The sequence below is a fragment of the Trichosurus vulpecula genome, chromosome 1 (genome assembly GCF_011100635.1).
Source record: "Trichosurus vulpecula isolate mTriVul1 chromosome 1, mTriVul1.pri, whole genome shotgun sequence".
In the NCBI taxonomy this organism is placed as follows: Eukaryota; Metazoa; Chordata; class Mammalia; order Diprotodontia; family Phalangeridae; genus Trichosurus; species Trichosurus vulpecula.
In genome coordinates this window covers 511,590,413-511,734,591 of record NC_050573.1, presented here as the reverse complement: position 1 = coordinate 511,734,591, position 144,179 = coordinate 511,590,413, and the positions used below count along the sequence as shown (strand labels likewise).

At 36.2% G+C, this 144,179-nt stretch overlaps 1 protein-coding gene across 2 annotated transcripts; it reads left to right on the top strand.

Moving 5' to 3' along the window:
• Positions 1 to 33,271: 33,271 nt before the first annotated feature.
• On the top strand, positions 33,272 to 140,678 carry CEP120 (centrosomal protein 120). 2 transcript variants are annotated; one of them, XM_036740881.1, is made up of 21 exons: positions 33,272 to 33,468; positions 33,716 to 33,772; positions 37,812 to 37,968; positions 47,446 to 47,560; positions 54,947 to 55,088; positions 58,377 to 58,525; positions 60,661 to 60,858; positions 69,600 to 69,827; positions 71,483 to 71,699; positions 73,524 to 73,701; positions 92,287 to 92,436; positions 93,256 to 93,438; positions 100,917 to 101,013; positions 101,171 to 101,320; positions 105,367 to 105,456; positions 105,697 to 105,789; positions 114,724 to 114,885; positions 117,902 to 118,024; positions 126,193 to 126,291; positions 135,323 to 135,468; positions 137,598 to 140,678. In XM_036740881.1, exons 2-21 carry the CDS (start codon positions 33,724 to 33,726, stop codon positions 137,830 to 137,832), a joined length of 2,961 nt encoding a protein of 986 aa, XP_036596776.1. In that variant the 5' UTR covers positions 33,272 to 33,468; positions 33,716 to 33,723; the 3' UTR covers positions 137,833 to 140,678. The 2 variants fall into 2 exon arrangements, with proteins under 2 accessions (XP_036596776.1, XP_036596777.1); XM_036740882.1 differs by lacking the exons at positions 33,272 to 33,468; positions 37,812 to 37,968 and having other exon boundaries at positions 33,734 to 33,772; positions 137,598 to 137,921.
• Positions 140,679 to 144,179: the final 3,501 nt, after the last annotated feature.

Genomic DNA, 144,179 nt, shown 5'->3' with positions numbered 1-144,179 from the left:
GACCTCCTGCTTTGAATTTATTCATAGTGCCCATGTTTGTTCATTCTCTGGAGTCTGGCTCCCTTGCTCTGCCTTGAACATTTGATATGAATAATACTCTAAGTTTGACCCATTTCTTTGCCTATCACCCTTCCTGGGATCCTGGCTTCTTGTTTTGTCTCAGAGATCTTTTGCCATCCAGGGTTAAAAGGCAGCATGACATAGTAGAGAGTAGGTACAAAGTATAGGCACTGATCAGAGGAGAACTAGGGAGAAATCATACACAGATCCAGTAGGAATAACAGAGTTGTGCAGGAGTCAGTGTTGATATAGGCAGCAGCAGTAACAACCAAAAGTCAGAGCAACTAGGTGGCATGGCGGATAGAGTGCTGTGGCTGGAGTCGGGAAGAAGAGTCTTTCTCCTGAGTTCAAATCTGGCCTCAGACACTTACAGGCTCTGTTTGCTTCAGTTTCCTCATTTGTAAAATGAGCTGGAGAAGGAAGTGGTAACCACTCCATTAAGCCAAGAAAACCCCCAAATGGGGTCACAGAGTGAGACTCAATTGAACAACAACAAATCAACAGCCAGGACATTGACTATCAGGCCAATGATTAAGAGTACTGAATACATTAGCAACTAGAAGTGACGAAAAACAAAAGATATCAACTCCAGGTCCATCAAGCTATCCACTGTATACCTAGCTACATCTAGACGGAAAGAGAAAATTTTAAAATCGAAGAGATGAGCAAAAAAAAAGATTAATCCTTTGAATCATTGAATAGCATGAAAAACATAAAATCAAATGGAATTTACAACAAATGAAGAAGAAATAAAAAATTATTAGAAGCCATTTTGCCTAATTATATGCTGCAAAACTAATAAGTTATATTAACGAATACATGAAAAAACTATAATAATCAGATTAACAGCCAGAAAAAGAGAATTTAAAATAATCTAATCTCAATAAATGAATTTCCAAAGAAGGGGAGAGTTGGGGAGACTGCCTGTTGGCCTTGCTAAAATTGAATTCTGTCAATTATTCAAAGAACAATTAGTGTTACATAAATATTTCACAAAAATAGGGTAAGAAAAGATTTTTCCTAACTTATTTCTATGATATAAAGATGGTCTTGATATCCAGATGCAAAATATTTAATAAAATATTAGCAAACAGACTATAGTAATATGCTAGAAAATGATACACTTGGATCAGATTGGGTTGATTAAATATTAGGAAAACAATAAATGTAAAAAACTATAATAGACCATTTAAAAAACACAACAATAAAAATCACAGTTATATAAATAGATGCAGAAAAAGCTTTGGACAATATATAATGCCAATTTATATTTAAAAATACTAGTAATCTACAAATAAATGGATATTTCCTTAATGTAGTGAGAAGTATCTTTCTAAAAGAAGAGCTACTATTATCTGTTGAAAGAACCAAAACCAACTCTGTTCTGTGAACAGCATCCATTTTATGATTTAAAATGAAATTTTAATTTATCATCAAAAAGGGAAGCATCTTCCAATTCCACTCTTTGGTTTCCTAAATCCTTTCTAGGAAGATGTGTGAACTATCTCTAGGGAGAGTAAAGTCTGCTAATTAAAGGGGACCTGCACTGCTTCCCTCGATTGTATAGAAACTTTTGACAAGACAAAGACCTTAAGGCCCAGAAAATTCCACAAAGGGAATACAATAAATTAGGGTTAACTGGGACTATTTCTAAAAGTAGTTCATCTTTATCAAATGAGTTTCATGAAGGCTGGATCCAAGAAACTGCTGAACTACAAAGCCTTCCTTTTCTTGGGTAATGCTAATCTAGAAAGTGAAATACTCAATCTTGATAATCAGGATATAAAGACAAAGCTATTGTTTTTAAAATCTATTCCAGCACTCATCAAGATCACCTGCCTGAAAACAGGAGTGCAGAAAAAACCCAGGAAATGTGATGGAGATGATCCTAATCTCCGACCTTCTTTGTGTTAAAATAGATACACTAATAGGAAGCAATGTTACAGGGGAAGCCATATGGAAAACAAATATGCTCTATAAGAGTTTTGATGGTGGCTGCTGGGATTGCAGACTTAATTGGCACAATTTCATATCCAGAATGCGTCACCTGCAGTGAGGGTAAAATTCTTGTCCATCAATAGAAGATCATAAGATCATATAGAGCTGAAAGGGATCAAGTCCAACTGCCTCATTTTACAGATGATAAAAATGAGTCTAAATACAGTAAACTGACTTTCCTAGGGTCATATAGCTATTAAGTATCTGAGGCAAGATTTGAACTCAGAATTCCTAAGTTTCAGCCCAATATTCAATTCACTGTACCGCTAATCGTACTATAGCTTCCCTGCTTTTCTCCCTTAGTGGGATGTATGTTTGTTATTGCCTGATCTAAAATCATTACTACAATTCTTGCCTTTTTGGAGTCTGCTTTTGAAGCATAAAAAATTAAAATTTCAGTCATTTATTTGGAATTGTTATGAGTTGCTATGTTATAGATGTGTTTCTTACAAGTGGCAAACTCTTGGATATCTTTATCAGGAAAGAAATAAATTTTGTGGCTATTGAAAAACCATTTTTTCTGATAGTGGAGTATGCTAGTTTTTCGGGGTAGGTAATTTTGTGGTAGATTCAATTTCCCTTGCTTTTCATTTTGTGTTCCGTATGAGAAATCTAGCTTGATTTGAATGTGTGCTTGTTGATAATGATTTATACGTGAAATGCTTCCTTCTAGCTACTTTCAAGACTCTTTCCTTGGGACCTGAAGATTACCTTTCTGGGTAGTTAAACTCAGGGATCAGCATCCTATGGATCCTACTCATTTGTATTCTGCCCTGCTATTTCCAGTACTTAAATTCTACCTGGTTTCCTGGAACATAGTATCCAGGCTCTGCCTTGTTATGTTTTGCTGGAAGAATCTGATTATTTGTCCTCCAGCACTATTGCTTTTGTTTGTATCAAGCTGTAGCCTTCAAATTTAGCTATTAAAAAAAAGAATTATTATTTTATCATTTGTTCTTCTAATACTCTGTTTTTCTTCTTCTGAGACACTCTACTCCTCAGTAAGACCACTGCTTCACTAGGATTTTCCACTATCTTTTCTACCTCATCAATTTTCATGTTTGTGTTCTTGAATTCTTCTTTCATTGACATTTTCAATCCAGAAGCCAGATCTTCCTTTTTAGTTCTTTATTTTTTTAAAATCATCTGAGAGTTCTTGTGATGTGTCCATTCCTCATGAGTTATAGCTATTGTTGCAGTACTGTTCTTTCCTTTTGGATAATTCTTACTTCTTTTAACAACACAATATTTCTTTATTTGATTTGGGCCTCTCTTTTGTTGACATATTTTTGAGTCTTCTGAAAGAATTTATTTTGCTTTTCTGAAGCAGATCGAGACTTGGCTGTGATATATTTCTGCCTTCCTTTCTTTCCCTATTTCTTATCTCTTCTCCCTCTTGTGAGAACATTTTTTATTTATTATAAGAAAACATTTGGCTTTTTAGTGTAAAATGCATCCTTAAAGGCTCTCCTATTTGTCTTATCCCATACTACTCAACTACCTGAATCCTACATTCCAGCCAAACTGGAGTACTAGTTATTCCCTGAACCTGGTACTACATATCCCATGTCGGGGCCTTCATATAAACTATGCACCAAGGGCCCCCCGCCCCTCCATGCTTGGAATGCATTCCTTTCTCCCATTCCTCAGAATCTTTGCGTTACTTCAATACTTAGCTCAAGTGTGACTTTTTTTCCTTTTTCCAACCAATGAGTTCTCTCTCCCTCAATTTATCTTATATACTAGAGTTCATACTGTTTCTCTCCAATGGATTATAAGCTCCTAGTAGGCAGAAATAGTTTAGTTTTCACCTTTGTATCCCCAGTACAGTGTCTTTCATGAAGTAAGTGTTGTCAGGATCCCCATACCAAAACCATTCCGCTATTTTTACATCTCTCTTTTTACTGTTAGGAGACATCCTGTTTTCCAGAGCTAAGACCCAGCAAGCAAGCTGTGCCCTGAGCTTGGCATAACAATCCTTTGCACTCTACAGCAAAATCCCATAATTGTTTTACGCCAGCACCAGGTGGTCCCTAAACTGAGACAAGCACCTGTGGGAATCACGTTCTGGTCATGAAGCCCCACTATGAATCAAACTTGTCTTATTGTTCCTGTTACTCCTCACTGTCATGGGTACAGCGCACTGCATAGTCACTGCTATGTGTATCAAGGTTTGGCCTCACTAAAGTGGGTCTCCTCCTAGAGGAGGCCCTGGTCCGCCTGTCTAGTTTCTCTCTTCCAATAGAATAAAGAAAGCTTTTTGCTTATAACCACCATTAGCTCTTTGGTTTTATTTCATTTCATTTTGTTTTGTTTTTCAGAGTTAACAGTTAGGGTATTACTTTTGCGAGCTCTTTGTTTTTTGTTTTTTTAGGTTTTTTTTTTTTTAGTTAAGAGCAGTCGTATAACCTCTGTGATTCTTTGGTCATTTATTTTCAGAATTACCAGTGCCTAATAAAGGTTGTTGAATTTAATTGAACAAGCTAGATTATTTGATAGAGAAAATAGCTGCTGATTAAAAATATGAAGAGAAGAATAAAATATGGAGGTGTACTGTGATATAGGATGTCCAGAGAAGAATCCAAATGTAAAAGGAATTCCCTATAGATAATGAGGTCCTTTTGTTCTAAATAATATCATGATAATTACATCAAAGCACAGAATACAAGGCCTCTTCAGCTGATTTATAATTATTCGAATAAGATCACCCCATCTATTCACATAGGAAAACCAAGTAGATGAAGATGATCTATTATTCAGATTGTGAAATGACATTAAATGGACAGCTCACATAATTGCTAAATCAGTAGTACATTCTTAATAGACACGGAAGATTGACCCATGATTGAATAGGCCCATGATTGAATAGGATTAGATTCCATTTTAAAAATTGAACAGTGCTCTCATTGATCTCAAGCTTCTCCCTAAAACAAAAGTTATCTTTTTGAAACCAATAGTCTCCCAGTCATGCTTTAAACCTGTAAATCATGGACCATCACAATCTCTAAAGAATCAAAAAGGAATTTCACAATGGACATGCACGGTGGGTATAAATAGGCTGTCATGTTTTTGACAACGATGATCAATGTATATAAAGTGACTTAAAAGTTTTTATCTAATAAATATTTTACTGGAAAAGGAGATGAGCAAGTCATGTAGTTGTATAGAGATTACATCACAAATACTTCACTAGCATTCATGGAATATTAAAAGACCTAGAGAACAGCCTCCCCTCCCTCAGCAAGTAGGGTAAATACTTTATTTCTTCAGGAAAGAATGAGGAAATTTATAAATGGTGAAGAGAACTTTAAGAGATTTTTAGATAAGCAATAGCATTTCAAGAGTGTATTTTTTTTAGAACTCTTAATGAAAGAGTTTTGACCTCAGAATCAAAATAATCATCAAAATTATAAATTTTAACAGGCCTGTGTAAAGAATCAAAATGGTCATCAAAATTATAAATTTTAACAGGCCCGTGTTAAGAATCAAAGTCATCATCAAAATTATAAATTTTAACAGGCCCGTGTTAAGAATGATAATGCTTTCTTTACTGATGACTCAAATTTCTTTGTAGAGGAAGTTTAAAATGGAGACCTCTAGTGGTAAATGTGAATATAATATTGCAAAGTGATAAACAATGTGAGTTGAGAAACCAAGAGAATTCTAGGCAGTGAGATCTAACTTGTGAACACTCCAGAGATTACTGACTCCTTTTTCCATTTGCCAAACCAATGGATTTAAATGAAATATTTTAAAAGTGTTTTAATTAAAAAAATCAGCATCAGATAAGAGATTAAAGACATAAATAGCTCTGGAATGGTGTTCTTAATATATTTTTATATATTTTGGTAACTGTTTATAACAATATGTTGTACTATTGTAACAATATAATTGGTTTCCTTTGTAATTCTATTATTTATATTTTCTACATTTAAAAGTATTATTCTGACAAGAGGCCCACAGGCTTCACACTAGCCTCCTAAAGGGTTCCGTGACAAAAAAAAAATAAGAACTGCTACTCTAGAAAATTCTATTGCAATTGGTTTCTTTCTTCTTTTTTTATTTTTATTTTTTGGTGTTCACTATAACGTATTGTGGTGTAGTTAGTAGCATGTTAAACATAGGAAAATAAAAATTTATGCTTATTTTTCCTCATAGAGTATTGACATTGGTATGCTTTCTATAGTCTCTACTATGTATAAGTTGGGACTGATCTTAAGTTGGGATGGCTAAAGGCTGACTGGAGTTACTACTCTTCCTGCTCATTCATTTTAAATGATGTTTTACTCAAAACTTGTTTTGTGAACAAAGAACTTCAGGCAATGAATTCATTTAAGTTAACCTTTGATTTTTACTTTTGTTGCTTTTATGAAGCCCCTCCCAATGAAAGAAAGGAGAACTTGGCAGAAAAGAATGAGAAACATTCTTTTTCATTCTGTTACATGGTTCCCTCTATTATATCATGTCAAATCTGAAAACAGTTATAAGGATTAGTGAGTCAGTAAGCATCTATTAAGCATATAAAGCTGAGGTTACAAAGAAAGGCAAAAGGTAGTCCCTGCTCTTGAGGAGTTCACAGTGTAATGAGGGAGACAACATTCAAAGAACTATTTACAAACAAACTTTGAACAGGATAAATTGGAAATAATCACTGGAGGGAAGGCATTAGAATTTAGGGGGATTGGGAGAACCTGATGATAGACTCTTCCATATGAGAGAAATAAATTAAAAAAAAAACAACACCAAACCCTCTCCAAGGCAACCTCCTAGGATAGGAGTCCCAATTCAGCCTGAAGAGAGACTGAATCATTCTTTTAAAAAAAAAGTAAACCAAATTCTGGATCTCTAACCACATGGTAAAAATTTACTCTTAACTAGGAAAATTGCCTCAAGGTTTATCTCTAAAGCACTGATCAGCCCTGTTTCACGTATAGAATAGGTATACTAATGAAAACCCTTATCTGCAATGGCCAGATGATGGGAGTTTTGATACTGAAAAATTAATCTATTGTAAGGGTTTATGGAAGTTCATCATTCTAAGCAAAACTATTAGTATTTCTGAGGGGGGAAAAAGTGTTGGTAGTTTAAGAGTGAGTTTTATTTGTATTTTATGTAATGTAGAGTGTGTTTGGTCCACATTCTCTGTATTCTGTGTTTTGGTAAATTCGGCTGAATTTTTCCTGTGGTCTTATCAACCAAAAAAAAAAAAAAACGGGGGTTGGGGTAAAGGGTGAAAACTTTTCTGTTGAAGTTCTGAAACTTTCAAAACATATAGTCTAATGTCTGTGTTCCTAATTCTGTTCAAGTTGGGATTGCAGAGCCCTTTTCCTGCCTAATCTCCAACTTTTGGAGGGATGAGAAGTTGTGAAGCAGAGCCTCCTATCTGATCATCTGACTATGTACTGCCCATCTCATTTTGTGCTTACTCTCAGCCTGATCTAAAAGCTCTGTCGGGAAGAGGCAGGAGAGTTGTAATATTTCTTGTTCTCCCATTGCCACTTCAGGTACTCCCACTAACTCCATCCCTCAGTAACCTCTCGTCCTTTGAGGTTTGTGCTATTCTTATCTATCATCCAATCAAAATCCTGGTAGCTGTTGTCTACAGACCCCCCCACCCTCACCCAGGTCATTCCCTTTACTTGCTCAATGAGTTTGGTATGAGTATTTCCTTGCAAAACGAATTTGGTTCACAACGTTTTGCTCTTTGCCACCTCCTGCCTTCATACTAGGGGACTTCAATATATATTGACTCTCCCTCAAACACTCTAACCACTCAGTTCCTCAACCTACTAACTTCCCATGAAATGCTTCTCCATCCCACCTCAGGCACACACAAAGATGGTCACACTCTTGATCTTGCCATCACCCCCAAGTGTACTTCCTCTATGTTCAAAAATTCTGAAATCTCCTTATCCTACCATAATCTATTATCACCTCTTCCTCTGCCTTTCCTTACAAAATCCTGCTTTTCATCCTCATAATGATGTCCTATGCCTTGACTATTCAGTTCTCTCCCAGGCCATCTCCCCTAGACTCTTTCCTTTTTTCCCCCCCATTTGACCCTTTGCTGAATCAATTCAACTCTACACTGTCCTTCTTTCTTGAATCCCTATCACCTTATCATATCAATGATCACCCAGCCAAGTCTCAGTCTTGGTTCACTCCCACCATTCACCACTTTTACTCCTACTTACGTGCAGCTGAATGAGGATGAAGAAAATCATGCAACTAACTGTTCTGACTTTGTCCACTACCAATTTATGTTTCACAACCTCAGCTGGGCCCCCACTGCTGTAAATATAGGCAATGCTCCCTTATTAATTCATTATCCCACTCTCCACTACAGCTCTTCTAAATTTTTTCATCCCTCCCGTGGTTTCCCCACTCTCACTCTCTGAACTGAGAACTTTGCGCCATATTTTTAAAAAAAGGCCATTTGTCATTAAGTCCCTTTTCTCCCCTCTTCCTCAGCTCTTGTCACTCAGATGCTTTCTGCCACTATCTCTTCTTTTACTCCTGTCTCACATAATAAAATTGCCTTATTCCTCACCAATGCTAACTCCTCTATTTGTTCAAGTGATCCCATTGTAAGCCATCTCCTCCAACAGATTGCTCCTTGTTTCATCTCCACTTTCACTTAATTTCAATCTCTACGGCTTATAGACAGGCCCATGTACAAAAAATTTCTCTCAGTTGCTAAATCCAGTGGTCTTTTCTCAGTCCTCATTCTCCTTGATTTCTCTTCAGTCCTCAATACTATTGATCACCCACTCCTCCTTGATACTCTTTTTTCTCTAGGTTTTCAGGATACCTCTCCCACCTGGTTCACCTCTTACCAAACTGAATGCTCCTTTTCAGTCTCCTTTGCTGAATTCTCATCCAGATCATGCCCTCTAACCTTTGGAGTCATTCAGGGTTCTGTCCTGAGTCCTCTTCTCTTCTCCCTCTACACTGCTTTATTTGGTGATCTCATCAGTTCTAGGGATTTAATTACAATCTTTATGCTGATGATTCTCAAATCTACCTATCCTGCCCCAACGTCTCTGCTGACCTCCAATCTCTCATCTCCAACTGTCTTTCAGACATCTTGAATTAGAAGTCCAGGAGACTTAAACTCCATATGTCCCAAAAGGAACTCATTAATTTCTCTCTTAAGACGTCTCCTGGGGGGTAGAGCCAAGATGGTGGAGTAGAAACAGGGACCCAATAGAGCTCTCCCCCTAAACCTCTGGAAATACCTGTAAAAAATGACTCTAAACAAATTCTAAAGCAGCAGAAGCCACAAAATGACAGTATGAAGCAGATTTCTAGCCCAAGACAATCTGGAAGGCCGACAGAAAGGTCTATCACACTATGCTCAGAGTGGAGTGCAGTCCAGCCTGGGCTGCACCAGTACAGACTGTACTGGAGGAGGCCTCAGGGCACTGAACCACTGGCAGCTGTGGTGGTTTCCAGACTTCTCAACCCACAAATGCCAAAGACAGCTTCAAAGGTCAGTGGGAAAGCTCTCTCACCTGAGTGAGAGGGGAGCATGGTTTAGCCACAGCCCCAGTCCCAGGGCAGTGGCAGCCACTCCCTCACTAGCGGCTGCTTCTGGAGCTCTCGGCCTACAGAGGGTGGGAGAACCTAGCAGCCGATCTGAGTCGCAGTCCTGGTGGTTGTCCGGGGGTGGGGAGGAGTGCTGGCATGGCAGAGCTGGTGGCGGCTATTGAGAGGGAACCCTCTTTGCAGTTCCAGGGCAGAAAAGAGTGCTTGTGGTTGCTCATGGACCAGATAGCAGGCCAGGAGAGGAGTAAACACCTCTCTTTTAATCATATCACTTTGGAGGAACTGAGAATTTACAGGTTCCTAGAGAGAGCTCTGAAAAAGTTGCACAAAATCACTGAAACTTGGGGCAGTACACCTCCACTTAACAAAGAACTCAAAAGTCTAATAATTGTCTAGGAAAATGAGCAAAGAGGGGAAAAAGAATCAAACTATAGAAGGTTACTTTTTTGGTGAAGAGATGTTTTCTTACACACTCACTGATGAGGAAGATCAAGACACGCATGCAGTCAGAGGAAAACAACAAGGTCAAGGGTTCTACATCCAAAGCCTCCAAGAAAAATATGAAATGGTCTCGGGCCATGGGAGAGCTCAAACAAGATTTTGAAAATCAATAAGAGAAGTAGAGAAAAAAGTGGGAAGAGAAATGAGGGTGAAGCAAGAAAATCATGAAACAAGTCAACAGCTTGCTAAAGGAGACCCCCCCAAAATGCTGAAGAAAATAACACCTTTAAAAATAGAGTAACCCTAATGGCAAAAGAGGTCCAAAAAGCCAATGAGGAGAAGAATGCCTTGAAAAGCAGAATTGGCCAAATGGAAAAGGAGGTCCAAAAGCTCACTGCAAAAAATAATTCCTTAAAAATTAGAATGGAGCAAATGGAAGCTAATGACTTTATGAGAAATCAAGAAATTATAAAACAGAATCAAAAGAATGAAAAAATAGAAGACAATGTGAAATATTTCATTGGAAAAACAACTGAGGAACTTAGTAAGCTGAACTGTTTGCATTCCTACGTGGAAACATGATATTTGTAACTCAAGAGACCTCTTTCTTAATATTTGGGTAGTTAGAGGGAATATATATATATATATATATATGTATATATATAATACACATACACATATATATACACACACATATATCTACACACACACATATATACACACACATATATACACACACATATATATACACATACATATATATACACATACATATACACACACATATATACACACATATATATACACATACACACACATACACATATATGTGCATATGTATGGGTATATATGTATGTATATGTATACATGTATGTATATATGTGTATGCATGCATATGTATATGTATATATGTATATGTACATGTATATATGTATATGTGAGCAACAAATGAATAATGAAATATAAGATTAACTAATTATGAGATCTGCTAAGGAAAGAACAGAAATAATGAAAGTCACAGGGAAAATGTGGGATAGAGAATTCTAGGTATTCTAATCACACTTTTAAGAAGAAAAAGCTTCTTTTTTTTTTTTGGCTGGGCAATTGGGGTTAAGTGACTTGCCCAAGGTAACACAGCTAGTACATGTGTCAAGGACAGATTCAAACTCAGGTCCTCCTGACTCCAGGGCTGGTGCTCTACCCACTGCACCACTTAGCTGCCCCAAGAAAAAGTTTCTTAAGGTATGTAGGCAAGCCTTCTAAACAATAATGGCTAAACTTCTAAAGTTAAAAATTATTGAAATCCATAGGTGTTCCCTGAAATAAATCTTTTATTATCATGTTTTATGAGACAAATAAAGGCTGCATTTGCAGTGTCCAGAATCAAGTTGTATATTAACTTACAAAGCACTTTGCCTTTTATGTGAGACTTATTTAACCCACAATGAAATGTTGGTGCTTATGAGTTAGAAACTGATAGCTCTTTTATAGAACCATACTTCCTAGGAAGGCATCCTCAAACGCAGCTATAAAGTTTTCATCCAGCTATGAACTAGCAGGATTCTCCCTGTATTGCTCTACTTCTTAGCAACTTAGTGAATTAAACCAGATCTCCTGTTTTGTTCAAATATCCCAGAACCACATTATACTCTGTTTGTATATCATACCATGGCAGAATCTCTCTCTCTCTTTTTTTTATATCCTGCCTTCTCCACAGAAACTTTTCCCAAGCTAAATGGAAGCAAGATAACAAAGCCATCCCCGCCTTTTGTGATAAGCAATTAAAACATGTGAAATCTTTACCTTCTGATGAGGAGAGGGTGGAAATTCCATATTTTTCCATATCTGTGTCCTACATGTTAGACTATAAGCATATACTATTTGTTTAGTTTTTATTAGAACCTGGCACAAGTCAGTTCTTAATACATACTTTGCGGGATGATGGTAACTCATTTAATATTCATTCAGGGGAAAAAAATTCTAGCGCACCTACGATGCACAACCTTGTAGCTCAAGCCTTTAGAGGTTACAAAGGTGAAGAAAACACTACCCCTGCCCTTAAGTCTGAAAGAGGAAACAAAATGTTGTAATAGCTCACATGTATGTAGCACTTTCAAAATTTCCAAGTTCTTTCCACACAACCATTGACCAGGGTATTTAGTGGAAGTATTTTCATATGAGACAGGTTGGGACAGCAAAAGTAGCATTAGATTTAGAGTTGAAAACATGAATTTGAATTTTGGCTTTGCCTCTTATAATCTTTATGTCCTTGGACAAGTCATATGGAGGACCCCATTGTTTTCATCTGCAAAATAAATTCTACTTGATTACCTCTAGAGTCTCTTCCTTACAAAGTCTAGGATCCCCATTTTATAGATAGGGCAACTAACACTAAATTTTAAGTACCTGAATTAGAATTTAAAATCAGGTCACCTGACTAGAGCTGATAAACTCTCTGCTAAATAACATTGCCTTTCAGGTAAGCAAATAACTCTGATTAAGGCTTTAAGTAATATGTATAGGATGAGTATTTGTGGATCTCTAGTTTTATAAATTGATCCAGCCTTTCTGGAAGCCAGTTGGGAATTATGCACAAAAGGTCCCTAAAATGCCCATACTGTCTTGACCAGAAATACCACTGTAACCCAAAGAAATCAAAATAAGAAGGAAATGACCCACATGTACAAAAATATAGCAGCTCTTTGTTCTGTGGCCAACAAATGGAAACAAAGGGGGTACCTATCAATTGGGGAATGGCTGAACAAATCTATGGTATGTGAATGTAATGGAACATTATTTTTCAATAAGGATGGATCTATATAATAAATATATTTTCAATTGATATATTTTGCAAATATCTCAGGTGGGAAGAAGAACAACAAGAAAGGTTTGAAGTCAGAAACTATAACAACTGTATAGAGGCTGAAAAGGGAAGAACAAATAATCTGGCTAGGTAGGAGGATAGGGTATAGGAAATAGCAGAAGGCAACATGGGAAATAGTTTAGATTCAATTTATGAAGGGTCTTAAATACTAGACTCAGGAGTTTGGACTAGAGGGAACAGAAGAAGACTAAATATAATTCCTCAGGCAAATTTTTACAAAATCGTAGCGTGATGTGGAAGGAGCACTTTAGGACACAGAATTTGCATGTGCACCCATAATATTTCTGAATTGTTTCATCTGGAAAATGAAAGGAAATTAGTTTAGATGATCTCAAAGAACACTTCTAAACCTTAAACCCTATGATCTATTTTTTAAATGAAGATTTTAACACATTCTGGTTAGTTTCCAGGATATCTGTGATGATAAAAACAAGTGTTATACAGAATAACCTTGTAATATTATTTTAGCAGCTTTCATGAGCATTTTGAACATTAATATTATCTATATCCCAAGCGATAAGACAAACTTTGTAGACTGTTTTCTATTCTGAGCATTGTTCACCAGTACAATGATGTCCTTTCATATTTCTATTCACACATGAATGCAAGAAATTGCATAGTTTACTTTTCTTTGTGTCAAAATACTCTGCATTGTTCTACAATGTGACATATCATCTTGAAACATGCCAAGCATATGACACATGTTAGGTGTGGTAGATAAAGATATCTCTGTGCTAGGCACATTAGCTTGATATCCCAAAACAACTAGTACCCCAAACTAGATAAATAAAGCGTAAAGCTAGTGTCAACTTTGAGATTACATTACCAGATCTCATATAATATAAACAAGTGATGATGACAATAGTGCTGCTTGGACTTCCTTGATAAGATGCTGCTTCTTTCTAAATCAAATTGAGGGAAAATTTCCTACCTTTCTTTTCTTGGCCACACCTCTCTTCCTCCCTCCTACACCCCAAACAAAATGAATGAATGAATAACACAGAAATACAAGCCCTGAAATCTTACATGATTAGAGCTCTGGAAATACCTTATGGACCTGGGAAGGAAATATGCATAAATTCAAGCCTGTGTTTTGTATTGTCTGGCTCTCCACGATTTGATACCACTTGACCTTTTCCAGACTTATCTCCTATCACCATACTCAGTGTTCTTGCCAAACTAAACTACACTCCACTCTGCCACCCAAACATGTTATGCACTTTATCTCAGGGCATTTGCTCACATCATTACATATGCCTGGAATGTCTTTCCGTTCCCTCTTCATTCATTTAATTTTTGCCCATTACTTAAAGCCCAACTCAAGGGCCACTTAATCCACAAAGCCTTCTGTGAGTCCTCTGTTAGTAACAGTCTTCCTATTTGAACCTTACATAGCTTCTTGATAATACAATTATTATGTACACTATTGTACACTATACTTATCTATGTTTGTCTTACAAGTGTACTAAGGATTGGATTGGGGTATGCCCCATAGAGCATGAATGAGATGGGCCATCAGAGACTATCTCATGGTTCATTCAAAGAGCTCCCCTGAAAACTTAGATTGTGCCTCAGTGCTGCAGGACCTGTGCTTTGAGAAACAAACCCTGCATTTGGAATTTCTTGGTCTTCTCTCCTCTTCCTTTCCCATAACAGTAACAAGGGAGTAGGGTGTGATCTTTTCTGTTTTCCTTTTCTTCTACCTTCATTCCTCACTCTCTCTCCTTCCTTCTCTTTTCCCCTCCTTTCTCTTCAGAAGATGAAATATTTAAGATGCCCTAAATAGGACTTCCTATGAAGGGTGGGGTTCCCTTCCCTCCCCAGTGACTTAGGGCACATATCCTGAGCCTGGCTTTTATGCTGCCTCTTCTGTTTTGTTTCTTTTCTAAGTATAAATGACTGAGAAGTGATCCTATGATAAATGTTTCCAGTTTTGGAGTCAATCACTTGAGTTGCAGAGGTTGGGAAGTCCAAGGCCAGTAATTGTAAATAGCCATTTGTCTTCCCCTCCCATATTGATTTTTTTGACTAGGTAAAAGAAGCCAGCCTCATTTCTTATCTAGCCTTAATCACTGAATGGGTGTTGTCTCAGTCAAAGTGAGATCATTAAAGACCTTAACTTAAAAAGGCCAAGGTCTCCAGCTGCATCCAGGGCTATCTCCAGTCCTCCTGATCTATATCTTGCCACTGGACCCAGATGGCTCTGGAGGAGAAAGTGAGGCTGGTGACTTTGCACAGCCCTACCTCACTTAAATCCAAATCACCGGTATGTCATGGCATCACCTCCCTGATGTCATGGTTCTCTTTGAGAACGAAGGACAAACAGCAACAGCAGTACTTAAGGAAGAGACCCAACAGCCACTACAGTGCTTCTTAGAGCAAATGACCACCAGAAGAATGAGACAATGTCCTGACCTAGCTTGGAAGAAGACATGGATCTGGAGGGAATTGTGCAGAGCTGAGGCAACAGTGAAAAGTCAGTTCAGTAGTCCTTTGTAACAGCATTTTACACAAGAAATTGTGTTTAATAAGAAGTAGGTAGAAGAAACTTAAACGGTTTTTAAACCCTCAGAGCAGAGAACAAAAGCAAAAAAATCCCCCCAAATATAACAATTCTAAAGTTCCCACTTGCAGCCACTAGATGGTGCCATCCAGCAATGTTTGAAGGTTTAGGTGCGTGAGAGAAACCCAAGTTCCCAGCTCCCAACTTCAGAATTTCAGCAGCTTGCATCCTGTTTACTCATACAACTCGCAAGCTTAATGATGAATGGTCTTGTGTCCCATTGTTCATCTATTCCCGCCATTTAGAAGCTTTTGCACATTAATAAAAATGTATGAAGCATTAATATAATAAAAACTGTAAGATACTTTTTTAGTGGCTCAGCCTCTAGCAGAATTGGGGGATTGAGAGTGGGAAGGAGGGGAGATGTACAGCATGCCTATCCCTACAATTGGATAGAAAAGATTCATCCTTTTTGCCTCTATTTCTGTATCACAAGCCTCTGGCTATTCCTTTGCAGTCCCTCTAGATGCAATTAATTATGTAACGGGGCCTGGCCAATAGAGCTCCATCCTCAGAGTACTAGAAGTGTGCTCTGCCTGCTGAAAGTCCTTGAGAAAGAGACGGTGAAGCCTGAGATTATGTAATGGAAAGGCTCTGGTTGGAAACATATGCAGACATTCTATACTGGTTCTGGTATACTAACCACGTGGTAAAGAGACAGGCTATTGATTCTCTGCTAAATCATAACTAGGCCTGTTCAAAAGGGATTAAGGAGCCACAGAGAACACCTCTCCTGCCCAGGTACTGTTCTGGTGAGAGAGATATACTATAAGCCTCTGGATAGGGGAGTAATTGCTTAAATAATTGGAAAACACAATGTAGAGTTTCTGCTGACTATAGGCAAAAGCAGGGAAGAGTGGAGAGTTAAACCTTAACTATCTTTTTGTTGGTCCCAAAGAACAGCAACATCCTTCAGTCTCAGTCCAATCCAATATCTGTATTCTGAATTGAAACCAGGAGATAAAAAATTAATATGACTTTGAAATATGAGATTATAGAATATATGATTCACGCTCTATGTTGATATAACAGAGGCAATCAACTTTCTGTAGCTACATAATTTATTAGCATTGAAAAAGTAAAGGATATTACTTAAATGCTCCCTTCATAGAGTGCTCAGCCCAACCACCTCCAGTAGGCCCATCCTATACATAACCTCATCCTGGCTTTACTTTTCAGAGTATCATAAAGTAGACCTGAATTACTCATGTGTGAGGTAAATAAAATGTGAAGACTTCACAGGGAATATAGATAGGTATAAATATATATAGATATATATCTATATCTATTCATATCTATACTTAGAAATGTTTAAAAATCAAGAAATAGGGAAGTGGAAAAATTCTGCTGAGGCTGAGAGAATCTGATTGCTCAGCCTCTGGGAAAGTTTACCCTGAAACTTTTTGTTCTTTCTTCTGGTTCTGATTTAAAGATTTGTTCAGTAAGAATAGGGTCACTGTGACCTGCTTTCTTTTACTGTAAAAGTACTATAGAAGGATGGAGAGGGTCTCCCCCTCCCCTTATCCTATTCTCCTTCTTCAGATTTATAGATGTCACCTCAGTTGTAATCATTAACTAAGGGAATGGGAATTGGAGTTTCTATGCCTCGATTTCCCGGTTCTTTGTCTACTTTTTCGTGCTCAGATTGTAAGCCTGCCTCCCAGCCAATGATGAGAAGGGTCAGAGGTGGGCGGGAATTCTCTTGTCTTAGGTATAATTATTGGTGCTTTGCTTCTTGTGCTTTGCCTCCTTTGCTGGTTCTGTTCTGTGCTGGCAGAGGATGCCCTATTCTTGCGAGAATTGAATAAAATTCAATTTCTGTTCCTACCTTGAGATGGCTCCTTATTAGTATTATTTGGTGAGGGTCAAATATCCCACACACTCATTATAATTCTGCACAGATCATGAAAAAAATCAAGGGAATGATGTTGCATGGCTGGGACTAGGACAGCAATGATTTTGGAAGCCATAAAGAAACAAGGGGAATAGAGGGATGTGAATGGTCTTCCAACTTTCTCACTATTTGCTGACATTTTCAGAGGCTACTTTCTCTCACCACCTGATTTGGACTTGCCTCTTGCAGCTCTTTGGTCCTGCATTAGCTTCTCTGGCTCTTAGTCACAATCTAGCTCTTTTGTTTCTCCCCTAAGTCATATTGGTTAGGAATGCAGATCACAGCAACTGCTTGGTGGGCCAGGGACTCCCAGATCAATTGCTACAGTTTTCCATTCCCATGTGGCCAATTGATCAATAAGACATCTCACTATGAACACAACAGGGGCTGCCATCCAATAATCCAGGTTCCTAAAGTTGATGGCTACCAGCCAATGTGATAGTCACCGGTACTGAATCCACCTGGCAGCAGTCTATTCCCAGCACTCAGGACTGAAGAATTTAATCCTCAATGGATTTGCCTGCTGTAAATACACACTATTCTGGTAATACAAAGGCAAAGGAGGGACAGTGTGGTGCTTTCTGGTGTTGGAGGTCATCAGAAATGCTCTGCTGATCCTTTTTGTGTTCCCAACAGCATGCTATAGCCCTGGGCCTTGGACAGATGACTGTCCAGAACTGATAAAGGAGTTTGGCATGGGCACCCCTTACAGAGAGATTTAAAGTTAGATGGAGATAGAGCCGTCTCATTAGTGTATATGTGGTTCATCTTTGACAAACACTGCAAATGCAAACTGAATTGGAAATACAATTAAACAAGGGAAGGACAGCTGCATAGATTGCCTTCCAGAAATTGCAAAACTCTAGCATTTAACCAATGTGGCAATGTTACAATGGAATACTATGATGGAATGTGTAGAATGGCAATAGTACAGTGTCTTAAGAATTAAAAATGAGTGTCATTCAGAGGTCAATGAAAAGATGCATGGTACTTGTTAGCAGGCTAACATAAAGGGGAACAAGAATGTGTGTGTGTGTGTGTGTGTGTGTGTGTGTGTGTGTGTGTGTCTAGGTAGGGGTTAGGGGTGGGGGATGGCAATGTGGCAGACAAGAAGGAGAATTATTCTAAAGAGACTCCAGGTGTGAGTGAGGTGAAACTGCTAGGAAACTTGTTAATAATAGGGAAAGAGTTCTAAAGAGAACAATGGGCATAACAGCAGAGCGACATGGGAAGGGGAAGAAGGTACATGGGCAAGAGAGAGCAGGTAATAGTTGTAACTGGGAAAGGGGTTTTTCAGACAGGCCTCCCAACCACATGGATTAGAAGAGAAGGAAACAGGAGTTTGCTAGTCATAGGACCTTCTAGATAATTGCTATTAAACTTGACTTTTTTGAATGAATATTTTAGGAAATTATTTTAGTCATTTGAGGGTTGGTGGGTTTTTGTTTTGTCTTGTTTTTAGTGTGAGTATTCCCTTGTCCAATACAAATTACAACTCTTCTAGGCTTAGTGGATGGTCTTCAAGAGTTGCTATGCCCCTGTAATGGCAAGCAAAATGGGACTTTTCACTGTTCTTTGTCTGAATGCGGCAGGTATGGTGGGATCTTTTTTGTCTTGGAATGTTTCTCAGAACTAAGATAATTGTATATGAATTGTATATGATGTGGTGCTAGTGGTTGGAGCTTTCCCACACTGATTTCTCACACTCTAAATGGTGAGCCTCAAGTGCCCCAGGGCCTTGAGACAGCTTTATAAGATCCGAGGTTGGCATTTGATGTTTGGGGGTACACTCACTGAGAGAATGTGGATGACAAGACTTTAGGCCAGCCATTGAACCTGTCCCCCCCACCCTCGACTTTGTAACCCAGGTAGATGTTGGTCCTTCTCTGGTAACTATGAATTGTGATTTGTTCAGGCGAGGTCTGTCTGTTGATGTTTGTAATTGCTGTTTGTATTTGCCTTGAAGTTCAGGGGGCTTATCTTTCCCCCCAGAACTAAGTGAATGATATATATATATATGTTTGATTAAACTGATATTGTTAGCCCCTTAAAGTTGCTTTCCTTAGAAAAGCAGATCAAAGAACCTGTGTTGGCTGTGCTCTTATTGCTGGTCTTGTCGGGTCTTACACCCCTACAGCAGCTGCTAGCCACATTGTTGATACATCCCCAAATATTAATCATACTGTAGTCAAATTGGTGATGAACCTCTTCAAAACCTTCAAATAATAGACATAGTTCATAAGGAGGCCATACCAAGAGCCTTTTCAGCTTTGTATTTGCTGACATATCATGATGAGGCATTCTGCAGAATATGAAGGAACTAGAAACTCAAAAATTATTGCTGAAACAGGGATGTACGTGTGTGTAGCAGAGTAGTCTACTGCCAGGCTAGGCTAAAAGCAGCACTTGTAGAAGTGCTCAGTGCTTTCCACATCTGTCACAGGCTCATCTCCTTATTAACTTTCTATTTAGGTTCAGAGGTCTGCTCTGGAATATACTCAAAATACTCTCTTCCTCCTCCTCTTCTTCCTTATCCTCCTCTTTTTCCTTCCCCTTGAGTGGCATGGTGAAGCCCTCTCATGGGATCTGGATCTTGGCCTTTCTGTGAGTTGAGTGGAATGAAAGGGGGTGGAGACCTTTTGGCATGGCTCAGGGCTTCTGATTGACAGCTAGGCTAAGTTTTGAGCAAAAAAAAAAAAAAAAGCACCTGACCCGTGTCCTCACCAAATAAGGAAAAAAGTGTCTTTAAGAATTTGGCATTGGCTAAATTGTACCTGGGGTAGTAGATTTCTGTGAAATTGTGAGCCTGGACTCCACCAATGAGAGTAAAAGACCAATGGTGGTAGAGTGGGGGGGTTGTGGTTAACGTTAGAGTATAAGGTTGGGTTCTGCCCTCTGGGCCCCGCCTCTCCCTACCGACTGTCTATCGGTTCAGACACTGCACTTTCCTGTGGGATTGTAGTAAAATTCATTTCTACTTTCTACTTGAGAAGCCCCTGAGTTTAATTTTGGGTTTAGTTTTTGTCCCACACATCCTGCTCCCTCTTCTCTTTCTCCTTTCCTCTCTACTCTTCTCTTTTTCTCCCCTTCTTTTATCCTCCTCTCCCTCTCACATTAATTTGAAACCACATTTTTCCCCACAAGATGGCTGCACCTCTCAAATTCACAGCATTAGACAACAGTATTGTAAATGGACATGTAATTTATTAGGAGAGTCAAATGGCATAGAAACCACGGATCTACACTTGTTTTAATATCAAAACACTGTTTTATGTATAACAGGCTGCAATTTGTGCCTTTCTCCTTCCTCCTACCTTGTATGAAGGGGTATTGAAGAAAAGGACTGATTTAAACACTAGGTGGAAGTTTCCCCACTGTTGCACCCTGGGGAAGGAGAGGCAGAAAGGATCATAGGGACGTAGCCATAAAGCTGGAAGCAATTTCATAAGTCCTCTAGTCAAGTTCCTCTCATTTTATAAATGATGTAACAGGCCAAGGAAGGTTAAATGATTTGCCTTAGGTCACACAAGAAAGGATTTGGGCCTCTGTTCTCTTACTCTAAGGTCAGTGCTTCTTCCATTGTGCCATATTGCCTCCAGGGCCTATGGACTGGACTTCATTTGTTGTCATCAGACACTGCTGGCTCTGGCTTGTCCTTATCCAATCTTTGGCTTGGGCTACTCTCTTCCTTCCCCAATTGTTTCCTGATCCAAGCTTTTCTTTCGTGTGTAATTGTCTCTGTTTCTGCTTTTCTCCCTGTTTCTATCGTCACTCTGCAAAGAGATTTCAGGTGTCAATCAGTCAGTCAGCCAATGGGCATTTATGAAGTGACTACTATGTGTCAGGGACTGTGCTAAGCATTGTTGTGACAAAGAAAGGGGAAAAAAAACCTGTCTCTGCTTTTATGGAGCTCACAGTCTAATTGGGTAGATAACATAAAAAACAGCTATGTATAAATAAGATAAATTCACAAAGGTAAATTCACCTTTTTTTTAAACATTCTCTTGTTTTCATTTGTAAGGGATAGAGGAGTAGTACACTCTTCTCTTCCCTGTACTGCCCAGCAGAAGGAGGGAGCCCGAAGGGTTTACCACACTTCTGCCTTTCTATCCTCCTGGAGAAGTTTTCCCTCAAGGCCACCAGAAACCTGAGATCTTGAGCACTTGCACATAGTCTAGCCCAGGAGTGATCTATTATTTCTTTGACATCATTCTTAAGACATTGTGCCTTGTGCAGAAGGGCTATTCCAACCAGTCTTAGATAAAGAAATATTCTTGAGAGAAAGATAGAAAGTTTTGATCATATGAATTGAGGACAAGAGCCATTCCTCAATACACATGTGGTCAAAAGACATGAATAATGAGTTCTTAAAGGAAGAAAATCTAAGCTATCAACAACCATAGGAAAAGAAAAAGTTCCAAGTCACAGATAATTAGAGAAAAGCCCATTAAAACATTTCTGCCATTTCACTTCATACAGATTAGCATAGATGCAGAAAAAAGTGGAAAATGACAATTTTGGAGGGGCCAGTGGGAGAACTGGAACATTAATACACTGTTAGTGGAGAGAGAAATTGGTCCAGCCATTCTGGAAAGTAATTTGGAACTATACCCTCAAAGTCACTAAACCATGCATATCTTTTCACTGTGATACCACTACTAGGTCTGTCAATACACCAGAAATCAAAAAAAGAAGAAAAGTATCTATATGAACAAATCTATTCATAGTAGCTCTTTGTGTTACAGGTAAGAACTGTGGATTTATTGTATCCATAAACGAACATTTTTGGCCACAGGGGAAAATTTAATCCTTTTTTCTAAGGTCTAGATTATGGACACTGTTACTTTCTCTTTTAAGCTCCAGATAAAAGTTCAAGTATTATTACTGTAGTCTTAAAAGCTAAAATGGAATGTTAGCAGGAAAAACAGCTAGAAAAGAACAAATTTCCATCAGCTAATTTGTTTGTTCCAGACTGGTTTGCAGTTTTAAAATGACAGTTCAGAAAATAGGTTAACGTGAAATACTTCTCCCAATAGAGTCATGGAGAAGGTTTATCTGTGTTCCATAAAGACCTCAAAAGACACTGTGGAGGGGACAGGAAGAAGGTAAGGAGAAACCTCTCCCCATTGTGGACTGTTTCCTGGGTTTATTGAAGACAGAAGAAAGTGAAAAAACTAATCCTGAAGAGAAATATGAAGAGAAAGCTTAAAAGACCTTAATTATAGTCTGGAGGAAGTTGGATGATTTGGAATTGAGTTTCTGGTCTTATGTATATATGTATACATATATTAAGTAATGAGAGGAATAATATATTAATAAATTTTTGTTATTGTTCTAATTTGTTATCAAAGTATATGTTTAGTAATTTTATTGAATAATTTATAATTAGTGGGTTGTAATGGGGGCTCACATTAATTAATGAGAAGAGATTACAAATTTATTAATGAGAAATAAACTACCCAACATACCCCTTGATAGCTGTAGATGTTAGAATTAATAAATTAAAATATAACAATGAATGAAGCAGAAGGCTCAGAAGGGTGAATGTGGTCAGACTCAGATCCTATTTATAGCTGCTACACAGATATTATCCTATGACATGGGTACTACAATTATTTTTCTCCAGGCAACAAAATTGATGACCAAAAAGTTTTAACCTTGCTTAGGATCACCCAACCAATGGATATCAGAGGCAATGCATCTTTTATTCCGTAATAATTTACTGCCTCTTCAGGGTTTCTTGGTGGCTTTCCCCTTCGGTAAGTTCTGAGACTTAGCTAAAGATATTAACAATAATAATAATAAAAATCTTTTCCTCCATTCATAGTAAGGCACTTGACTAGCTCTCTAAAACACAGAGGAGATGCATAATAATACTGAATAGAAACATCTAAAAAGATTTCAACAGCCAAAGTTGTGGCCAAGTATTCTTAAGCTTGTGTAATTTTTTCTTCCATTTACACTCCCCACTCCTTGAGACCTAATCCCTAATAATACTTCAGCCAGTGTCATTGGCAATGTCAAAACTCAGGCTTTACCATGCCTTCTGCATATACCTATTCATTGTTCCTAAAGATGTTCACAGCAGATGGTTACACAAAGTCCTTCTAATGTTTTGATTGAAGGAAAGGTTTAATTTTCTTGGCATAACTTTTCAGTTTGTGCGGAAAGTGGTTGCCACACCCAGAGCACCTGCCTAACTTGCAAGCTTTAGTCATCAGATAGAAAAGACCCATATGGATTTACTAAAAATGCTTTATGATTGTGATGCTTACATGAATCTCCTGAGGATTTTAAGATTGCTATGATTTATAAAGGAAAGACTTTCTTTAAAAAGGAGTCATAAACCTCTAAATGTTATGAAATAACTTCTGCTCTATCATCCTTCTGTTTTGTTTTATTTATTAAAGGTTTTATTTACTCTATTTGCAGGAAATGGACATTTAATTGATTTTAAATTTTTTGCTACAAAATTTTAAAGTGGCATTTTCAAGTGTTTCAAAAGGACTTATGAGCAACTTCCTGTGCTACTGCTGAAAGGAATGAAGTTATTAACATTAAAAACACTTAAGGTTATTAACCTTAAAAACCTAAAAACCACTTCTTTTAAGAGGTTTCAAATGTTCTAAACACAACATTCAGAATCCATTAGCAGCTGTTTCTTCTTCAGGGGTAAGCTGGTCAATGTTTAACGACCCTCTCAGAAAAAAAATGTACTCCTTGACCTACCTTTAAGTTTAATCTGCATTACTAACAGTTTTTAAAGTTTAGTCAACAAAACAATAAATCAAGCTCTGTAGTTTCAGAGGAATCATCTCTCGCTATCCCACTGGAGTTGGCTCCAGCACATTCCTGGTCTTCTTCCAACTCTTTTTCATCACATTTAATAGGTACTGATTTAATTCTCTACTAGGTATCTAATCAGACTATAACAACCAACTATAATATTCTTCATTGCTTCTATTCCTCCTAGAGATGGTATAACTTTCTAGTGAGTTTGTAAACCAACCTCTGAATTAAAATTTTTGGTTTTCCTGGAAATACATTTTGCAAGTCATGCACACCCATTTTCTCTTTAACATTTTGACTCTTTTTAGTTTAAATTCCTGGAAATCCAAAATTCTGACATGTGGAACATTTCCCACCTGGCTATACTCCTTTGAATTTCTCCATAATGCCCCCAGGAACCTCATCATCCTGCAAGATAGAACCAGCCTTGGTACTTATCAGTAGTCTCTGCACCTCTGATTGGAAGGGAGAGCAAAGAACTCTTCCCATATTCATATCCCCAGCACTTAGCACAGTTTCTGGCACATAGCAAGTGTTTAATGAATACTCATTGACTGACTTATATATGGTAGTGTTCCTTATTTGTTACAGGATTTCTCAAAATACTCAGAGAGGTCATTCATTTGATAGTTGTCGACTGATGGATCCAGATCACTCCATTCTTCAATACTATTCTTGGTAAAAAAACAAAAACAAAAACAAAACACATTGGGATTAGGCAGGATACAATTGCCACCTCACCTCTATGGAATATGCATGCTATTATTATTGACCACAGCAATGAAAACCATTCGACTTCATAATTCCATCATCAGAAAAATCAATACTTAGTATAGTCTAGGCAGTCCAGTTCCATGTACTCTTTAAGTCCCAGTCTCATTGGGCATTATAAATCATATCTTGCATGAGGTTATGATCTCAATTAGTTTGCATTTGAATAATGTGTTTCTATAATTAACCCAGAACACTCAATTTATTAAATTTCTATTTCAAAGATATTAGTAATACCAGTTCCTGTGCCTCTTGCCCCGAGGACAGTATCTCACAAAACTCACTTGATCTGAATGCAAACCCACTTGGGACCATTCACAAAAGCTTTCCACAAGGACACTGACTGGGGAGGACATGAAGTTCTGAACCTATTAATATTGACTTTTGAACATTCAATGAAAATGTCCACTTCATTAACCTAGGGGCTATTAAAATTGGTGTTGTGTTCTGCCAAGATCTGAAAATAGAAGGAACATCATTTCTAGGGGTAACATTCTGAATTACCTGATGAAATCAATGACACTATTTGGGCCTAGTCCTATATTATCATCTTTAAGTCCATTAAAAGTATGATTAAACAGAATCCCAAGAGTTAGGCAAGGTCTAACTCAGAAGAGTTGGTGATGGTCCTTCTGATGGATATAATCAGATCTCCATTAGATCTCCAGAAGTCTCCAGACTTCTTGAACACATATTTGAGATACATTCAATGATCATGTAGAACAGTTTAAGTTAGTGAAAGTGATAGTACTATTTTCAGATAAGTCCACTCAGTGACTTGTACCCTGCCAAAACTTGACCAGTAGAATTACATATATATATATATGGAGAGAGAGAGATACATATGTCTGTGTATGTATATTTGCCATAACAGAGTACTTTCATCTACATCCCCTATTGCCACAGACCAAGAACAAATTCCCCATTCTAGGCAATCAGTAGATGAATAGAAATAAAAGCTATCATCACTAGCAAACAGGAGAAATCAAGTTATCAAAAGAACACTCATCTTCATTTTGGGGCCTATTAGAAAAGAAAGCATTTTAAAATTACAAGTAGAGTTATTAATGCTGTCAAAACAGAATAGCAAAGACGTCAACCTCAGTTACTATAAACTCATTAGAATAGATCTTCTCAGAGGACTTCATTTCTTTGTAAAGGTGAAGATGTATACTTTAGTCTTTTAACAAGAATCATAGTCCACTCTTGGTTTGGAGCTGGTTTAATGTGCCTGGAATGTATCCAGGTGGGTCTCTCTGAAACTTGTATGGCCATGTGGATCACCAGCAGTTCTTGAAAGGTCCTTCCCAATAGGCAGCCAATCCATTCTCATGATGGGAGACCTTTACATTCATTCCATTTCCTTGGGTGGCTCTTGTTACTATAATACTTCTACTATAGAAGAAAATAAACTTTTCAAATATTGTATTTGATATGGCTGGTTTCAAAAGTATCTGGGAGAGAAGGGTGCATTTCTAACACTAACTCAAAGTGGGAGATGCTATGTTTGCTGGAAGGAGTAGCAAGAATCTTCATTAAGGTTAGAGGTAGGGGCAGCTAGGTGGCACAGTGGATAGAGCACTGGCCCTGGAGTCAGGAGGACCTGATTTCAAATCTGGCCTCAGATACTTGAGACTTACTAGCTGTGTGACCCTAGACAAGTCACTTAACCTCAATTGCCTCAAAAAAAAGGCTAGAGGTAAAGCTCTAGGATAACTTAGTCCTATAGACTGTTGTATTTGTGTTAAGGAATTCTTTAGTTTTCTATCGACTTTCCATTTGTCTCACTGACTGGAGTTGGTAAAGAGTATGAAAGAATATAAGAATTTGTAGACATTGGCAAAGGGATTTAGCTATAAAATAGCTACCTCTGCCAGATTCCAAATGGTTTGGTATTATAAAAGCAGGAACAATATAATTTATCAGTTCTTAACTACTGCTTGGGTATATGACCTTGAGGTTGGAAAAGCCTCATGTCAACCTGACATCATCATAAGGACTAGATAAAATCTTTTACCTTCAGTTGGATTAAATTCGATTAACTCCATTTGCCATCAGGTACCAAGAAGTGAAGATCTTAGAAATCCTGCAGGTCTTACATTTGGGTTAGGTCACATGGAATTTTTCTGACAGACTAAACATCTTATTAAAATTTCTTTTATACTATCATTCTTGTGACAAGAGTAATCTATACTGAAAACTTTGAGTGTAATATGTACTGTAAGCCTTAGAACAGAAAAAGCAATGCCATCTACACATATAAGGTTTGAGAAATGTGTGTAACTCCATTGAACAGTTCCCACATGCCACTTTTTATCTTTAAAGCTCTCCATTGCCTTTCATCTTAAAAGTTCTCTTTTGCTGAAATATTTTAAAACTACTTGAAAGGATCTCAAATTACCAAAGGATTTTCATGGGTGAGGATTCCTTCTTCTATCAGTGCTCCTTGCTGCTTTATCTGCAAAATTATTCTCTTTAGAAATATGATCATCTTGCCTAGTGTGAGCTTTACAATGCATCACTGATATTTCCAGGGGCAACTAAGAGGCTTTTAGCAAAGATACAATCAATAGTTCACGGGATACCTTAGTTTCCATGGAGGTAAGAAAGCCTCGAATTTTCCAAATTTGCCCAGTACCATGGCAAGTCCTTAAAATATATTGGCTATCATATGTGTACTTTTACTCTCTTTTTAAAAATTTTATTTATTTTATTCTCAACTTCTGAAATAAAACAAGCATTTCCATAACAGATTAGAATAGGAAAAAAAGATGATTGCACATGAAATTGCAAATCTATTAGGTACAACTTGTTATCCCTTTAAAAATATAATGAAATTATCATTTAACTTTCTTTTTTTTCTTCCTACTCTTCCCCACTTTTTTTTCTTCCTACTCTCCCCCACCCTCTAGAGATAGCTACCATTAATACATACTTCTATTCATCAATTCTTTCTCTGGATGCAGATAGCATCTTCCTTCATAGGTCCTTTGTAGATAATTTGGGTATTTATGATAGTCAATATGACCTGGTTGCTCAAAATTGTTCTTTAAAAACACTGCTGTTACTTTATACAAATGTTCTCTTGGTTCTGCTTATTTCACTCTTCATTATTTTGTGCAAATCCAGATCCATCTTTGAATAATATTAAATTACAGCTCTGTAAAAGGAAATCTGAAAAGTTAGATCTAGGCTTTTCTTCCTCAGTTGTCACTAGCCAATCATGATCCCCCAGGTCCTTATTTTCTGGAAACAGAGTAGTGGGATTTATTTGATTACATCACCCTAGAATGATATTTGGTTTGGACAAAAGGGCTTGTTCATAAATATTTTGATGTTCTACAAAGATGCTGTGGCTAATGGACTTGCAATATAACCATTACTGAATGGGAAATATGCAGACAGGTCACACATCCCAGGGTTAAGATATGTACTTTCTGTAATAACATCTGCCATCACCATTCACAGGCATATTGGCATCCTCGGGGCTCCAAGATAGAAAATGAACTGAAAAATATGCTACGGGTTCATAATCTGGCTATAGTTTTGGAATGAAGACTCTACTTGCCACCCCTCCTTTCTCATAAGATAAATGGAAAAGTTTGTTAAAATTGGGTCTATCTATAAGTAGAAGAGATGTAATGGCTCCCTTCAAGGTTAAAAAAGTCTGGCAGACTATTCTTCCCATTCTAAGAGATTAAGGGAATTATCATGCAGCATCAAAGTTAAAGGCCTGGCAATTTTAGCAAAGGCAAGAACCCCCTGTTTGCAATAGCCTATCAAACTGAAAAATTAGTGTAACTCTTTCTTAGTATGGGGAAGCCTCATTCTTAGAACTGGTTGACTTTGGGAGGGCGATGCCTTCCTTCTGTTGAGAGGCGACACCCTATCTATTTTACCTGTGACAGGCAATACTGCGACTTGTCCAAAGATATGTTATGACTCTGTGTAGCTAAGAACTTAAACAAAGCAAGAGTATTGATTTTATTTTGGTCTTCAGTTTCAGAAGCTATCAACAAATCATTTACATATTGAATCAAGGAGTACCCATTTTGGTGAAATAAACAATTTAAATTCCCCTGCAAGCGTCTAGAAAAGATAGTAGATGAATCATGGAACTCTTGGGGAATTCTTTGCTGTACATAAAGATCCTCCATAAGGAAGGGCAAACAGGAATTTAGATTCTTCAGCTAATTGAATAGAAAAGAAAGCAGAACAATTGATTACTGAAAAGAATTCCATAGTCAGAAGTACAAAAGTTACAATAATAATAGTAGGATTGGGAACAACTGGGGTCATGGGAACTACAAACTTATTTATAGCTCTTAAATCTTGTATAAAACAATAATCATGTCAACCTTTTTTCTCTAATTTTCCTTTTTTTTCTTACTGGTGAGATAGGGGTATTACATGGGGATTGTTCCTTTCTGATAATTCCTGGTTTTTCTAAATCTATTACTGGCCATATTTCCTCAATTTGAGCTTTAGATATAGGGTATTGCTTAATGCATGGCCATGATTTATCTTTACAATAGCTAAATGTACTTTATTTAATTCCTTTTATCAAGCCAGTAATGTTACTAGAGTAGACCCCAAGACAGAATCTGTCTCTTTCAATTGGGGTGCTTTTCTAACATGAGGTAAAACTGCTGCTTTCAGCACACAGCAACCAATTCAGGGGACTTTTCTAGGGGAGTTCCAAAAATATTCTCCCCTGGGGTATAGAATATGGTAGCCCTTAATTACACAGCAGCTCTTTTCCCAACGATTGACAGGCAAATACAGTGAAAGCAAAACAATAATAATTTACAATTTAAGGTCCTATTTTGAGTAGGCTTCAAGTGTACTTGGCCCACGAGGAACTGAAGGGTACAAAGCTGTGATTGAAGCAGTATGTGGAAGGGCAGAGAAAGGAAAAGGGTTTGAAGAGAATGCTTTTAATTTTCTCACCTTTGTTCAGTCATTTCCAGTTGTGTCCATATCATCTTTCATTTTTTTAAAGTTTTTCTTTCTGACCATCCAAGTCATTCTTAGGTCTGTAGAAGGTATACCCTTCCTAGAGATGCCAATAATTCATTTGCTTTGGGTGCAAGATTTCCAAGAATCACCTTAAGTAAACTAATATCTTTAGAGGTAGCTGTTGGTACAGTGGATAGTGTGGAATCAGGAATAGGAAAAGTAGAGCTCAAATCCTGCCTCAGATACTTACTAGCTATGTGACCTTGGGCGAGTCATTTAGCCTTAGTTTCTAGAACTGTAAAATGGGGATAATGAAAGCATCTACATTGCAGGGTTGTTGTCAGGATCAAATAAGATAAAAAGTGCTATGTAGATGCTTTTCTCCCTTATCTAGTTCAATTAAACCTTCCTTTGGCCACTGGGAATCTAGCTTTTTATAAGTATAACCACTCTACATGAAGGTGGTGCAGGAGGATTATGTCTCCCACATGTTGGGGGAATAAGTTTGTATATTGGTATATTTATGCTTATACCTTTTGAAGTAAATATTTCTGGGGAGAAGGGGAGACACACACAGAAGACAGAGAGAGAGAGACAGACAGAGACAGAGAGACAGACAAAGAAAGACAGAAGCTGGCAGCATGTCAGACTTCCTATAATTCTCTACCATGTTAGCTAGTGGGGACCAGTTGGAATCTCTTTAGAGCCAAAGCCACCAATTTTCCATCACTCACAATGTCTATTCTTCAATTTACTTACTGGTCTTTTACTGCTCAAAGTATGGGTCACTGAACTGAGTTCCAGCAGGGAGACTTTTAGAAAGTCAAGGTCTCTTATCTGCTAGCAAGTGACCACAAATACCTGCAGGAAGTTTGCTCTCTGATCCTCCAGTACCCAAGAATCCTGCCAATTAAGCCAAAGTGTTAGTCTGAAAAGACAGCATACATAAGAAATCCTTGAAATAATAGAAAAGGTATTGAATAGAGGCAACTAACAGCAGCCAGAGTATATGCATGCACGCAGTCTGCAGGAGACTGTGAAAGAAGTCAACTATAGCACTTTTATATACATAACAAAGAAATAACTTGTGTAGGCATTCCAAAATAACTCATATAGAATATAACTATTTCTCAGATTTTTTTTGTTGATAAGTTTACCAGGGCTTAGGTGCCACAATAGTGTTGGAAGAACATTGGCAGAACAACTTCTTTAGGTTTGGATCAAGTACATGCAGCTGTTTTTGGCAGTAGCAAAAGAATTTTAGGAGACTGTGCCTAAGACCATACTGTTACACTATAACCCTTAATTTATTCCTTACAAGGCAATCTCTTTATTGGTCTCTTATGTATGGTACTCCTCATATACTCCATTCACACCTCCCTTCCACTGGGACTGTCAAGGGGTGGTGGGCCCTGTGTTGGTTTGAAGGGAGAATCTCTCTCTCTCTCTCTCTCTCACTCTCTTTCTCTCTCTTTCTCTCTCTTTCTCTTTCCCCCTCTGCTTGTGGGGGTGAGCCCCAGTTGGGGTCTCAGGGCCCTAGTTATTTCGTTTGCCTTGTTTCTTTGCCTGAGCATAGGCCAATGGTCATTATCAGCCGTGGAGAAAACCTTGTGAGTTTGGGAGGTTAGGGTCTCCTGGGTCTCACAGTTGGTAACCAGGGCACTATGGGAGATGTGCTCCCTACAACTACTATGGCATTTCTTGAAGGAGATTACTCCTGACCAAAGGATGAATACAATGCTTGTCTTGGTTTACCAGAACACAGGGACTTTGTGGGAGTTTTTCATATCATATACAGCCTATGAAGGTAAATTGCCTTTTAAACAATCCATGCTTTGTGTCCACTTCCCAGAAGGGTGTAATTGTACAGTAGTTACAAATTTTTGCTTCAGGTTTAAGTCTTTGTCAAAGGATGTTTGTGAGTCTCTGTCCTAAGCACTTGTTTTGTGATGGAAATAACTGTCCTAAACCAGGTCTCTATGGACATTAAGCACCTTCCTATGCTCCCTTTTTGAAGAGACCTCAGAGAGCAGCTAAACCTAAGTTTTAACTGATTCTCTCTGGGGTTTTGGGGCAGAGATGTAAAGAACTGGAGTTAAAGGTGGAAAAAAAAGGCTGACTCCTCCCTTTAGAAACCAGGCTCCCTCAGGGATGAACCTGGTTTATTATACACCTGGGGCAGAACTAGGAGTCCCTTTAGAAGGAAAGGCTGAGTGCACCAGCACTGCTGGGCCCAGGAGAGGTTATACATTGTTATTTCTAAGAAGTTGAAAAACTTGTTAGGTTTATGTAGCGACAGGATGAAGGAATTGCTGGGTTTTTTCTTTTTCTTTTTTCTTTTTCACTAGAGGCAACATGATATGGTATATAGAATGATGAACCTGGGAGTCAGGAAGATGAATCAATCCATTATTTATTAAGAGCCTACGGAGTGCCATACGCTAAGCACTGGGGATACAAAAGGAGAAGACCGTCCCTGTCCTCAAGGACTTTACGATCTAGAGGAGACAAGCAAACAAATGGATACAAAGCAGATAGGGTAAGTAGTAAATAATCAACAAACTGACGGCACTGACTGTAATTAAGAGAGGCTCGGGAGGGTTTTCAGTAAAAGATGGGATTTTAATTTGGGACTTAAAGGAAGCCTCGGAGTCTGGAGCCGGAGGGAGGAGGGCGAGCTTTCCAGGCTTAGGGACAGCCAGAGAAAATGCCCCGAGCTCAGACAAGGAGTGTCCCGTTTGCAAACGGTCAGAAGGTCAGTGTCTCTGGATGCAAGAGACCCTAGTCCACCCCTGTGCCAGAACAATTAATAGCTGCGTGATCCTGGGTGGGTCATTTAGCTTCTCTCTGCTTCCGATTCTCCATCTGTAAACAGAGGGGCTATTGAACTCCACGGCCCCTAAAGTCCTTCAAGCTTTAAATTTAGGAAGCTATTATATCCTTATAGTACAACAATCCTAAGGACCGTGTGCAACATTGGTTTGGAGACCTTGGAATTTTGTTTTATTTCATAGGACTCTTGCATATGCATAGTTTATAATTTCTTCGAAAGAGTTCCTTCACCTCGTCCTGACCCAAATTGAGACTCGTTCGGGTTGAAGTCGCAGAGTAGAAACTGAAAAAGACCTTTTGACTGCGGGATTTCCTCAGTGCGCCTGCGCAAACCGGCAGCGGTCAAATCAGCTGCGTTTCCCCAGGCTCACCGCAAGGGGAGCTGCGAAATAATTCACTAGCCATTTTCTCGCTCCGTTCCTCCTTCCCCCATTGTCCCGCACTAAGGTCAAATGAAAAAAGCGGCCCGTAAGGCGGGATCGTGGCGCTCTAGCCCTCGCTGAGCTAATCTCTATTACCTTTTGTCCTCCAGCTTTCCCCCCTTGGGACGCTAGGCCCAGCGGCCGGGTTGCTAGGCGGAAGCGAGCAGGCTCTGCGGCGGCTATAGACGGCGGGATTTCTGCCGGGAGGTTTGAAAGGCGGGTACGCCAGCGGCTGGAGGCCCCGCCCGGCCCGGCTGGCGCCGCTTCGCTCCCTTAACGGGCCTGGTCGGCGGAGGCCGCCGTCACGGTAGCATCCTCGTAGGAGCGGGGAGGAGGGGGCGATGAGCGAAGGCTCCGGGGGCTGGGGGCCCGGGAGGAGGCGGGGGCTGCAACGGCCGAGCCGGCGGGAGCGGGCGGCTGAGGGGCCGGTGGCTCCGGGAGGCGGACCCGGCCGGGGGAGGGCCGTCCTGGGGGTTGGGGTCTTGGGCGTAGCCGGGGTCCCCCATATCAGGGCCTGTTCTCATTCAAGATCCTTTTCTCCCTCCTGGAACAAGCGGCAAAAATGGTGTCCAAGTCCGACCAGCTGTTGATCGTGGTCTCCATCCTGGAAGGTAAGCGAGCCTTTCCCCCCAGCACCAGCTCCTTGTTACTGAGACAGCTGGCTGGGGTGGGGTGGGGTGACAGGGTACTCCCTTCCCTTTCCCCCTCCCTTCCCCCCTCTCTGGCAGAACCTGGGGTCCCCCTTTTGCTTCTGGGGCTCTTTAAATGTTAAAGAAACAGTGTGGGGCTCCGTGGGTGAACATGTGTGTTTTAAAGATTGCACAGTCTTCCTTAAAGTTTAGAAGCTTTTAAATCATCAATTAGAACCCGGTCGTCCCCAGGGTTCTAATAAACTCCAGGATCGTCTCTGTGTGAGATGTAATCCCCAGGACATCTGGTGGTAATGATAATAATAAGAGCCAGGCGTTTATTTATGTAGCTCTTTAAGGTGTGCAAAGCTCTTTGCAAATGCGATCTCATTTGAGCCTGACACCCCCGGGGACGCAGGTGCTATTATTATTATCCCCTTTTTACTAATGAGGGAACTCGTGGCAGAAAGAGCTTAGGTGACGTGGGAGTAGCAAGTAAGTGTCTGTGGCAGTTTGAACACTTAGTGATGGGACCACTTCTCTTTTCAAGACTAGATGGAGAATTGGTAGATTTGAAAATATTTTTCCTATGTGTTTGATTTTTTTGGTAAGTTATGAATGCTGTGTAGAACTTTTAAAAATGAAGAGCGGAAGTACTGAAACATCCATGTTTCTGGAGAAAAAATGAAAACAAGAATTTCAAATCAAGGAAAAGTTGAAGAAAAAGACCAGTATCCAATTACAGAGGATTAGATCATGGATAATCTTAACTGTATAAAAAAGAGGGCATTGATTATTTAAAGTTATGAAATGTACCTTCTGCAAATTATTTTTTTTATCACTCGACGCAACCAGCTACTAAGTATTTTCATTGCTTATTGCTTTGCTAGGTACTGTAGGAGATAGTTATAGATATGACTTCTAACCTTAGAGTTACTAGTTGACAGAGATAGGATGTCTTGTGTAGGAAATGACTAGCAAACTAGTTTGGAATAGGGTAGGTAGTGGAGAGTAATAGGAAATAATACTGGAAAGGTAGGTAGGTGCCACGTTGTGGAGGACTTTAAGTGCCTGTTTGAAGATCTTGTATTTTATAGCAGAGGTAATAGGGATCTACTGAAGAATTTTGTATATGTTGGGGTGTGTGTGTGACATGGTGCAAACTGCTTTAGGAATGTCACTGTGGTAACTGTGGAAGATGATTTGGTGAAGGAAGAAACCATCATCAGGAAAACCAGTTATACTGTTACAATAGTGTAGTTGAGAGATGATGAGAACCTAAATTGTGATGAAAGTCTGATGCACAGTGGAGTCTGTATACATGAAATCAACCGTGATTGGATAAGGGGATGGAAGAAGTAAGAGTTTTAAGATTGACTCCAGATACGGGAACTAATAAGGCTGACTAGAAATGTTGTGGTGCTGTCAACAGAAATCAAGAAGTTTGGTTGATGGGGTTATTAGGGGAATACTTTTTATTTTGGCTTTTTTGATTAGAAACTAGATGTAAATATCCAGCAGGCATCTGGTATTGATAATGGGTTATTGGAGTTCAAGAGAAAACTACGGGCTGTGTATCTGTATTTTTATCTGTAGAGAGCTGATAGACCCATGAGATCAAGAGAGTATGGAAATCAAAGAGAGGAGGGCCCAAGACAGAGTCTTAGAGGACATAGTATTCAGTGGATGGGACCAGGACAATGTTTCAGTGAAGGAGTAGTCAGGAGGAGAATGAAGAGCAAAGTAACAGAACTCAGGGCACGGAAGAGTACCCTGTGGAAGGTGTTTTTGGACAGTGTGGAGAATTGAAGAGAGCTCATTAAAGACATGAAGACTGAGTTTTCTCATTGGTTTTAGTAGTTTAAAGCTTGTAAAGAAGCGTTTCAGGCAAGTCAGGAAGCCTGATTGAATGAACAACATTTACTGAGCACTTAGCTGTATTTAAAGTACTGTGCTAAGCACTGGAGATACAGACTGAGAAGTAAGACAGTCCGTGATCTCAAGGATCTCACATTCTAATGGTGAGATGACACATGTGGAAGGTGTTAGCTGATAGTTAGATGGAAAGGTCCCATGATCCATAGGATGCAGAGGCAAAACAGGTCATCATTCAGGCTTGCAGCTTAGGAGTTGTCTAGCTCCTCGCCTTTGCAACCTTTCTGGAAACTTCTTTCCTCTGACATCGTCATCACTCTTGGATCGGTCCTCATCACCTTACACTGGGATTATGCCGTAATTTTCTGGTGGGTCAGCCTGCCTCAAGTCTTTTCCCCATTCCAATCCATCTTCCTTTCAACCGTTAAAGTTTTTTTCTTGGTCTTCTCTCTCTCTCTCTCTCTCTCTCTTTCTCTCTCTCTCTGTCTGTCACACACACACACACACACACACACACACACACACACACACACACGTTGCCTCTAGGATCAAATTAAAAAAGCTGTTTGCATTCAAAGCCCTTCATAACCTAGTTCCTCTTTTCTTTCTAGTCTTCTTACACCTTACTTCCTGACCCATACTCTTCAGCCCAGTGTTACTGGCCTCCTGACTGTTCCACAAATAAGTCACTGGGCTTCTGGCATTTTCTCTGGCTTTCCCCTATGCTTGGACTCAGTCCTCCACTTCTACTCCTGACTTCCCTGGCTTCCTCTGTGTCCCAGTTAAAATTCCACTTTCTCTAAGAAGCCTTCCCCAGTCCCTCTTAATTCTAATGCATTCCTTCTGTTAATTATTTCCTGTTTATCTTGCATAGAGCTTGCTTTGTATCTATTTATTTACATGTTGTTTCCCCCATTAGATTGTAAGCTCTTTGGGGACAGGGAATATCTTTTGCCTCATTTATATCTCCAGTGCTTAGTGCCTGTCACATAATAGGTTCTCAATAAATTCTGATTGATTGATAATACCTTTTTGAAAGGAACATGAGGAAATGGAGGCAGTTTTTTTTCTGTTGAGTTAGATTTCAGAGTATCTGAAGTGACTAAGTGGGTAGCAGTAGTTAGTTGAGAGAGATCATTTTAGTGATGTCTGGATCAGTCAGGAAATGATTAATGTACAAAGCTGGATTTGAGTTGGACCATAAATAAGGTAGTATGTGGCTAAGTAGACAGGTGAGGGAAGGACAGGGCAGCAAGGCGACATTATCAAAAGTTGCAGTGACCATGGTATCCTCATGGGACAGTGAGGCTCTACCTTGATTAGAGCAGAGGGTATACATTTTGGAGTAACATTTGCATTGATAGCATGGAACCAGATTATGTAGTGCTCTGAAAACTGGAAAAGTTAAATTTGTTGCAGTGGGGAAATAGGCCATTCTAAGTTCTTGAGCAAGAGAGTGACATGATGAAAGTGATGTTTTAGGAGAATTAGCCAGGCTGCAACTAGAAGGCTGATGCAGTAATACAGTAAGTACTGAGGTAATTAAAACTTAGAGTTTAAGCTCTGGCAGTGGGAATGGAAGAAGAAATGGTTTGAGGAAGGAATTGATAGAATTTCTTTAACCAATTTTTGATATTTTTTGTGTAATGGTCAGAATTTGTCCCTCATATAAAATAAGAGATTATATATTGTTGCCATTTCTCATCTAGTTTAAAGGAGAAAATGACTTTACCTGAATTATAAAGGAAAATTGAGGTAAAAGCAATTCTTCTGCCAATTTTCCTGGTAATTATCCAACCCTTTACTTAACTTTTTGCTATATTACACACTGTTAGGGAAAAGTAAATTTAATATTCATGTAAAATTGCCCTGCTCATATTTTAAGTTTTAATTCGAAAAGGTTTTCAGAATTGTTGCACATTTAAATGAATGCTTCTAGTTTATAGCATATTCAGAAATCTGTTAATTCTTTTATTTGAAAAAAGAACTGTTTAAATGTAAATAAAATGTTAATCTTTATGAAAATTCAATACTACCATCATTTTTCATATATCTTTGTATTTTTGTGAATGAAATCTAATATAACGTTGGCTAGCATGTGATTTTTATGCATGTATAATTAATATGTAGGTCTGTATTTTTATAGGACGTCATTTTCCTAAGCGTCCAAAACATATGCTTATAGTAGAAGCAAAGTTTGATGGAGAACAATTGGCTACTGATCCCGTGGACCACACTGACCAACCAGAATTCGCCACTGAATTAGCTTGGGAAATAGATAGAAAAGCACTTCATCAGCACAGGTGACTAATAATGCTCAGCTCCAACTTAAATTGCTTTAACATTTTCATCTTATGTTTCTCTTTAGGCCTACAAAAGCAGTATATTTAAACTACCTTAATCACATTTGTAATTAACTGAGATAGCAGACATTTTGATTTTGTTATGAAGATATGCCTCAGATAAAATTAGACTGTAGAATCATAAAATTTTAGAGCTAGAAGAGAAATCAGTGATATTCTAATCCAGGCTCTTTTTTTTTTTTTTTTACAAGAAAGTGAAGCTGAGGAAAATTGTGACTCATTTAATGTACATTACTCGGATAGTGATTGAATTAAGGGTGTCCAGATCTCTTAACTCTCTGTCATTGTTTGATTACCATTAATTTATTTTCTATCAATCACCAAGCCTTTAGGTGTCTACTATGTATTAAACACTATGCTAAAATAAAAACAGTCTCTACTTAGAGGAGTTTACATTCTAATTGGGGAAATGGCAAGTGTATATATAATCATATAATGCAGGGTAATTTAGGAGGAAGGACACTAGCATTTGTTGGAGGAGAAGGAGTGGTGGTCAAGAAAGTGGTCCTTGAGCTGTGTCTTGAAGAGGGGGCCTCTATGAGGTGGAGGTGAGGAAGGGGATCATTCCAGCATGGGTAAGGCCAATGCAAAAGCCTAGAGACAGGAGATGAAACCTCATGTACACAAAGAACAAAGACAAGGCCAGTTTTTCTGAATGACAGAAGGTAGAATCATATCTTGTGAGGTTGGATTAAAGCCTGTTTTGGAAGAGCTTTAAATCTAAAAAGAGGAGTTTACATTTTATACTAGAGACAGTAGGGAGCTATTGGAATTAATTTAAGTAGGGAAGTGACTTTGTCAGATTATGTGTAATATATCCATCTTAGTTTGGATATGTTATGTATAAGGGAACAGAATGCTAAATAGGCATGACTATTTTTTATAAGCTACCTTTTCCTTCCATAGAGGTATATAGGATATTTCTGGAAAGATGTCTGAATAAGTAGTCACGACTAAGCCCAGCTCCCTGTACCACTTCAGAGCTGTGACAAAGGTGCCATATAAAGTAAAGGAACAACTAGAAAAAGGGATAACGGAAAGAAATCTTCACAGGAGAACTCACAGAATGAAAAAAGTAAATAAACCAAAAAAAAGGGCCTGGTATGATGAATAAGTACTGGGAACTATAAAGACCTGAGGAAAAATCTCCAGAAGGAAAAAACAAAGTTGCACTGCACCTCTGGAAAAGAGAAAGGACTTACCACAACAACCTCCAGAGTGGTAAAGAATTACATTGACATATAAAGGAAGATCTGGCATCTATAAGATTGGAAATGAGCTTCCTAAAGGGAAAAGTCAAGAAGAAGAACATTAGAATTGATAATGTTGAAAAGACAGTGGAAAAACTTCTGTAAAGCATTTAACTTCCTGAAGAGCAGAATTAAATAGAATGGTAAAAAATGCTGAAATTGAAGATCAGACCAAAATTTTAAAAATCGAAAAAAGAATTTCAGTCAGCCAGAGGGAAGGCATCAGACAGCACCAGTTCTAATCTCACAGTACTACTCTGATAAGAAATGAAAAAAAAAGTTGTGGTTTAGTAGGTAGAGTTAGGAAGATCATAAGTTTATAGACTGAGAACTACAAAGTGATCTGAAATTTAAACTAGAAGGTGTTCTGAGAGGCCTTGTATCTAGCTCTCTCCTTTTATAGATAAGGAACTGAGACCCAGAGAGGTTAAGTAAGTTAGTTGCCCAGGGTCACTATTGAGTGTGAGGCAGAATTTGAACTGGCTTGGAGTTCTGCTGTTGATATAGATAAATCACATAATGTTTCTATTTCTTCATTTGTAAAATGGCGATAATACCTATATCACCTTCCTTATGGGTTGGCTCTGAGTTTCAAATTAGATAATAATATTTAAAGTGTTTTTTAATTTTTAAATTGTACTTATAGTATTTAAAGTTTAAGGCAACTGTGTAATATCTGTTTTATGTTCTATTGAAAAGAAAATGAAATGGTTCTTGAAAATTGGTACCCAGAATGAAAGTTAATCAAAATAGGTAGTGAGTAGGGATGAGGTTATTCTTCAACACAGTTGTTTCCTGAGCCAAGCGGGGAAAGATTTTTTTTTTTAAAGTCACTAAAAATAGAATCTTGGCATGGTTGTAACAAAGTAAGATAAACTTTCTATATGTGGTAGGGTTGTGGTTCACAGCATTCTATGTATGAAAACGGTATGAATTTGGACTGTTAAAAACAAAACCAGCTTTGATACCTTGTTTATGCTAATGAAAAGAAAATCCCAAAAAGCAGGAGTTGACATTCTGATTTCAGATAAAGATATGATTAAGAAAGTAAAGCAGGGAAACTATAATTAAAGATAACATAGATTCTGAAACTTTCAGTTTTAAATCTGTGTGCACTGAATGGCCTACCTATCATGTTTTTCAAGGAAAAATGTGCTGTTAGCATTCTAGTTAACATTCTAATTCTAAGTGACTCTTAAAAGTACTCTGTTAAATCCATCAAAGATTCATTTCATCAAGCATTGACCATCTACTCTGTACAAGGCACTTGCTAGACTTGCATTCTCTTGGGAGGAGGAGGGAATACCATATATATACAAAAATAAACATATTAATAAGGAAAATTAAGAAAGGAGAAATCCTTAATATTGAGGAGAACATCATAGAACACTTCACTGAGGATGTGACACTTGAGTAAAGCCTGGAAAGAAGACAAGGATTCTGACAGGCGGAGGAGGAGGAGGGAATATATTCCAGGCATTAGGAACTACTTGTGCTAATGCATGAAGATGAGAGAGAGTATGTAATTTGGGAAACAGCTCTTAGTCCAGTTTGGCTGGAAGAGAGTTTGTGAAGGGAAGTGGTATGAAGTATAGCTGGAAAGTGGGAGGTTGCCATAATGTGGCTAATGAGTTCGTATTTTATCCTATAAGCAGTGAAGAGCTACAGACAGGAGTATGTGGGTAAGTCTTTAACAACCAGCTCTCCAGGCAAAAAACAAATGAGCATGGCACACTTTTAAAGTTTTGTAGACCATGATCAGTTATAAATTATTACCAAATTCATAGCTATACAAACTAAAACCTTTTTTCCTCTAATTTGGAACTGTGATATGAGTATAATAAGATAAATTCATCCAATAATAAATAAATCCATCAAATTGCTTTCCAGTTTTTCCAGCGGCTCCTCACAGAGAAAGTCCCTTCCCTAGTAGGTTGTGTGCCTGAATTTATTTAACATATATGCTGTTACATGGATTTGTTTCTAGTTCTTATTTGTCTAATCTATTCCACTGATCTACTTTGTAATACAGTTTTTAATATAATACCCAAAAGATGTTTTATTCCTGCTTTTTAAAAAAAACTGCTTGTCTGTATATTTTTATTCTGCCATATGAACATAGTTCTTATATTGATTTATTTTATAAAGTATTTTCTTGGTAATTTGACTGGTAATGCTATTAATCAGTATATTAATTTTAGTTGCCACATCATTGTAAAGGTGCTACTGTACCTTAGCCATGGGTACTGAATATCTATCCTTTGATTTAGATATTTCTCTGAAAATGATTTCATAGCTCTATTTCAAATGTATGTTACTCCCAGACATTTAATGCATTCTATTGTTACATTAAATGGAATACTTTCTCCTTTCTCCTCCCCCTGAGTTTTTTAGTACTATACAAAAACAGTTATTATGTTTGTGGATTTCCTTATATCCTAATCCTTACTGAAGCTATTAGCTAAAAATTTTTACTGGTGTTTCTAAGTAAGTTAGTACATGATCTTCAAATAAAATTTTGCCTCCTCTTCCCATATGGCCATAATGAAAATAATTGCATCTGAGGTACTGACATCTCTTGCAAAGAATGAGGTAGAGAAATCCTATGAAAAATTGATAACTTCCCAAGTTGAATAAACATGTACTTTGATAGTAGGTTACCTAAGTGCAAAGGTGAGAGGAGGGGGAGGATAGCCAAAAATAATTGGAAAAATGATCCAGGAGTGAGAAATGAGAGAGCAAAGACTTGCAGACTACAGAGAAAATATATCTATTAATCAGGAGACACTGGGCATGGCAACTTTCAAACAACACTATAAATCATGAAATTTGTTATATTCTAACAGATAGGAAAACAACTGATTGTTGATGTGGGGAATTTCCAAATCAGCTATCTGTATGCCTAGTGATGCCAATCAGCATCATGCCAGCCTGAAAAATAGAACTTTCAAAATGAGACACTCTGGGCACCGTTTGAGGCAAATCCAATTTAAACCCTTAAACAAGAGGAAGGAAAAAAAGTGGGGAAAGGAGAATGAGTTAAAAACACATATGAAAAAGTATCATCACTTTAAAAAGGAAGCTTAGTCAATGTAAATCAGCCATTGAAGCAACAGAGTCCCAATAGAACCTAGAACTCACTTCCTCTAGCAAACCTTATGTCCTTGGGAAGTAGAGAGATATGGCGGTAAAGGGCAAAATGGGTTTAGGACATAAAGTCATTTATAAATCTTATGGAAGAAGATTGGTGAAAGTATGTACTCAAAAGAGTCAAGAAGCATTGGAGGAAAAACACATTTATAGAAAGTTTAGCAAGCGACCCAAATTAACAAAACCATCCCAAAGACGTATAAGAATGAAACTAGAAGAACAAGGAACAGATAAAATGGAAGCAATGTATTTATAAAAATTTCTAATAATTCCTTTTTCACCTCACTGGTAATATATTTGGATTCTGGTATCACAGCGCCTGATATGCATGAGGAAACAGAAATTACACTAAGGATAAGAAAGACAGGAAGCATAGCTAGACAAAACCAAGTATAGACATTGACAGTAACAATTTTGTGTATGCTGAGGAACTGAGTCTCAAGATACTCTTAGAGAGGGAAGAATATCAAAGGATTAGAAAAATCTTAGGTCCTATTATTACAAGGAAAGGTAACTAAGAAAATAGTCATAACTACTGAACCAGATGATTGTTTCCAGTCTCTGCTTCCTCCAGTTGATCAACTGTGACACATCTGCTGAGATGATCTTATGGGTCTGACCGTCATTCAAATATTCAAAAACTATCCATGGCTCTTGGTGTGTAGGAGTTACTAGCCTCTACAAAGCTGACTTAAATGTTAAGTCTGAGCATTTATACCTCAGAAAGCAGGCCTTGATTTATTTTTAATTGTCTAGACTTAAGAAAGTAATAGATATTAATAATGCAGATTAAATTTAGAAGTGTGACATACACATTTTCCCCCCAGGATAGCTGGTTGTTAAAGATATACCTGCGTGCCCCTGTCTGTGGCTCTTCACTGCTTATAGGATAAAATACAAATTTATTAGCTTGATATTTAAAGACCTACACATTATGGCTACCAGCTGCTTTCCAGACATATTTCATACCTCTTCCCTTCACAAATTCTCTCGAGCCAAACTTGACTAATAGTTTTTCTCAAACTATATACTCTGTCTCTCACCTTCATTTGTTAGCACAAGCAGTTAAAATATTTTTTAACTAAAACTTTCCACAATGCTTTGTGTTCTTGCATTCTCAAAGACTATACTGCTACATACATTTTCTTTTGATTATTTATTCTACTGCATTGATCAACTTTTCTATTTTGTATTCAGTTTGAATAATTTTGATAATTAATGGTTTATAATGTACCTTGAGATCCAGTGATGCCAAATCACCTTTGTTCTTATTTTTAAAATTATTTCCCTACATATTCTTAATCATTTGTTCTTCTATATTATTATTTTATGATTCTGTAAAGCAGTCTCCTGCCTAATTTGACATAACATTAGCTCTGTAGATTAATTTGGGTACCGTTTTTATTGTATTGCCATGAACAAGAATATTTCTACCCAGTGCCTGCCTTGATTCTCTGTGGGTAATTGTATTTAAACAAATATTTTAAATACATGTGTGTGTCTTAGGCTAACTCCCAGCTATCCAGTTCATTTTGTTGTTATTTTAAATGAAATTACTCTTTCTCTTCTTGGGTTTTGTTAGCAATATATGGAAATACCAATGATTTCTGTGATTTTATTTTATATCTTGCTACCTTGCTGCAGCAATTGTCCTGTGATTTTTATTGTCGATTCTCTAAGTTTATTTAAGCAAGCTATTGTATTGCCCGCAAATGTGAGATAATTGTGCCTCCTTTTTCTAATGCTTATTCCCTAATTTTTTTCCTTGACTTATTGTTATGACTAGTAGTTCTAGTTCTGTGTCAGCTGATAATGGTTACATTATTTACCCTTGCTTCTCTCTTGTTATCATTGGAAAAACTTCTGGTGATTTTCCATTCTAACTAATGGTTTGCTCATGGTTTTAATCATTTAAGCATTGAGCAACATGTGTTCATCATTTAAATTAAGGAAAGGTCTTTTTTTTCCTGTGCTTTTTAGAACTTTTAACAAATTTATGGTAGCAAAGGCTTTTTTATGTCCATTTATATAATCATATGTTTTTAGTTGTTTTTTATTACTAACATGACTACACCAGGAATTTTATTGTCGGATCATCCTTGCATTCCTTGTATTAAAATTCACCTTGGGCAGTAATGAATAATTTTTTGGATGTATTAGATGTATAGTCTGTGTTAGTATTGTAGTTGTTTTTTATTGGCATGCATCAGTAATGTTGGTTTATAGTTCAGAGCATTCTGGGATTATAGATTTAAACTCAGAGAAAGCCTTAGAGGCCATTTGGGCAACCCCTCATTTTTACAGATAAGGAGACTGATTTCTAGAGTGGTTATGGGACCTGCCCAAAGTCATATAGTCAGGCAGAACCCAATACCTTTTATGCTTTATCCTTCCTTAGTTTAGTAGCTAGTAGAGCATAGAGTGCTTTCTTTCTCTCCTTGAAAACACTTTATGTAAATAGGTAAGAAAGACCTCTTTACTTAAACATTTATGCAGTTTCTATTAAGTGCCAAATTGATGGAGTCAACAGGAAAGAAGGCTTGTGGAAAATAGGTTTTGGTTATTACCTTATACCCTATTCCACAATAAATTCTAAATTAACCTAGCCAAATAGTTGCCAGATCTTTTGTTTTTCCACAAAATCTCTTGGATATATCCCATCCTCTCCACTCACACAACCACTGACCTAATTCACACTTTCACTATATCTTTCCTGGATTACAGTAGCCCCCTAATTAGTCTCCCTGCCTCAGTTCTCTAGTCTCCAAAAGCTACAAAAGTGTTTTCTTAAAGCATGTCTGCCCATGTCATCACCCCCTACCCACGCTTTCCTGATATTGTCTCCCTATTATTTCTAAGATCAAAAATGAACTCCTCTGTTTACTCTTTAATGTTCTTTGCAACCTAATCTTTTTCCATTTTTCTAGTTTTTTAAAAACATTATCCATGGTCCAAACAACTTGATGTTTCTCCCACAAACAATGCTCCATCTCCCAACTTGTGCTAGAATGTTCTTCACCTTTACCTCTTAGAAACCCTGGATTGTTTCAGGACTCAGCTGAAGTGCCACATTGTGTGGGAGGCCATTCTCAGTCCTCCCAGCTTCTTGTGCCTTCCTTACCAAGGCTATTTTTTATCTGCTCTTCAAGTATCTTGTATATTCCTATTTATGTACACATTGACTTGCCCATGAGCTCCTTGAGGGAAAAGCTAGTTTAGCTTTTTATTGGTATCTACTTAGCACATAAAGTTCATTTTGATTGATTCATATATAGTTGTTATTCCCCTGATGCTATTTGCAACTAGAAAAAACCTTGCTCTAGTTGTTGTATCTGATAATTTGTGCTGTTTCAAGAATAGGGAGGTGATAGTCCTATTGTATTCTGCCTTTCATCACTGGAATGTTATGTTCAGTTCTGGGCACCACATTTTGGGAAAGAAAAAGCATCCAGATAAGGACAATCATAGTAGTAAAGGGCCTTGAGTTTATGCTGTAGGAAGCTCATTTGAAGGAACGTGGTATGTTTAACCTAGAGAAGAGCTTCTGTGATGATTAAATTTCTTTAAGTATTTGAAAGACTGCACGTGGAAGAGGAATTGTACTTTTTCTGATGGACAGGACTAAGAGTATAAATTGGCCATTGAGATCCTTTTCTACTCAGAAATTCTGTGACAATAACCACCTAGCAACTACAACATTAAATGGCAAAATAGGATTACCGACAGTGTGATCTTAGAACATAGCCAATCTGTAAGCATTGTGGTGATGCTCGTTGCAACTTTGCTCAACTGGACATGTATGGAGAATGGATAGATAGTACTTACCTGAAGTGGAAAAATCTTGATCAGCATGGATAGAAAGCATCACTTAAGGAAATATTGAATTACTGCTCCAAACTATATGTCATAGTGGTGGAATGTTGAGATTTAGATGTAGAGAACAGACCCACTAAGTGAAAAATCCTTGAAGAACTGGAGTTCTAATTCTAAGAGCATCAGTACATGAGATCCACAAATTCATAGCAAAAAATAACTTTATTAAAGGTGTTGAAAGTTTAGTGCTCTAGTTGCCAGTGGGGAAGCCTCAGACAGCTTTCTGAGATGTGACTGCCTTTACAAGAAACTTGTAGTATTGATGGCTTGATCTGCATGTAGGCTTCATCAAGCCAACTAGGACACCTTGTCTCTTTTATTTAACCCACCCTTAGGTATACCAGCTAGAGAGTCAGTTATCACTTTCAGTGTTATAAGGAAGTTTATGTTTAGGCAGTGATCACTACTTAGCCAAACAGTTATTGCATATGGTTCTTGTTGGCGGGGTTCAAACAATGTTTTCAGAGATACAGGGGAAAAAATAAACTGTTTTCACTGCTATGGCCCACTGGAGCTGTGAACTTGTCAACTACCTTGGGAATGCATTATAAAATTCTGTATACTTCTTGACTCAGCGATCCCACTGTTGAGTTTATTAATACCCAACTTCTGGTTAATGGTGGCAAAAAGAAAAAAGACCTTATTTGTAAGAAAATATTTATAGAACCACTATTTGTAATAGCAGAAATTTAGAAATAAGCTATCTGACCAACAATTGAGGAATGGTTGAACAGATTGTGGTATGTGACAGTTACAAATAGTTATTGCCCTAAAGGAATGACAAATAGGAAGAATTCAAAGAACTGTGCAAAGACCTGTAGAAAGTGATAAGAATAAACCAAAAGAATAATATAAAAATTAGTACTCTATAAATGAAGACTTTTTTGCTTTAGATTGTACATTTTGAAGTTTCATTGTGAGTTTCAAATGATATGTTGAAACAAAATTTATCATCCTTATCCCCAAAAAGTGTATAGACAATAATGAGGGTTTTATTTATTTGATATAGCTAATAAGATATGGCAACTTATTTGGTGAGTGGACAAGTAGATATTTTATAGCCTTTTGTGTTGTGGAAGTATAATGAATGTTAACAAGCAGTTTGTAACTTTAATTTTTTATGCAACTCTGTTATATGTTGTAGGTTGCAGCGCACACCTATCAAGCTCCAGTGTTTTGCTTTGGATTCTTTATCTACAGCTAAAGAATCGATTGGGTACATCGTTCTAGACTTAAGAACTGCCCAAGAAACAAAGCAGGTATTGCTCCTTTAAAAAAAATTTTTAAAATAAACTTAAACATCAACAAACATGAGAATTTTACATATATTAGAACTGAAAACAGGATTGTATTTGAAACATAGTATAATGTACAGTTTGCTTTTTAAAAAAGTATATGTAAAATATAACATGAGAGTATCAATATTTCTCTGCTTGTCTACTTCTGAGCTTTCTTCTTTTAGGTATTACTCTTTATGAAGTAATTAGTAACAGTTGCTTTATCTATAGGAAATGTCATTGTCACTTTTTAAATGGGAATAAATATAGAAATAGGTTGGTTACCCAAGACAGATATCATGTCCTGAATTCAACTGCATGTGGCTCTTTCTTTCTTAAATTGTCCAAATCTTTTTTTGTGGTTGTTTCCCAGTTAAACACCTGTTACTTGCAAGACACTCTGCTATGTGCCAAAAATACAAAGACAAAATTAAACAATCCCTGTCCTTAAAGGAAGTTATATTTTATCTGAAGAACATAACCTGTATTTTCATAAGCAGATATATATATATATATATATATATATATATATATATATATATATATATATACACATAGAAAGATCCACACCAGTTTAGACCTGGCTCTCTGAACAAATGATTTGGGAGTAGAATTTTGGCAAAGTCAGAAATGAAGCATTCATTCAATTTGCCAGTTATTTCCTTTAAAAATATTTTCATTGAGTTTTTGCTTTTATATGGATTTTATTTCTGCATATAGTCCTCCACCCTCCACTGTGATCCATCTGTTCTATCAAAGATTTAAAATGAGAGAACAAAAAGCAGTCTAGCAAAACCAAGCAACACGTTAATCATATTGAACTGTGTTACGCATTGTAAAGGGGTTGGACATACATGTTCTCAACTCTTCTCTGGAGCCCAATTTGGTCATGATAATTTTTCTGTACTGAGTTTCTTAGTCTTTCTCTTTTCATATTTTTGTCATCGTTCTGAATCATTTATACCCTTGTAGTCATTGTATGTCAATTGTGTATAGATTGTTTTCCTGGCACCGCTTCCTTCATTGCATATCAGTTCACATTTGTCTTGTCATGCTTTTTTTGAATTTTACATTATTTGTTGCGTCTTATAGCCTAGTGATATTCCATAACTTGTTAACCATTCACCAATCAATGAGTATTGACATTATTTCCATGTTTTATTTTGACTGTCTCTGTCCCTAAAGTGTGTGACCCAGTGAGATTTTTGCCTCTTACTCCCTTTTTATCCATGAAGACCTGCCATGTTCTCAGTATTTATAGTAAAATACTTCTTTTCTGCTCTGAAGCTTTTTTTTTCCTCTTATGGAGGAGTCTGCCAGAGAATTTATATTTCTGAGACTTTTTCATCCTTGGTATATCTTCTTTCTAGACTTAGACCCTTGGTCTTTTAGACCTAGGAGGGCCCTTAGACATCCCTAATCCAACATTCTTGACTTTACAAATGAGTTGGGGTGAAGTCACAGCCTTTTGAAAGTCACACAGTTGTTTAGTGGCAGAGCTGTGATGAAAACTCAGGTGTCCTAAAGGTCAAAGATTCTTTATGGTGCACCGTGTTGCTACTAGTAAGGTATTTTAAAATATTCCCTTTATAAAGAACTTTAAGAAAGTGTTTTTCCCACAATATTTCTGAGAGGTTTAAAGTTTATTATTGTTATCCCAATTTTACAAATGAGGAAACTGAGACTCAGAGAGGAGAAGTGACTTGCTAATGTCATGCAGCAAGGAAGCATCACAAGTGGGATTTTAATTGAAGACTTACTGATCCCAAGTCTAGCATGCTTTATGTTGTACTGTGTTGCCTTCTTACCATTTAGTTTTTTCCTAACATTTTTGTCATAGTACTCTCTTCTAAAAGTGAAAAGCTGCTACATATTTCCTGTTTCCCCTGTCTTACTCCAACCTCTATAAAAGAATTGTAAAGAATTAATTTCAGTTTTCTTTAGATTGGTTCTTTCACTATAATTCTGGGAAGAAAAATGTCCAGCTGGCACCCTAAACTCAACATGCTTAATATAGAACTTACTGTTTCCTCTAAATCCATCCCTCCAAATTTTTCTGTTTCTGTTCTGGGAACCATGATCCTACTAGTAACCCAAGTTTTCAGTGTTGGATTCAACCTTGATTCTTCCTTTTTTGTTACTCCATCTATCCATTTAGTTGCCATACGTGTTCTTTGCTCTTCCCCTCTCCTACCCCATAGTATTTCTTCCATTCTTTTCTTTTCATTTACATACCCACTACCCCAGTTCTGGCTCTTATCACCTCTTATCTGGACTATTCTATTAGTTTTTTAATTGGTCTCCTTCCTTCTAGTTCATCCTCCTTCTAAACTCTCTTTTGCATACATTCCAAAATAATCCTGTAAACACAGGTCTGATTGTATAACTTTACTGTCCAAACACTTCAGTAGTCCCCTGCTACCTCTAAGATAAAATATAGACTCTTCATCCTTAACATTTAAAGCCCTTTACAATCTAGCTTAAGCCTTCTAGACTATTTCATGTTACTCCTCTTTCTTCACTCTATATTTCAGCCGTATTGACCCCTCAACTATTTTCTTTTTTTTGAGGGGGGAAGGCAGGGCAGTTGGGGTTACGTGACTTGCCTAAGGTCACACTGCTAGTAAGTGTGTCAAGTGTCTGAGGCTGGATTTGACCTTAGGTCCTCCTGACTCCAGGGCCAGTGCTCTACTCACTGAGCCACCTAGCTGCCCCAACTATTTTCTCATCTAGTCATTCCATGTCTCATTTCTGTGCCTTTACATAGACTATTTCCCAGACTTGTGTTTCATTCCCCTTTCACTTTTGCATCTTAGAATCCTTAGCTTTTTTCAAGGCTCAGCTCAGCTCTTACTCCAACTCTTTCTTAATTTCTTAATTATCCCATTATATCCCTTAATTATCTACAAAATGAATGGATTGGATGAGATGACCTTTATGATCCCATCTGGCTCTAGAATCTGATACTAGGATATTTGGATTATATTATTTTTACTTCTCTGTATGCGTATTGTCTCTCCCTCATTAGAAAATAAACTTGAGGCCTGGGACTGGTTTCATGTTTGTTTTTGTATACTTTGTGTTTACACAGTGTCTTTATGTGATAAACATTTGAGAGCTTTTTGCAACAATTTAAATTTTTTCATATATTGAGGGCAGCAATGGATACAAATGGGAAATTACAATAGCAAAGTGAAACCTATAAGAAGTTATTTGTGGGATATTTGATTTTGGTTACTTTTATTAGTTAGAAAAGTAGGAAAATTCAGCAGAATTAGTGTCCAGCTGGGAGCATAGTACTCTATGTTGACACTTAATATGTACTAGCCCATCCATAGCTTTTCCATCATGTGTAACTCTTATCCATATCTCCTTTAATAGGAAGTCCTTCCAGTAGGATACCAGCCTTCCTCTAGCTTGATGTACACAGGTACCAGCTCAGCATGTAGGTTGTCTTTTATCTCCGTGACCAGCCTGTCTTCTTTTGTAGTCATACTTCTCTTGGGTGATAGATTTTACACCGCGTTGTGTGCTCAGGGCCCACCATATGCCTCTCCATTATTCATTAGGTGATATTCCCGTTAGATTTCTGTGAAGAATGTGGCATTCCATGATTCACAGCTATATAACAACAAAATCAGAATATTCCTTCTAAAAAGTTGGAATTTTGTTTCATGGAGAAACTTGGGGAGAGGTAATTGAAAGTGCTGTTTCGATTCACCAGTGCAGTGTAGATCACTGTTTTCCTTTTAATCAGTTCTGAGACCAGCTTATTATTCATCTGCTATTGCTGACTTAGGTGTTGGTACTGTTTGACCAGGTCTTTGAGCTGTCCATCTCCCTACATTTTAGTCTGGACAACCAGCAGTCTTCATTGACTTAATTTTTGTGGCTAAAGAGCTAACCTGTGTAAATAGTGGCTGGATTCTCGAGAGTGATTACGGGTCTCATTTAAGAGGCTCTATAATATTTGAGGGCTTGGAATAATCAGCACTATATCATCTGCAAATAGGAGTATCTGGAGGACCTCAGTACCTCTCGAGAATCTCTCTTCCTTTGACAATGGCATGCATCTTTGGTGAGCATATGTCTCTTGTATGCCTTACTTGATGCCGGTAATCTGGATTGTCTGACAGTTATCTTTGTTTTTTATATCTATCAAGGAATATTGTATGATATGAGTAGGAGAAATAATAGCTAATAATAGCTACCATTTATGTAGCACTTACTATGTGCTAGGCTCTATGCTAGTTACTTTACAATTTTTATCCCATTTGATGCTTACTGAGGCATAGAGGTTAAGAGACTTGCCCAGGGTCACACAACTAGTAAGTGTCTGAGGCTGGGCTTGAGCTCAGGTCTTCCTAACTTGGGGTCCAGTGCTCTTCTATCCCCTGCACCACCTAGCTGCTCCTAAATGAAATGCCATTGGAAGACAAGTTTCTGGCTTCCTTTAGCTCCTTTGAGTTCTTTTTTTATAGTTGCCAATCAGTAAGCACTTTGGGATCTGGTATGGCACAGTTTTGAGGCTGTAAGGATATATTCTACAGTAGAATATCATTTGCAAAAATTTTCCTGTATACATCTAAAACTTTTTCAAAGATGCCTTTGATACATATGTAAATTATTTTAAGCAATTTTGTTGAGATCAGAGAGTTGTTATTGTTATTCTCACAAGTCCCCTGTCCCCCTTTTTTTGTTAGTAACTTTATTTTTTTTCCAACTGTTAGGTATTGTTCTTTCTTCAAGATAGCTTGAGCTTTAAAGCCTTAGTGTCTTAAAAATTGTATTGTTTCCAGCAGATACCTCTTCTTTTATTCTTTGTGCTTTTGAACACTGTTTTTCACTATTTTATAAGGCAACATTGTTTACGATCTTCCATCATCCTCCTTAAGATTTTGCAAAAAGGTTTGTATTATAAATTACCATTGTCTTTGGCAGCCATAATCTCTCCATTTGACAAAGAAGTCAAGTGTTTGCTGTCTGAGGCAGTATCATAGTAGCGCATAAGCCCCTTGAGGTGAGTGGCAGTTTTTGATTTTGTCTTTGTATTTTCTCACTGTGCACCCAGAACAGTACGTTGAACATAGTAGGTGCTCAGTAAATATTTGTCGAATTAAACTTCTAGGCTCTTTTTATACTCTTTACTTTGAGGATTGTTTTACATTGATTAAACTTATATAGGAAATAGTGGTAATCTATGTTAATGTCAGATCCTGTATCCATTTCTCATTTTTCAACTTGTTGATATAGGTTGCCTTGGCAAAATAGTTCCTACTTTTATTTTTTCTAAGTTGATATTGATTTTATTCTAGTAAGTCAGTAGTCTGACTGAATATAAAGTATTTCAACCTGACTCCCATGTTGGTAAGCAGATCTCTCTTGCCTCTTAAGACATGGTTTCATGTTCTATGTTAATTCGCACTGCATCATACATGTCACACAAGTATCCTCTTTGATATATAGGCATGCACCTTCTAAGTCATCTGCAGTCCTTTGTCCTCTTCTTTTTTTTTTAATTCTGAGCTATATTTTTCATCATATTTTTGCTGTCTTCTCAATTACTCACCATGGTGTCAAAGGCACTAAGTGTCAAAGTAAGTTTGTAATTTATAAGTTGTTACCAAGTGTTTTTTTTTTTAAAGTAATTTCTTTACCTCCTAATCCTCTGCAGCAGGTATTGTACTTACTGGACGTGTTTTCAGTTTATACTCATTGTTGATCACTGCAAGGTGATGTGTCCAGGTGTCCCATAAATACTATTTCTTATTGCAGACCTGCACAACATGCGGTCTGCCAGGGTGGCCCACGGGCGGCATGTCGTGCAGGCTGCTTTACATCCTCTGCATCTTTTGCGGGCTGCCCAAAATCCTTTGGCGGGCTGCAAGCAGCATGGGCTGTATGTTGTGCAGGCCTGCCTTATTGTCTCCGGATGCTTGAATAAAACCAGCTCCTTTATTTCTACCTGCAGGGAGAACTTGTGAGCCATCTTCCTGTTCAGCCACTGTTTCCCTTTTTGTTCTTTGTTTTAGTTTATGGAGAGAATGTCAAGATTGATATTATTCAATTCCTCCTGTAGTTGGTCACTGGATAAGGATTGCACATTTAGAGCACCAACAGATAACAGTTAAAAAACTGCATGACTCTTGGCAACCTTTCTCCACTTTTCCATTCCTTTTACCACTATCATTGCAGAAGTGAAAGAGGGTCTCCCAGGATAAGTGGGCATTTCATATTTGTCTTTGTTTCATGGCCAGCATACTGGTGATAAGCTTTCTATAATTAGCTATTGTGGTTGTTGGAAAACAGATATATTTGGCCTCAGAGCCTTTCCTGCGTGGTGGAATCTGCCAAAGCTTTTATTTCTCTGGCTTGCCTTTTAAGAACCGTGTTTTTAAGGACTCTATGTCATGAATAAAGCATTACATGCTTTACCTTACATGCAGTAGCACTTTTATGGAAGCTACACACATGCGCACGCGTGTGTGTGTGTGCATGTATATGTATGTATATATGCAAATATATGCGTATATATTTTTTACCCCACCAAAATAAGCACTCAAAGGTGTCCGTAAACAGATACAGAAGAATTAAACATTCATAGTCCATTAGGTTCATTAGACTCCCTATCCCTCTACAGGTAAATACAATTTATGGGACTCCAGAATAAATCTCATTTTCTTTCCACCTACAAATTTCATGGCTGACTGGGATGGACCAGATCACCTAGCCCTTCATGGTATGACATTAGTTCTTCAGCTATAGTAATATCCTCTGGTGAAAGTCCTCTTCATTCTCCAAATTGCAACTGTTGTGGAAGTTGCTCTCTGGGAGGCCAATGCCCTACTCTTGAACTCAGAACCCATGTGATTTCAGGAGTTCTCAAACTCAAAGATTACTGTTCAGGTCACCCTCAAAGCTGGAAATGTCTATTCTCAGGATTGTTAATCTCTGTTTTGTGGCCAGAAAAGGAAAAAGCCAGAAGGCAGTTAGAAACAGGAAGTCCAGAAAACTTCCCTCTCACACTCCCTTGGTTACCAATAGGTCATTTCCCATGTATTTTTCTTGCAATTTTTTGCTCCTAAAAGTGGGGAAAGTAGAGAGGGAAAGGAGAAGTCCTCTACTTCTCTTCACTGAACTCCATTCTAGAAGTCCAAACTTGAGAAAAGTATAGGGGAAAGGGTACTGATAAGTAGTTCAAAAAATGGGAAAAGAAATAAAGTAGACTTTGGAATGTTTACATTAAGGAGAAAGTTAATTTCATACAAGGAAAATATATGAAAGTTATAACATTTTTAGATGCAGACAATGCTGATGTTGCTATTGTTTACTAATTGTAGTATATTATTTTTATTTGGTATTCTCTAGGCACCAAAGTGGTATGCATTGCTGAGTAATAAATACACAAAATTCAAATCTGAGATACAGATAAGCATTGCTTTGGAAACAGATACAAAAGCTCCGGTGGATGGTTTTAAAGCAAAGGAGGCACCACCTAGAGAAGGGAAAGGTTGGTACCGATGGATTATTCTGAGAATTTGCATTTGTTGGCCTAGGATTTGATACTGATTAGAAGACTGTTTTTTAGTGCTGTATGAAGTAATTATGATTGCCACCTGTTGCCTTTGGAGCCAGACATCCTTGACTCACTTCTCAGCTCTCTTGCTTAGCCAACAAGTATTTATTAAGTGCCTACTAACATACCAGTGCCAAATGCAAAAGTGAGATAGTCCCTGCCTTCGAGAAGCTTATATACAGCATATGAGATATATACAAAATATTCAGTGACTTTACTTGGAGGGTACTTTCAGTTAGTGAATTGAGAAAGACCTCTAAAAGAAGATTCTACTTGAGCTGAACCTTAAAGGTAACTAGGGATTTCAAGAGATAGAAGTAAGGAGGGAGAAAATTCCAGGCGTGGGGAAGAGCACATGCAAAGGCACAGATGTATGGAAGGAATGTTATATATGGCAATCAGTAGTTATGTGGAGGTTGGTTGGTTGTTGTCCTTTGTTCTTGAAGAGGACCAAAATAACATCACTACGTTAGAATCGAGTTGCAGAGTGGCCAACTGTGGCTGACTGATCAGACCAATATGAGCCTGGAATGCTCTACCACAGGTTGGGCACAAATAGTCCATGTGTTATTTGTTATTCCCTGAGCTAGAAGTAAAATGGGAGATGGGTAATTGGCAAAATGCCCGTGCAGGCAATGTTCTGGCAGGGTGTCTGAATGAGATAAAGATTGGTTTGAGACAGGCTAGGTGTGGATGGTCAAGGCGGGGTATGATTTACTCCCCAGCCAATACCCGAGACAACTACGCCTATGGGCAAAAACTGAATGCATTAACCCCTTCTCACTCCCCTCCTCTACCATCCTCCTTGTAAGGTAGGCAAGATCTCTGGAAACTCATTACCTGTGTAACCTTGAGCAGGGCCTTTAAGCAAGCAAACAAACAAACCTAGATACAGAGCAACAACAGAGCTTATTTTATAATTTCTAAAATTTCTTAGGAAAATAACCTTCTAGACTGAATATAGAAGGTGCTTATTGACCAATCAAAAGGTATTTATTAAGAACCTGTTATGTCCCATCACTGTGCTAGACGTTAAAGATACAATACCTACTTGTAAGGAACCTTGTATTCTAGTGGGGTAACTATATATAAAATGTGCAACATTAATGTAAAGTTAATACAAGTATACACAAAGTAGAGTGCGTATGATAATTATGCTATCTTTCTTTATGTTCAGTGCCTGGAATATGCTAAGAAATATTGGTTGATTATAGTCTAATGTACAATGGAAAGATCCCTGTCTCTAGAATCTGAGGAACTGGGTTCTGATCCTGTCTCTGATATTTATTACTTATGTGAGCAGAAGTGTTAAGTGCAAATTATTTAACCTTCTGGGCTTGAATTTTCTTATCTGTAAAATGAAGGGATTGGGCTACGTGGCCTCTGAGGATCCTTCTGACTCTATTTCTGTGATCCTAAGGAGTCAGGCTAGATGATATACTGTTTATACAACCCTTTTAAGCATCTTAGTTAGTTTAATAGAAAGATTACTTTTTCTCCACAAAAAGTAATGCTTAAAAGAAAATATAGGCATAGCTCTGGGTGGTACTAGAAATGTATTAAAACAGTATTTTCTGACATATGTTAAATTGACTATTTTTCATAACAATTTTGAGTGGTGAAATACATAAAAGTTGTTTATATTGATTAGCATTATAGTACATAATGTTGGTAAATAACATAATTACATTTGCACACATTATAAACAGTTGTTATTTATGTTTAAGTATAAAGAATATGTAACATGATTTGGTGGTTATATTAGAGAACTATAATTTCAGAAGAGATGAAAATGAATTTCTTCCAGAGGGCAATGGAAAGTTACATGATTGGTATGACTAGATGAAACACATGAAAAATAGAGAATTATCAGAAAGTGGAGTCAAAGATTTTATCATGGACATATGAATGGAAAAGAAGATGGGGAGGATGTCACATGACAAGAATGAGAGATAACTTAATGGTCAGTCTTTGTGCTCCATTGTTATCCTCTTGATAGAGGAAGGCCCCTAGCGCATTGTGGCAAACTTCTGGGAGGAAATAGGCAAGAATTGGGCAGGATGGGAAAGCATGAGTTACCTGTATATCACTGTAAGAAATACCACATCACAAGTCTGGTCCTCACGCGAGACTGTGCCTGTGATGTCTGATTGAAGACTTCAGTGCAAGACCAATGCAAGTGTACATTTTCTGTACAACCTGTGGTGTTAAAGAATTACCTAGAGCATTGAGAGATTAAATGACATGCCTAGGGTCACATGGCCAGTCCTGGCTTTAAACCTCTCTATCCATTTTGCTATGCTCCCTCTGGAATCATTGTTTTAATTGTATAGTGAAAATAGGACTTTTATCACTACAATTCAGGTCCATTACAATTTAAATAAACTTTTTATATACTGGCTTCGGGTATGAACTTTCATTATGATATTTCTATGAAAGGATGACAGCTTTTGAAATATTAGGCATATAATCCATTTGTATGTTGGGAATAGGTTATTGTCAAGATTTTAGAAACTATTTCCCAATTTTCTAGAAGGGCTCAATATAATTTTATTCATTTTACAAGTATTTTTGAGTACTCACTACGTGTAGGCCTCTGTTGATATATAAATGTGACTACATCTTTTCCTTAATGTAAAGATGAATCGTCCTAGCCTTTAAAGAATTTTAATAATACGATTAGACGGTTGAGACATTGAACAGAATAACTTAAATGCAGTGGAAAAAGATGTTTTGTAAGAGAGGTATAATTATGTGAGGTGAGAGGGAGAGAGTGCTTCTTACTTGGGGAAACAAGATTTGATGAGTTGGCATTTGAGTTGGGTCGTGTACAACTTTGGCGTCCTGGTGCACAAGCTCCCTTTAAGGACCTAGCTTCTTCTCATGGAGAATCCCTGTATACATGATAGTAACTGAGTCCATAACTCCTTGCTCCTGGTGGAGGTGGGAGGGAAAAGAGGCAACTCATTGTATAAGATACACATCATCCAGAGTGGCTCAACCGTGAAAAACCCATTTATCATGCCTTCATAATAAAGTGGTTTGGTAACAGCAGCAATTTGTCCTTTAAATAAAGGTACATGGTATTTGAGGAGGAGAAATTGATGAAAAACATTTACAACATGGTCACAATACTATAAAATTTTGAAAAAATAAGAACTTTTAAGAAATCTTTCAGCAGTGCTATAACAGAATTAAATCAATTATTTTCTCCATGTAAAGTGCCTATTGTGTTACCTGGAATTGATCCCAAGAAAATCGTAGCAGTCTTGAATGAAGAAGAAGGCTACCATCAGATTGGACCAGTAGAATATTGCAGAGACTTCTTTGTTATGTCAGTGACTATTGCATTTGCCACACAGTTGGAGCAGGTAAGATTTTTTTGCTGTGTGTGATTAGGGAACCTTTCATAAATTATTTGAAAGCACAAACTTAGTTTGTATAGTTATTTGTGCTAATACAGAATTAGCTTTGAAAGTTTTTTCTGTCATGAAGGGCTTTTTTTTAAAGGCAGTAGTGTATAATATACACAATAAATAGTTATACAATTATATAATACAATATTATATCAATATATTACATTAATTATTAGACATTAATATATAATCATATTGATAACATAGTAAACATTAACTAATGTAATTTTAAAGATCTGTAGTTCTGTCGTATATCTATAGATCTGTAATATCATGTATTTACATAGCGATATGTCTATATATCTTTAATCCCCAATTCTTGTTGTTATAACAGACAACAAGGGTACTCATCAATTGGGGAATTGTAAACATTACAGTTTATGAATGTGATGGAATATAGTACTGTAAGAAATGAGAAAAGGGATGCATTCAGAGAAACCTGGAAAGACTTGTGAGCAGAACAACTGATAATAATAATTACAACATTGGGAAGAAAAATAAATTTGAAAGATCAGTGCATTGACTGACCATGATTCCAGAGGTCTAGTGATGCAGCTTGCTACCCATTCGCTGACAGAGGACTGGGAAAGTTAATATGTGGATTGAGATATACCTTTCCACACATGGGCAATGCATGGATTTCTTTTGCTTAACTGTCCTTATGTTACTGTCCAAAGGTTATTTGCCTTTATTTTGAATGAGGGGGCAGGATTAGGGAATGAGAATGGAACTAGTGAGAGTAATGTCCACTCCCACCGAAAAAAAAGTAGAGAAACCCTCCAGTCTCCCTGCCCCTGGTGTCAGAGCCTCAGCCTTATTTTATCCTGAATTTATCTTATTTGTACATAGTTGTTTGCATGTTGTCTCCCCTCTTCTCCATTAGACTGTGAGCTCCTTGAGAGCAGGGACTATTTTTTGCCTTTCTTTGATTTTTTTTAGCAGTTAGGTGTCTGGCACATAGTAGATACTTAATAAATGCTACTTAGCAAACTGACTTGTCCTTTCTGGCCAGGCTTTTTTCCTATTTTGTTGACATTTCAGGCAGGCATGCACATGTGTGTGTGTGTGTGTATGTGTGCATGCTCGCACACGCATGCATATATACCATCTTTGGCTAAGTAAAGGCCTGTTTCTCTTTGGATTTTATGATCATTATTTGATCTGGTGCTATTTTTAGGTCTTTGACACAGTACTCATATGAGAATTGCATTCCTCTGTTACTGTTCACTTAGCCATCTTATAACTGCTCATTAAAATTTTTTTAAAATTGCATTATGTAACTATGTTCTGCCAAAATCTAGGTTTTATTGTCTTTGATAATTTTGTCCAAATTTTATAACCCATATTTCCATGTTGCTTTAAGGTTCATAAAGTGCTTTTTTCACACCAATAATATACATTCCGTTTTACAGAGAATAGTTAAATGATTTGCCCATGCTCATACCAATAGCGTTAGCCCTAGGCTTCAAACTCAAGGCTCTTGACTAGGTCAGCACTCTATACACTCAACCATACAGCTCCTTATCTGTATTATCTCTTAAAGCTCTTGGATACAATGATATGGTTGTACTTTAAAATTATGCCCGACAAGAATCCCATCATATTCTTAGGATATAATGTGGCAAGTAAGTTAACACTTTGAAAACTATCATCCATAGTATAAAGAAAATATCTTCAGGGAGAGAGGAAGGTTTAGTTTGCAGCTGTTAGCATTTCATATTCTTCCCTAAGGTTTTGAGAATTGGTTATGTTTCCTCCAGTAACCTGGATTTGGACCAATATTTTATATTTGACCTATGTATCTAATTTCAAGAATAGCATCAAAAGAACTTTCTTTATAATGTGAATCAGGAATCATTTGGATCTTTTTTTTTTAATTAAAAAATTATTTATAGGCTTTTAAAATTTTTGTGCTCTTGATAGAGATTAATGAAAAAGACTTGCATGATTTCCAGAACAAATATCTAAAGATATTTGTATTAGAAACTTGAAGGCAAATAGAGATTATATTTTGGGGGTTTGTATGAATTTTCACCACGAAAAAGATTATTTAGATAGTAATTTGGTTTTCTTTTTTTGTTAATTTATAGTTAATTCCATGTACAATGAAAATTCCGGAGAGACAACCTGAGTTTTTCTTTTATTATTCACTACTGGGAAATGATGTTACAAATGAGCCTTTCAATGACTTGATAAACCCGGATTTTGAGCCAGAGAGAGCATCTGTTCGAATACGTAGCAGTATTGAAGTACTTCGTATTTATCTTTCTCTTCATTCTAAACTACAGGTAAATGTTTCAGATTGATTTTATAAAGGATGTTTAACATATGGAGATGCTTGAATCTTTTATTTTTCTACTGTTTTAATTCCACAGTATGTCAGTGACTCTCATATTCTTTTTTTTGGACCGTCATGTTTATCATTCTTTTTATAAAACTATGTCTGATCTACAGAAGGGGGTGAGAGCATATCTCATATCCCTGTAGCCAGTAGTTTCTGGCATGGGGCAATGACTCTTTTCAGTAACCTTTATCCTAGGCAAGGCTGTAGGGATTTTGTAGCATTTACAGACTAAATGATAGTTGTTTCCATTTTATATAGAGTAGGTCGCCACTTTGACCAAGTCTTCAAAAATAAGGCATATGGTTTTGTTTCAGTAAGCATTATCCTATTCTTGTTATTTTCCTTCGGTTGTCCTTTTAAAGCTGTTACATGTTACTGGGGAAAACTTAAGTTTTGGAAATGATTAAAGGGATTTTTTCTTCTACATTTTTTTTTTTGCAGGGGGGAAGGCAGGGCAATTGGGGTTAAGTGACTTGCCCAAGGTCACATAACTAGTAAGTGTGTCAAGTGTCTGAGGCTGGATTTGAACTCAAGTCCTCCTGACTCCAGGGTCGGTGCTCTGCTCACTGTGCCACCTAGCTGCCCCAAAAGGGATTTTTTTCTTAAAGAAATAAGACAAACAAAGATTGTTTTAGACATTGAAATTTTCTTTTCCCAACATTTAATTGTAGTTACTCTTTTTGTCACTATTTTATTTTGCCCATTACATCTTTAGACCATTTGTTGATTTAGTGGTAAATAAATTATTATTCTTTTGTAACAAAGAAACTAAGTAGTAATAGAATCAAAAATGGAACCCACAGGTTATGTTCTTCTAAATTTAATTCGCATTGAACTATCAGTATTTTAATCTTTATTGCATCTCTGTTCTGTGCATGGCACTGTGCCCCTGCAATGTCGATTACAGAAGACTATGAGACAGTCTCAGACATCAGCTTACAGTGTTGTTGAAGAGATCAAGTACATCAAATAGTTTAAAGAATACAATGCAATATACGAGTTGTTATTAGAAGTGAATGAAAAATCTTTTGGATCATATGCCCTACAAGATAGAAAAATAGGTATTTTCTTCAGTCCTCACAGTCTCTCAAACCTCTTCAAAATAGGAATTGTGTGACAGATTTGTGTAAGCAATTTCATCTGTCTCTATGGTCAGGGACTCTAAGAACCCCAGACAAGGTAGCAACTTGATGAACTAGCAACAGAGAAGGCTAATCCCTGATTAGCCTAATGTACTCTCTCAGCAACCTCTCCCCACTTCTCCTGTGGCTATGACAATGGACCATGAACTTGTAAGTTAATTCAACTCTATACTCTTGATACCCACCAACCCCGCCCCTTCCACCCCCAACTGTTCCCAATTCCACTTATATCTGAATGACAGAAACTTGCTCAGGCTGCAGTAGCAATGGAGAAGGGTCGTTCTCTGTGCTACAACAGAACTCTGCCAAAGAACAGAGGAATAGAGGGAACTGGGGTAGCACACCATGTGTATGCAGCTATGCGTCAGTCCATTAGATCTAAAGAAAGAGCTCACTATCCAGCTGGGACCATTTCTGTTCCCCCAGAAGTCATTTGGGGCAGATGCGTAGGCTGGTGAACCATATATGAATTGCCCAGCATGGGAGGAGAGTGAGACATCTTTGAGATCTATCTCCCAGGGAATCTGCCATCAAAGGGGAAGGAGTTAGAAAGTGAACAGTAGGAGAAAATGAAGAAAAAAGACTGAAATTACAAAAGATCTAAGGAGGAAGAAAACCCAGAAACCTTGAGCACAAGCAGATAAACCAGTAGAGAAGATAATTAGTAAGAGGTGGGAAAATGGCCTCTGGATCCTGGAGATTCCTTGATCTTCAGATTAGTGAAATGTGTTTCAGGCATGTATGAATAATTATAAAGGAAAGTAAATCAATGCTTGATGAGGCAGAGGATCCTGATCCAAGAAGAGACTATAGAACCACAGCATACTGTTCCTGGATGGTTTGAAAGAGAAGAATTTTGAAAAGAGAGTTTATGGCTGGCACAGCCCAGAGATAATTTGCAGAATAGAAAAACTTGAATCCTTGGTGGTTGGTCTCACCAAAGAAACAAAAGGGAGAAAAACTGATTGAGAATGCAAATACATATAACTAAAGGACAGTCTGGAAAAAAGAGAAACAAAAACAATAACATTAAAAGAAAACATGATTTCCATTCAAGCAGTTGAAGAAAGGATATATAGAAACAATTTATTGTAGGGCTCTCAGAAGAACATTACAAGTTTGGAACACCATAATGCAAGAAATAATTCAGGAAAATTGCTCACATCTGAATGTGGAAAACAAAGTGCCAGTCAAAAGAGTCCACAAAGGAGTCTTCCTCCAGAAGAAGACACACAAACTGGTGCTGCAGACTCCAACATACATCGTGGTTAAATTAAATAATTGCATTGATAGACAATAAATTCTGCAAACAACTAGGAAAAAAGACCTTCAGAAATAAAGGAAAGGTGATTCAAATAAAACAAGACTATTCTGCACTTACCAGAAACTGTAGGAGGGAATTTAATAATTTATTTCAAAGGAGCAAACCAAGGTCAATGCAGCAAATCTGAGCCCAGTCATTAATGAAAATAGATGGGTATTTTTTAAGGGTATTCTAAATATTCCTAGAACAAAATCCATACCTGAAGAAATTTATTTGCTTTTGAAACATTCCAGACAACAGAAACAAAAGAATGGTAAACAAATACAAAAACAACAAAATAACAACAGAGATCATAAAGATATTTAATAATGAGAATGATAACTCGTATTTATATATCTACTGAGTGCCAGGCAGCATACTAAGTTCTCTACAAATATTACTTGATTTGATCCTTGCAGCAACTGTGAAGAGGTAGGTACTCTCATTATCTCCATTTTACAGTTGAGAAAACTAAGGCAAATAGAGATAAGTGACTCTCTTGGTCACACAGCTAGTGTCTGAGGCTAGACTCAAACTAAGGTCTTCTTAAGGTCCAAAATTCTATCTACCATACCACCTAGAGTGTCAAGGGTGAAAGCAGAAGTCAGAAGTGATGGTGGAGAAAAACAGTCCTGAAACATCATCCATTAAATCTAGTTGTGAATCAAAGTGGTTTTGTTTTGTTATGTCTTTTTTTTATGTTCCTAAATTACTTAATGGGAGGGTGCATAAAAGGGGAGAAGAGAGGAAGAAGATAGAGGGAATTATGTGATGTACCTTAATCAAGTCAGAGGCTCACGATGAAGAGAAAATTAACTCCTGTGATGTCTAAGGAAGAAGATAAACTCCCAGAGATGAGACAAAGGGGCTAAGAGAGAGATTGAAAAAGGGGAAGAAATCTTGCTTCAGTGGTGGGAGGAAATACTACTGATGAATGCTCAAATGGGAAAAGAGAGAGATACATTCTGTAAAGGGAAATTGGGAATTCACAATGGCTATAATCTACAGGGATTTGATGTTTAGAGAGACCAGGAAAGGGAATCAGAGCTCTTGGGGGCAAGGGACATCCAGAAGAGTAGGAGGGTATGGACTCAAGGAAGAGATTATGAGGACAATAATGAGCTGTACAACCAGGAACATAGGAAGGTTCTTACCTTGGGGCAGCATCTTCTATGTCACCTGCAGGAATTGATATTTCTAAGAATGAGACAACAGAAAAGGAACCAGGGACAAGAACTACAAGATGATAAATTATTTAGAAGAAAGAACCCAAAATAGGTACCCTAGAAGTTTAATTCCATGAGTAATACAGAAAGGACTAAATTAGTAAGGGACAGAAGTAGAATAGAAAGGGAAGATAAATAATGAAAAGAATGAGAGAAAGAAATTTATTTTTTACAAAAAGGCACAGAAAATTAAATCTTAAACTAATAAAAGAAGTTGAAGAGGAGAGAAAGGAAGATTTTTTTTGACAACTAAGGGGAACAAAAGACAAAATAAATATCTAAATAAAAGTAAGAAAAAAACTAATAAGCAAAATTTCAAAACTAGGGAAAGGAATAACAGATGGAAGGGGAAGTATTTGAGGGTGAGGTGAAAAGAATCAATCAGAATAGAGTTCTTAAAATAGCTTAAGTTAAAATAACTGAAGAGGTATAATGCTCTCTTTATAGAGGAAGGGGGGAAAATTATAGAAACAAATGGAGGAAAATATAAGTGTCTCATAACTTTAAATGTTAATTGATTAATAATCTAATAAAAAGAAAAAGAATGACTGGATGAGAAAATAAAACTCTACAGTCTGGTGTTTACAAGAAATGCATTTAGAAAACCAAGACATATATAGAATGAAACTGAGGGGTCAGAATAACTTTACTATATAACAAGTAAGTCCAGAAAAGCATTAGTTAAAAGCAAAGTAAAAACAAACATTCATAATCTAAAATGGGATAAACAAGGGAACCACATTCTGCTGGAAAGGAACTGTAGACAATAAAGTAATATCAATGTTAAATTTATATCTTCCAAATGCCTTAGCATCTAAATTTGTAAAGGAAACATTAATTGAATTACAAGAAGACATAGTTAGTAATAGTGATAGGAGATTTCAGTGTCCTTATCTTAGTTTTGGATAAGTCTAACAGATAAACAAGAGGGAAAATATAGAACTGAGCAAATTGGCTGGAGAGCTACATAACTTTATGGTGTTTTCTAAATGAGGTTGCTGAAGAATATTTTTACCACCACACAAAAATTTTACAGAAATTGACCATGTACTTAGGGCACACAGATATGTTGCCAGCAATGTGAAAAAGCAGAAGTAACAAATACAACTGTTTAGACTAAAATGTAATAAAAATATTAATTCAGGGACCACAAACAAAAGACAGACCCAAATAAGATTTAACAATGAAATCCTAGATGCAGTACTGTTGTACTACAAGAAATTAAGAGCAAGATGCTGTCAGAAAAACCTAGGAAGACTCACATGGGTTGATGCAAAGTGAAGTGTAATGGGTACAAAATAACAGCAATGTTGTAGGATGATCAGCTATGAATGACTTAGCTATTTTCAGCAATATAACAATCCATGACAACTCTGAAAGACAGGATGAAAAGTGCTCTCTATCCCCAGAGAAAGAGATGATGGTGTCTGAATAAAGGTCGAAGCAGCTTTTGGTTGGGTTTTTTTTTTTCCTACTTCATTTTTCTTGAGTTTTTTTTTTTACCCATGTTTTCTTTCACAGCATGACTATTATGGATATGTTTTGCATGACTATTGACATATATAACCTATGTGGAGTTGCTTGCCTTCTTAATGGGGGGAGGTGGAGGGAGGAAGGGAGAAAATTTGGAACTCAGAGTTTTAAAAACAGATGTTTAATATTGTTGTTTACATGTAACTGGGGAAAAATTAAATACTAAATAAATACAAAAAAAACCCCCAAAACAATGAAATACTAAATAATGAAACAAGTCAAAGGACAAATTGCAGAAACAACATAACAAAATTTCTGGGATGCAACCAAAATAGTCCTCAGGGGAAAATCATGTCCCTCCCAATATACACTAAATAGTTAAAGAAAGGGTTAATGAAGACAAAATTAATTTTTTTAAAAAATGTACAGATCTAGAAAATAAACATACATTAAAAATTAGAGGAGAAATAAACTAAAAACAAAAAACTGTAGAAATAAGTAAAACTGAAAATTTTCTTTGAGAAGAACAATAAACTGATAAATCTTTAGCCAATTTGATTAAAAAGAAGGCAGGAAATCAAATCAACAAAGTAGCAAATGAACAAGTTTTTGTTGTGAATTACAACAAAACCAGAAGAAGTAAAAGGAATAAACAGAACCTATTAAACACAGTTACATGCTAATGAAACAGAACACAAAAAAATTGATTACTTAAAAAAAAATTCTAAAATACTCATCCACATAGAAGACCAAATAGATATCTTAAATAACCCAATCTCAGGAAAGGAGATAGAACAAGCTCTAACAGACTGAAGGAGGTGCCTCAGGGGAGGAGGGGAGACTCCTGGGCCTGATGGATTCAACAGGACAATTCTGTATCAGACTTAAGGAACAATTAGCACAAAGGAGAATTCTATCAGACTTAAGGAACAATTAGTACCAGTACAACATGAATTATTCACAAATATTGAAGGGAAAAGGGAACAAGCACTCATCAAGCACTAATATGTACCAGTCACTGTGCTAAGCTCTTTACAGATATTATCTGATTTGAGCCTCACAACAACCCTATAGGGGAGGTGTTATTACGATCCCTGTTTTACAGTTGAGGGATCTGAGGCAGACAGCAAAATGACTTCCCAGAGTCACATAGCTCGTTAGTGTCTAAGGCTGGATTTGAATCCAAGTCTTTCTGACCCCAGATCCAGCATTTATATCCACTGTGCCATCTCATACCTTACCAAATTCATTTTATAAGAAAAATATAGTTCTAATATCTAAACCAGGGAAGGAAAAAGCACAGAGAACTACAGACCATTAATATTAATGAATATTGATTCATAAATTGTAAATAAAATCCTGTTGTAAAATACAGTGATTCATCAATAAATTATTAGTCATAACCATGTTGGATTTATTCTAAGGATGGTATTTCAACATTAGTAAAAACAGTCAACATAATTACGTTAAAATATGCAAAACCATATGATTATCTCAATGGATATAGAAAATGTCTGCCGAAGTACAAAACTTTTATACTTGAAACAAAATCAGAAACAATGGAACTTTATAACCCAGATATCCATAAACCAGAAAACAAAATCACTTAGGTAAAACTCCCTATTTGGTAAATACTACTGAGAAATGTGGAGAGTAATCTGGTAGAAATTAGGCTTAGATCAATATCTTATACCGTCTTCCACAATGGATTCAAGGTGGATATCCCTTAAGTCATTGGAAGGAAATGTATTCTTAATCAAACAACTTTGGTTACATGAAACTGAAAGCTTCTACAGAAACAAAATTATCTATCATATTTAGGGGGAAAAAAGCAGTCAAATGGGGGGAAAAATCTTTGTATCAAATTTATCTGATCAGGTTTTGGTATCTAAGATATACAGACAATAAACATATACATTTTGGTCACACACAATTCCCAATAGAGAAATGGTCAAGGATGTGAACAAACAGTTCTCCAAAGAAAATTTGCAGACTACAGTGACGAAAATCTCTGTACTCTTTGACTAAGATTCCACTACCAAGCTTATACCCCAACGAGGCTTGATAAGAAGTCCTTTCATTCACTGAAATATTTATAGTAGCACTTTTTTCTGGTAGCAAAGAGTTGGACACAAAGCAGATGCTTGTCAATTGAGGAATAACTAAATAAATTGTGGCACTTGAGTGCAATGGAATATTTATTCTCTGCTATAAGAAATGATGAATATGATGAATACTTAAAAGCATAGCAAGATCTACATGAACTGATGCAGAATGAAGTAAACAAAGTAAATAAAAGAATATTACAATAACTATAATAATATAAATGGAAAGAATAGCAAAAGTAAATGATGCAAAATTATAAAGAACAAATTGTCTTAAAAGAAGAGATACATATCTTTAGACTTTTTTGATCATGATGATTTTTTTCTTTTTTGTCTCAAAATGTACTATTTGTTATATTGGGATAGTCCTCTGGGAGGGAAGAGAAGGAGATGTTGGAGGAAATTATGATGACATAAAAATATCAATTAAGTTTTAAAAAGAAGTGAATGAGACAGATTTCTCATATAAAATCTTTCTCGTTATTTCATAGACTCCTACAACAAAGTGGTAAGTTAAATGTAGTACCAAAATATAAACAACAAATGTAATTTTAAAAAATATTTGAATATGTAATGTCTTCTCTTTTTTCCCCTCCCCCCCTAATATTTGTCTTATGTACAGTATTGGCTTGTTATTTCTAGAATTAAATTAGAAGCCTGTTAGGCTCTATTTATCTGTTTTTATAATCTGTCATTATTTAGTCATTTTCTGTTTGAAGAATGTCACACATTTTATTTTAGTTATTGAAAGTTTATAATCATGTGACATTTTTCATGTTAATACCTGTTGATCATCTAGTTTCATATATTTCATCAATAATCATTTCTTGTTTTTCTTCTGAAGATAAAGTACTTTAGACCTCATTTTTTTATGCTCATTTGGAATATTTTTCTCTTTATTACACTGTTGATTGTCTTTAAGAAGGAGCATCTATAAATCTTTTATTTAATATATAACCTGCATCTTAATTCATTATAGCCATTTTGATTTTATTTTACTATTCTGTTTTCTTAAAACCCTAATTCTAAGACTGTATTTTAAGGAAAATAACATTCAATTGTTGATCAATATAGTGATATCGATATATATCAATAGCGATAAAGCAATTTAGCAAATCAGTATCTGAGACCTGGTTTTTTAATGTGGGTGGAAGACTTTCTAAAAAGATATAGAAATGAAAAATAAAATAATTTACTAATAACTTTGTATGATCGCTACTTTTTTCAAAACCTCATGTATAGATCTCTTTAAATTTAGTTAATATTTATTGCATGGCTGTGACCTTGTGGAAGTATATAACATTAAATGGACCCCTTTGGGGGAGTACTATTATATTTTTATCGTATTAAATTTAAAATATTTTTAGTGAGTTGTGGGAGATGGAGAGGGAAAAGCATTTTTGAAGATTCATTTTAGAGAATTCTTCTTACATAAGATTCATCTATGCTGTGGAGACCAGTCACTTGGAAGCACAGAAATTCCACTAACTGGATTATTGAAGAAAGGAAGTACAGACATCAACCAGCGCCCTGTAGCAGTTGAAGGTGCTTTTACCCTTGACCCACCAAACAGAGCCAAACAAAAACTTCCCCCTATTCCACTGGAATTGGCACCAACTGTAGGAGTATCTGTGGCTTTACAAAGAGAAGGCATAAATGCCCAGGCAAGTATAGCTTTTATCTCCTCCTCTCATAATTTCTCTTCCTTTCCCCCCGTAGTTAGAATGGACTTTCTCCTCACCTCTAACCTCTTTTCCATGTAGGTGTACCTCAAGCATTACCTTCCACTTGAACTTTTTCCTTATTTCTCCCTCTTTCTCCACAGTTGCTCCTATCCTCCCTCCCAGACTAACTTGTAAGACTTTGTATTTATTCTCTTCATATTTATTCTTTTTACTTAGATGTGTACTTGATGTCTCTCCCATTAGAATAGAAGCTCATTGCATAGATTATTTCATTCTTTCTGTGTTCCTAGCATCTAACATAGTACCTAGCACATAGTAGGTGCTTAATAAATGCTTATTTATTGATGCCTTCAGTTATTTTGCTTAGTATATTTTATTATATATAAACATTTAAATTAATCTAACTAGTTTACATTGCAACATAAATATGAGCCTAAAACTGTTATTCTAAGGTATTGGCCCAAGTTGTATTATTTCCTCTAAAATAATGTTTGATTTGGCTTCCTGAAAAGATTGTATGACTCCTAACCCCAGGTGATGTCAATTTTGATCGGAGAATTCTTTTTTTTCCCTCTAGGAATTCTTAGTGAAGTTTCATTTCTGTTGGTTCCTCATTTTTAGTGATTTTGACGGGAAGGAAAATTTTCTGTTGAGAGAATATATTCCATAAATTCTGGAAGCTGTGATGCTTGGGAGTGAGCCTAGAATTATTAAGAGAAGTTAAATCCACTTTGGCAGAGTCCTATAATGAGGCACTGTTAGTATTTTACTATGACTGATATGGCCTATTGACAGACACTATATAAGCTTTTATACATCCTAAATTCATTGATAGGGTAGCTAGGTGGCTCAGTGGATAGAGCACTGGGTTTGGAATCAGGAAGACTCATCTTCTGGAATTCAAATCCTGCCTCATATACTAGCTATGTGACCCTGGACAAGTCACTTAATCCTGTTTGCCTCAGTTTCCTCATCTGCAAAATGAGCTGAATTAGGAAATGGCAAACCACTATAGTATATCTGCTAAGAAAATCACAAATGGGACTAGAGAGAGTTGGACACAAATGAAAAAAATGATTTAATAACAAAAAACACGCTATATGGTAGTTGCATTGGCATCTTATCTTCTTTTAGCAATTGGTTCTTTGCAGACTGATTAGTAAAGGCAGGAGAAGTAATATATGAACTTGAGAAGATTGCTGGGGAAATAATAGAAGAAAGAAGAAAAGAGAAATAGAATACAAGGAAAGAAAGTATAATCCTCTCGGCATCCTTTCTCTCACTTGGTAGCCTTTCAAGGATAATTACCATTCATTCACAGCCAAGGGTAACCTCCTTCCCAGAGGTCCCCCTAAGTAAACCATTCTACTAATTAAAGTATACTATTCTCCTAAATTATTTTGCCTTCCCCACTAGAAATACTTTGGCACTCTAAATATCAGAATCCTTTTTGTTTGCCATCTCTTTTTCTGGTCCTAGAGTGTCTAAGAAATTGTGAACAAAAATAATTTGGGAAGATCTAAAATGGAAAAAATAATTTAGGAAGAATTAGAATGATGAAAATGATGTTGCCCTTTTTAAAAGCCGCCTCAGATTTGCATGGATTTTCAAATTTCACTCTCTAAATTATTTAGCCTTTAGTTGAATTCAAGTCCCAATGTGAGAAAGAGCAATCAAAGAAGAGAGCTTTAACGCCTATACAGGAGAAGCCATTGGCTGAAGAGAAATCACCAACTCCTCAATCGCCTGTTCAGCTTCAGAATCACCAGTCACCACCAACTAAAGACGATGCAACAGAAAGTGAAGTAGAAAGTTTACAGTATGACAAGGATACAAAAGTAAATCAAAAGAGTAAGCTGTTTTTTTTAGTAACTTTATCACATTTCCAAGTAATGTAACTTCTAAAGTTCAGAAGGTTTTTATACATTCAAAATTAAAATTGTATTTTATTGTTTTAAAATAATTGAGGATTGAAAATATCTATTTTAACCAGTCTTCTAGGTGAAAATTTTTAAATAATTCAGTTCAACAAACTAAGCATCTACTACTATGAGCAAGGTGCTGTGGTATGCCTTGCACATAGGAAATGAATTTTTAAAAAAATTCAATGCATTTGTAAAATAGAATTTGCTTCAAACCAAAAAAATGTATTGTGAATTAGGAATTAAGCGATTTTTTGGAATCCTCATCTAGTTATACAGTTTTATAGTGATGACTGATTCTTCATGCCAAATACTCTTTTAATTCCTTACATATTCCTCTAATCTTTGACCATTAAATTGAGAGAAAGTGCCTGAAACTTGCATCTGATTTTTCATTTGTTGTGATTTACTTTGGATCAACAAATGTTTATTAAGCAGTTAGTATATTTCAAAGTGAGAGGCAGAATAAGGTCAGGCTTGAAAACAGGAAGACCTGAGTACATGTTCTCTCTCTGATACTAACTGGTTGTGTGATTCTGAACAAGTAATTATCAGTGTTGTAAGCAATTTTCTAAGACTATAACTTGCAGAATGGCTGCTTATCTTTATGGGTAGAGGAAGTTTTTTCACCACTAATTTTCTACACTGATGGATGTGGACCAAACATTAAAAAAAGGCAGAATGAAGCCTAACAACTTTCAGGACACAGTAGTGAGAACTAAGGAAATTCTTTCTTTTTTTTTATTAATTAATTTATTTCTTTTAGTTTACAACACTCAATTCCACTAGTTTTTGAGTTCCAAGTTTTCTCCCCGTCCCTCTCCTCCACCTCCCCCCCAAGACGGCATGTAATCTGATACAGGTTCTACATATACCTTCACATTAAACTTATTTTCCCAATAATCAAGTTGTAAAGAAGAAATATAAGCAATGAAATGAACTATGAACAAAACCAAAAATAAAATAAAATTTTAAAAAAGAGAGGGCAAATAGTTTGCTTCAATCTGCATTCAGATTTTGTAATTCTTTCTCTGGGTGTGGATAATCTTTTCCATCATGAGTCTTTCGGAGCTGTCTTAGAATCTTTCATTGTTGAGAAGAGCCAAGTCTATTAGTTACTCATCACAGAAGCAGTGTGTCCATGGCTGTGTAGAATATTCTCCTGGTTCTGTTCTCTTCACTCATCATTAGATCATATAAGACCCTTAAGAAAATTATTTCAAAAGAGTTATTTCCTATCTGTCCCCAGATGAGCCAAACAACATATTTTCATAGTATTTTTTATATCCACAATACATTCTAAAGATAATGTTAATCTTAGTGTAGAAAAGCTTCCTGCCAATGCTACATACGTTTAAGGATTCAGAGTGATGAATGTGCTTTAACTGGTTCTTACAGTAAATTGTACTTTTTGTACAATATGTCTTATAAAATATTTTCTTGGTAATGGAAGACTGAGTTAAGGTTAACGTCTTTCTCTTCATTTTGGTAGGTAGGATAGTCAATTAAAATACTTGAGTAGGAGTTTAGAGACCTAGATTGTTCAATTGAACCTTGACTAACCTTGAAACTGGTAACTTTGATCAAGTCACTCAAAACATTTTTGTGTTCCTGTTTCCTCCTTTTCAAAATGGGAATGAGAATATTCCAATTCTCTAGCTAAGGATAAATGAAGTGATCTTTTTGAAATGAGTTGAACACCTTTGTGAAACTTTTACTGAAATTTCAACTTTTGTTATTGTGTTCATGTCAGCCTTGAATTCACCTACATCAGTTTCTCAAGCCCATCTGGTGACAACATCCAGTGCCTCTGAGATTACTTCAGGACAAAAGATTGCTGTCCCAGCATCATCACATCATTTTTGCTTTTCAATAGATTTAAGGAGTATCCATGACCTAGAAGTTGATTTTCCAGTGAATTGTATGTTAAGGTATGGTTTAATCTTGTTTTAGACACTTTTAAAAGGAGTCGTGCCTCTTAATTTCTTTTGAGGAGTTAAGAGAATACAAAAGGCATGAAATTTTCACTTTAAAAAATTTCTTTGCTAAAAAGAGGAGAATTTTATTTTTGAAAGGAGGACTATATTTTTGAGTATATAGTCTTATTTAGGTTAGCAATATCAAGGTAATATTTTCTTTATTTTTGTTTTGGTATTACATTGTTTTAAAGGATTTGAACTGAATTTTAAGGTTTCTAGAGAGCCTATCTATTTATTTATCAGAGCTCTGAGATCTTACTATTGCCAAATGCCATAAAGTGCAGGGTATTTTGTAAATAAGCAATGCATGAACATTCTAGTGACCTCTAGGATATAATTTCAGTTTCTTAGAGGATACCGATCAGAATTCTCAATATGTTATTCAGAAATCAAAAATAAACTAATTACAAAACTAAGCAAATATACAGGAAGTTCTTCTGACTTTGAATGTTTCCTTTGTTCTATGATGGATCCACATTATGGATCCAGCTTATTTTCCTTCAGAACTCAGTAGCTTTTGGCCTCTAAAATGTTGCCTTGTTCTGTGCAACTGCTCCTACTGCCTGAACAAGAACCTTCCTCAGAAAGGAAATAAGAGTTTTTGATTCAATTAAATAAGCATTTGTTAGGTCTCTGTTAAGTGCAAGGCACTGTAATAGGCACTGGAGACACGGAAGTGAGAAAACACAAAGAGCTTACAGGTTATGCTGGTATAGAAACATGAACATAAGTCTGATGCAGTGTTGAAAGTGATCTGGGCATAGTAGAGATCCAGAGAAAGGTCGTTTTAGAAATCAGGTACAGCATCATGAAGGAGATAGCTCATGAGCTGGCGTGTGAAGGAAAAGGAAGATTATAGCTGGTGTGGATGTGGAGGGAGCACATTCTAGGGGTAGATGATGGCCAGCCTGCATGGCTGCAAAAGGGGGAGAGGGGAGGTAGGCCTCGGGAACATGTACATTCATCATGTTTGGCTGGAGCAAGAACTACCTGAAGGAGAGTAGAAAGAAATAAGGCTAGAAAGGCACCGAGGATTTTGGTCTAGTCTTTTCTTCTACAGATGAAGAAACTGAAGCCCAGAAATGTAATAGGATTTGCCCAAGGTCACACAGAGAGTGGGAGAGCAAGGATTCAGTCCTCAGTCTGTTGACTCCAAACCTGTGTTCTTTTCATACATGATCCTTTCTGTATATGCCACCCACCTCCATGGTTTGAAGCTTTGTAAAAGATAAGACAACGGCAGAATAATGGGTTTATATTTTATACACAGTGGAGAGTCACTGAAGGTTTTTGAGAGGGGGAGGGACTCCTCAAAACTATGCAAAGAGATTTTTTTTAGCAGCTACTTGGGAAAGTGTGTGAAAGGATGGTTTGGTGAGGAAAAAAAAAGACTGGAGGCCACATGATTTAGCACGTTTTTTCATATGACTACAGATAGCTTTGATTTCTTCTGAAAACTACCTGTTTATATCCTTTTACCATTTATCAATTGAGGAGTGGGGGACCTCTTTTTAAAGGTATTTATTGGACTAAGTGTTCACTGAGGTTCCTTCCAACACTGAAATTCTGTGACTGATTCTATTGATGAAATATTGTTGGTTTTATAAATTATGTTAATTCCCTATAGAGGCTAGATGCCAGAATTTTATCAGATATGTTTATTACAAAAATTTGTAGATAGAATGCTGGATCTGGAGTCAAGAAGAGACGTAAGGACTCTGATCAGTGTAATGACCTGCCAGGATTCCAGAGGACCAGTGCTGAAGTAAGAGCTAATAGTAACTTAACATTTATAGAGCACAAACTATGTGGTTAGCACTTTACAAATATTAGCACTTTTTATCCTCAGAGCAATCCTGTGAGGTTGGTGTTATTATTATTCTCCTTTTTGCAGATGAAAGAAACTGAGGCAGGCATATTAAGTGACTTACCCAGGGTCACCTAGCTAATAAACATCTGAGGCCAGATTTAAACTCAGGTTTTCCTGACTCTAGATCCACTGTTCTATCTATTGCTCCACCTGGCTCCCTTGCATGGTAGCCCCTCCTGGAAGAGGAGAGAACATTTAGAGGCACCATTACTTAGAGGATGGTACAAACTAGATGAATTAGTGAATGAAACTAAGAAATAGCAGCAGGGGAGGAAGGAGCACAACCAAAGAGAGGGCTCTGTCAGGAAAGTTAAGGAAGTTGAGACTTTGGGGGCAGGGGAGGGGGGAGATTTTAGGGAGGGTGGAAGTTTGGCAGTGTCAGATGTTATAAAAAGATCAGATAGATCCTTACCTTGAGAAATTATTTTTTGATGGAGTAGTGGGTGCAGAAGCCAGAATAGATGGTAAAGGTGCAGTGGTCACAAATATAAAGTATACTTTTTAGAAATTTAGCCATGAGGTAAAACTTGCTGTCCTAGGAGAATCAAAGGAAGGCTTTTGTTTTTAGAGAGGAGAGATCTGGTGCAATGGAAAGGATGCAGGTCTGGGTGTTAGAAGACCCAATTTTTCATTTCAGCTCTAACACTGAGTAATGGTGTGACCTTGGACAAGTAAATTCAACAGAGGGTGTGCAATAGTCATACAAATATGAGAGAAAATATAGCTGCCCTTCTTTACCAAGTAAAATACAAACTGCATGGCCTGAAATTTAAGGCCCTCCACAACCTCTTAGCATTCTACTTTTCCAGGCTTGTTGCATCCTATTCTCCTTCAGTTACTCTGTTTCAGCCAAACAAATACTCACTGTAACTGGATTTCGTCCTACCCTTTCCTGCCTCCTTTGTGCAGGCCTGAATTTCTCTGGCATTGGTGTGAAGGATGTATTGGAGAGGGAAGAGGAAGAGGAGCTGGTGAAGGATACAGAAAAGGAGCAATTTGAGAGGTAGGATGAGAACCAGGAGAAGGCAGTGTCAAGGAAACTTAAGGGGAGGAGAGTATCAAGAAGGTGGGTGTGTTCAACAGTGTCATGTATTGCAGAGAAGTCAAGGAAGATGAAGACTGAAAAAAAGCCCATTTGATTTGTCAATAAGGTCATGAATGGTTTTGAGGGGATTAATTTCAGTCTAGTTTCTGTCCTCAGCGATCGACTGAAAGGGCTTTGAGGACTGTATGGGTGGTGGAAAAGTGTGGACAGAGAGCATAGAGTATTCTTTTACTTAATCTTTCTTGGCCTTGGTTTCCTTATCTTTCAGATGAATGAGTTGGGATATATGATTTTCAAGGTCCCTTCTAGCTCTAGCATTCTGTAATTTTATGGCTTATATTATTTGGTGAGCTAGTCAGCTGAAAGTGGTAAGCATGTGTATTAATTGACCTGGAACTAAACTCAGGATGGTATCTGGGATCTAGAAACTAGTATTCTTCACTCCATAGAGTGTGTACTGACTCTAGAATTCATTCATTCGGAAACATTTACCAAGTGCCCATTATGTATGGAGTGCTGCTCTGGGTTCTGAGAGAGAAAAAATTTAGGTTAAATGAGGAGTTCACAACTTCAGGAGAAGAAAAGGCACAGGCACAGATTTTAACTATAATGTATAATATTATATGATTAAAGAATTGCAGAACAAAATGCTGTCTGAGGTATAAAGATGAAGTTTGTCACAGACTAATGGTATTAGGAAAGAGTGCATGAAGGAAGTAGCATTTTCGCTTTAAACCATAGGAAGAAATTCTCCAGGTCAAGGAGGGAAGGAAGACATAGGCACTATGAGCCAACCTGTTTAGGCATAGTATATTTGGGGAAAAGAGCAGTAAGTTTGAAAGTTGGCAATATGAAATGAGACTAACGGCTGTATGGTACAAGGCTGTGGAGTGCCTTGAACACCAGTAGGATTGTTAGTAGGGAATGTTGTTTACAGCGAGTAGGTTATATTGCTTAGAAAAGGTGCTTTAAATTGAAATTATGAAACAAAATCTAATTTTTACATGAAAACTGTTATAATACAGGGCTATATAATTCCTTTATATTTTTGGGTGGGGTTATCTTACTGTTGAAAATTTAGTGCTTCAACATTTTATAGAAATGACTATAAACTCCCTCCCATATCAGAATTTCTACATCGTGAAAGTTCTTTTTTCAGAGTAACCACCTTGCTCAAAATGCTTTTCACCTTCCTAATATGGAGGAGCCAATTTGCTAGCCATGCTAGAAAACACATTCTCATCACATTATAATTACACTACCAACCCCCATCCCATACTCCCATTCCTTTGTTCTATTTAAGTGTGTCCCCATTTTCCTTATTTTTGTCAGTATCTTTGAGCTTCCAAAGAGAGTTTCTGTATAGTATTGCCATGGGCATGACCAAATTTGTAAGTTATGATTCAGAGGAAAAGGGACATGGATGTTAATGCAGAAAGAGGCTGATATTGTAAGATCATTTGTCTGTTGCATGCCTGCTGAGTGTCAGAAGTGAATATAAATGGCTAAGTACTATAAATGTAAACTGTCAAAAGTAAACCTTTTTAGGCTATGACTTGCTATCTAAATATCAAACAAAGCCTCTTGATCTAACTTTTAAGCTATCCTTTCATATCTCTTTTCTCCCTTCCAAACTTGTAGAAAGAACAATATAAACTTACTGCCTCTTTATTACATTCACTCCTCAACATCTTATATTCTGGTTTCCAGCTCTATTTCCCGAAGCCATTCTTTCCAAAGTCACTGAATACCTCCTCTTATTCACTCCTCATCCTCCTTGACTTTTTTTTTTTTTGCCAAATATTCTACCATTGACTATGCCTTCCTTCTTAATAGTCACTTGTCCCTTGGCTTCTCTGACACTCTCCTATTTCCTGCTGCCTCTATGATTGTTCCCTCTTGGTTTTCTTCACCATTTTCTCTTTTTCTACCTTGCCCCCAACTCTAGGCATCTACCAAATTTTTGTCCTTGGTCCTTTTTACTACAGATTATCCTCATATCTGTATTTTCCTCTAAAACCTCTTATGAGTTCCAGGCCCATAGATGCTTTTTAAACATCTCTATGTAGAACTGGAAGGGATCTTAAAAGCCAGGTAGTTCAACTTTTTCATTTTACAGATGAAGAAATTGAGGCTTAGAGAGGTCAAATGATTTGCCCTTGCTCATACAGCTATTAAGTGTCAGAGGAAGGATTTAATCTAGGTCTCCTATGAGTCCATTACTTTGTGGGCTCATTGGTTTTCTAAAATTCAACATACCCAAAATTGAATTCATCATTTTTCCTAAACACTACCTCAAACCTCCTGTTTTTCATTCATACCTGCATATTTTTAGTAGTATCTGTCTACTCCAGATCTTTTAGTCATCTTTAATTCTTCCTTTGCCCTATCCTCTGCATCCAATCAATTTCCAGGTCCTTTTTTTCTCTTTATAGTATCTCCTCCAACCATCTCTGTATTTTTATTCTTTGTTCCCTGACTGTAATTCACATACTTCAGTATCTCTCTTAAGACCGTTGTAATTGCTGTCTAGCTGGTTTTCCCATGACCAGTCTCTCTTCTTCCCTACCTGTTGTATCTTCACACAACTGCCAAAATAATCCCTTAATAGAAAGGTCTAATATTTTTGTCCCCTTTTCCTAGACTTTCCTTCAGTGTCTCTGTTCCCACCTGGCATTTAAGGAAAGTTTTCAGCTGTTTTTAAATTTTAGTTTCAGAAACTTCTCTTTTATTTTCTGTGTTGCTGACCAAACTAAACTATCTGTTTCTTAATCTTGTCTTTAAGGTTTATTTTAGCTACTTCCTCTTCCATGAACCATACCCCAATTTCTCTCTCCTCTGCATTCCAGATATGTAATATATCCTGTTACTGTTTTATCTCTGCTATCTATTTAACCTCCCCTCTCCATTCTAACTTGTATCAATAATTATTTAGCATGTCAATTCCTTGAATATAGGAATTGTGCTTCATTTTAATTTCTCCTGCTCCTATGCATTATACATTGCATATAGGAGTAACTTAATGAATGTTTGTTGACTTCAATTATGATATAATTTTGAGACATTAAATAATCTAGAAAAATAGAAAGTAGTCTAAAGAAAAAGTTATTCCATATAGTCTTTCTTGTTACTGCCAAACCGTGTTTAAGTTTTCTGAGAATGTCTGTTATTTAACTTGCCAAGATTTTCCAGGTATACAGGCTGTACAAAAATAGTTCTTTTCAAACTTCTACAGAACTTGAGAGTTTTGTGAAGTTCTGAATTTCCTTGGGCAGCACAGTGTATGGAAGCACAGTTTATTCTACATTTGGTTAAAGTTCTTATTCTATAAAAACAATACAGAAGAAAGAAGCTCCATAACCTTGAAACTTTAAAAAATCAGGATTGTATAATGGAAAGAATCCTGGATTTGGAATTGGGGATTCAATTCTGTGCTGTGCAACTTAGAAACCATGTTACCTTATGTCTTCTTTCCTTCTTTACAAAGTGAGAAGGTTGTACTAGTTGCACTTAGGTCTCTTCTGTAATATTAACTATGAACTTAAAGATTATTTATTAAATTTCATTGGATAAATGCATTTTGGTTTTTTTCTTGGAGGTGGTACACAGGGGATGCAAAACATTGCATATAATTATATTTTTTCTTGATTGCTATAAAATTAAGCAAATTATCATTTATCAGTAAGAGGATAAAAACCATTAAGAAAGGATTTTTATGCTTTTATGCTTTTGTGAAGTATTTGAATCAAAATGGTGGTGAAATATATGTTTGTTGATATATTTTAAGCCACGGAATGGTATAGTGGAAAGAGCCCTGGATTTGGAATCAGAGTACTTGGGTTCCAATCCTCAAATTGCTATGTTAATATACTAGATTATCTACAAGATCTTTGCAATTCGAAACCTAGGATTGGATGTGACTTTTCTCTTACCTAACACATTATTTCTAGGATAGAGATTCTTAGTCTTGAGCCTATAAACTTGTTTTAAAAATATTTTCATACCTTTTTTTAGTATAACTTTTTGTTTGTAATCCTGTGTATTTTATTTTATGCATCAAAAAACTTTATCCTGAGAAGGGGTCCACAAGGCTTCACCATGCTTCCCAAGATGATAATGACAGAAAAAAAAAGGTTAACCTCTGCTTTGGGATTATAAGTAATTAATATACTTCTTTTTTTTTGAAAAAGAACTTTTTATTGATATTTTTGTTTCTTACACCACATTGTTATTCTAAGTATCCTTTTCCCAGCCTCTCCCAGAGAGCCATCCCATATGAAAAATTGTATTTTTTAGGGAGTAAAAAAAAAATTAGCACAACTGATTGATAACATTGAAAAGTGTCTGAAAACGTGCAGTATGTAACACCTGTGGACCTTCTTCTTTGTGGAGCAGGCTTGGGAGTGTCTTTTCATCTTTCTCTATGCTAGTCCTTTTTGAATTTAAAATTTTGTTCCATTGACTTGCTTTTTGGCATGTAGTTCTTTCCATCTACATTGCTGTAGTTACTGGTCTTGAGTCTGTTTACTCCTCATGAGTGCATATAGATCTTTCCATGATTCTCTGTATTCACCACACAGCACAATAATATTCCATTATGTTAATGTGCTATAATTTGTTAAGCCATTTCACAGTTGATCAGTATCTACTCTGTTTCCAATTCTTAGCTATCACAAAAAGCGCTGCTATAAATATTTTGGAGTATATAAGAACTCTTTTCTTATTGATGTCTTCTTTGTGATGGGGTCTTTGGTTGAAAGAGTATGGACATTTTAGTTACTTGATTTGCTTAATTGCTTTCCAAAATGGTTGTCTCATTTCACATCTCCACCAGTAGTTTATTAGTATGCCTGTCTCCCATTACCACCCCTCAATATTGACTAGCCACTTTTTTGTTGATTTGCAAGGCATGGGGTAAAGCCTCAGATTGTTTTGATTTGCATTTCTCTTATTATTAGTAATTTGGAGCATTCTTTCATGTCGTTGTGAATATTTTGCAGTTCTTTTGATAATTATTTATTCATATCCGTTAACCATTTAATTATTGGGGAATGGCTGTTTTATACACACACACACACACACACACACACACACACACTCTTTTTTTTATATCTTAGATACTAAACCCTTATCAGAGCAGTGTGCTACAAAAAAACCTTTTCTCCTTTGACCACTTCCCTTCTTATTATAGATGCATTAATTTTATCTGTGCAAAAGTTGTTTAGCTTTAGTGTCAAGTAGTCAAAGTTAGATATCTTGTCATTTGTAATTGCCTCTATCTTAGAATATATCTCCTCCCCATAGCTGTGAAGGGCACATGATGTTTCTTTTCTAATTTTTTTAATAGCATGTTCTTTAATATTAAGTTTAATATTAAGCATATACATTTAGAATGTATTGTGGAATATGGTATAACTTACTCTGAGCCTAATTTCTTTCAGACTGCTTTCCAGTTTTCCTAGAAGTTTTTATTAAAGAGAATTTTTCTCTAGCTAATTAATGTTTTCCATTTTATTAAACACTGGGTAATTGAGTTCTATTGTTTCTGAATCTTCCTTGTCTGGTCTGTTCCATTGATCTGTCTCTGTTCTGTAACCAAGTATTTGTGGTTTTGATGACTGCTGCTTTACTATATAGTCTGAGATCTAGAAGGGCTATTCCCCCTTTGTCCATACTTCTTTTCATCATTTCTGTTGATATTCTAGGTCTTTTGTTTTTTTCAAATGAATTTTGTTATTATTTTTATCAAGTTCTGTAAAGTATCCGTTTGGTAATTTGATTGGTATAGCATTAAAAGAATAAATTAATTTTGGTAGTGTTGTCATTTTTATCATATTGGCACAGTCTGGTCCCTCCAGCTATTTAAGTTATTCTTTATTTCATTAGGAGTATTTTGTGAAATCTATATAAGTCTTTCGTGTGCTTTGGAAGGTTGATTCCCGGATATTTTATGCATTTTGCAGTTATTTGGAATAAGATTTCTCTTTATTTTTGTTTCTCATGTTTTGTTATTATATGGAAATACTGTTGATTTTTGAGATCTTATTTTGTAGCCTTCAACTTTGCTGAAGCTATTAATTCTCTCAATATGTTTGCCTATTCCCTGGAGTTTTCCAAGTATAGTTTTATCTCCTCTTTACCTATCTTTTTTCCTCTAATTCCTTTCTCTTGTTTTATTGCTATTGTAGCATTTCCAGAGGAATATCAAAAGATAAGTGAGGAGAGTGGGCATCCTTGCTTTACTTCTGTATTTGTTGGAAAAGGTTCTGGTGTATCCCCAATTGCGTATGCTGCTTGCTTTTGGTTTTAGATAATGCTTTTTACTGTATTTTTTAAAAACGTCAAAATGCCAATACTTTGTATGGTTTTTTGGCATAAAACAGTACTGTATTTTGCCAAAGGTTTTTTCTGTGTCTGTTGAGATGATGATGTAGTTTGGGATGTTTGGGGTTTTAATATTAATGGTTAATTTTGTTGATTGTTTTCCTAATGTTGAACCATCTTTTCATAATTGTTAAAAATCCCACTTGATCATAATAAATGATTTCTTAGATAAATTTCTTTGGTTTGTTTTCTGGGATTTTGTTTATAAAGTTTTTGAGTCAATATTCATCAATGCTCTTGGTCTGTAGTTTTCTTTCTGTGTTTTATCTTTTCCTGGTTTAGGTACTGGGACTATATTGTCTCATAAAAGGGTTCTGGTGCTTTCTTTATCAGTTTGTCAATTTTTAAGAATAATTTGTGAAATATGGGTACTGACTGCTCTTTAGAAGTTTGATAAAATTCTGTGCATCCGTTAGGACCAAGAGTATTTTTACTTTCTTAGTTCCTTTACAGCTAGATCTATTTCCTTTTCTGTGATTGAGTTATTTAAGAACTCTATCTGGTCTTCTGTAGTTTGGATACTTTATATTTTGAAGGTATTCCTTTGTTTCTTTTGTGTCCTCAGTTTTGTTAACATATAACTGTGTACAATGTGTTCTGATTATTCTTTTTATTTCTTCTTATTTTTCTATGATTACATGTTGTTCATTTGCTATTAATTTGATTTTTTGCTGACTTTTTAATCAAATTATCTAAGAGTTTATCAATTTTATTAGTCTTTTTCAAAGAAAAAGTTTTATTTTTATTTATCATTTCTTTTCAAAGAAAAAGCTTTTATTTTTACTTATCATTTCTGTAGGTTTTTCATTTCTAATTTATTTCATTTTTAATTTCTAATACTTCCTCTTTGTGCTTATTTTAGGCTAATGTTTATTTGTTGGGTTTCATTTTTTAATGAATATCCGGTTCATTAATCCTTTCTTTTTCTGTTTTTTAATGTGTGTTAAGGTTTTGATTTTTCCCCTGAGGATTGTTTTAGCTGCATCCCAGAAACTTTGCTATGTTGTTTCATCATTATGATTTTCTTTTATTTGTTCTTTGATTTATTCATTTAGGATTTCATTGTTAAATATCCATTTGGATCAGTATCTTCTGTGGTCCTTGAACCAATTACATTTTTATTTGTATTTTGGTCTATAAAGACTATATTTGCAGTTTCTACCTTTTTACATTTGTTTGTAATATCCCTGTGCCCTAGCACATGGTCAGTTTTAAGTGTTTCATGTGGTGCTGAGAATATGTATGTTCTTTCATTGTTCCATTTACAAATTTCTATTAGTCTTTAACTCTTAGTTTCTCTAGCAATTTTTTCAATTCTTTGTTTTCCCTTTTATCTTTCTGTTAGATTTGTCCAAAATTGAGAGAGAGAAAGAGAAACAGAGAGAGACAGAGAGAGAGAGAGAGAGACAGAGAGAGAGAGAGATTGAAATCTCCTATAACTATTATGTTATTGTAGATCTGCACAACTTGGCAGTAGGTAAGGGCCAAAATTAAGATACCCTAAACTTCTTTGGGCTGCAGATAGGTTAAACTAGAGACAGACTGATGATGGTTGGTTGCCTCAGGCCATGTGGCAAACAGGAGACTGCTCAGTTCCAACCCAAATTTTTTATGCCCAAAATCCTTTGGTGGGCTGCAAGTGGCCTGCGGGCTGTATGTTGTGCAGGCCTGTGTTATTGTTTGTGTCTTTTTGTACCTCAGATGATATTTCCTCTCTGAATTTGTTTTCTGAGGCATTTAGAGTATATAAGTTTATTACTGACATTGATTTGTTTTCCATGGTTCTTTTCAGCATAATATAAGTTTCCTTGTTTATCCTTGTTTATCTTATTTTATTTTTATCTTGTCAGCTTTCATGATTGCAATTTATATGCATGCTAAATTTTTTATAAATCAGTTTTATTTTGTGTATGTCTTTGTTTTTTAAATATGTTTCTTGTAAGCAAGAAGTAGGGTTTTGTTTTCTTATCCAGTTTGTCCCCTTTTTATTTTATTGGATTGGCTAATCCATTCACATTTAAAGTTCTGATTTAGGTTTATATGTTCTTCCATCTGTCTTTAATTTTTTTTAATTCAAGTTATGATCCTCTCTCCTTTCCCCTTTTGCTATAAACACAGTATTAAGATCCTTCAGTTACTTTACTTTCATCTTTTTATAAGGTAGTTCTGTTCCCATTGTCACCCCTTTTCCTCTCTCTTGTTAGCTCTTTCCCTTTAGAATTTTGCTTATTGGTTCCTTTTTCTTTCTTGGTTGTATATAGTTGTAATTAAGGAGGATCTTGTTATCCTTTTAGAGTTAGTTTCTCAGGATCCATGGCCATGGCAATGTCTGGTTTCCAGGTGTTAGATAATAACTCCCAGAATAGCCCCAAGGATCCTAGATAGTAATTCCTAGAATCATAGTGATAGACAGTCCTACTGAGGCTGCATGGTAAGATGTAGGGGTGCCGTGTGATATTTACGAGGCTTGTGCAGAGTGGTGATATTGCTAAAGTTAACCTGTGAGCTTAATGTTGGCAAGATGCTGTCTTTGTCTATTGCCCTATAAAGCAGGTGGGCACTGGTCAGCGAGGGGGAAACCACGGGGAATCTGTAGGGGAACCCATTTGGGATTTGGGTAATGCGTGGAGGAAAGCATGTACCTGCCTCAACTGGCCCCCATTGAGGCTTGAAGGGATTTAGGGAGTGCACAAACTGGAATGCTGTGCCTGTCTCGATTGACTTCATCCAGGTGTAGGGGTAGTTGCCCTCCCTTCTCACCTGTCCCTGAGAGAAGGGTGATTAGGGAGGTGCTCCCATTATCAGCAACCCTTCTGAGAAGACTAGAGTAGAATAAAGTAAGATTATTAACCCCTCTGAAGCTGTCTTCCTGTTCTTGTCTGACCAGATCAAGAGTGAAGCTTTTAGAGGCTGGAGTCCAAAAACTCCAGTGCCTCCTGTGTGTCATCTGTGAAACAATAGTTATGTGATTGCCCTCAATTTGACAAGTAGATTTCCCTTTCCTCCTCCCCCGCCGCCCCACCCCTTCTACTAGTCTTGCTAATTTTTTTATTTCATTTTTTGTGCCCCTTTTAAAAATGATTTTTCTTGTTCTCTTTAATAAGTCATCTCTTTCCCTCTACTTTAGATCCTTATTTTCTGATTTAGAACTGCAATAATTATCTGATCTCTCTCTTTTCTCTGTATTTCTCATTCAATCAAAGCTTCGAAGGTATCACTTCTAGGCTCTCCACTCTAGGGATTTCTGCACTACCTCATAGAACTTGCCCTATGGAGTCTCCTTTTCTGTTGTGCCTCGTTTCTAGAACAATGTCAAATGTTGCAGGTGTCTGAGAAGACTCCCTCACCATGGCCTTTTCTGTTCAGCCCACCACTGATCTGTATTCCCCCCTCCCCTTACCTTTTGTTCCACATTTGCCTAGAAATCTCCTCCCTATCTCCACTCTTTCCCACTCCTTCAGATGCCAGTTGCCCCCAGGAATTTTAACTCCCCCCTCCCATTGTAAGGCAAATAACTTTTCGAGTACCAAATCCCCCAAACTATACCCAGTATAAGGTTCCCATCTCCCTTCACAGACCATTCTCTTTCCCCTCCCACTACCAAAATAATACCACCTTCCTTTCCCCTTTTCAAGTTTTCTCCTCCTCGGCACCCGGTCCCCTGCAGGCTCTTCTCTTTCTGAGACTACAGGAGTCACCTCAGTACTAGTTTTTGATTTAACACTAGCATATCACACACTTCTCTCTATTTCTCTGCTCCCTGCCTCCTTTCATATATTATGAACCCCATATTTTATTATAGTACTGTTGTACCAGAAGCGAGCGAGACACACCACAGAGTATAAGTTTTAAGTGGAGAATTTATTAGCCGGCGGCCATTGGGGTACTGCACCACAAATCGATGGCCCTGTGTTGGGGTGATGGCTTGGCTTATATAGGATATATGGGGGTACAGGGCAGGGAAACAGGAACAAAGGTCCTGGCTGATCAAAAGATTCAGTCAGGTTATCATACTAGTGGGATAATCTCATTTACATTCCTTGGTGGAGTCACGGAGCCCCAGGGATATCTGCTAGAAAGGGTTTGCCAGGTTATCCTTCAGTGGGATGGTCCTATCTATTGACATTCCTTGGTGGAGTCATGGAGTCCCAGGGGGTTTGCTAAATGCCAAAGATACCTGAGTCCATTCTTTCTGGGGGTGCTTGTCAGTAGCTAGGGATTACTCAGGCTTTCCTAATTTTCCTTGTATTACAGTACTGCAAAAAACATTGTTTCATTGTAGACAGAGTATCAACAGGGTTCCATCTATAATGCCTGTTATCTGCTTCTTTCTGTGACCTCAGCCAGATTTCTTCTTTCACTTTTGTGTGTATGTTTAGAAAGAAGTCTATTACTGGTCTCTCAGCCATCATTCTGTTGCTGTCCTTAGCTTCTGGATTTACTAATTCTTTCTGCATTTCTGTTGTTTGGGATGTTCAAATTTCTTCAGTTCAGGTTTTTCTTTTTAAAAATGTTTCAAATGCCCTCTTTATTATTGAACATCCATCTTTTTTCATGCATGGTTAATCTTAGTTTTGCAGAATAAGTCACCCTGGCTTGCATCTTGAGCTTCTTTGCTTGTCTTTCCATTACATTTGCTGGTAGGTTCAGAATAGTCTTGCATTATTCAAATGTCTTTTTCTTTGTGTTTGCATGGCTTTCTCCTGATTGCTTGCAGAGCTTGTTTCTGAATTGAATTGTTAACTTTAACTGCATTGTCGTTTGCAGCTTTGGGTTTTTTTTTCTTTCTGATGGCGATCTATAAATTCTTTCACTAGATACTTCATTTTCTGTGTTCAGAAGTCCTGGGCAGCTCTTTCCCATTTCCTTCATGATAGGATTAAGGTCTTTGCCCTGTTGTGTTCTGGGAGACCTGTGATTCCCAGGTTGTTCTTTGTATACCATATCTTCAAGATCAGCATGTCTCACTTGCACAGTGAGTGTATTTCCTTTTAATGTTACTGTTTTTTGCTTCTCCTAGAGTGTCTTTCACGTCTGTGGATTTGCCTTCCCAATCTGTTACTCTCTCTTTTATTATTTTGCTTTTGTTACTTGCCGTTGAATACTCCAGTTTTTCTATTCTACACAGTGTTCTTCCTGTACAGGCTGTTAATTCTATTCTCATAATTCTCCTTTCCCTTTTGAACTACTTGAGAATGTGATGTCGTGGCTCTACATGTCTCATATTTCATAGGGTCCTCTCCTTGGTTTTTCAATATTTATTCAAAGATATCTGAACTAATTTACTGTATCTGGAGACTATGTGTCCTTCTGTTGTCACAGCTTTTCCTGTTGATTTATCTTCAAGGTTTTTGAGTTTTCTTCTTCCTGAATCTTTTGTAGTTTCATTCATTTTTTCCTTCCTTATTTCCTCCTGTCAGTCACTTGCTGACCCACTCCCCTCTGATTGATTGTGGTTTTCTTGAGAGATGGATCTCTGAGTATCTCAGCATCTTCCCAGGCTGGGTAATGCACACAATTTACCAGCCTTGGTCTTTGCCTCCAGTGACTTTTGAGTGGTCAAAAGCAGCTTTTCTTTCAGGCATACTTGAGTGCTACACACGCTGCAGCACCAACCCCGCCTCCCCCCCCCCCACACACACACACACACAGTGTCCTTTCCTGGTGTCCTGTCCCACTCCCTCTCTTCCTTGGTTCTTTGGCCTGACTGGGGCATTTCAGAGGTTTGCAAGCTTTATTCCCACCCACCTACCCATGCCCGCATCACTGGCTCTTTTAGTGTTACATTGTTGACCTGGCTCTGATTTTGCTGATGCTATTGGGTTGGCTTCCCTGGCCTGGCAGTTTAGAATTCTGCAGCGCTGGTGCTGTGGTGCTATGGCCCCATTGCTCCTGAGCAGCTATGGCCTCCTGGCTGCTAGTGCAGCTTCATTGCTGGTAGCATGGGACTTGGAGAAGGAGCACTGAGGAAGCTCAGGGTCAATGAGTGTTAATTCATGGGTTTTAGGCTTTTTCTTTTAAGCCTTTGTTTGGATTCTGAGTGTCCTAGATCAGAGTAGTCCAAAATGCTGATTTATGTGGCCGGCCTACAAGCATAGAAATTTACATAAATTCTTTAGTAAACAGAGCTGAGCTATGGCAGAGTTCTCACTAAAATGGCAAATCAAAATATATTGTCTGTTATTTCAATAGAAACCTAAGGTTGGACATGTGAGAAACGCGATTTTGGGGATCACTGGACTTCCCCAAATTGTGAGAAAATGCGGTTTTGGGGATCACTGGACTTCCTAGGCAGGGCCAAAGTCCTGAGGAAGAACCCTGTGATAATCCCTAGGGAAGGCTGTACAGACCACAGGACTTCCAGAGGAAGACCAAGTGGTAGCCCCCCCTCAATCTGTGGGGATCACAGGGCCCCCAAGGGGTCAGACCCTAAGGAGGACCGAAGTGATGGCCCCTTAAAACAGCAGTAAGATCACAAGGCTCCCAAGACAGGGCCAGAAGTCCCAAGTGATGTCCCCTTAAGAAGGCTGTGCAGACCACAGAGTTCCCCATGGAAATCCTGAGTGGTCACCCTCTTAACACCGCAGTGGGAATCACAGGACTCCCCAAGGTAGGAACAGGAAGTAAGCCTGAGACGAGCTTCTGCTACTTATTGCTTTCCTTTCCTTAACCTTAGGAAAATCCATGTGATTTGCCCATTCTCACCCAAAGAACTCAGAACCAGAGTGGGCAGAGGAAGGCATATTATTACACTCCTCGCGAGAGCAGGTGTAGTGCTCACTGGAACACTCACATGGATACAGCTGCAGGAGCAGGGGTAACCATTCCCTCCACTCCTACTAGAGTTATGGTTAGTTTACAATCTTTATTTTTGACATAGTTTTCCTAGGTTATACGGTTTATACAGGTAGGATAATAAGGATACAGAAGCAAAAGTGAAGTTAATTGGATTTTCCTTGTCTTAGTTTAGGATTAAACTACGTTCTTTTACTTCCCCTACTTTCCCTCTTGAATGTATGCAAATTATGCAAATCAGTAGGCCTGGATTCTTGACCAAGACCAGTCCCTAGATAAGCTTGAACTGGTTCAAGCTGTTTGGCCTCTCTAATTCCCCTGACTGCCTTCTCAAAAAGCATGCACATGCGTACAAGCCTCTGACCTCTCACCTGACCGACCTTGAGGCCTGGTTTCTGCTAAAGCTGGGGTGGGGAAAGGGGGGGAGTACACCTTCAGTTCTGTGGAAACAAAACTCCTCCTCCCATTTCTTACAGACAGCCCTGTCCTAGATCATGGAGACAGATGGATTTGCTTTATCTTTGTCATGATTTCTCTTTTTGAAAGGTTTAAGAGTTGGGGGGAGTTGGTAAAATGGCTATCTCATCTTCTTGCTCATGTAACCTGAAAGTGAATGAGTATCCTTTTTAGAATTCTTTACTTTTTTTGCATTCCAGTTGTTACTTCAGCCCATTCTACATCCTCTGTTCTAAGGCATGTTCACATGAATGAATACTTTTAGAGTTACCTAAGGTTCTTGGGTAATTGGGACATTTAGTCTGCTAAAAGCAAAGACAAATGTAGAAATTATAGCATTGACCTCAGATAATTAGAAAAGATATCAGTTCTTATACCAGCCTTTTCTTTAACTTGGTGTGTATATTGAAACAATAACATTTCTGTGTAGTATAGTCAAAGAGGCATTGGAGTTGCCATCAGAAGCTTTCTGGTCATTAGCCAAGTAAATCTCTTTAAGCCTAAGATTTTTTAAATTAAATCTTTAATCTGTAAAACCAAGATAATACTTAGTACCATTGCATTAAAGGAAGAAGGGATCTTAGAGGCCACAGAATCTAACCTCCTGTTCTTGAAAAATGAGAAAATTAAGCCCTAACATTTTTGAATGATTTGCCCAGCATCTCAAAGATAAGTGACAGATCAGAAATTTGAACCCAGGTTTGAAAGGAACTGGGTGGTTCAGTGGATAGAGCTCCGGGTCTAGAGTCAGGAAGATCTGAATTCAAATATGGCTTATGTATATATATATATATATATATATATATATATATATATATGTATATATATGTGTGTGTGTGTATTTATATACGTATATGTGCATATGTATGTGTATGTATGTATATACATACATGTGTGTATATATATACATATATATAAATAACACTATGTGGGTATGTGTATATATATGTATGTATGTATGTGTATATATATATATATGTATGTATGTATATATGTATGTAGTTGTGTGACGTTGAGAAGTCACTTAAACCTCTCTCTGCCTCAGTTTTTATCAACTCTAAGATGGGATAGTAATAGTACCTCTTCTAGGAGTGTTGTGAGGATGCAATGAGGTATTGGCAAGTGCATAAAACAGTGCCTGATACATAGTAGACTTGTTTCCTTCCTTCCATCCAATCCTCAGACCTCCAGTGTTTTTATTCCTTCTACTGCACTGTGCTTCTTCCCCTACTTTGCAGGGTAGTTGTGAGAGTCAAATAAGAGAATATATATATATGAAAAGCCCAAAATTTGGAACTATAAAGCCCTACATGTACTTAAGTTATTATTATGCTTCTCCACCTGTGAAAAATGAGAAGAATAATGTCAAGTTTGTCTTATTCTTCTGGGAATATTGAATTTATACCTTTTTAGAATACTAGTGCTGTGGAAATAGACACTCTTCTTATGCTTATTTAAAGATTTTATTTTATATTCAATAGTTACTGATCATATCACAGATTTAGTGTTGTAAGGAAATTAAGAAATCATTTGACTAAATCCTCTCATTTTACAGATAAGAGAACTAAGGCCTAGCAGATTAAGACACTTACCCACAGTCAGAATCAGTTGTACTGTTGAGACTCAGGCATATACAGATCCTTAGATACCAGAGCCAGTGTAGTGTTTGGAATTTTTTTGAAGACTAAAGCTAAAGTGACTAATCCTATTTCATGTTCAATAAACATAATTTTTTGATGCATTTGCATAAATTCAGTATGTTGTAAGGAAATTTGAAAATGTTTTTCTTATCAAGTTAGTATAATTTTATCCAAAAGATTGAGATGTATATAAATACAATATAAGCTTAATTAATGTTATCCCTTTTTTTTGTTCATTTTTACTTCCATTTCATTTTATTATTTCCAATTAGATTTTTTCTTAGTCAGAATTTACATCTTTATAATCATATCCTTAAACAATCTGCATAATTTTTATGTGGTACTAGGTATTCCTATCCGTTCTTTGGAAGTGCTGCTCCTATCATGACCAATCCACCTGTAGAAGTTCGGAAAAATATGGAGGTTTTTCTTCCTCAGTCTTACTGTGCATTTGATTTTGCTACTTTGCCTCATCAACTCCAAGATACCTTCTTGAGGTACTGTCTATATGTGTGATTAAATAATGAGGTTTCATAAATGTATTACATATAAAAATTATTAATTTGTATTCATATATAAAGGAAATCTCATAGGAAAGAACTAAAATCATTTTGAACATTTTTTTTATTTTGAACATTTTAAAAGACAAGATTTCCTTTTAAAAAATCTCTTAACAGCTGTGCTTCCAATATTCTATTTAAGGCTAAAGATGATGTTTTTAATTTTTAATATTATTTAATTTGTCAGGATTTGGATTGATGAATTAGCAGAAATAGAAGATTTATATGAGGAAGGACTGTTGAAAAATACTGTTGGTGACTCCTAATTTAGTGTACATGTAGAGTTGAAAAGTTGAACGAAGATGAATTCCTGGCTCTGTCACTGATGAAGTGCATGCATGCCCTTGGCATGTCATCCAAAATATCTATGTCCCAAGTTTTTTATCTGGAATAAGGAGGAGATGCCTCTGTCTAGATAACAGAAAAGTTGAAATTACCTACGGGAAGCATTCTCTGCTCAAAATAATTCCATTCAAATTTACACATTTCAGAAAGAAGAATGGGAAAAATTAAAAATTAAACCTAAGAACAAATTGTAAATAATTTTTTCTTTAAGGTATATAGACCCAGATATATTAATAATTATTCATATTTGCTACATGCACTTTTCATTCAAAATGATTAGGAAGACATTGCAAGGAGTCGTGTCATCTCAATCTAAGCCAAGGAAATGCAAAACATTTGATTCAATGAAGTTAGATCTCTCTTTTGTGATTTCAACTATGTTCTTGTGAAAAATTTTCTCTTTATCCATAGGTTACCACTGCTTGTTGAACTGTGGCATAAGGACAAAATGGCCAAAGACTTACTTCTTGGAATTGCAAGAATTCAGCTTTCAAATGTCTTGTCTTTAGAAAAAACCCGGTTTTTAGGTGCTCATGGTGAACAGTGTTGGCGACAAACTTACAGTGAAAAGGTTCCTGTTACAGCAGCACAAGGGTAGTATTTTTATTATATTTCTATTTTAACATAACCTTCCAATACCTATGTTCATCCTGGCTACACAAAATAAAAATATCATTAGTATAGTGCATGGTAATCTCTTATACTGTTTTTATACATTTTCCTCCTATTTCTGTCTTGTCTTGGGATTCAAATTCTTTGATAAAGTTGGAATAATAGATTTAGAGCTAGAAAGGATGTTAAAAATCATGGTTGAAGCCCTCGTTTTGCAGATATAGAAAGGTGATGTGACTTGCTATATCGACAATGTGATACCCACAGTGGCTGCTATGAGTGTGCCAGCGTGTTCCCAGGTTTGAATCGCAAGATGTAACAGACTCTTTATGGAAGACGAAACCAAGACAAGGGGCACTGCCATCCCCAAGCCTTCCCTCAGTCAGGCCTCCCCACAAGCAAGCTCCCCCAGGCCAAATGCCCTTCTCTCACCCCTGCTAGCTCCTCTGCTCTCTCTGCCTCATCTCTCTCCCAGCCCCCCCCCACTTCCTGCTCCACCCTTCTGCAGCTCCTCCCACCACAGGCTTCCATGTGACTCTGGCTCAAAGCAGGTCACATAGGCCTACTAATGGATGGGAGAGATCTTCCCATTCCCATTAACATAATATTTGCCCAAAATCACATAAGTAATAAGTGGTAGAGTTTGGATTTGAGCCCACTTCAGCTCCAAATCTACTCTTCTTTCCACAGTATTATGTTGTCCTTAAAAGAAAAAAGGTCAGCTAAGTGGTACAGTGGATAGACCTAAGGAAGACCTAAGTTTAAATTTAGCCTCAGACACTTACTAGTTGTGTGACTGTGGGCAAGTAACTTAAACCTCTTTGCCTCAGTTTCTTTATCTGTAAAATGAGTTGGAGAAGGAAATGGCAAACCATTGTAGGGGCTTTGCCAAGAAAACCCTAAGTAGGGTTATGAAGAGTCAGACATGACTGAAATGACTAAACAACAAAAAAACAAAAAAAAATGTCAATTTGATTTGGTAGAATTAAGAGACCTAGAGCTGTAAGGAATCTCAAAGTATTTCTAGTCCATCCCTCCAATTTTACAAATGGGGGAACTGGGGCCTAAGGGGTTAACTTGTCAAAGATCACAGTGGTAGTAAGTTTGTTATAGGCTGCAGTAGTAGGACAATTATCTTTAAATATAAATTTTAATTAATATTAAATGTCTTCTTTGCTTAAGATAAATGCTTTCCCATCTTGTTACTCCACAGAATGAAAATGTGCACCTCAGATTAAACCCTGAATATATTACAGAGATATTAAATACTAAGTGGTATTTACAATTGACTTGTTCTTAATTACAATTTCGAAATAGTGAGTAATGTAGTTCATACTTCACATACTTTAGATACAAAACATTTGTTGAATTTTTCTTTCCTGTTTAAGCTATAGGTTTTTGTTATAATTTCATAATGTGCAATCTCCCCCCGGCCAGATTCTGTCAGTAAAGGACCATCGAGAGGATGGCTAGGTATTTTATATAAAGCAGATTTAAGTAATAACCTCATGGTGGTAAAGTCACTCAATTAGAAACATGAGTGACTTGATTTTTTTTTAGTCCCATGAGAATGTAGCATGGGAGAAGTACTAGTGATGCCAGGGAACACCCTCTTCTGTTGTAGATAAGCAGCTCATCTTGTTGATCATTTCATCACTATTGTAGCACAGTCAAACAACATGAGTACGTCCAGTGTCCCTATTCAGAAATCTGTCTCTTTCTGGCTTTTGTGTGTACTACCTCTCTATTAGAAGATGAGTAATTTGCTTCCTCATCAGTCCTCTGGAAAATGTTTGGTTGTTACTTTGGCCAGGATTCCTAATCTTTCAAAGTTGTTTTTCTTTACAGATAATATTAGTTCATATGTGGATAGATACTACTTACCATATTTAAGAATAGTGTGTTTATTTCTAAGAGGCAGTATGACGTAGTGTGATAAGAAGTATACTTTATGACTCTTTTTAACACTATTGTCCTGACAATAGTAGGACAAGTTATGCTTAAATAAAATTTTTAATTAATATTAAATGTCTACGATACTGAGGATAAATGTTCTATCTTGTCACTTCACAATGTAAAAATGTATACTTCACATTAAACCCTGAACATAGAAAGCTGACCTCAGAGCCAAAAAGTCCTCTGTTCAGTTTGTTCTCTTGATGGATGCTGGGTAACTAATTTACCTTCTTAGTGCTCTAGACAGTTCTCCAAGACTAAAAGTTGTAAAGAGGATGCTGATTTACTTTGGTAGATTGAGTTTCCTTACCTGGGAGTTCTCTATCAGTGAAATCAAAGGTCCAGTTTCTGTCCCTTTCTATTTATTCCTATATTTCTTAATTTTTTTTAACATAAAGGGGTATTGTATTTTGTCAAAAGCTTTATTTTTCTGCATCTTCCAATATAATTAGGTGGGTTTTGTTGTTTTTGTTTTTATTTTGGTCTATTATGTTTATACTTTTCCTAATACTGAATTTTTAAAATATTATATTCCTGATATAAATCCAGCATAGTTGTTTTTTTTAATGTTGTTACCTCTTTGCTAATATTTTATAAAATTTTTTACATTGATGTTTATCATGGACATTAGTCTCCAGTTTCTTGCATTTATCATTCCCTGGTTTAAGTATTAGCACCATAGTTGTTTCATAGAAGGAATTTAATAGAATCCCTGCTTTCCCTATTTTTTCAAACCGTTTATGTAATATTAGAAATAGTTATTCTTTGATGATATTTGTTTATATTCATATGGACCATCTCCCCTTTCCACCCCCTTTGAATATTATTTATTGCTTGTTCATTTCTTTTTTTCTGAGGTAGGGTTATTTAAATTCTCTAGTTCATGTTCTCTTAAGCTAGGTTTTTTATATCTTAGTAAATATTAATTTCATTTATCAATGCTTTTGGCATGTAATGGAACAAAATGTTTTTCTAATCCTTTTTTCTCTCTTCAGATGCTATTAATTCTTTTTTGTTATATTGGAAATTTTTGTTTTCCTCTTTTTTTCAAACAGATTAGCTAAATTTATCCTTCACTCTCCTTCCCCCCCCACCTCCAAAGAATAATTCTTCCTTTTATCAATTTAATTTTTTTTTGTTTTTAATGGTTTATCTCTTTTCTGACTTATAAAATTTATATATTTGTATTTGATGGAGGTTTTTGATTTGTTGTGTTTCTCATTTTTTTAGCTATTTGCCCAATTCTTCAATCTATTATTTCTCTCTTTTGTTGATGAAAGTGTTTAGAGAGAGAAATATTCCTCTTAGGACTGTTTTGTCTGGTGCAGTGGATAATGCTAGACTTGAAATCAGGAATAGCTGAGTTGAATTCACATTCTGCCCCAGATACTTACAAGCTGTGAGATGTTGAGTAAGTCACTTATTCTCTTTCTGCCTTAGTTTTCTTATCTGTAAAATGGAAATAGTAACACCTTCCTTCTAGGATTGTTGTGAAATGAGATATTGTTTGTAAAGTGCTTTGCAAATCTTCAAACCCTATATGAATACTACCTATTTTCTCATTTTCATTAATGGAATTATCTAGTGTTTCTGTAACTTGTTCTTTGATCCATCCTTTAACATTATTTAATCTCTAAATCCCTTTTGTCCAATGCCTTTTAAGATTTTTACTACATATAGTTGATATAGGATTTTAAAAAAATATTTCTACTTTTCTGTATTTGATATCTTTATGCCCTTTCCCACAGTAGATTTTTGTAAAGATGGCTCATACAGCTGAGAAATACGCATATTATTTTTATTCCCATTCATTAATTGCCACAGGTTCAGCATCTCAAACCTTTATAAAATTCTGTTCAGGCCATTATTTTATCATTTATATTGTTAGATTTTTTTAGGTCTGAAAAGGGCTTATTGAGCTCCCCAACTATTATGATTGTATTACTATTTCAATTTCTACAGTTCAATTCATTTTTCTTTAAGTAGTTAGATATTATGTCATTTGGTGCTTATATATTAAGTACTGATACTGTTTCAGTATTTATGGCATTTTTAAGCATTATAGTTTCCTTATCTTTTTAAACTCTATTTTTACTGTTGCTTTTTTGTAGATTGCTACCCTTGCTTTTTTTTTTAATTTACCTGGAACATAATAGTCTGTTCCAGCCCCTTATTTTGCTTTGTTGTGAATCTTTATATTTAAAGCATGTTTTTTGTGAACAACATATCTTTGGATTGTTTCCTTTAAATTTACTTTGCTTCCCTCTTCTATTTTATAGGTGAGCTTATCCCATTTATCTTAACTGTTATGATTTTTAATTATTTCCCACCTCATAAGCTCTTATTATTTCTTCTTCTACCACCACCCTCTTTATAAAGAAAAAAAGGTTGGAGAAGGAGAAGGAATGTGATCAGCACTAGTAACCTATGATTAAAATGATCTATTCCTACTTCTCTTCCCCTCCTCACTTCAATAAGCCCAGACTTTAAGTGATTGGTAGTCTGGAAATAGAGCTACCACTCTTGAAGCTCCTTTAACATCAAGCACCAGCACATGCCTCCAAGAGGGATGGTAAATGCAATCATTAATGCTGATTTTTTTTTAAAAACATGATTTGATTATATCAGTAATTTTGCATAAGGGGGATAGGACATTTTTTAAATTTTGCTTACCTGGTGACTTAAGTACTAGTTATGGCTCTGTCACTGTGACCATTAGGCATAGCAACTTAATTCTTAGAGCCTCAGTTTTGTTCTTGAGTATACCAGTTAACACCTGCTATGCTTACTTTGAAGAATTACAAGGATTAAATAAAATAATGGATCTTAAAGCAATTAGAAAACTTTTAAGCAGTATGTAAATATAAAGTTTTTTTTTCATAATCAAGTAATTATTACTGACTTCTTTTGACCAGTAGACTTAAAATCTACTTTAGGAGGGATTTTTGCAAATGTGAACAACTGGCTGGAGACATTTCATGCTTGATTCAGGATTTATCATGCAAAAAAGTGATGTATGAATATAATGAAGTTCCTAAAACAATAAGAATAATTATAGTCTGAATTAATTTAACAGGTATTTATTAGGCATTTACTATATGTAGAGCACTAAGCACCTGCTGTGTGCCAGGCAGTATGCCTTTGTTACATATTTTTGGTCTTTTATTGCTAACACCAAACAGCATCAGCTGTGACTTCAGTAGTCCTGCCAATTACAGTCATAGGCTTACACTCCTGGTTTTTCACTCAGTTGTCCTAATTTTCCATTTACCAGTGCCTCTCTGCTTCTCTGCCTCTCCCTTACTTTTCATAGCCAGCCACTTAACAAATCTTGTCAATTCTGTCCTGGCAACATTTGTTGGGCTACCATCACAGTGCAGGCCTTCATTCCCATCCACTTGTATTTTCAGGCAAATATCTCCAAATAGGTCTTCTAGCTTCCAGTGTGTCCTTTGTATCACTGCCAGAATCAAGATACACAATTTAGATAAGATTTTGTCTCCATTCTCCTGAAGCTTACAATCTAGATAGAATTCCAGAGTATTCTACCTCCAGAGTTGATTGACCCAGTTTTAAAACCTTATATTTATCTGTATTAAATTTTATTAGATTTGACCCATATTTGAGATCTTTTTGGATACTGATGGTTATCCCTCATGTTAAATAACTTTCCAGCTATGTCTTATCTGTAGATTTGATAAACTTGCCATCTATATCTTTTTCAAAGTCATTTATAGAAATAATAAACAGACTAGAGTCAAACAGAGATTCCTCTAGAACACTCCATTGGAGATTTCCCTTCATGTTGATTTTATTTTGGGCAGATCTATAATTTGATTTGTAGAGAAAACTCCTAGTGCAGAAAAATTTAGGGACTTGCCTAGGACACTGAAAAGTTCAGTGATTTGCTCATGGTCACATAGAGGCAGGACTTAAAGTCATCTACTATGTGAAGCTTCAAGTTGATAGAGAGGGGGACTGGACTTATGATTTCACTGGTATAGCGACCTTCCAGATGTGGAGAGCCCCTCCCCAATGTAGTTAGCTCCATCTCTAGTTTATAGTTTTAAATTAGAGCAGTAGTATGAGACTATTATACAGCAGAGAAAGATCCTTTCAGGAGGTATATTAACTTAGAAAATCACAAATCAATGCTATCTGTGTTGTATTTTTGTTTATTTTGCTAAACATTTCCTAGTTACATTTTAATCTGATTCTTATTGCACTGGAGAACTTGGGTCTCAGTCACTTCTGGCCTAGAGCACTGAGAGATTGTGACTCGCCCGATGGCCACACTGCCCAGATGTATCAAGGGTGGGTCTTCTTGGTTGTTAGGGCAGTTCTCTGTCACACTGCTTTTCATCTCTAAGCTGATATGAGCAGATTAATGATCGTTCCACAATTCTGAACCTATTGGGGCCATATCTTTCCACCTTGGTCATAGGATGGGGAGATTCAGAATCAAAGTTATAAGTGACTCAAGTGGAAAGATACATGATGGGGATAAGTAAGCCAAAGCATATTACCAGGGAACATGGGAACCAGAAAAGAAGGCAAGGTGACCTTCTGTTAAGAGCAAGTTAAGAAAAAATGGACAGCTCAGATCTTATACTGGTATACCCAAAGTATTAAAAGAATAAGAATGATGCCTTCATGAGAAGATAAAATTTAAATAAAATTCAATTTCACCCTCCCAGAGTTTAGTCTATTTAGAATCTCAGAACCTCTAATTCATTGGGCAGGTCCTCTGCAGAGAGTTATGGACAAGAATACACAGATCAAGAAGGCATGGAGGGTTTGTGATCTGCACTAGCAGAGGAAGTATTCACGTTGACAAGATAGCAGATTCATCTAAATAAGTAATTGATAATGGCTCAATTTTTATTTTTAACTCTTAATCTAAGTATTATTATATTATCTTATCATTCATTATGGCAAGAGTAATAAGAAATTCTACCTCATGTACTCATAAGGCTTTTCAAAGATCTATAATTTATAAAAACTCGAGAATCTGGGTAAAGTTGACCTAGTTATCTGTTCATTTCCTCTATGTTTCCTTTTTTTTTTTCCTATAACTTCCTGGAGTCCCTCCAAATTGCTCAAATTCAGTGTAGAGATTGCCAGATGATGCTAGGTCATATTTGTTGTATAGGAATTGGATAAATTGTTTATGGAACTTCCATCTGGGAAATATATAACAGGAGTACCAGTGAATGTCCTGGAGTCCAAAATGTCCTGAAGTCTGTCACTTAGGGAAACTGAAATAGAAGTGGAAAAGCTGAGGCAAGGGTGGAAAGCCAAGAGATTAAAGTGGCATGGAAATCACTAACAGCCCACCAGAAGGCTACCGTAATTTCAGCAGCAGTGGTGTCAGGGTAATGGCATGGGCTCCTTGTTTCTCCTCAAACCTGCTTTCAAATAATAATATTTCAAACAAAAGGGAAAATTATGTTAGAAATTTTATGTTATGAATTGTAAGTTTTTTTTTTAATTTTAATTTATAGGACAAATAACAGGATAGCAGATCTTTCTTATACATTGACTCTAGAAGACCATGGACTTGTGAAAATACGTGAAATACTGATATCTGAATCAGCCCAGGTATATACACATACATATATAGATACCTCTATATATGAATATATACATGTGTGAAAAGATAGATATATACACATATATACTATTTTTAGTTATGTACTGGTTCTTTTAAAGATTCCTGATGTCAGTGTTAAAATATTTTCTCAATATTCTCCCCTAGGGTTTAGCTGCAATTCAACAGAAGCCACTTTCTCCTCAAGCACCTTGTGTTACAGAAACACAGGCAGAGCCCCGAGAAACTCTAGAATACAAAGCAGCTCTGGAGTTAGAAATATGGAAAGAAATGCAAGAAGACCTTTTTGAAAATCAGGTTATTTGCTTAATGTCATGTTGACACCTTTCCTACTTTCTTATGTTTTTTTTTTTACTTTCCTATGTTTTAATGATATCCTTTTGAATAACACTTCTGTACTTCTACTTTGTTAGGTACTTTCAAATCCAGTTTCATTTCCTTGTTCACAATAGCTCTAGTAGGAGGGAGGATAGAGATCCTCTCCACATTTGATTGATAAGAGAACTGAAGCTCAGGAAGGGTAAATGAGTTACCCAGGATCACACAACTAGGATTAGAAATTTATCTCCTGATTCTTGATCCATACTCCTTTTACTACATCATACTACCCTCAAAAAAATAATCAAGCAGCTGCTCTATTTATAATTGGCTAAACTGTTTATGCAGCTGACTCCTTAATCTAATATATTGATAGCTCTATATAGTAACTTGTCTTCCTATAGATTTTATTTGACTTGAAAAACTGAGCTGTAGTGATTGATAGAAAATCCTTAGACATACATAGATTTGCTTGTTTGTTTGTTTTTCTTGCCAGGCTTTGTGATTTCATTGGTGCAGGGAGCTCCCAGTGAAAAAGCTCCCCTACACCAGTTCGGCATCTTTAGTCTCAGAGAGTTGCTTAGGACATTGAGGTCTTAAATGACTTATTTGCCCAGAATCAAATTTGTGCAAAGAATCACTAGTGTGTATTAAATATACAGGAATCTGAACTGACCATTTTGCAAAATGATTATTTGTTTAGTATATAAAATGCCATTTAAATGGTCAACTTAAATTGGATTTTTAAATACCCTAATATTTTTAATCTTATGATTAAATCAAAACTTTTCTTTATTTCTTCTTTCTAAAATATTTATTATTATTTAAGGAAGTGATCATAGTATCTTTTGTTAATGTTGGCCTTATTTTCTAGGTTAGATATATTCCTTCACTTGCTATCAGAGTTCTCTATAGAGAGAATTGTGAACTAAGGGAATGCATCATAGATTTGGAGCTGGAGTGAAACTCAGAGGTCATCTAGTTTAACCCCCTCATTTTTCAGATGAGGCAGCTGATGTCCAAAGATGTTTTGACTTGCCTGGGGTCATACAAATTGTAAGTGGCATGTCCAGAATTAGAACCCAGATCTTGACTCCGTATCTAGTACTTCCCCCTCTACCTGAAACTTGTTTTTGCTATTTTCAACAGCTTTTTTTCATTTGATGGCAGTCTCCCCATTCTTTTACCCTCCAAGCCCGTTTCCTTTGAGCTCTCTTTTTTTTCTGCTTTTAGATATCTCATTTCAGGTGAAAATGACTGATAATTCACTAATGGTTTAATGGCTTGCCCTTCCCATTGATATTTTTATTTTCACAGATAGTGGAGCATTGTAGCCTGCCTTACTCTCTACCCGTATACATCCCCAAAATCTAAACCACAAACTTTGTCCCTGTGTAAGGCAGATTGGTCATGTCAGTAATTCATAATTCACATTTATATTAATAACATGTTAAGGCTTTATTAGCTATGTGACACAGTGCTTTCTCCAAAACAGTCCATGATATAAGTAGTGCTAGTGTTTTAGACCAGGATTTAGGCCACGTGTATGGTTTGGATTTCAGCCTGAAACAGAAGAGACATGTATAGGTTATCTTAATTGTTAACAAAAGGAAGTAAACTTAACCATAGGATGGAAAGAAATTGAGCAAGAATTTAGCATTGATTCAATGTGGTGCAGTTTTTTGCTTGTTCATTTACCATTATGGTATCAAAGGAAGGACAGACTCCTCACTCTTCATGCCTTGGCTCTTATATTTGGGCCCTAGAAAGTTACGTGAGTAGTTCAAGGCTAGTCCTCTGGGCCAATTAAATGCAATACTTTCAATACATTTGACAGAAAAGCTAGCCTAGTGTGCTTAGGTTAGGGCCTATCTACATGGCAAGAGACTCTTGTAAAAATTGTTCTAGCACGGAAGGTATTATATAATACAGGAGTATAGACCCTTACCTTTATTATTTTTTTGTGGAACATCTTTGTGATTTCTTTAGCGTATGGAACTCCTAATCAGGAACGTCCTCCACTGTGCTGTGACTTAGAGTCTAGAAAATTTTCTGAGAGACTCCAGAAGTGAAATGATTTGTGCAGGATCACACGCCCAATGTGTGGTCAAGATAGTATAGGAACCTAGGCCATCTGTCCTGCCTCTTTTACAGATGAAGAAACTGAGGTTCAGAAAGCTTAATTGACTTGCCTGTGGCCTTACAGCTAGTAATTGTCACAGCTAAGATTCTAACTTTTGTTTCCCAACTTAGCATCATCAAACATTTTGAAATAGAAATGACCCTAAAGATCAGCTAGTCCAACCTTCTCATTTTATCGAGGAGGAAACTATGCCACAGGAAGGGGAAGTGACTTGCCCAAAGTCATATAGCTAGTACATGGCAGAGCTAGGACTTTAGTACAGATTTTCTTACTCCAAGCTCAGTGTTCCTTCAGTTAAACCATGCTGCCTACATTGTGTCCTGGCATTCTTCTTAAGTGTCATAAAAGGAAACAAAAGAAGTAGAAAACAAGATTCCTTATGGACTACTTTTATTTAAAGTGTATATTAGATTATTTACTGTTGACTCCTATTATAATTTTAGATATGTTTTCAGATAAGAAATCCCCGCCCCTCCCAGAAGTGAAAAAGATTGAACTACTAAAATTTAAAAAGGCAGGCTTTCCTTTCAAATTAAAGGCCTGGATGAAGAATATCTGTTGCCTAAATTTCAACATGCATTTGGATGGACACCATTTAGGCTTCTTCAAAATTGTTAGTATAGATGGGTGAGGAGTAAACCCAGAGTTGATAAGAATGATAAGAACAAATTACTTTCAGGATATAACGGAGCTCTTTTATTGACCCTAAGCTTCCTATGAAAGCAAAGGCCAATCTTTTCAATACTAATGTTTTACAAGGTGTTGTTATGTGATAGTGAGTCATAGAACACCACTGTTTCCAAAAAATTAAAGATGAGATCCACACAGAGGACATGTGTGAGGTCCATGTAGGGCAAGTGTATGCTATAACTTAAGGATAAACTGATAAAAACAAGAGTAAAGGATGTTATTAAGGAATTGAAAGACATAAGAGAAAATGGACAGGCTATCTGGCAAGAATGAGGAAATGACAAGTGGACAGCCAGAATATCCCACTGACTGGTGGAAAAAAGCAAGGAAGGCCTTCAGTGTATAGGCTAGACTGCTTTATGGTGAATCTTTCAGAGAAAATTTTCAGGAGTTCCAGGATGGTATTCTGTATCCCTGATGCAAATACCCAAAACAATTAGGGCACAGATCCATTTGAGTGTACATCATACAGTTAGACCTCATTTCCTTGGTAGTTCTTACTGATTCCATAGGATCTGAATATTTGTGCAGTTGCACTGATTACCCTGTTTTGTGGTCCAGTCTTCTTTGCTTTGTTTTTATTTAACCGGCATTAATATATCCCACTGGGGCCTTATATTTTCCTTTCTCGTAACAGAATGTTTTATGGCTTTTAAAATGACAGTGAAAAATGTGAATCAATTCAGCAAACATCTGTTTAGTCCCTACTATGTGCACAGAACTGGGCTAGGCTCTGGGGACACAGAAACTAAAATGAAAAATAGTTTCTATCTATGAGGAACACAAATCAGTTGTGAGGGCTCCCTCCCACCTGTTCCACCTCAAGATTTCCAGGGCTACTTCAGGACCTAGAAAATAAGGCTGAGGAAATTGTATTAGGATTAGTTTCCTTAAATTTCTAGGCCTCTTTCAGAGGACTGCTAAGAATTTAGGATGATCTGCCTTAAAGTAAGTTTCTTTATAGCGCTAACATTCTATATTCAAAAATAAGAGGCCCTGTACTCTATTGAATGATACATATAGAAACATTTGCATAGTTTACCACATTTTTAAAAAAGTTTGAATTAGAAAGCTTAAAGAAATCTTTTGGAAGGTAAATGTTCGCTATTTAGCTTAAATAGAACTACCTGCTTTTATTCAAGGTGGTTTTTGTTTACATTTTTTTCCTGACTGTACTCTTTGTTTTCAATAGCTGAAAAAGAGGGAACTAGCTCACATGCAAGCTCTTGCAGAAGAATGGAAGAAAAGGGACAGAGAAAGAGAATCATTAGTAAAGAAAAAGGTGATAAAGTTATTTATGAACTGATCCTTAGCTATTGTAAGCATATTTGTAACTGTGTATCTTTTTTCACCATTTTTTGAGTTTTTTTAAATCTAAAAGCGTCAAGAAAGTAGATTGTTTCTATTCTCTGATATTTCTCTTCCAGGTTTGATTTTCTGTGATTCTAAAAGCTTATAATAAAATGCATCTTTAAAGTTTCTTAGGAAAATAACATACTATCTTTTTAAATATAATTTTCAGGTAGCAGAATACACTATTTTGGAAGAAAAACTTCAGAAAACTTTAAATGACTTAGAAAAGCGTGAACAACAGCTTTCCCATGCAGAATCAGAGGTATACCATATATGTATATATATTTAATTTAAAAGAGCATGTATCAGTGCTTATAGCATATTTCTTTGTAATCTGGATTTCTAAGAATAGGAACAAAATTGTTACTTACACATTCAAAATATATTTTCTATGTTTAGTGATAAGAAATAGGTGAAAAAGTTATTTTCAGTATGAATCAGTAATCTTTCCCTTACAATTCCAATAGAAGCATTTTTTTAATGGAATAAGGAAGAGTTAATAGATGAGGGAGGTTGAAAAGAGGAAATTACAGGTTAAATGTGAAGCAATTTATGTTTCAGGTTTTTTTTCCCAAATTATCTTTCACTAAACAAGGAAATTCATGGAAACAAGAAGGCAGTAAGAGCCGCCATCTTGTATGCCCCTTTAGAGAGAGCTGAAGAGAGCAAAGATCTAAAGTGATCTTATAGACCTGTTTATTCTTGTGGTGAACAGTTAAAAACCATCATTATCTCTTATTAAAGAGAGACAGCAGCCTCCTGATTACGGTCTCTAGTCTCTAGCACACGAATGTAGCAGCATTACAAATTATCTGTAAGACAGCGGGACTATGAACTTCAAGGCGGCTTCTGGAAAATGAGTGTATTGAACCTGCAAAAACCTTGAGGAAAAGTAAGAAGAATACAAACTGAGGGGGATACCTGATGTAGCTAGATTTAGATCTTTGCTTCAGTTGTTTTCAAAATAATTTGGGAAGAGTTTGACTTGTGTGAGGAAAAAAAGTTCATTTCAACTTCTCTCTACCTCATTCACCAGAAAGAAAATAGGCTCCTGCTGCCTGTGCACCAAAAGGTGCACAGTCTCAAAATGCAGGCACATTCCCTGAAATCCACACAATAGATGTTTCCAAATAGATGTGTCCATTTCAAAGTATGGAGAGTGAAAGACAAAATCATTCTATGCTTTTTTTTAACTAATTTTTTAAAATAAAATACTGGATTGATGTTTTTGTCCTCAGATGAATAGTAACAAGGTGACCCATTTTTCCCACATTAGGCAGATTATCTACTTGATTTTCCTGTTTCACTTTCCTCTCTGATCATGTTGGGGACTTGAGATAATTTAAAAGGGAAATATATGTAGGCTACAATGTTTATATTTTGTTTTAAATATTAACCATTTGTACTGTTTACAAATGTTAACATAGTTGCTAGAGTAACTGGAATGAAAATGGGTGAATATGTGTCTGTTTCATGCATATCTTACACAAAGTATTAAAGCATAGTTTGAAGAGATAAATATTTGAGATGGAAAAAGTAATGGATATGAAGTTTTAGAGAATGGCAAAAAAGAATTCAAGCATGGTTTACTTTGTAGAGAATAATGAGGTAGGAAATAATAGAAGTGAAGATCTCTGAAGTACATGATTAGTAGTTTTTAATTTGTCAGGCAATTAGATTCCATTTTCAGGTTCTGAAAAGGAAAGTGACAAAATGAAAACAACTATTGAAGGATGAAAGTTTTTCCTAATTGACTTCTCAGGATAGAACAAGTATGTTGGTTCTGGGCAGATGTTAATACTGCTGCTAGCCAAGACATGGTGATTCCTATCTTATTCTCATCTCTTCTTGAGTAAGGGAGGCCAGCGACACATTCAAGAGAGAACAGAACATAAAGCCTAAGTGGAAGTCACATCTTCTCTCATGCCTCCCAGTTCATTTCCCGTATTGCTTCTTGGTGCAAGTCTATATTTCTAGCCTTCTAGCATCGATTATATCCAACAATGTCAACTATGGGAGATTTTTGTTTTTCTGTTGGCCCCACTAAAGTTGTTTCTAGACTAAGCTGTTTGAGACCAATGCTGAGTCATTACCTTACTTATCAGTCATTCAGTAAGCATTTATTAAGTACTCATTATATACCAGCCACTGTGCTAAGCTCTTGGGATACAGAAAGGGGCAAAAGTCAGTCTCTGCCTTCAGGTTGCTTAACACTGCATAATTAAATTAGGCTTGTAAATTTTAGCCAAACAGCATATTTTAAACCTATTTAGCTTCCGGAAACCTAGTAGATGTTTTGATTCTGAGAAGTTGCCTCATACGTTTGCTGTTTTATTTATTTTATTGGACTCTTGTTTTTATCCAAAAAAATTTCAGGAACCAGTTCTTTAGATCCATCTGTTCAATACATAAATACGTATTCAAAAAAAATCCTTCTGCTATTATCACAGATCCTAATATTCAGCCTTGGTCTTGCTTTGTTTTTTCAAAGGGGACTTTTTAGGGGTGACAATAAGACTTGGCCAAAAGACAGGCATTTTCCAGTCCAAGGAGGAGAATACCTTTCTGAAACATTGATATTTATGCCATGGTGGACCTTAATAACAAGAACATTGTTAAACAAGGTTAACTCTTTGAATATTAAGAACTTTTTTATGATTTTTAACATATGCTTTATATTACCATGAAGCTTTATGGTATATTATATAGAATAAAATGAAATGTATTTGGATTTATGATCCATAATGGAATCTTTATTACTGTTCATTCTAGAGGTCAAAAAACCAGTTTCGTGAGAGCAGTGATACTTCCAGTGAGGGGAAAGGGATGAATGTGGTTTTATAATATAGATATCCTCTGGATTGTGGGAAGATGGTAGTGTATTACATCCTAGAGGAAGCTAGATCCTCCAGAAACACCCAGAGAAAAACCTACCAGAAGGAACAGTGTTAAAAACCAAACAGAATCAACTATAGACTCCTCCTTCTAATCCAAAACTATAAAAAAAAATTTAATTATAAAAAAAGGGCAGCTAGAATCCTGTATAATCTCTTAGCAGAGGTAAGCTAAGATAGGTAGAAGGCTAAGCTGACAAGCAGCTAGGTCCCATAGTAGGTGAGAAGTTCGAACTAACAACCATTGTAAGATCAACCCTGAGCCTCAATCTCAGCAGGAGACAGGACCAGAGCAGCACTGATGATAATGAAGAAAGAGTATAACAAAATATCTGGGATGCAACTAAGGCAGCACTTGGGGGAAAAATTAAATCCTTAAAGACATACATTAACAAAATAGAAAAGAGGATTAATGAGCTGAATATGCATTTTAAAAACCTTAAAAGCCAACGAAAGCAAACCCAAATTAAACCCAAAAGAGGTATTGAAAATTAGAGGAGAAAAAGATAAGTAGCTAAATAAAAAGACTATAATAATGATAAAAGTAACAGTTGTTTCTTTGTAAAAAAAACTAACAAAATTGATAAGCCTTTAGCTACCAAGATTAAAAAGAAGAGGGCAGAAAAATCGCACCAACAGAAAAGCAAAGGAACAAGATAAAATCACAATACCAGAAGAAATAAAAGTATCAGGACTTATTGTGTACAGTTATATGCTAACAAAACTTGAGAACACACACACACACAAATAGAATACCTTCAAAAATATAAAACACTCAATCTCAGAAAAAGAGAATAGAATTAGCTATAAAGAAAAAAAATTCCTGATTCTGATGGCTTCACAGAATTCTTTCAAATTTTTAAAGAAAATACCAGCACTGCACAAGTTATTCTCAAAAACTGAAGAAGAAAGCACTCTACCAGACTACTTTTATCAGACCAATATAGTCTGAAGATCTAATTCAGAGAAGAATAAAGCACAGGAGAGCTATAGACCAATATGATTAAAGAATGTTTAAAAAAACTCAACATGAAATAACAGACTATAGAAGTTCATCCTAGAAATCATTTATTATTACAAAGTTGGTTTTATGCTAGGAATGTAAAGATGTTTTCAGTATTAGAAAAGCAACATAGTTTATCATGTTAAAAACAAAATTATCCAAGACTACATAACAAAATGCCTTTGACAAAATAAGCATTCCTTTATACTAAAAACCCTACAAAGTATAGTCATAGAAGGAACTTTTTTAATATTTTAAAAACCAAAAGCAAACATCATATGAAATGAAGGATCCCTAGAAGCTTTCCCATTAAATAACAGGAGTAAAGATAAGAATGCGCACTCTCCCCACTATTATTGGATGTGGTTCTGTAAGTGTTAGCAATAACAATAACACAAAAGAAATTAAAGGCATTAAGATAGGCAAAAACAGATAAATCTCCCTATTTGCTAATGATGCGATAATTTACTTAAAAACTCCAAGCAAATCTGCAAAGATACTCGTTGAAATGATAGCTTTAATAAAGTTGTAGTCTACAAAATAAACTCATAAAAATCCACAGTTACTATATAATTATAACAAAATCCAAGAGTCAGTAATAGAAAGGGAAATTCCATCCCACATAACTGTAAAATACATAAAATATTTGAGAATCATTTACCAGAATACACAAAATACATCTGTAGAGTCAATTAGAAACTGTTCCTTAAACATAGATAGAAAGCAACTTAAGTAGCTGAAGGAATAATCAAGTGCTCATGTCTGGTCCATAGCAATGTAATTTAAAATGACAATACTACCAAAGTTAATTTATAATTTTAATGCCATCTGAATCATACTAACAGCTTTACAAAACTCAATAAAATAATAACAAAATTCATTTAAAGAAACAAAATACCTAGAATGTAATGGGGAATAATGAAAAGGAGGTAGGGATGAAGGAAGGACAGCACTTCCAGTGCTCAAGCTATATTCTAAAGCAGCAATCGTCAAAACCACTTGGTATTAGTTAAAAAGTAATAGAGAAATACATCATTTGAACACAGTACATAAGGGAGAATCAGAAACAATGAACTTCAATAACCCACTGTCTTATAAACCTGAAAACACAAATTACCTAACTCCCTATTTGATAAAAACTACTAGAAAGCAATCTAAGAAATTAGTTTTTAAACAGCAATAAAACTATATTCCACAATAAATTCAAAATTACCTAATATTAAATATTAAAAAAGAGAAGATCATAAACTATGAGAAAATAAATTCTTAACCAAACAAGGGATAGAGGCAGTTTAAAAAAATACAATTGATAATTTTGATTACATGAAATAGAAAAGCTTTTGCACAAACAAAATTAGTGTGTCTTGGTTAAGAAGAGAAATAGTCAAATGGTGAAAAATAGTTTTGTATCAGATTTCTTAAATAAGAGTTTTATATCCAAGATATGTTGACAACTGACAGGTAATAAGTAATCAGTAAACATTTATTAAGCGCCTACTGTGTGCCAGGCACTATGCTATGCACTGGGGATGCAAAAAGAGGGAGATAACAACCTCTGACCTTAAGAATCGTACACTCTAATGAGGGAGACAACATGCAAACAAATATATAAACAAAACAAACTATATACAAGATAAACAGTAAGTAATTAATGGAGGGAAGGGGATTTTATTTGAGACCTAAAGGAAGCCAGGGGGTTCAGTAGGAGATGAGGAAGGAGAACATTCCAGTCAAGGTAACAGTCAAAGAAATGCGCAGAGCCAAGAGATGGAGTGTCTTGTTCATGGAACACTCAAAAGACCAGTGTCACTGGATTGGAGAGTACATGTCAGAGAATAAGGAATAAGAAGATTGGAGGTAAGAGGTAGGCTAGGTTATGAATGCCAAACAGAGCATTTTGTGTTTGATCCTGGAGGTGAGAGGGGCCACCAGAGTTGATTGAGTAGAGGAATGACTTAGTCAGACCTGTGTTTTAGGAAAATCCCTTTGGTGGCTGAATGGAAAATGGATTGTACTGAGGCAGTCAGACTTGTTGTTCAGTCATTTCAGTCATTTCCAATTCTTCATGACACCATTTGGGTTTTTTTTGTCAAAGATACTAGAGTCTTTTTGCCATTTCCTTCTCCAGCTCATTTTATACATGAGAAAGCTGAGGCAAACCGGGTTAAATGACTTACCCAGGGTCATACATCTAATAAGTGTCTGAGGGTAGATTTGACCTCAGGAAGATGAGTCTTCCTGACTCCAGGCCTGGCACTCTATCCACTGCACCACCTAGCTGCAGTCAGACTTACTAGCAGGCTATTGCAGTAGTTCAGGCATGACGTGATAAGAGCTTGCACTATAGTGGTGACAGTGTCAGAGGAGGGAAGAAGGTATGTTCAAGAGATGATGCAAAGGCCTTAGCAACAGATTGGATATTGGTGGGGGGCAGGGAGTGTGTGAAATAGGCAGGTGTCCAAGATAACCCCTAGGTTGCGAACCTGAGGAACCTAGGAGGAAGAGGAGTGAGTCATTGTAGGGGAGCAGGCAAAAGAGAATACATTTTATTTTTTATTTATCCTCTTTTGTATCTATTGATATAAGAGGCAAGTCCCACCTCAGATACATACTGGCTATGGCTGTGTGATCCTGAGCAAGTCACTTAACTTTTTAGTGCTCTAGGCAACTCTATAAGATTGTAAGTCACAGAAAAGGTAACACCTTGCATTGGTATAACTTATCATAACCACATTAGAATGTAAACTCCTGGCAAGTAGGGTTTATTTCATTAATTATATTTGTATCCTAAGCACCTAAAAAAGTGTCCACACCTAATACGGACTTAATTAGTACTTGTCGATGGATTGAGTTCTCTTTTAGACATGTTGAGTTTGAGATGGCTCTGGGAAAATTCACTTTGCGTGTCCAGCAGTCAGACAGTTGGTGATGTGGGACTGGAGCTCAAGGAAGAGACTAAGGCTGAACATATAGATCTGTGAATAATGTGCAGAGATGATGATTATTAAGTTCATGGAAACTGATGGGCTCACCAAGAGAGGGAGTGTAGAGAGAAGAGGACTAAGACAGAGCTTTGTTTAATGCTCATAATTAGGAATTCTAACATGGATGACGCTCCAGAACTGAGAAGGAAAAATCAGACAGGTAGAAAGAGAAAAGTGATGAGACTGGAAACCAAAATGCAGAAGGATTAAGGGAAGTAAGGTAATGAGTGTAGATAGCATTTTCTAGGACTTTGGCTAAGAAATTGAGAATCATAGCTTAAGGGGATGGTAGGATCTAGCAAAGTTATTTAAGAATGGTGTGATCTGAGGCATGTTTGAAGGAAGTAGGGAAGGAACCATTGTAGAGGGAGAGGTGGAAAATTGGGTGGATAGGATAGGGAATGATTGAAGTCATATTCTTTTAGAGATGGTGGAAGATACATTCAAGCACATATATAAAGAGGCTAGCATTATCAAAGGAAAGGGCCATCTATTTGTGACTTGTTGGGAATGTTATAATGGATATTCCTTTCTGTAATGGGTTCTATTAGATGTCTACTGAGGTCCCTTCTAGCTCAGAAGTGCTGTGCTTCTGTGAATGTGTTGCCTGGTTCTTTTTAAACATTTTATCAGTGACTTGTATAGAGGCATGGTGATAATTCATCAATCATGATTAGTGTGTGCCAGGCACTGTGCCTTTCATTAGGGACACAAAGAATAAAGCAAAAGCAGAGCTTGCCCTCAAGAAGCTTACTTTCTAACGTGGGAGACAAGAAGTGCACACAGGATATAGTTGGTAGAAGGCTCCCTTAGAGGGGAAGACTAGCAGTTGGGGAGACCAGAACAGTACTTTGTCATCTTTTAAATGTATCATAGTAATCATTGTATATGTTGTTACTCTGGCTTTCCTTTCTTCATTCTGCATCACTTCATGTAATTGTTCCCAGGTTTCTATGTAATCTTTAAATCTGTTATTCTTTACTGCAAAATAATCTTATTACAATCATTTGACATGGTGAGTAGCTTGTTCCTCAATCCTGCAATTATTCGTCACTTATTTTGTTTCCAGTTTTTTTGTTATTACAAATAATGTTGTTATGAATATTTTTATACATATTGGTCTCACTGTCTTTAAAATCCTTGAAACATAAATCCTTGAGTGCAGTCACTGGGTCAAAAGTTTATTAACTGTTCATGTACAGGTAGTTCCAAATAGTCTTCCAAAATGGTTAGGTTAGTCCACAGTCATACCAGCAAAGTATTCCAGAGGTTTCCAAAGTGGGCAATACGACCAACCCGGAGTGGGGTGATGCACTGGAATGATCCAGGAGGGTGGTAGTAGCCTTGGGTACAATAGGCGGACATTGAATAAAATTAAGGGGGCAGTGGAAGCATGAGGAGAGAAGAGAAGGGAAGGAAATTTTGAAGAACCATTAATACATGTTTCATCATCTGTTGTATAACAGAGTTAAAGTCATAGTGATTATAATATTTTCCAAATAAACACACAAAATGCAAGTTATAACTGATCATTGGTCAAGTCTGCTGATAGGTGTTAATGAGTAAGTGTTGGCTTGTGAACATGTCACACATTGTTGGGAAGTCCAGCAAGCATCAGCAGAAATATGTGTGTGTGATGACTTGTTTATAATATGATACTATATGGTTACATGATGTAATATTGCATCATCAAAATTTCAGTGCAGGAAAAAAAACCTCTCAAATTTACAATAAATTATTGAATTTTAAATGAGTCATTTAAAAAAATTATATCTTTTTGAAATGATGCAGAATTTTTAAAAACCACTAAAGGGTTAAAGAAAATAGATTTTGGGGGGAGGGGTGCTGAGTAACTTTTTTAAAGGGGTCAGTAGGCCAAATAACTTTGAGAACCTCTTTATTACACTAATAAATTTTTCCATCTTTTATAGTATTTGCCAATTTGATGGGTATCTGAGTTAATATCCATAAAGGCTGCTTTAATATGCATTCTTCTGATATTGATTTTGAGCAATTTTTAGATGATTATTTGTAGTTAGCAATTTCTTCTTTTGAAAAGTTTTTCATATCTTTTGACCATTATTTTAATATGTATTTCCTCATTCTAGTGTTTATATAATTTAGTTTTTATATAATCATAATTGTGCTTTATCTTTTATAATCTCCTTTATTCCATGTTTGATAATAAATCAATGTCTCTAACAATGTAAAAATATGACCTTCCATTCTCATTTTTTATAGTGTAAATTTTAATATTTAGGTTGCTTATCCATTCAAAATTTTACACTTGTTCATAAAGATATATTTATTTTAAGCTACAAAGAAAGAAGAAAGAGCTGCACTTAGACCATGAAAGAAACCTTCAAGAACTTCAGGATTCTATCCGGAGAATCAAAGAGGAGTGTGCTCATCAGGTGGAGTTGGAGACATCAAAGATGAAGCAATTGGAAGGAGAAAAGCAGCGACTCCAGCAACAGGTTAGAAAACATTGGCAAACTGTGCCGTGAACCCATCAAATGGAATTGGGAATGTTTAACAAGAGAGCATAGATAATGCTAATGTGTGGTTTTCTAAGTCGATAATGTGGCCTTCAGGGACCATTTCTTTTGGAATTTGACACCACTAATGCAGCAGATACAGTGTTAAATTTGAGTTTATATCCCACCTCTGATGGTAACCCTGGTCAGGTCACTTAATCTTTGGGAACCTTCAGTTTCCTCATCTTTACAGTGAGAATAATAATAATGATGATACCTGTTCTCTTTATCTCAAAATATCATGAAGCTCAAATGAAATAACGTGTGTGATGTTGTCTGCAGTGTGATAAGAATGTCAGATGTTGTCATCACTGTTTTTTATTTGTTGAGAAAGTTTATTTCCTTTTTGGGAGAATAATAAATGGATGGGGGAAAATTCAATTAAAAGTGATTTTGTTTTATAGTATTCATTCATCATTGTGATTCATAGTTACTTCTTTAATTTACACTTGCTTTTTGAAGTTGCAAGGTAAAGATGGCTTGCATATGGTAGGTTTTATTTTTCATTTCTTCATAGCTCTTTGTATAAAACTTAGTCTGACCAGTTCCATATGGTAGGAAAAACATCTAATGCTTTTAATTTGAAAAATATTCTAGCATAGTATGTATTTAATAGATAACTCTGAATTTTTGAAACATGAAATAGAATTTTAAACAAATACTAGTAAAAACAAATGAGACATGAGTTTTCTTTTGAATTTGGATTGTTAATGTATATTTTTTGAAGTTTCTTTTTAAAATCTGAAGTCTTCAGTATTGTATTTTTTTGTAGTCTTTGTCTTCTTAAATTGTGAAGGGATTTGCTTTGACCATTAGAAAATTTTTTTAAATGACAAGTCAACTGATTTTGATCTTCTTTAGGTAGATTAAAGCTGAAATACTATGCAACTGTTGCTGGTATGAATATTTTACCATTTTATGTTTTTATTTTATTTTCTTACAAAACTATATATACTAAGTTTACGTCCCTCACCTTCCTCTACTCTAAACCCATACTGAAATGTTTTGGTTCTTTAGTGGAAAATTCATTTCAGAAACATTTCCATTTATTTGAATATCACACTTGTGGCAATTTTTGTCATCTAGAATGTAACAAGGAACATAGAAGTAAGCAAAAAAGGCCTTTGAGAGGCCAAAATATCAAAGCGTATTTACTTTACTTGTAATTGAAGACTTTACTTGGCCTGTTCATTTTTTATTTTGTATACAATTGAGATAGGCTTTATTGTTGGGAAAGAGACTTTTTAAAGTTAAGTCAATAAATAGTAATGGCAGCCTGACAATTAGGGAAAACATAAAAAGCACACCCGAATACTCAGGCCTTCTGGGGTTATTTTGTGAAAACCTCATGATACACCTCTGTAGCCCCTGGAGATGCCACTGTGGAACACTATAGTATAGTAAGTGGCCTAACAGTATAGTATAATAATTGATAATTGTAATGATAATACCTGAGCTTTAGTCATTAATAAAAGGTTAAATCATGTTTATTTCATTCAATTTAAGAAAATGCTTAGGTATTTAAGATATTTCAGGTTTTCACAAAAATATTTAAATTTATTTTACACTGTGAGCAGAGTAATACTATAGCATATTAGTAGCAAGAGAAGTGCTCTGAAAGACATCATCATTAAATACATGTACAACTAGAAAAGAAGTTTGGCCAGTCATAAGGAGATTGAGGGGATAACAATCTGAGTATTGTAAAGGTACCCAAAAACTATAGAGTGAATCAAAGAAGCCTTCCAGAAGGATTTATAGAAAAGAACTATTGAGGATGAGGAGATGTGGAAGGTTTTTGACCTGCATTTAAGGTGAAAGTATCTAGACTGAAGAAATTTTAAATATGTCAGAGTATCAGAAACGTAGCTTAAAAGGCTAATTTGGAAAATTCACCTTGTTCCTCAATGAAACTACATAAAGGCTTTATTAGTATACTATTTAGTTAGAGATGTTTCTAACTTGGGCATAAAGTAAAATCTAATCTTCTCAAATTTTCTTTAAAGTTTCTATATTAGTTCCACATTGGTTAGATATTTTCTGTTTCAAACACAACGGAGTGTAAAGGCTTAGAGACTTTACCATTGGTTTAATTAATGACATATTTGATATGTCCATAGATTAATTAAGAATATATCTTTTCTATTTCTTATTAGTGCTTACCAAAAAATTATTAAATTGCAAATTTTCTTTTTTCTAACTTTATATTTTGTGTGTTCTGAGGAAGGTTATTTTATATAATGTTTTAGATCTTTATTATTTTTGATACTAACAATAATCGCTGACATGTTATAGCACTTTTAGGTTTACAGAGTACCTTATAAATATTGTTTCATCTGTTCCTCATAACTGCTTCATAAGATAGACAACTACATCTATTATCCCCATTTTACAAATGAGGAAACTGGTTCTGAAAGATCGAGACTTGCTTGTGGTCACACAGCTGGTTAAGTATTAGAGACAAGATTCAGGTCAAATTTTTGTGTCTCCAAATCCATCACTCTCTTCACCTGACCTAGCAATTTTCATAATTTACAGATTTATGTCATCTTTTGATATATTTGTTTTATTGTCTTATCTAGTTTTTATTGCCATCAAATTCATAAAAATTATAACACCACGGAATTTTCTGTTTCATGCCCATGAAGAAATCTAGTATATCTCTAATAAGTATATTCTATTAAATCAAGAAATCTAAAGAAGATGTCAATGCTAGGTCTTGTTAATTGTGAATTTTTAAAATTCTAAAACTTAACTGAAAATTATCTCAACACTTTTTCCAAGAAGCACTATAGTTGAAAAAGTTTTTTGCGTCTGCTTTTAAAAGGAGGTTCATTTACCAAATTGAAATAAGCTGTGGCTGATCTGAGTTTTGTAATATTTTACCTGTATGTTATTATTAAACTAAGTGCACTTTATTCTTTGAGATTCTTTTGTTGTTATCTTTTTACCATAGCTTTATGATGCTGAAATTAAATATAAAACTTTGGAAAAAGAATTCCAGCATTTCAAGGATCAACAAAATAACAAGCCAGAAATCCGTCTGCAGTCAGAAATAAATCTTCTCACATTGGAAAAGGTACCTTAGTTAACTTACTACTAGAACACTGGGAATAGTTAAGCTAGTTGAAGAATGCTCGTCAGTAAATAATTTATACATGCTAATGACAGGAACACACATCTAGAGCTGGACGGGAAGTTAGGAGCTGTCTAGTGCAAACCTTCTCATTTTAACAATGAGGAAACCAAAGCCCGGAGAGGTGGGACTGAAGCTGCTGTCCTTTGGCTGCAAATGCAGCATGCTTTCTACTGTACCACACTGGCACCATTTCAGTGGAATATCTTACTATGTGAGAAGATTGCTTTTGAAGTTACACATTCAGGACCTTAAGACATTGGGAATTTTATATACTTGACTCTGAATTCTCTGATTTACCCCAATTATGCTGTAAATTAAACTTGCTTGTTTGAGTTATGATTTAACAACTTTAGATATTTTAAGTGTCTTTTTTACCCATCAAATAGGTGTAGCATTTATAACACAAAAGATCATACATTCTTTCTACTCATGGTCTGAGACTTAAAATTTTTTGGAGAGAGTCATGAAAGTGGGCTGCTGAGTCCTTTACAATTTCCATTCAATGTAACTTATATGTAATACATATTTTATATACAAAGCACTGTGATCATAATAGGGATACAAAGATGAAAAAACAAAATTTTACCATAATTATAACAAAATAATTTATGACACTGCACAAAAACAAATATGATGCAGTATAGAATGTAATTTGACCTGACTTGAACTCTCACTATTACTCTGTAGTTCTTAAAAAAAGTTTCAATTAGCTCTAAGAATTGTTAAATGCTGGAGGACAACTGGAAAAAAAAAACACTGTTAAAGTTGCTGATTAGGAGTTCATTCTAAACTTTTAGAAGTGGTGAAAGGTCAAAGCCAACTTGTAACCCCAAGTGGGTGGGGTGAGGCATTGAATATATAAACTGTTCCCTTAAGAAATTCATCATTGTCAGATAAGGAAAGGGACTGTAGCTCCAAGGGTTAGCAGAGTCTAAGTAAAAATTTGATTTTCTTTTCTTCTTTTTCTTTACCATTCCTTCCTTCCTTCCTTCTTTTTCTAAGAGGATAGGATAGATCTCAGCATATTTGAAGGTGGAGGGTAAGGAGCCAGTGGATAGGAAGAGTTTTAACAAAGAGAAGGGGTAAGTAAGAATGGGCCAAAGTCCCAGAGTGGGTAGGAGGAGATAATATTAATCACATACACACACACACACACGAAAAGAGGTTAGCCTTGGGGGCAGCTAGATGGCGCAGTGAGTAGAACACTGGACCGGCCCTGGAGTCAGGAGGACCTGAGTTCAAATCCGGTCTTAGACACTTGACACACTTACTAGCTGTGTGACCTTGGGCAAGTCACTTGGCCCCAATTGCCCTGCCTTCCCCCCTGCAAAAAAAAAAGAGAGAGAGAGGTTAACCTTGGAAATCAAAAGCATTAGCTATTCCCTTGTGACAGGAAGAAAGGAGAAATGGATGGGTCAAGATGCATACTTTGAGGTAATGATGAGAGTCTAGTGACAGATATTTTGAAGTGAAAAGGAAGGAAAGTTGAAGGGAGCTTTTGATTGATGACCTTGATTTTCTTAGTGTATTACTAGGTTTGGTTGTTTGCTGAGATCAAGGAATATTGAGGGTTTGTGGCATATGGAAGAGGTTCGGAATAGTCTCTATGAGTAATTCACTAGAAATTTAATATGAATAAAAGCATTTCAGAGCTATAATGAGGGCCCAGTAGAAATTAAATGATAGAAATGTTTAGTGGGCTGAGTTGTCATGATTTTTGTTAACTACTCTGAACAGACCAAGGTGTAAGAACAGAACTAACAGACAGTGGTAGTAATCATGATTTGGGGATCAGCAACATGAACATGGTGGAATATTAAAAGGCTAAGGGACTGTATGGTGCTGAGAGTTCAGAATTGAAGATAGTTTATGAATCAACCTGGATGAACAAACAAGAACCAAGAGGGGATTGATAGATTGGGAGATTAGGGAGTGGTTGAAGGGACAGAGATATCAGTAATGTCACAGAGCATGTTCATTTAGTCTGAAAGAATGGAGGAGACAGAACGTTAAACAAGAGCTTAGGATTTGGAAGTATAGCATTTTTGAGTGATGGTGGAAAAGTATCTGTGTGTGCTAAAAGTGAAATGGAGATGGAAGTCTTTAACTTTGAAGAAATTAAGAAACCTTGAGTTCTCAGTGTTAGATTATCAGGGTTGATGTTGAAGTTGCTGAGCCTGATGACAGGATGGAAGTAAAAGCTGTAAGCTGGTTGTCAAGGTGGTAAATGAAGGTGAGTGACTGTCCCAGAGGACAATAATAGGGATGTAGAGAAGGTGGCATAAGTGGATGATGTGAACTTTGAAAAGTTAGATTTAGCTAAGTGTTGTTCCAGGAGAAGAAGAGGGAAACATTGATCAGGCCAGCCCCTTCTCTTCCAGTAAGTCCTGAGGAATGGGAGAAGGAATGGCCTCTACTGGAGAAGACTATGGGGAAAGTTGTGTTTTAGGGAAGCCAGGTTTCAGTTAGAGTGATAATGTAGGGGATTAAGTTGGGAAAAACTTGAGGATGTAAGGGTATCTGATCAGCATAAAGTAGGGCATAATTTAATGATATTAGTAGCAATAATAATAATAACTGATAGTTTTTGAAGGTTTGCAGAATAGTTTACATACATTATCTCATTTGTTCCTTAGAATAACCCCCTGAAATAGGTAATCTTACCCCATTTTACGGAGGATGAAACTGAGACTGAGAAGGTTCAGTGACTTTGCCCAAAATCACACAGCGAGTAAATATCTAAGGCAAGATTTGAACTCAGGTCTTCCTAAGTAACAGAAGCAGCTAGGTAGACCATGGGAACTGAGCTACAGAGGAATGAGAATAAAGGAAAAATTGTCCCTAGGAAGGGGTTTACAGCTAAGAAAGTGGTCTGAGACACCACAGGGATCTATGAAAACAAGAATTTAAAATTTAGGCAAGAGGCACATGTTACTAGCAGGGAAAGGGATGTAATACTAGATAGGCTCATAACTTTTGTCTTCTGACTCATGGATTAAGGGTTTTTGTTTGTTTGTTTAACAAAATACATATATGTTTACTCACAACGAATTGGGCTTTGGCCCTTTCCCCTCCAAGATGCTTGTCTAGAAATATCAGATTGTGGCTAATTAAAAATGTTTTGAAAAATCTTCCAATTTTAGGTTTACTGATAAAGGTAATAGATTCCTTCAAAGTGTTAGAAGATATAAGTAGATATAAATTCCTTCCTATATGTAAATGTTATAAAACCAGTCCTTTCAGAAAATATTCAGAAACTGATTTGCAGAATGGTCTGGTGGTACCAGATACTGAAACCTTTAGGAATATTTAGTTTCACCTTGTAACTTAAATTGTACCTGTGATTGCATTGTCACTTATGTAAACCTTGTGAGATTGTAAACTTAAGGGCAGAGGACATCTATACCTGTCTCAGGCATAGCATCCTATACATATTAAGCACTCAACAAATGTTGATTAGCCTGGAAAATGAGAGGGTTGGATTATTTGGAGCCACTATCAAGATTTAAAATTTTGTGACTTCCAGTTACTGTGAATTTTCTTTTAATTGGCTCGGCTATTATGTCCTTTATGTGCCTGTTTTCAAGATTTTTTGCCTCTAGGTGGTGCTATAGGTTATATAACTAAGCTAGTGGTCAGGTTATATCCAGGTTTGATAATAAGATTTTATGTAATCTGTGCTTCATATTCCTTGTTATCAAAAATATAATTCTTTATCAATTAAAAAACTGACTGAGAATAATAAGAATATAAATAACTAGAGTTTATGTAGAACACTTGAAGCACATTTAAGGTACCCTTTCTGTCACTGACTTTTTTTCCCCTCACATTTTAAACCTCTAATTCTAATGTAGTTGGTAGAATTAGGAATGATGATTGTATTTGCTCCTGCAAGGGTCGTTATTATTCAGATAAAAGAGTAGAATCTTTTAATTTCCTTCTTGAAAAACAAAACAAGCCAGCTCACAGCCAAAATCACAATGACCCACCAGCTCAAGAATGACTTCTTGTCCAATAAAGCACAGTTTGTCATCAAGCCTACTGGAGGTGAGGGAAAAAAGGAGAAGAAAAAAGTAAACCTGAATGGTGCTCATCTGACTCACTTCTCTTCTTATTCCTAGTCTGCGTATTGGTGTACAATGCCAGATAATGGAAGCCCATGTGTTAAGGACAGTTTTAAAAAAAAAAATCAATCTTTTTTATTTAAATTTCATGAAATTCTTTTTTAAACATGAAGAATTATCAATATATTTTAAAATCAGGTATATTTCCTTCCAATAATGATATTTTTCTAGGCCTGAACTAGCAGAATAGTGAAGGCTGTCTGGGCAAAGGTTGTGACACTGGTAATCAGCTTTTCTCAAATCCTACAACTTTTTACCTAACTAGACACTATTAGGTACCTTGAATTTCAGAGGAACAGTTTTCTTTATGTAGCATTTAAATTTCATATAATCTAGTAGGCCATTTGGAAACATCAAGTTCTGCCTTCTAGAAATTCTTACTTTTTATTATAAATAGGTATTTTTAATTCGTTCATTTATTCAGAAATATTTATCCAACACCAATTTTGTACAAGGTACTATATTTTATTTGGGATACAAAGATTAGTACAACTCGACCCTTGCCTTTATATGGCTGACAGTCTAGTTATAACTATTTGAAAAGTTAGAATTTGGAAGTGATGTATGAGAGGTACAGCACTTTAGGAGTTCAGAGAAACAGAGATTATGATTGAAGAAGCATTGCACTTGTGCTCAGTATTGTAAAACGGACAGAATTGAACAGGTAGAGAAGGGGGAAAGGACATTTCAAGCAGAGGGGAAAATGTAAGAAGCAGAAGGCAAAAAATGGGTGCTGGCACTTGTCTAATTTGTTTGGAGCTAAGGGTATAGTGAAACATAAAGCTGGATTCACAAACTGTTAGAGCAGAAAAGAACCTTAGATATAATCTATTCCTACTGTGTGTCAAGCGTTATGCTAGGTGATGGATATACAAAGACAAAAACCAGTTCCTGCTCTCAAGGAATATTTTTCTCTTGGGGAAATACTATATGTCACAATCATAGAAAATTAAATACAAAGTATATGCAATGTAATTTAGGGGGGAGGGGAAGAATCTCATTTGAATGGAATATCAAGGTGTGAATAAGAATAATGTGCGAAAAGGTACACTGGAACCAGATTGTGAAGGGTTTAAAGACAGAGGAAATTTCTCTTTTATCCCAGATGCAAGAGGGAGCTTTTGGCTTTTCTTGAGAAGGAAAGTGACGTGATCACACCTATACTTTAGGAATATTAATTTGGAAATTTTATGGGAGGTGGATTATAGATGGCAGACCAGTTAGGAGGTATTGCATTTATCCAGGTAAAAGGTGATAAGGACTTGAATTGTTTTGTGATAAAGAGAATGAGACTGATGGCAAGATAATTTTTGGAGAGCAACATCAGGCAACTTGAGTGGGAGTGAACAAGAAAGAGGTAAGGAGGAATTTAAGGACATGAACCTGAGTGACTAGAAAGAAGGATGATGATCCCCTCAACATACGCAAAGAAGTCATAAAGAGAGGAAGGTTCAGGGGAGGAAAAATAATGAGCTTTTTTTGGATGTTGGGTTTGTGATGCTTATGAGATAACCTTTTGGAGGTGTTGAATGGGTAGTTGGTGATATGAAACTAGACATTAAGTGCCCTGGGGACACAAATAGAAATCAGGACAGTACATGCAGGAGAGCTCAGCCACAGGGCAGATGGACGAGGCCCTTAAGGGCACAGCAGCAAGGCAGATGGTAACTTCCTTATTTTTGTCAAAGGAAATACTCACTATCTTCTAGTCACCCAGATTCTTAGCCTAGGAACTACTTTTGACTCTTCTTTTGCATTTACTCCCCATTTCCCTCACCCTCATTTGTATTCTATTAGTTGTCAAGTCTCATCAGTTCTGCCTTCTCTGAATCTCTTACATCTGTCCCCTTCTTTCTGTTCATATATCCACCACCCAAATTCAGGCCCTCATCATTTCTTACCTGGACTATTGGAAATCACTTCTGATCGAGCTTTCCCAGCTTTCAGTCCTTCCCTACTCCAATCCCAACCTCCACCTAACTGTCAAATTAATAGTCCCAAAATACAGATGTGACCATCACTCCCCTACTCAATGAGCTCCAGTGATTCTCTGTTGCCTCTAAGATAAAATACAGACTCTTTGTTTGACATTTCAAAACCCTTTAAATCTGACTACAACCTACATTTCCTGACTGGTATGCATTACTCTTGCTCATGCACTGTATATTCAGCCTAGTCTGGCCTGCTTGCTTTGCCTGGTACATGATGTTCTGTCTTCTATCCCTGCCTTTGCATGCCTGGAATGTGTCCTCATCCTCTCTGCCCCTTGAAATCTCTGATCCTCTTCAAGGCTTAGCTCATGTACCACCTTTTTTAAGAGGTCTGTTCCAGGTGTGAGTGGCCCCAACCACTTTTTTTTTGTATCTCATTTTCATTGTCTGTGGACATGTATTCCCCTGGTAAAATCTAAGTTCCTTGAGGGTAGGAACTCTCATATTTTTGTATTTGTATCTTCCAGCACCTAGCACAGTATCTGACACGTGTTAGGTGTTTAATAATAAACACTTGTTTGATTTATAGCATATTCAGAACTGTGTAATTGTTTAATAGACCAGAAAAAAAAAGAACCAATCATCGAACTCTATTGGAGTTTTAATGCACTTGTATATTAACTTACCCTTCCTAGTAAAGTGCAGGATAGAATAAGAAGTTCATGATCATTCAAAATTTCATTGTAAACCCCTTAGAAGCCAAAAGAGACCGGTCTTATTCTGCAAATTTTAAAGAAGGAGCAGAAACAAACCAAAAAACCCAATCTTTTTTTTTAATTATTTATGGTGCTTTCTCCAGTATTTTATTACTCAACATAGATGAGTAAATTTTAATTTGAAATACAAAGTATTACAAATTTGAAAACCATAAAGACCCATAACAAAATAGTGAATACATCACTTCAGATAAGGGTGTGTATGTGTATGTCTGTATATAGGTAACAAAATAGTTAATATTAACTGGAATTTGACATTAGGCTTTTCCCATTATATTATTTACAGATGAATTTTCTGAAGATTGATTTTTTTGGATAGTGAAGAGTCTTCATTCCGTAAAAACATTGGGAGTGGTGTGGGAAAGATTGGATTATTTTGCATTAAAAAGCTGGCTTGTTAAATCACTATTTTACTCTAACAGGCACATTTTTACATTATCACTTAAATAGTAAAACTGTCTGTTGGCTTCATTAATTTGCTTGGTACGTGGTTTGAAACTTTGAGAAAGTACATTCCAAAAGCATAGCCAAGTTGGCTCCATTTCATGCACAACAGATTGCCTGCTGCAAGTAAAAATAATCATTTTTTATTAAACAATTTTAGTGTTTTTCTTTATATATTTGAGAAACAATTGAAAATAAAAGCCATACATATTGTCAAAGACATTTTTCCCTTTTAGTTTGTGTTTACTTTAGAGCATTCTTCAAGTACCTTTGACTACACTTTTCCTTCGTAACCTGACTTTTGATAAAACATTCTTACTGTTTTCTCTGGTCTAGGATTTTACAAAATACAATTATAAAAATAATCTATGCCAGCCCTCTTAATTTTCTTTTATATTATAGAACCAAATTCCACATAGAGGCTTTTATCCAAAGGAATAATTTGTTTCTAAGAATCCAGAGTGCTAGCTAAACTGGAATGCTAACAAAACTGCTTTTTTTAATTAAAAAAAAAAGGATTTTTTTTAACCACACAAAAGATCTTTATATAATATACATATATTAAACACATTTATAGTAACTGTCTGGAGGCTTATACTAATCTAGGTCCTTTGTGTATAGGCTGTTAGACCATAAAAATAAGGCTATATTTTAAACAAGAAAATGTTCGTGTGCCATAATATTTACACTAAATTATATAACAGTTTTAGATTATGTCATTTGTTATACTACATAAACTCTTTTCTTTAGGCAGACTCTTTGTGTATATTATCTTTCAGTGATTGTATACTGTGGCATAGCGTTTCATTTGATATGATTTTAATTACTATTAGGTTGAACTTGAAAGAAAGTTGGAATCAGCAACTAAGTCTAAACTACATTACAAGCAGCAATGGAGTCGAGCTTTGAAAGAACTTGCAAGATTAAAGCAGGTATGTAGTTCATTGAACTTTGTTTTTATTTTAATGTTTGATTTTTCTGTTTAGTTTTTTTAGACTCATACATTTGATATTATTAGTTCTTGTCAAACTTCTAAAATTCGAGAAAGTTTATTTTTAGATATAGGAATTTTTTTTCCTTCTTTTAAAGAGTACTCCTTTCTTTACTTGAAAATAAAACCACTTGGCGGTTCTATTTTTAACTGGTTAGCCATTTTTCTCTACTCTCACCCATGGAATGTTGGGAATATGTCTTTATGGCCATTCACCAAGTCTTATTTTCTTCTTCTACTTTTACTTATAACCAAGTGCTATTCATCTCTCCTTTTTTTTGGTGAGTTTCTTTTCCAGTGAGAGCATTGGGGTCTTTTTTTTTAATGTGGAAAAAATAAGGATTATTAAACAGACAGTCTTCTATTTAAGAATATAACGTATTTAATTCATAGGGACATATGGCAGTTTGCTGGGATAGAGTAAAGGATGTGAGCAGGATTGTTCTGTTGTTGGGAAAAAGTAAAGTGTGAAAACCTGGTAGTTTTTCTTGGTTTGTTTTCTTTTGCTTTTCTTTCCTTCCTACAACTGAAAAACGGTGATATGAGACAAAGAGCCTGCGAGCAGGGACATCTGTCAGAGGGATATTTGTGGGCTATTTACAATTATGAGACAAAATATCCAAACACAGATACTGATGGAAAGCTATTAAAGGAACACATAGGCAAAGTGTACCCAGTGGAATGGAGGGAGATCCTCAGACTATTCAGGTCAAATAAGGTACAAATAAGGTTCTTTATTTTGAGGCCAGTCTAGGTGATCTGAACATTTTAACATCTTAAAAGTTAGTCGTGATTCATTTTTATCCTCACCTTGGCTTTTGTCCAATACCTATATTTTTGTTCTAGCATATAAGCTATTTTGTTTTGGTTTTTTCCCCCCTAATCTTTCTTCATGATCATCAAATGGTATTTAACTTGTACATGTTATGCTGTATTAAGTATGATTAAAGACTTTGTCAACTAGCATTTACAAAGTACCACGATGGGAAAGGTGTTTAAAAAAAAAATCTAAACTGCCTTCAAGGAGCCTACTTTTTAGATGGGAAAATTAACAAAATAGTACCAACTGACTGCATAAGTGCTGAAGGGACTGATGGCACAAGAGAGAAGGGTTAACCCTTAAGTAGGGTTAATCTGTAATCAGCCTGTGTTGCAAGAATTGAGAAACGAAGTTAAAGAAACGTTATCTGATAGTCTTAGATGCTATACGGAGAAACATAGCTTTGATGTAATAGAGAGCCATTGTGAGTTGTCTGGCATATAGTAGGTGCTTAATAAATGATTACTTACTGACTTAAGACAAAATAAGTTAATGGCATTTAGGGTAATAGTCTATTTTTCTTAATAAGAAAATAACTTCATTGTTGGGATAGCATTCTTTTTTAAGTTTTTAAAAATATTTTTAAAATGTTTATTTTCAGTTCCAAATTCTTTTCTTCCTTTTCCCTCTGTCTCCTTCCTCCTCCTCCTCCCATTGAGAAGTCAAGAAATAATATTTGGTATAGCACTCATAAGTGTATGGTTATAAATTATTCAAAAATATTAGTACTATCCTGTAGCTTTATAATTTTGAATTATGAGGAAAGAGTAGATGCAAAATGAGCAGGTTTAAAGCTGTTGGATTGTTCTAGGCAAGAAGTGCTGAGGGCCTGAACCAGGATATTACTTATTATGGCTAGAAAAGTTGAAAGGCACCTATGAAAAATTACAGTTAAAAAAAAAAGACAAAGTTAATAGATGTTCAGGATAATGAGAAAAGTTGAAATAACTTTTTTTGGAAGGCTAAGAAACCAAGAAGATTTTAGTACAATAATATTGGGAAGTTGGGAAGCCTGTGGTTTGGGAGTGAAAAGATCCATTTTCTTTTAGATATACTAATTTCAAGAAATGTACTATATTTAACTGCAGCTAAGAAACTGGAAAGAATAAATTTATAGATTTGAGAACTATCAATAAATGGTTTGAACAATGAGGATAAATAAATTTAATGAGAGGTTGAGTAAAAAAAATGTGAATTATAAGATGATCCACACATACAGGTGGTAACAGAAGAACTAGCTAGGAGAAAAGCCAGAAAAAGAATGGCTGGAAAAATAAGAGGAAACCTGGATAGCTATAGTGTCACAGAAACCAAGGTAAAAGAAATCTGGAAAGGGGAAGGGGAGGGGAGGTGTGTCAGATGTAACTATAATAATAAGGAGGAAACTGAGATAAGACCCTATTATTGAATTTGTCCAAGAGAAGGCATGGTAATAATTTCAAGAAAATGGTAAGCATGAAAGCCAGATTGTGTTGTTAAGAAAAGAATAGGTAGTAAGGAAATGGAGACAGTGAGTGTAGACCACCCATTCAAAAATGAATAATGTTCTGCAGACCAGTTTGAGAATTACTAATCTCTTAATAGGGTAATTTACAGAAGCACTGATTGTGATGGTAAGGGAGTAAAAGATGACTGATAATATAAAAGGGGCAGTTTTGATCAATTCAATTAGGATAGACTTTATAGGATTATAGGTCATCTTAGTCCAACCAAGCCCTTCATTTTAAAGATGAAGAAACTGGGGCCCAGAGAAGGTATGTGTCTTGCCTGAGTGCATACATAAAGGCCCAGGTCATCTCACTCTAAATCAAGCATTCATTCTGCTACATTGCCTCTCTTGTTAATATACTTTGAAGAAATGTGCAACAATATTAGTTTACTTATAAGCAATAATTTAGTGGCAATTAAAATAATGACATAGGCTTTTAAGTAATATCCATGGAAAAAATTCACCTTTTGAATAACGTTCATAGCTGTGTATGTATCAATTGCTATAATTTTTAACATACCTTTAGAATTTAAGATATAAGAAAGTAAAATAATTATGCTGTTTTAAAAAAATCTGAAAAATTCATGACTGTTTAACAGTCTGTTCTCTACTTTTGTACTGAAACCTTAGTGTTAGATCACAGCTTGAGAAGCACTACTCTAGGAAAAGGGTAAAGAAACTCAGTGAATTGTACCAGTGCGTTACAAATTGTGATGTTGTGTAGGTGAAAGTTTAAGTTTGGACTTGGACAGGCTGTCACTTTTCATTGGTGTGAAAATCACTTTAGAATTTTTCCAAAAACTCTTGATTAAAAACACATTTATTGTGGATTGAATATAAAATTGGAATTCCTGATCTGTTTTTGTTCAGAGGATAGTTTGTACAATTTCTTGTTTAAATTGGATTAGTACCATGTTAATTTTGCATTGCCTCTGGTGAATAGCCACGGGGATGTAATCCATGCCAGTAATTTGTCACACCAAAGCCCTCTGGAGGACCATACAAAACATTTGTATCGTGCGGATTAGACGTTGAAAGCCCTATCGTAGATGGTTAATAAATGTTAATGACAAAACCCAGCTGGCAAGTTGTAGAAATGAGATCTAATGCTTTATGCCCATTGCCAAAGAAATGTTTAAACAGAGCTTTCCATTACTCAAAGGTGACCTAGTACAGTCAATTTGTGAATTAAAAAAGCATAATCTACTAGCTAAGTATTTAGAAAAATTCTCTTTTCCTCTGCTTTGCCACCATAAAAGTCACTGTTTCCAAATTATAAGATTTCTTTCTTCTTTGTTAAGTTAAACTACATCTCTGACCGCATAAAAATAAGTGAAACACAAAATGTTTTCTAACTTTGAAATTAAATGATACTCAGACATTGTTTGTTATCGCGGGGTGAAGTGTAACACTGGTAAAATGACATACATTGTTGAAAACTTCAGAGGCAATTTAGTTTTCTCTTTTTACCCCCCACTGTAGTAGATTATGTAGAAATAGTTTTGATGTGTTGTCAAGGTTTTTCTTTTTAATCAAAATATACCTCTCAATTAATATATTAAGAAAATAAGCAAAGAATGTTTTCCCAGTGCCTCCTGTTCTGTGATGGGGTCTGTATGTTGCTTCTTCAGTGCGCTGAACAATCCTTTAGATATCTAAAAGAGTTATGGGTGCCCTTTAGAATGTTATTGGCCTAGCCACATGTGAAGGAAGGAGCAACTGTGCTTTTAAAAAAAAAAAAGTGAATCACTTTTGAAAGAAATAAGTAGTTTTACCTCTCTAATGTAGTAGGAAATTCAACATTTCCATTATTTATGTATATGTTGAAATATATTTTCTGAGAAAGGAAACAGTCCTGAAATTTTTGCATTTAAGTTCTTTGCCATATATGTTCACTATAGATCTGCTTAAAAACAAGCTGATAGATTAAGTTTAAAAAAACACAGACTTCATTGGCTGACATGGGTGCTATCTTGTCCAGTCTCTTGCTTATCCACTGAGAGTAATTAATTTGATTAATTTACAAGTAATTTAGCCAAGGATTGGATATAAATCTTTGTTTGAAAAAAAAAAAACCAGTTGGAAGGCCAAGTCTTGGTTAAAAACTGTGTCTTGAAACCATCCAGGCCCTCCTACTGACTTGTCAGCTCTGGGTTATTTTCAGAAAACTTGACTTGAGTTCCTTAGCTTCGGTTATAAGTTTTTCCCACAGACTTGCTTGGTATCTGTGAGTAGGAGAGTGAGTAGTGGCCACTTTTTAGCTATTGTTTAGTCTAGTATATATGTATGTTTACATCTTCCTTCCAGATTTATAGGCGGCAATGGCAAAATAAAGATTGTGCTCCCTTGATGGAAGAGCTTTTTACCCAGAACACCTGGCAGCAGGGAGGATTTCTTTTGCTAGTTTTTAATTTTATTTGCTCTTTAAATGTTATATTAGTAAGAATTTTAAATCATTCCCAATAAGTTTTAGAGAAAGGTAAAAATTATTTAATTTTTAGGAAATTATTTTAAAATTAATTCAACTTAGGTTAGACAAGAATCCTCGACCAATGACAAAATAAGTTTCTCAAGGATTAATAGAATTTATTACTAAGAACCAAACTAGTGGTTCAATTCAATAAGTATTGAGTATCTACCATTTGCATATCATCAGTGAGATGCGTTTAGGAAGTGGACAGTACAACAGAAAGTATCCAATTTTACTGTGGTTTCTTTGTTTTCAATTACAGTTTTGTAGAAAGGCAGAGCAGTTTTACATGTTTTTTTTTTTGTAGTAGCAAAGTGCAACAATTGTTGAGATCCCCCTCCCCTACCTTTTTCCATGTAACTGTATTCATACATTAGTATAATACATATTTTTACTTCATATCATTATGAAAAGCATGAATTACTAATATTGGTAAGTCTGCCTTTCATAAACCACTTAAAGAATAATTTCACTTTCAGCAAACTTGTTAACTTGTGAATTTCTAAAGTTAAGAAAGAGCAATGGATTTTGCTTTTGACATTAGGTCATTTCAACACTGGTAAAACAAAGCTTGTTAGAAGAAAGTTGTATTGAGATTAAAGTGGTAACATGGTGGAGTACGAATGACCCTGGACCTGCAATCAAAAGATGTCAGACAGAATCCCAGCCGTGGTACTTACTAGCTGTGTGACGTTGAAAAGCCACTTAGCTCCTCTGAATCAGTGTCCTAAATCTGCAAAGTGGGAATAAAATATTTATGTACTTCATGGAATTGTGAAGAAAGTAAACTACAAAGTGACTTAGAAAATGTGAGATTTTAATGTAGAAGACGTAAATTGAGTCATTTTAATTTTATGCACAATTATCTGGAACTCCAATTCTCTCAAAATATAAACTAAAATGTTTTTCCAAAACAACATGTTAAAAATTATCACTTTTTAGTTTAATTTTGATTTTTGGTTTACTTAAGGAAGACATTAAAAATGTGGTTTCATGGTCAACTTAAGTAAATCATGGTGCTGCTGTAAAACTTCACTTCAGAAATCTTCATTTCATAGGTATTCTTTTACTATTTTAGATATTCCTTTAGTAGATGGTCTTGCTGACCGACTTTAGCTAAAAATTTCATATCATATTACCACAGTCATATATTTTACCATCTTCCTGTCTCGTAGAAGAACTAGTAAAGGAATTTAAAAAAATTTTACAACAGAACTGGTAAATCGGTTAACAGGAAGCAAGAATACAATCTCATAGTCCAGTTTTTCCCAGTGTCAATTTTAGATCCTGAAGTATATGAAATATGTCAATGTATGAAAGTAGAAATAGAAAAATGTTAAAGAATAATACTAATAACAGGCAGTATGGACTTAAATGTATTTACTCTTTTTTAATCCCATATCCCCCTACCTGTGGCTATCATAGTCAAAAGGAAATTAATTATCTTTTTAAAAATCTATAATAGACTCCAGTAAGCATTTATAAGAATTTTCTCTGTGCTAGGCTCTATGCTAAGCACTGGGGGTACAATGAAAAGCAAAAACTGCCCTAGCCCTTGAGATTACATTCTAATGTAGAAGACAATGTATAAACAATTCTACAAATATGAGCTATTCAGGATGAATTGGAGATACTCTCAAAGGGAAGGCATTAATATTAAATAAAGGAGATTAGGAAAGGCTTCTTATAGAAAGGAGGATTTTAGCTTGTACTTGGAAAAAAAAAACAGGAAGTGGAGGTGAGGAAGGAGATTATTCCAGGCATGGGGACAGCCTGTAAAAAAGCCTGGAATTGGGAGAAACGTGAAGGAAGCTAGTGTTACTGGATCATAGAGTACATGTGGAGGGGAGTAAAGTATAAGAAAACTGGAAGGTAGGAAGGGGCCAGATTATGAGGGGCTTTAAAAGCCAAACAGAAGATTTTACATTTGATCTTAGAGGTAAGATGGAGTATCAAAGTAACTGTGCTTTAGGAAGATCACTTTGGTAGCTGAATGGAGAATGGACTGGAGTGGGGAGAGGCTTGAGGCAAGGAGAGCAACCAGCAGGTGGTTGCAGTAGTCTAGGCATGAGATGATGAGGGCCTTCGCCAGGAAGGATGATGGCAGTGGCAGAGGAGAAAAGAGAGAGAGAGTGAGTGAGTGTGTTTGTGTGTTTGTGTATGTGTGCAGGGGAGATTTTATGAAGGTAGAAACAAGAGGACTTGGCAACTGGTTGGATATGAGTGGAGAAAGAATGGGGATTTGAAGGTGACGCATAGGCTTCAGGCCTGCATGCCTGGGAAGATAGTGGTACCCTTGACAGTAATAGTAAAGCTAGAAAGAGGGGAATGATAATGAGTTCAGTTTGGGACATGATGAGACTCCACTATTATGTTTTTATCTCAAAGAAGTCATTGATACTCAAGTCAAGAAGCATTTGAGTTGCAGGCACTATGCTAGGCTTTAGGGATGTAAAGAAAGGCATTCATGATCTAATTGGAAAGAGGATGTACAAACAACTATGTACAAATATAGTATATAAAGGATAAAATAGAACCTCAGGGGGAAGGCACTAGTGTTAAGGAGGACCAGGAAAGGCATGCAAGGAAGGCAAGAGATAGGAGGAGGGAAAGAATTACAGGCATGGGGACAGCCAGTGAAAATGTAGCAAGCTGAGAGATGGACATGCCTGAGGAACAGTGAGGAAGCCACTGTCACTGGGTAGCAGACAACTTGGAAGGGAGTCAGGTTCTAAGAAGACTAGAAAGATAGGAAGGAGCCAGGTTGTGAAAGCTACTTTAAAAGGCCAAAAAAATAGGCTTTTGTATTTGATCCTGAAATTAACAGGGAGCCCCTGGAGTTTATGGTCTGGGGGGAGGGAGAAAAGGAAAGAGGAGTGACCTGCTCTACCTGTGTGCTTTAGAAGAATCACTTTGACAGATGAGTGAATGTGACAAGTATTGAAGTGGGGAGAGACTCGAAGCAGAAAGCTATTGCAGTAGTCCAGGTTAGAGGTATGAAGGCCTTGAACTACGGGGATGTGGTTTATGTTGGAGAAAGAAGGAAAATAGAGGACAGCTATGAAGGTAGAAATGAGAACACTTAGCACCATTGATAAATGGTCTGAGCAAGAATGTGGAGTTGAGGATGACCCTGAGGTTGTGCACTTAGAGGATGCTATCTTCATAGCAATAGGTAAGTTTGGGAAGCAGAAAGTTTGGAGGGAAATCTGAGTTCTTTTTCAAGCATATTGAATTTGGGATATAAAAAAGACACATTTTTTGATGCAGGATGAACTCAAAAGAGAGGTTAAGTCTGGATATTTAGATCCAGGAATTCATCTGCATAAAGATAATATATTAAATCCAGGGTAGCTGACGATATCACCAAGTGAGACAGCATAGCATGAAAAGAGAAGACCCAGGAAGTCTTCAAAGTAGGGATAAAAATGCTTAAGACTAAAATTTATGATACTGATTATTCTGTGAATGAACTATCAAGTTATTTCAGACTTTGTAGTATTGAAGAAGGATAGTATCTGTAGATAGATTTAAATGTGGAATTATGAGATTCTTACTGAATTAAACTTGAAATTCAGGACTACAGTCATCAGGTATTTTTGAGTACCAGTTGAGTAAATTTGTTTTCTTTTGCATTAGGTAATGTAGACAGTGCTGCTGATGTTACTTTTTATTGTTTATCATGTTCTGATACTGTCATTTCATAGAATGGTATTTGTGAATATTATATTGTAGCTTCTATAATGAGAACATGTAAATGGGCCTGTTATTACTCTGACTCATTTGAGTAAATACTCAAATAAATACATGTTTTCATCAGCTCTGGAGTTTGTGCCAATGACACAAATCACAGCCCATCCATAACTACTCTCTCTTTGTAGTTTTCATCCCTGTTCTACCAAAATTTTGCCACAGTGGGCCTAGTCAGTGTACTGGAAGCCTTCCAACAGCCAATGGAACACTCTAGCTGACTACAGATATCCAATATGGGACTCATAATCTAGCACAGAAAACCTGTAATAGTAGTCACCTGTTTTTCTGCTCAAAGAAATGGCATTATGGGTGGTTTGATCTTAAAGTCAGAGGGATATACTATGTGAATTGCAAAAAAAAAAAAAAGATTATAATTCCAAGTCAAAGACTAATTAAAATGTGCTTATTCTTTAATATTAAGTTTTTAATAATTTTTTTAGCGTGAGCAAGAGAGTCAAATGGCCCGTCTTAAAAAACAACAGGAAGAACTAGAACACATGAGATTACGTTATCTGGCAGCAGAAGAGAAAGACACAATGAAAACTGAGCGACAAGAGCTATTAGATATAAGAAATGAACTGAACAGGTATGGCATAACTATTAACTCTTGAAATGAGAAACTGCTAATAAGGGATGCTTTATGCTAAAGTAACTTTGAATTGCATAAATTATAAGCAATTTAGATTATAAGCAATTTTTAAAATGTCATGTATGTCTCAGTGTTTGGGTGTGTTAATTGCTTCTGGACTATTTTTAATGTTACCAAAGAAAGAAATAATAACTGACTCATCATGAGTTCACTAACGTGTGTCAAACTAACTATTTCCTTTCTTAATATAGTTACTAGCTGGGTAGCTAAGGGAATGTTATAGATATGATTTATCTTAACTTACTGTAATAAAGTGTCTGATTATATTGTAGAAGACCAAGCTAAAGAAATATACTTTAGATGATAGCACAGCTAGATGGATTCAAAGCTGATTGGACACCCAAACCAAAAGAGTGATGATTAATAGGTAGGTAGATGTCAGCCTGGGTGAAAGTTGATGTGGTAGGATAGGCCACATAGCTTCTTGGCCCTGTCCTATGAAATATTTTTAACTGTGACCTGGAAGAAAAGATAGAGTACTTACTTGTCAAACTTGTAGCTAAAACAACTGAAAATGACAGCAGAACCAAGATTTTAACAGATCTCAACAGAATGTTAGGTGAAACCAACAAGACAGAGTTGAACAGGATAAGTATAAATCATTCTTGTTTTTAGATTTTTTAAAAAGTTATTTAAATCCAAGAGAAGCAAGACCTAATATTAGAGCATTTCAGTGAAAAATTGCAATAGTAACCACAGCTGGAAGACTATACAATACAGCTTTTTGTGTTTCCTTTAAAAAAAAAGAATTCATTATTTGGTTTCATTTATAATAATATAATGTCCATATCAAAGGAGAGTAATGGATTCTGCCCTGGTCAGACCACATGTAGAGTGTTGTGTCCATTGAGTGTCCTATTTTAAGAGTTGGCAAGTTAGAGCATGTGCAGAGGAGAGCTACTAGTGTGAGAAGGGTCAGGAAAACACACATTAGTGGAGGGATCTAGAGTTTTTTAGGCTAAGAAAAAGTGAATGGTGATGACAGCCATCCTGAAATAACTGAGACAGGATAGTGTAATAATAATGATCGCTGACATTTCCATAGCTTTGTTATGTGTCAGTTATGTGCCGAGCTCTTTAAAATTAGCATCTCATCTGAGCCTCGCAACAGGCCTGGGAGGTGAGTGCTATTATTATCTCCATTTTACAGACAAGAAAACTGAGGCAAACAGAGGTGAAGTGACTTGCCCAGGGTCACTCAACCAGTAAGTTTTGAACTCATGTTCTTCCTGACTCCAGGTCCAGTGCTAGTCTACCCACTGTACCACCCAGCTGCCTGTAATAGAAAAAGTGCTGGATTTTACCATCAGAGGACCTCTGGAGTCAGAGAATTCTGGATCTTTTGCTTCCTGCATGACCTTGGGCAAGTCGCTTCTCACTAGGCATTGATTTCCTCATCTATAAAATGAAGGGGTTGAACTAGATAAGCCCCCAGGTCTTTCGTAGCTCAAAATCTGTGATCCTCTGATGGGTTATTATGTGGAAAATAATGCAGGTATGATATGTTCCTCCATTGGGCTGACTTAGGACTGACATGTAGCGTAAAGATAAGAGCTGTCCAGAAATGGACTGAAGCACTGAGATGTCTGTCGTTATGCAAGCAGAAGGTATATCATTTTGTTACTATCTTCTAGGATCTCTCCCAACTTCTAAGAATTAATGATTGTAACATGAAGTTTGACTTAGAAATAATGTAGTACCAAGGTACTCTGTCGGTTCAGTTGAACATATATATTAAATGCCTTCTGTGTACACAGTGCTGTGCTAGATGCCAGGGATAAAAGATGTGAAATGATGTGAAACAGAAGCCTGCTCTCAGGGGGAAAGACAGGTATGAAAATACCTGTTACAAGGAAAAGTGAGATTTAGGCAAAGGATGTCCTCCAAGAATTAAATAAGCCAAAGAGAGGCCAAGCATTCCTTAACCTTTCCTTTTTGTCAGCCTTGGCTGACAGCTTGATTTAGCATAACTTGTTTTACTATCAGATAATTTGGAATGTGGTTTCTAGACACCAAAATAGAGAAGTGGCTTCCTATCAAAGTGGAATTTGTTTCTATTTTATCAGGTTAAGGAAACAAGACTCAGAACAGTTCCAGAATTCCAGAGAGATTGCAAGTGGAAAAAAGGAGAGCCCGGGTGGAAAAGCATTTGAAGAAGATTTGGATGATTATCTGACTCGTCTAATAGAAGAAAGAGATACTTTGATGAGAACGGGTGTGTATAATCATGAGGATCGGATAATAAGTGAACTGGACCGTCAGATCAGAGAAGCTTTGGCGAAAAGCAGTACCAGTAATTAATAACATTTGGAAAATCTTTACTAAGACTGAATCTGAGTTCTAATTTCATTATAAAACTCTGAAAGCAGGAAAATGTTTAAAAAGCTGTTTTCTTTTTTTCACATTCATGAAAAGATTTTTTTTGTTATTATATAGTATTTATTTGGTTTTTATTTACTTTAAATCTATTCTACCTCTCCCACACTGGTTTTATTTGTAATTTCTTTTTATATACTCACTCACTAAGCAACTTTTCAGTGTTTATCATAATCTATCGTTTGATGGCTAACTTTCAAAATAGCTTTTCACTAAATTTGTCTAGGGAAAGATGACTGCAGTAATTCCCAGTGACATAATTTTATACATTGAGCCAAAAAATATATGTTGCACTTTATAAATGCTGTGTCCTGTTACATGTATGTAAATATCTTAAAGTTGAGACCCATTGTAAATGAATAAGTTTTATTTTAATTCTTTTTAGACAATATGCCTTTTTTTTCCCTGAAGATGCGTAACAGTTGCAGATAATGCCTTTAAGCAGGAAGCACTATGTTCAATACAGAGAAGCCATGTACAATAATAGACAGCAAAATAATAACTACCCAATCAGACTATTTGTTTTAATACAGTTTAAAAGGTTTTGGGTTTTTTTTAGTTCCAAGATCCATTGAACTCATGTTCACATTTTCAAAGTCTTTTACTCTTAACCTTCTAGAAAAACATCTTGATATTTGTTTTTTCTTCTAGTCCCACATACAAAATGGAGGTGTTTTCTCTTAGAATTAGAGATAAACCCTTATTTCAGAAATAGTGTCATACTAGTGCAAATCCTTTTTTCCTCAGTGGGGAAACAGACATTTTAAAGACTTCAGCTGAGAAAATAAATGAATGAAAATTGATTCTAATTTTTACCGCTCCATTCTAGCGTTTTTATATTCAAAGTAAATGAAAATAGTTCATTGGACTTCTCTATAGTGCCAGGTCTGTAAAACTCCAAGTGTTTCTTTCTTTTATTTTCTTCAGAGCCAAGTATTGAACTGATAGTTCCCAGAGCGACATTTTTCAGCTCCTTTTTACAACATATTTCATCAGTGTACTCAAAATTTTTATAGCAAGGTTAATTATTTAGGTCAGTTTTATGAATTCTAAAATGGGGTAATTTGAAAATTTGACCCTTTGGGGAAGGATATTCTACTTACCAGTAACCCCCATAAAAGTCTATTATAGAGCATTCTGAAGATCAACCTAAATTTCTTTTTTGGGGGGCCGGGGGAGTAGAAATGTATAACTTCTTAAAAAGGATTATTATAATTTTTATTTTTTGGACAAAGTGCTAGTCACCTAAAAACAGCATGACAGTAAGTAAATGTAAAGGTATGAAAATAATGAATAAGGGGATGGTTGAATATATGAATCATAGGATTTTAAAATATTAATTATGGTTGCATATTTTCTCCGATTGATTTTATGCCACTTGAATGGAATTGTAATCTTTTTGTGTGTTTGAGGGAAAACTTGTTGAAAATATTGTCATTATTTTCTTTCAGTTTCTCTCTGTGCTGAATGTGACAGTTTTCAAACACTAGAGGGGACCTAAGAAAAAAAGGATATTCTAAAATGAGTGTGTGGCTTACTTTGCCTGAGGGAAAGTGATGGGTTTTTTCTATGTAACTTAACAAATAAAATCAGAATTTTATGCACTTTTGAATTTTAAGTAGTATATTTGTATAATTCTGACCTTTTGCTTCTAGATAGTGTGGGTGAAATGTTCTTGGTAAATTTAGTTTTATGTCATCTTTGTGTAGTTAATTTTGTGTTTCTAGATTACAGATGCTTTTAATTATAATGGTGAGGGTCTGATTTTAATACTTTTTGTAGATCTTTTAGCATCAGCCATTCTATATGCAAATAAGTCTTCTCTAGAATTGTGGATTATGCCTTTAATTGTAAGAAAACAAGATAGCAACAATCTCTTTAAGTGCTTTTCATGGGAAGTAAGATTCATTTTTTTAAAAAAAAATTTCAACTGAAAATTAAAATGAGCTTTTTTTTGTTTTCTATAATTGGGGGATGGGGGAGAAAGATTGGCTTGTTTGTTTGTATGTTTAGTTCGTGAAATAAATATAGGTGAATTAACAATCTATTTCATATATAAAATGGCCAAATACGGTTAAGATATTCATTGTGCATTGCCTATTGAAAGCAATGATCAAGGGATTCAAGTGAAAAGCAGGTAATTCCAGGGTGACATCCCTTAATGTCCATGAGCCTTCAAGATTGTTCTTTGAAAGATGCTTCACTGAAGTAAATTTATGGTATTTAATAAAAAGTAGATGTCACACTGTTGGTGTCTTAATCACAGCAACACTTTTCCAGCTGTTTATCCTAAGGTATTTTAAAAGTAGCTAGGATAGGTGGTTCAACGGTTCCTTGCCAAAGTCGCCTAATCACTGTTATACTGAGATTACAGGCCGAAATCTGCCTGGTTGGCATCATGTACAATTATAGCATGCTTTTCTAGGCATTATGATGTCACCACCCCTACATAGGTGCTCTGACTCCATTGAAGTGTATTAGTTCTTGGCATGTGTTTTTAAAGGAAATAATATGCTTCAAGTTACTTGCTAACTCATGCTTTCGTGCTAAAATCTTACTGTATTGATAACAATTTCTAAAGTTTCTCCTTTTTGACTATGGAAGTGCATCTTTAGCCTACAAATCAAGTGTTATAAAAAAGATATTGTACTTCAAGTGATACAGCATGATAATAGTACCTTTCCTTCCAGGATCTAAACATCATTTAAAGACCAGTGAAAATGAGTACTGTTTAATTCTGATACAAAAAATAAATTGGATAATCTCTTGAATGTTGGTGTTTATCTCTTAGAAAACTTTTAAATAAGTGCTCTAATTTTAAACATAGGAATGGGTCAGCTATATCCTAGGTAGTATTCATCCATTGCCTCACTTAAAAACTTGAATAAAATAATATAAATATAAAAAGAGAATTGTACAATGTGTGCAAGTCATTTCAACAAGCCTTTATTAAGCTTACTCTCTGGAAAGCACAGTTCTAGGTACAAAGACAAAAACAGTCCTGGTCCTTAAGGAACTTACATTCTAACTAACCAAACTTTCTCACCCTGAAAGATCATGCCGTCACTGCAGTCCCCTCTTCTAATCGGTCATTTCTGCCCAGAGCCTCCATTTTTAAGGAAAGTACCCAGCCAGCCATATTGACTTCAAAATTTTCTTTTTGGGCTCCGCTTCTGACTCTAGTATTTCTCCATCACAACTCAGCAGCCTTCCCATCTTGGAAGATCACTCCACCCCTGCAACCTCTTCTGTGAAATGGAGGTTCTGGAAGGGAATGACTACTAATCTTCTGCAAAATGGAGTGATTATTTATCTCTTTTAGGAGAGTCTACTGTCTTTTGATGATTGATGCTATCAGTACAATGACATCTGAAAATAGTAATCTTCTCTATTGTCTGCAAAACCCAGCCTGTCTCAATTTAATTCAACAACTATTTATTAAGCTCTTAATATGTATGTTTCAAACACAGTGTTAGGCAATGGGGATACAAAGATAAAAATTAAATATTCCAAGCCTTCAAAGAGCTTACATTCTATTGAGCAGAGACAATTTGTATACAGATAAATATATACAAAGTAAATACAAAATAATATAGAAAGGGCAGGAGACACCAACAAATTAGGAGGATTAAGAAAAATTTTTTACGATGCAGCATTTGACCTGATCCTTGAAGTCAAATGGGCATTCCAGTCATTCAACAAGCTTTTATTAAGCACTTACCATATATATAAGCAGCTAGGTGGCTCAGTAGTTGGCGTGCTGGCACTGTAGCTTGGAAGACCCAAATTCAGATCTGGCTTCAGGCACTTATTGGATGTCGTAAGACCCTGGGCGAATCACTTAACCTCTGTTTGCTTTAATTCCACTGGAAGAGAAAATGGCAAACCACTCCAGTATCTTTGCCAAGAGAACCTTATGGACAGTATGATCCATGGGGTCACAAAGAGTAGGATGTGACTGAACAACATGTGCCAGGCACTGTGCTAAGAGTTCAGGATAAAAAGAAAGGCAAAAGCATTAGTCCTTGCCCTCAAGAAATTTACATTCTAATGGGAAAATAATATATAAATAGATGGATGCGCGATACACACTGAACAGATGGATGATGAGAGGGTAAGTCTGTAACAGCTGGAAGAAGGTACTAGGAAAAGCCTGCAGAAGATAATATTTTAGCTGAATCTTGAAAAATGTTCTAAGAGGCAGAAGTAAGGAGAGAGAACATTTCAGAAATGGGGGAGGGCAAAGGCCTGGTAACAGTTGAATTATAGTGTTAGTGTATAAGGAACAGCAAGTAGGCCAGTGTAATTGCATGGTAGAATACATGAAAGGGAGTAGAGTCTAAGACTGGAAAAGTGGAAAGGGACCAAATGGTGACAAGATTTTAACGCTGACCATAGGCCTTTGTATTTAGTACTGAGGTACTAGGGAGCCAATGGAGTTGATTGACTGTGGGGGAGAGGTGTATAACATGGCCAGACCTATCGTTTAAGAAAATCACTTTTCCAGGTGTGTAGAGACTAGATTGTTTTTAGGAAAAGTATCCCTTAAACCATTCTGGAGGTACAGAACAGTGTCTATAAACAATTGTAGCTGGAAAGAGGCTAAAGTCTCTTTAGAGACCTTAGTTGAGATGGTTGTTAATGTAAACAACTATAAATTTTATTTTCACTACAATTAAGTGTAGCTTTTGATCAAGTGAGAAGCAAAGAATGAAACTTCCACTCAAGTAAAAGAAAAAAATGAATAGACTTAGCTGGCAATTAAACTGATGATTAGGGGAAAAAATACTCTTGGAAAAATGGCTTCACACATATATGTGATTATATTGGAGTGTGATCACACTCCACATAACTGTTTATTCTTCCTGTTTCACCATGAGGCAAGAGAGAGGACACAAGGAAGTCAAAGGGTACACAGCGGGGCACTTTTTACTGGACCAGGAAAGCTAGCTAAGGCTGTTGTCATTAGCACGGTCAGCCTAAGCAGAATGAATAGATTGTAGATACGATGAAAGTAGAGATTCTAGAATCACATTCAGTACAGCAAGACGTTCACATTATGAGAGACATTTGGCAATTGAACCCAACTGGGAGATCAGATTCATGTCACATGCTCACCAAGCAGAATGGCAGATACTTAAGTTGTTTCTCTCTGTCTGTCTGTCTCTCTCTCTCTCTCTCTCTCTCTGTCTCTGTCTCTCTCTGTCTCTGTCTCTCTCTCTCTCTCCCTCCCTCCCTCTCTCTCTCCCTCTCTCTCTTTCTCCCTCTCTCTCTCTGTCTCTCTCTGTCTCCCTCTCTCTCTCCCTCCCTCCCTCCCTCCCCCCCCTCTCTCTTGCTTTCTCCTAAGAGTGTACAGTTGAGTTAAGGTAAGTAAAATGGGATTATGATGTAACTCCGTTGTATTAAGTAATATAATGATTCTTACACTGGATCAAAAAGAGTAGCATCCCCTCTCATGTCATGACTTGAGAATTCAGATCAATTATTGAGGACGCTTATTGTTTAGAAACTATAATGTTATTGAGGAGACTGGCCAGTCTGGTAACCACATGGAGGCTTGCTCAGTCTACTTTGGGAAATATGGAATGGAGGAGCCTTTTCCTCACTATTTCAGAGAAAGAATAGGCGCCCTGTGCGTATTTCCTGTTGGCTCACTGCATGGTGACAAAAAGCCTTTTAATTGAGTGTTGAGTCAGAACTAAGTATGCATACACAATGCTTGGATGGGCAAAGTCTTTCTTCTCTGTTGGTGGATGATGTAAGAATTGCCGTCATCTGGTTGGTCACCTAGCCATCATGTGTCCATGAACTGTTTCTTTCTCCTCTGCTTTTTCTTTTTTCCTGATATGACACCTGAATATTGGAAACAGAAGGGACCAGTTTATGAATTTTGAAAGGATGGAGGGATCATCAGAGATACAGGCCCTGGAGACAGTTAAAGAGTCATCTATCTGATAACCACTGCAGTTGAGCATATTATTTGGGAGCTAACCTTGAGAAGCAGCTTCCTGGACCCAACCCAGCTTCCAAGACATTGTACCCTTTAGCTGTGCTACACCCAGAAATAGATTCTGAACAGAGACTTCAGGGCCAAGAAGTAGCAATGATTGTAAATTTTAGTCCATTCTTCCCAGGGATTGAGTATGTAGAGGAAAAAGGATACTTCTGATAGGCAATGTTAGCTTTAGCCTTTGCTCTACCTTCTCATTAAGTATTCTTTTGTGAAAGGTAATTGATGTTCATTTGTTAATTGATATCAAAGAGATATTAAC

What these genes read in the sequence shown, in the direction of transcription:
- CEP120 (XM_036740881.1), top strand. Translation starts at nt 33,724, where the DNA reads ATGGTGTCCAAGTCCGACCAGCTGTTGATCGTGGTCTCCATCCTGGAA. An exon ending in TTGCCACACAGTTGGAGCAG is followed by an intron (nt 58,526 to 60,660) that starts GTAAGATTTTTT and finishes GTTAATTTATAG; the next exon opens with TTAATTCCATGTACAATGAA. An exon ending in CCTGTTACAGCAGCACAAGG is followed by an intron (nt 93,439 to 100,916) that starts GTAGTATTTTTA and finishes TTTAATTTATAG; the next exon opens with GACAAATAACAGGATAGCAG.